The sequence below is a fragment of the Watersipora subatra genome, chromosome 8, assembly GCF_963576615.1.
Source record: "Watersipora subatra chromosome 8, tzWatSuba1.1, whole genome shotgun sequence".
NCBI classification, from domain to species: domain Eukaryota; kingdom Metazoa; phylum Bryozoa; class Gymnolaemata; order Cheilostomatida; family Watersiporidae; genus Watersipora; species Watersipora subatra.
Window position 1 is genome coordinate 8,478,263 of NC_088715.1, and position 144,179 is coordinate 8,622,441.

Consider the following 144,179-nt stretch of genomic DNA (forward strand, 5'->3'; position numbering starts at 1 on the left):
TTAAATATGTATACATATTTAAATTATTATTAAATTTCTGTAAATGAGACACCCCAATTACTCACTTTGCTTTCTTTACGAACCTGTGTTAGTTTTGCGTATAGGTAACACAACTCGAGGTCATAAACCCAGGCCGAGTTGTACAATTCGGCAACTCGAGTTGGACAACACGGCAACTCGAGTTGTACAACTCGAGTTGTGAACGCGCAACGCGAGGCACTGTAAGGCGCCATATCTTAAAGCTATTACACATTCGGTAAGGAGATATTTAAGCCTTTACTGTATTTTGATGAATTTAACAGAAATTATACAGTTTGCATCGCAACTTTGGCATGATTTTATGCCTAACAGCAATACTTTTTACCGTGATACCTTATCAAATAATAAGCCTATTAATTAGCTTATTTACTGCGAGGAAAATAGACGACGCTTTCGTCAACTTTAAGATATGTATGCAGTTTCTCTACACGAATGAAAGTCGCAATTCAAAAGGCTGTTTATTATGTATTACTTAAAATAATAGTTACTCATTACTTGAGCAATATATACCGTAATGAAGTGTTTATATCGCTAACAATGTGTCAACTGGTTGGATCACAATTAATATTTTGTTCCCATTCAACTGCAACGAAAATCATTACTGTGTTAACTATTGTGTGTTACAAACATGTGTGTTTGAACATATAATAATTAAAACTAGCACTTGAAAAGTTTTAGAAGAAGCAACATTACATTTTACAAAAGAATTAGCACGAAAAAAGTTTCATAAAATGGCATACATGCTTTAATGAATGTGTTTTTATTTACATGTAAATGCTTGCTTTTATTTAGTTAATAAACAAGGAATCTTAAAGTACGGCATTTATTTAGTTATTAATTTAGTAGCATTTAATAAAATATTTTATGGTGCTAATTTAGTCTTCTAAGCATTCTTCATGCAACTTGAGATAACAGACGGTGATAATTTGTGCTGGTGAATGCACTATATAAATTGAGTTAGCATTATTTTGACACATAAAAAGAATGTGATATTAAAAGTTATTAATAATTATACAACCGGAGATTACAGACAATAAACTGCACTGATGAGTTAAAAGATTGTTTCAAAATTGACTAAACTTTATCTCCGCTAAAATGTTCAGAGCAAAATATGTGCTTAGACCAAAATGATGTATGTAGGAATGCAACCTGTCTCTTTCTCTCTTATTCACATTGGCTAATGTAAAAGTCAAGTCCTACGTGACTGTATCGGCATACATTTTATTTGGTATTTTCTCATGATTAATAGAATAAATTTTCAAATCTAGCTACAGATACATTGTTATGAATGTTTCCAAAAAAGGTATTCCTACTTAAAAGTTTGTCATATTGCTTTCGTTTAAATGTTGTGTAAACATTTGAGCAACCACTATGATTCTGCCAGTCTACGGTAATTAGGTCATCGCGTTGACTTAGTTCATAAAAGCCTTTGTATCAGCAAAGTTCTCAGTTTCCGCTCAAAATGAAAATTGATTAGGAGATACAAGTCACAGCAAGTCACATTTTCGAAAATATTATATTTGAATATAGCTTAAACCATCTGCGGTCCTAAAAATACATGCATATTCAGCATTATCTAGTCATTATTGGTATCAGTTTGCAAAAATAATTTTATTAGCTACATTTGATTAGTTGATTTAAGTACAAAACAAATGGATTGTTTTAATTGGCAAACATTATGTATGCAGACGAAAGTTAATTTCTTTTCAATCAATTAACCCACTGATTCTGGGAAAGGAGTTAATGGAGTCACTTCTACACCTGGTTGGCAGTTTGTAGTGTAGACTAACCTATTTTCCTTTACTTGTGAAGAGCATAAAATTTTTTGAGTAGCTCTCAATATTTGGTTCGTTGGTATTGAGTCAAGCTATGCAAAGTCACCTGTCAATAGAGCTAATTATGCGTTTCATAACCCAATCTATCAGAAAGACTTTGATACAGGTAGCAACGAGGCTAAGATATATTCAATATGTTCTGATAAGGTTTTAATTAAAAACATCCGTCACAGATACTCACATAGTTTCAGCTCATATAATAGAAACAATAACTCTAGTGCAGTAAACTCAAATTCAGTATGTATCGTATCTGGGTATTTTTCCCAATTTTTAATGCTAGGATAAGTAGCTCTCACTATGTTGTGTACACAGGTTAGTAGTGGCCATCACTCTACTATTGTAAGTCCATCTGAGTATATCCAACACACAATTGATCTGTAGATGCTTGACTCCTTTTGTCTTTACATCCCTTGTTGTGCATCTCATGTTTCTGCTGCTTTTCAGATAGTTTGAGTTTTTCCACATCTGGATACTTTAATAGTAACGAAACATTAAACTTCTGTTATCTTTTGATAACTTATTTTAATGTTGCTTGAAATTTATATGATAGTCAGCAAAAATGGCAGCAACAAAAAGCACAAAGTTTTCACCAGATAACAAATGAACACTCCAAACCAAACATCATGTCTGTCTTATATCTTTAACATCCTCACATCACGAAAATTTATTCATAAAATTACAGACTAGCACTGTTAGTATCACAGTTTTTTTCTGTCCATGCCGCCTGATTTGTTTTATTAGAATTCAAATAAAGTTGAGACCAAATTAAATAATGCTGATATATATTTTTATGATTAACACACATCGTTAATAAAATATTATGCAATATTACAAAACTTTTGTTAAAAGTGTGACTTTGTTTGAACGTTTGTAAAAATCTAAAAGAAGTTAAACTTTTACAAAAGTTTTATTAAAAAATTAATTTTTAAACAAAGCTGACCTTGTACTTTATCAACCCACAGAAATAATATAAAAAACTTTTTTTACTGTCATAATAAAAGTCAGAACCCCTCAAACTATAAATATCTTTCATCACAAAACACCAAAACAAAGAGTAGTTAAAGATAAGTGGATAACCATGTTAAACATACATTACGTGTCCAGTAATAATAAATACAACTATGACAGGTCAGTAAACTCATATTATTAACAGCATCTTATCCTATTGGTTATTCATTTAGTAGTTATATGATAAGTTGGGATGATGAGCAAGTAGTACTGACAAACATAATTATGTCAGTGTTTGTTATTGTTAAATGTGACAAGCAAGAAACAAGTTATGCATTCGGATAAGAAAGATATTCTTATCTGTTGCTTTTATTTTCTCAAATATATTTTGTCCAATAGTACAACAGAATACGACTGAACTGTTGTTTGGCTCATGTATTAATTTTCTATTTGGGTATAATCATAATATTATACCATAGCAATTATTTTTAAAGTTATGCTTTTATTTGCTCTATAAAGTAGTTTTAACCTATGACTAATAATGCATGAAGATATATACACAAATGTGTTGTAGCAAAGAAGGACTCGACCTTCCTTTGCACTAACATTTACTTATGTACTGTGTAGTAGCCTACCATGTAATCCTTTGCTTTACTCTACTTATCATAACTGCATTGACAAACTGTAACAGTTGTGAGCTTAGACACCAATGTAGTCTGAGCATCACATATCCCACCATTCAGTACCAATTATTTTCTATTTGACTTTTTTCACATCTGATCCATTGTGAGTTCAACCATTAGCTAAGCGACTGATAGGGAGACCCACATAATGCAATAGCATAGCGATTCCTTTAGAAGTTACCCTTCCTTGTACTTTACATTTTACTTAGAGCGTCTGGAAAATATGCCTATCCCGTTCTAATTTACTAGTTTTACGCTTGATCACCCGTGCACTCTGCAGCTAGCTAAGTGACTGACAGCGCTAACTGCATAAAGACAACGATCTATTCCACATTACGCTTGGGCTAACTTCCTTGTTGCTCACGAAAGCTGAAAGTTATTAATCCATAACAGTTGAATCTCCGATCTTACACAGACTATTAATCCAGTAAGTAGAGAGTCCTAACAACAGTGTGCTAATCATGTATTATGATACACACACTATTAATATCACCTTTATTATTTTATCAGAACTTATCACCGCTAGTCAAATCTATGCAACAACTATTTATGTTTCATTTTAACCGAGTTTAAAATGAACAAAAACAATCTATGCCTCCGATAGAGGTTGCAATTGAATATGCTTATATTGATGAGATAATGACAGGGCATGCCTGACATGAGTGTCACAGTGTCAATTACATAACATGATAACAATTACTTCATAATAGGCCTACTGATGTGGTGGGAAGTTTACGTTGCTCGTGATTGATAAAAGTGGACAAACATGTGGACAATACTTTAGGGATACGTGTCTCTCGACTGGTGGTTTTACCAAATTTACAAATAATTTAAATAACTCATAGCTGTGAAAGAGATACCTGCCTTTCCAGATTATGATGTTATGATTTATAATCACCTGATAACTTCCATGTTACAGAATGGAGTTCCCGCTACACTGGCAGGGTATTTGCAGCCAGACAATGTAATACGTTTGTGTAATAAATAATGTAATTTTTTAGTTGTTTCCTAATGCTGCTTGCTAGGCTATAGAATGCCACTCAAAGTTTGAAAGTGTATCTAACTCTGTAATTGGTTCAAACCAAATGCTTTCACAAATGTCGTTATAGATTGCACCTGAAAGTTTCAGCCATGATTCTGTACTTCTATATACTTCTATATGCAGTACAATGAATCTCAGATGTACATTTTATTTCTAGATTATAATGGCTGAGGTTGTAGCGGATGTTGAGTGTGAATTTTGCTGTCGCAAAAGTGACACGATTATCAACCCCAAAGTACTACCATGCAGTCATGTTCACTGTATTACCTGTTTGACCACCTACTATGAGAGCAAACACCTGCTGCTATGTGGAAACACTGGATGCGGGTGAGTTTTACTATTTATTAGTTAAACTTAGATTATATAATAGTGCACATAGCCAGGGTTGTGATGCATTAAAACTGCATTGCAGGGCAGTATACAGTAACTTTGCAATCAGTTACAACGTTCTAATGTGCAGCTGAAACTTATTGCTACTGGAACTGCATTCTTACTGCAATTTCTTCCTGAGATCCACTGGAGATTTATTCCCATGACGCTCATGAAAGTGAACCTAGCAATTCATGTGCAGTGCACATGCACACTCTTCAAAATATGAACCTGCACATGTACTGCAGCTGTGCTTTAGTATGGGTTTGATACTATGGATCAGCTTACACTGCTGACTTTCTAAGTGTTTATACTGCATTGTACAAAATTGTCCTATGTTGGGTTCAGTAAATTAAAGAAATTGCTCTATAACTCCCATACCATTTCATGTTTTTTCATGCAGTATGTTTGGTCTGTGCAAGCAGGCATATCATGTTATAGCAGAATCTGAATAGTTAATAACATTTCAGAGGGACAAAAACTATGTATCAAAATTTCATGCAAGTTTATCTTTAAGATGAAATATATTGTTCAGTTTAAAGACAACCTTAATATTCATGTATGTTATTATCTGTATGTTTGTCTCAAATGGCATTTAAGAAAAACAGAGACCAGACTTTTAATCCAATGATGTATTCATGTCTATATTTTAGCTATTCCAGCTTTAATTTTGATAATAAAACCTCCCCACTCTGCCCTTTACATGTGCAAATCCATAGATTGATCTACTACCAACATACAAGCTTAGAAAAAGACCCGCCCATCATAGAATGACTCATATAATGCATTACCTATCACTGTATGACCCATGTAGCAAATAGTTTATCACTTATCACTAATTATTTGCAGCCAAGTGTTTGAGATGCCACCAGACAGTCTCCCATCCTATGACTTGGGTACAGACAAGACACTCTGTGATGTTTGTCTAAAGAAGAGCTCACCAAGACAGAAAGCTATCAGCTATTGTACTTACTGTTGTAAGAAGTTCTGCCCTGCCCATTTGGAGGTACTAGTGTTTCCTTTTCAGACTCATACATGATAGTTAAAACAGGGTATGAGCAGTAGTTTTATGTAAAGTTGTTAGTATATATTATTACTTTGCATCAAGCTGATTTTAATAACCAATTGCTTTTAGTATCCTACTATGCAAATACACAAAGGTACAATGTGAAGGTACTATGAATTGCAATAAAAAGTTGTTTGCTCATCATCAAAGAATTTACTCATGTTTAATTTATAGACAGGACTTTTTATTTTTACAAACAAATGTTGTTTGTTAGAAAATTTAAAAGTTGTACTTCAACTTCATTGTACAAGTCACTTCAACTGTGGTGAATACGGTCTATTGTGCATCTTATAGCCATTTAATATTTTCGATTTTTTAAACAATGATAACTTATGTTTTAAAGCCATAATTGCTATATTGTTGTGAAATAATAACTTACAGAGTCAATATGATGTACAGCCAGAGAACATTCTTTAGTCTGTGTCTAAATAACTACTCATTGAGTGTTGGTAATTTAACAACTATCTAAGCCTCATAATCTATAAACTCTGGTAAAACCAACCTGAAACAAATCTGTTCTAAACTAGCTTTATAATTGTCACATGAATATTTTACTGATGACAATTGTTCCTCTACATTTTGAAATAGAAAATATGAGATAGTAGCCAAAAGTCACAGTATTGATTTGACTTTTATACTTCAGTCTCATGATGACACAATGGATGAACATCACAAGATAACAATACCTGAGTACCTGGGTCAACAGCAAAAAGCTAAAGTCAGCAGCTGCCCAAAGCATAAAGACCAACAATATATTCTTGGATGTGGAGTCTGCTATGTTCTCAGCTGCCTGAAGTGTGTTCCTGACTTGCCAACCTGCGACACTGGTATGTTGATTTATTGTGGGTGTATGTAGGTCTCTAAATGTTATTAGATTTGTTAGACACAATATATGAGATCTAGTAAGATATCTATTTGCTCAGAACACAAAATGATTGTATTTGGTTGTAGCTGTTGTGTATTCATTCACCACCACTTCACTCCCCTCTAGCAGAAAGAAGAATGCTCTCTTATACACCCTTCTCCATATTAATTTAGTTATTCCTTAGCTTTATCAATAAGCTGAGAAAGCAACATAATCCTGCAAGCCTGTGTGAGAGGCTTTGCCTCCAAAAGCCTGTCTGGCTCCCTTAGCCCAAGTTCATGTAACATAGCCAGGCGAACAAGAGACGCCTGCATATACAACAGTAGCAAGTGTATTCTCTCTTTGTTTGCAAATAATGTAAACAATGCATAAACAAACATAATAATGTTTTTACTATTTATCAAAGTTGTTATTTGTTATGTATGATTGGTATATGTGAAGTTATCTTCTCTATTTAGATTCTACACATTCTCTGCTTCCATTAGAGGACCTGGCTTCAGCCCTTCTTGCAGGCACAATATCTGCTGAGAGTTCAGATAGAGATGATCAGTTTGAAGTACTGTTCAAACGAATATCTAAGATGGTCTCTGATTTTGACAGTCAGACTGAAGATATGCTAAATATGATTAATAAGAAGAGAGATGAGCAGGTTGGTGAACTAGTTCAGTCTATGTTTGTGTTTAATTATTTTCTGCACCTTTTAATTTGCATTTTCAACTTATTGTTTCCTATTTTATACATCAATAATAGAATAGGGAGCGATATAGAATTATTTGTAATTAAAATCTGGTTCAATTAAGAACTCTCAATATGACATATTCTCTATTTCAGAGAGCAACAGCTAGCTGAAGTAAAGTTGACTCACATCAAATATCTAAAAGATTTCCTTTCATGGCGTATGCTGACCTTGAAATTTATGTTGGTAGATTTGCACTCAAACTAAAGATTGAAAAATTTGAAGAATCCCCCTTAACTCACATCTTTGCTGCTTTCAAATGGAAAAACCTAGACTTAACCTTTTCAGCAAATGACCATACAATAACTGTAGCAGTACTGGTTGGTATCGACAAATTTTCTCATTTTCATTTCGGTTTTACTTCTCTTATGGTTGATGGCTATGGTAATTCTACAATGATATAGGGAACACATACTTTCAATGGCATCTCGAAGGTTTTTTTTTGTTTTTCTAGAAAGCATGGTCTATAATGCAATATTGTAAAAGTTTTGTGCGACCTTAATTTTTCCTCCACTAGTACAAGACTCGGTGCATGAGTTTATACATACAGTCAAACATGGATAACTCGCCCACGGATAGCTCGAACACATGGTTAATTTGAACGGTTTCTTTGTTCCGTTCCCACGTAATGATAAATTGCTATATATAACTCGAATTCAACACTGTTAATTCAAACTGTTTTTTTGCCCAACGGCTACCGAAACGGTTGTTATTGCTTTAGAAAATCACTTTATTCAAAGCCATAGAGCTAAACCTCATCTTTTCGTAATTCATAATCGTCGTTATTACCACCATCGGCAAAATATTTTTGTCAACGACTTTTCTAAAGGTTTGGTGAAATTTGATTTATACTGCTATTCGATGAATAGCACGGGCTAGCCGGGTCACGCGTGCAAGGATTTTCGCCACGCACATACAAATCAAAAATCGCATGTTGTTTTTGTTTTGTATGTGCGTGGCAAAAAACCTTGAGTGCGTGGCGTAACCCAGCTAGCCCGTGATGAATAGTTTTGCGACGTTTATTCCATGTTGAATCAACGTTGGAATATTGAATGTTTAAAACGTCTTAAAAATTGTTGTAATTAAACGTATACGTTGTCTTAGCTACAAAACACTATTCATCGTTTGACCTAAACACAGAATACGTGTGTACATTCAATAAGTATCTATTAAAAAAGCGTGAGTGATATAGAATGTACGTAAAACCTCGTAAAACTTCTAATTGAACTGCAAAAATGATCGTGGGTAAACCCCCAAAAGAAAAAAAATGTCTTTTCTTTGAGCATTTCAACAACGATCAAGTTTTGCCAATGTCATTCCAAAAAACGTCCTGGCAATAACATCACCTCAAACAATGAACCAATCTCAAGTGATAGAAAAATCTCTATACTTTTTGATAAAAACGTTTTAAACTTTACATTAGAAGCATTTAATTCGAAACAAGCCATTTGTGTTTTTGATTTATATTATAGTTTGTATATGTACATGTATCTACTAATAAATAAGTAAATACATGGACTTTTGACAGTGCTCTAATAACTTGAACGCTCTGATAATTCGAACACCTTTGCTCGGTCCCGTGAAGTTCGAGTTATCCATGTTTCACTGTATATTTCTGCTTAGTTCATAAGTTGTACAATAATGATCAAGTAACCGACAATGAACAGGCCCAGAACAGCTCTGCTCTTCTACACAAATGTTCAAGCTTATATAGCTAGCAAGCTCCACCTCCGTTCTACTTGGCTGGACCGGGCACGGCTCGGCTTGGTCTTGCCTTGGCACGGCTCTGGCTTGGCTTGGCTAAACGTAAAGGGACACCATCCGCCACATTATGAAAATAATAAAAACATTTTGTTCTGTCTAATATAAATTGAAGTAAAAACGGTGTCCTTAATATACCTAAAATTATAATGTCTGTCTAACTTTCCATCTAAGGTTAGGTTGAAATATAGTTTTTCATGAGACTTAAACTCATGTCTGTGACATTCGCTATCGTATACCGATACTCTGACGCCTGCCCTGATGAATCATTTTTAAGTTATTCTGAAAAATTGAACCTATTCCCTGAACTTTTTAGACACACTATCTCACACAGTAAATTAATTATTGTATATAGCCATAGAAATAACGACATGCACTGTCTTCTCTCTACTTTTAGGCTAACTTTAGTTATAGCATCACAATTACACATTCAATTGTGACGCTATAATTGCAACAGCATTATTACAATTCATACCGTGTTTGATAGTTTGTGCCGGATTGTTACTTTACGGCATGTGAAAGGTTGTATGTAGCTCGAAACAAAAACTTTACATAAATTTGTTAGAGTTAGTGGAACTTACATTATAGGAGGTACACTTTATGATAGTGTCTGTTGTAGTTGCTGAATGGGGCCAGCAATGATGACCAATGTCAACATACTTTATTGAGTAGGTTGGGGTGACTGGGGTCATTTTAATTTGTTGAGTAAATCAACATTTGTACATTTGCTGAATTATACATGTGTATTATTATAAATCGTTGGTGTAATTAGTTGCTTAGAATAATCTACAGCTCTAACATAGAGATAATATGGTAAATGGTAGATACCACTATGCATATGGTTGGTATTATCAATGTGGCTGTAACAGTAAAGCATAACATCATTACACAGAATATTATAAGATGTAGCGTTCTGCATGTAACTACAGTGATGACATCATTCATTTAATAGTGGTGTCATTATTATTATTAAAATAGTGTGCAGAAAGCATATGAATTTTATTCAGATTAAAACTAACTCAATATACTTTTGAACTGCTTGAACAGAAAGTGAGTTTACAATTTTATATATACAGATAGAAAAAAAATTGAGTATCGTTTATATTCATTTTTTGTATCAGATTTGACCATGACTGTAGATAAACTCACTGAAGGAACAGTATGATGAAATAGAGAAGAAGGTGCTTGAGAACAGGCAGAAATCTAAAGTACAGATTACTGATTTTCTGGAAGATGTTGTTCTTGACAAGTGGATGACTCTCAGAAATCAAAGAGAGATGTTAGAGACTAAAATCAAACATTCTCCACCAGTAAGTAAACAGTTGAATACATATAGTAGAACATCAGAGTAGTAGCGGACTCCTAATAGAGATGTATCTAATACTGAAGTTGTAATTGAAAGGTCATGACATCATACCATTCTCTATATAAACATTATTAATTATAACATGGCTGGTAACTTTATTTATATGTACAAATCTCAGTATTAGTCTGTGCTCGTTCTTCTGTCCAGTTATAGTAATAAGGTTTTTTGTAACGAAAAGTCACCTTCATACTTAGTTCCTACGGTGTGTGGTGCATAATGACAATTTTATATAAACATTTTGCTTTGTCATGTGCAACACAATGTTTTTGCCTACACTACCTGAAATCTTTTTGTGCGATTCGATAACACAATAAGTTTTGAGTTTTTGGAGTTCATATTGCTGAATATATCAAAATAATGAAGATGCTGATAGGCTGTTTGCCGAAATCCTACCAGCTAACGTTTTAAAAAGATAGCTCACTTGGTCTCTCTCATTTCAGCATTATTTGTTATTACTTGTGGTATAAACTAACCTGGAAATTTAGTAAAATACATATTAGAACTTAGATTCACGGGGTTAATAAGCTAATATCATTTAAATTAAATTTAACATTTATGTTATACGTATGTCTTAAAGGTAAGAACTCTTCACAGCAAGTACTACACATGGTTTACTGTAACGTCAGACTTTATTGCAGCTCAAAACCCCTAAACACACTAAATACACTAAAGTTACTGCAGGACTCTATAGTTACCACAATTAACACATTGTTATGTTGATATTTTTAATATAAACAGTGTGTAGGCCTATATGAGATTTTGACCATTTTCACCAGGGATTATTGGCATTAGATAATTACTATGAGTTTTTATACTCCTCTAAATGAAATTGTTACCTGACGACGTCCACAGTAATACTATTTAAAATCATATGACAAGGGTTCATTTGTGTACTAATTATTATTCCTGTTTGTGTTTTTGCAATTTTCTCGAAAGCTGTTTTTTAACATTACAATTTTTTATATTTGTAATTCTAAAATGTTCTGTTTTAGTTTCAAATGTCCTGTTAGACCTGTTATTTCCGGTTCGGGTAAATATGTCAAAGCTAAATGTTTTTTGTTCGAGCGACTGTATTCTCTGGATCAGGAAATGCCCCTACATTTCCACTTTATTCGGTCTGACAAAGTATCGTACAACAAAAATTCAACATATTGTTATGTCAGAACGCTGTTGTCCGACCTGAAGGGGTCAACTCTGTGAGCACTGGCATAGTCAGACAGAATCTTCTTATTAGGGCAAGAGTTGCGGCTATCAAAAAGCTGAGTGGACTGGGAGCTATCATGAACAAAAGGGGTGGAACCTATTGAAAAATGACATACTGTAAAACCCCTAATTCAATGCCATGACACTTTATTTTTCAACGCTTCTCTCATAGTGCTCGTCAAATAGAGGTGGCATTCGATTAGACGTTTTACGGGATATATAGAAATGATTTAAAGTTTGAGTAGTCTTAATGCATCCAGTATGCTTGCTTCTGCTTCAACTTATAAATAAATATATTATATACTAAATAAACACTTGGTTTGTGGGGCTATCTGATACATTCTGTGGAGAGTAAAGGGCTGATGAAGTCATTTACAATATTATTTTACGCTTGTACCAAGAGGTACAAGAATCGTCCATGTAAACTTTTATGAACCTGAAAAGGTTAAACTGCTTGTTCCTTGAACAAACAGTTTAACCTTTTTAGTATATCTGTAACAGCTTTTAACAGCTGTTAACCCATTGAACATGTAGGATGACATTGTGAGAGGGTTCAAAGAGCTGAAAGAACAAATGGACAAATTTATTGTTGAGGAGTTGCCTAAACTGGAAGTGGGAGAACAACTCCAAGTGAGGCTAACAGGTATGTTAACTCATTCGCACCCGACGAATTTCTAGGCGATTAGCCCCAGATACCGCTTATTTTTCAAAAAATTGTCGTAATTCAAATTACTACTACAGGAGACAGACTTGAGATAATTTATTCAATCAAAATTCAAAAGAACCAACCAAGACTCCTCTTTCAAGATATATTACATTCATATAGACACCTTGTATCCCTTTTATGTAGATCCGTGCCTCAAAGAAGGTAGTTTCAGGACATTTCCAATTTTGAAAAAATTGTCATTTGATGAAACAAAGTTAGATTTGCACCATAAAAATTACAAAATATACAAAGTTTGACTGAAATTACTCATTTATTACAGACAATACATATTTATGATTATTATTTATACATATGCAGTCAGTCATGAACATGAAAATTCTGAAACTTTAACTTCAAACTTTTCCTCACGAGCATCATCCTTCAAACAAAATCATAGCAAATCTATATGCCAATATAACTCAAATAAAACATCATGAAAATGTTTCAAATAATAAAAATATGTTCAATAACTCTGTTCTTGACTTTTCAGACTTTGTAGACAGCTCTAAGAATCAATATGATCCTATCGAAACTGAAAGATAACGTTAGTCCGACTACGGCTGGCAGCCTGAAGAGTGCATTTTTATTCGATCATAACGATTCAAATTGGCAAAAGTAAAAGCTAATAAAAACTTTGAAACACTAAAAATAATGTTTTGATTTGATTTATGCAGTCTTTCAATGTCTTACCACTTCTGAATCTGCATATTTACTTCTGGAGTTGAAAAAAAATTATCACGAACGATAAAATTTCAAGTCGGCAAGATGATTTCCAGTTTTGGTAGAAACTGAGATGGGTGTACTAATTTGCTTATAACTTTCGCTGGAGACGTCATAGAGGCATATTTTAAAGTTTGTCTGATTGGCCAGAAATTTTTCTTTCTAACTAATCAAAAATATTCTTTTATGATTAAAAGATAACGATGCAAGAAGTTGGCAAATTTCAGACGCGAGTTAACTCGCGTTGGGTGCATAGCAACGTTATAAATATGCGAGTTAACTCGCGCCTGGGTGCGAATGAGTTAAAACAATAAAAATAAAGGATAAAAATCATACTCGATACTGAGACTTCAACCATATTATTTATGTTAAAGATGAGTCTAGAGTAAAATTGTTATGTTTACAAGTGAAGAAGCAATCTTTGGTAGTTTCTTTGAAGGTGTATTGTGTTCAAAGATATGTTTGCTATATCAGAGCCGTATAGTTTCACAGAGTCCGGCGACCAAAGAAGCGTATATGGGAACTCGCTCGTTTCCCAACAAACAGGCCGCGCCTACTACTTTTATATAACTTATAATGGAGAGGCCGCAACATTAACCAACAAAATCTTCTCCCATTGGCAGTCGCTCGGAAATTGATTGTTTTATAAAACTCCAATTGAACGAGATAAAATTTGGTACAATAAATTACAAATAGTTTCTTGCATAAAAATCTATTAAATGCAAAAAAGTGAGATATTGAGAGCGAGGTCAAATTATTCCATTATAAATCAGTATGTCGATCGGCTTTGTTGGGAAACAAGCGTTTCTGTTTCCGTTTGTTTTCGAGGCTTTCTGTGAAACTATACGGCTTTGAGCCATACGAGCTCAATGTGACCAGTCAAATTACGCGAGGTGTTAAAAATAGGACAAGGGATGAGCCAACAATAGCTACTGGAAGAAAAGCAGCAATTGACCTATCTGCATACTAATTTACTAAATATGAATATATTCATAAACATAAATCATATATGTAGGATTTATGCTAAAAATGAGTGTAGAGTAAAATAGGTGATATTTTCTCCCTTTTAACAAATCTTTACAATTTATACTATATTTGCCTGTAAATTAACAGAAATGATGAACACAATCAAAATGCAGAGATATGCATTCTCTACTCTCAGGCTAGGATAATACATGAATAAATATTGTTGCAATATCTTTGCGTGTATAGCTAATAAAAATTGTATCGTCTCTAAATACAAGCTTTACTCTCAGGCTAAAATGAATTAGAGACGCTGTTAATACGTTTTGTGCACTGAGCTAGTAATTGCTAGTAATAATGAGTAATTACGTTTTAATTATTTCAATTAAATGAGTGATTAAGTAACCTTTATTTTCTCTTTTCTAGGATGTTGTGCTGCGCTGCCTGCATATAAATATATTGTTACACCTCGTAATCATGTCATTATGTTATTATATTATTAATTTTTCAGGTGAAAAGCGTGAGATTGAATTGAAGATTGTTTCAGCTGATGACATAGTAGTTAACAGTAACCAGCACCCTGTAGTTCCTCAACCACAACTTACTTTATCCATTCCAAAGTCTATAACTCTACTCAAATCCATAAAACTACCATCAAATCCTTTATCAGTATGTCAGCATGAAGGAGTTACATATGTAGGATTGCATAATTGTACAGTCAGTAGAATTGATAGCAACTACAAGCTGCATGACTCATTCATCTCTACTCCTGGTCGTGTTGAGTCCATCAGCCTCCATGTGAACAGACTATACATATTGTCTTTTAGTAATCCTCTCACAGTAAGTGTCTATGATCTGTCAGGGCGAAAGATCACAACCTGGCAGCACCCTTATCATGGTGGTTACTGTAGCATGCTGACTGTAGCAGCAGGTAATGTGGTGGTTGCTGATCCTCCTAACAAGAGACTAACTATTTATTCTCTCACTGGTGAGACTCTGCGTAACGTCAGCTGCCCTCTTTTGAGTAATTATCGGGTCACGATATGCGCTGGACATGGTAATGATGTCATCATAGCTGACCATAAGACAAAGAAAGTCTTCAGATTTAACATCACCACTGGGAATGTCATGTGGACTTTCACCTATCCTGATTATCCACAAGGTATGGTGTGCTATGGAGACTACATACTGGTAGCTGCATACGACAGCAGTATCATCTACACACTCAGCTATGCTACAGGTAAGTTGTATGTATGAGGTGCTGGTTATTAACATTCATTGAGAGTTTCATGTTGGCTTCAATATTACAAAGTGGTTATTAAGTTGTTCTGTCAGGATCAGTTCTTATGGAGTATTTCATAATTTAGTAATGAGAGTAATTTAGAGCTTTTTTATTAATTTAGAGCTTTTTTCGCGAAAACTGATTAAAAATTTAGAAAATTCTTAGCAATTCAATTACAACTAATTTTAAATACATCATCATTTCATTTATAATATTTAAAACTAAATTAAATTATGTTATAAACTTACACAACTTGAGTAAAATATCATGGAGATAGTTCCTTTGGTTCTTCTCCAACGTAAAAGACATGGAAAGTAGTTGATTGTTTATAACTAGTTCACAGGCACTCCTATATGTTAGATATTTAATGTATGATTTCCTATCTGTAAATTAATCTTATGCTACATACAGGTTTGCACAAGTAAACAAAAAAAATGTGACAACTTTCTTCTAGTAAATTTGGCAAATGTCCAAATGAAACTAATCAAATATTTTATAGAGCAAGCAGGCCAGGGCCCAGGTACCAGCTTGTTGTTTAAAGGTGGACTTGCAACAAAGTTCACATTACAGTTATTTGATATGAAAAGATTCACCATGTCTTGCTCTGTTGTGTTGTAGGTGCAAATTATGTCGAAATGTGATTACAAGCTCTTAAAAGCTCAAAAACGAACAGTTAATCGCAGCCATCACGAAACCGCTGTAGTTTGGATTCTCTTTCCAAAACGGCTCAAATATGACGTAGCTGTGGTAGATGGTTTCTGTTTACACTTTCATGCAACCTTATTCGTCGAAATATTTTCACAAATATACTTCACGCATTCAATAAAGCCATGTCTATTGTTCTTACGCGTCTGTTTTTTCGCCATTGTAATGCTGTCATTTTTAACAGGGATATCGTATAACTTACCATAAAAATTTGTTTAATTTGTTAGCCTTAGCTTGAAGGAGTACATATCATTGTCTGATGATCATGACGAGCCTGTTGGTCACTTGTGATAATCGAAAAGTGCTGTAGAGATTATTTGCGAAGTATTGGTCACATGATCAGATTATGACTTAATGCCAATTAAACCAAACCGAAACAAAACTGCAAAGTAGCGAGCATCTATATTTTATATGTGTTCTTCGGTAAAACCCGAAGTGTTTGTCATAAACTGTTGCTACGATAAGTTTTATATTGTGCTTTTTATTGGCTTTCAATTCACGAAAGAACTTCAAGTGACAAGACAATAAATAAATTTCATAACTACGTCAGAGAAATAAAGAGATTCCAATATATGGCGGCTTTTAATTTTTGAGCTTTTAAGAGCTTTTAATCACATTTACACATACTTTGCACTTACAACACAACAGAGTAAGACATGGTGAATATTTTGATACCAAATAACTGTAATGTAAATTTTGTTGCAAGTCAACCTTTTAAGGTCACAATCAATCCTTGACTTACACCTTAATATAAATTTTAACATATCTGTAGTGATAAAAATTGACAACTGACAATAAAAACTTGTTTGATTTATTAGCATTTCATTAGTTTTAATGCTTGTTTAATTTTAGAAATTTTCGATTGTGGAATAAATTAGTGAAAATACAGTGAATTCTTATGAAAATATGATCATCATCCTATGCCTATTCGTCATGAAAAAGGGTCATGTAAAGCAATAGAACAATTATAAAAATGAATGTTACAGTAACATATATAGTTGTCATGTAAAATGTGTGCCAGGGATGGTAGCTACAATAAATGACTCAGCCAAGCCCACCCATATTTTGGAGACTATATTTTTGCTTTCGACGTTACGACTGCTTATTAGCAAGATGAGGCTCTCATGGATGACTTTCTTGCAGAAACAGTATTTTCTCGAGTTGATCAATTTTTTAAAACTAATCAACGTAGTTATAGTTAAATTTTATCAAGGTAGTTATAGTTTTTTTTCTAACTAAATGGTGTCCTACAGATAAATTGATTTTTTCTCAAATAGAACCTGCGAATTATCTCGTTGTAGCAAAGTGGAAACAAATTTGTTTGCTATAACTTATAACATTATAACACTATAGTTTTAAATTAGAATTGCATTATCCTTTTAATAAAAGCACTGTCCTGTTCTCTGTGTAGTAATTAACCGTACAAGGATATAATAAGTGTGGATGTGATGATGGTACAGTAATAATAATTAAGATATTCATACACTTTTATTACAGGTGAGAAAGTATCAGAGATGAGAGGTGATGATATTTCTACCAACAGTCTCTATGGCTATATCTTTAGCCTGAGTGTTACTGGTAACACATTGGTTGTGCCTCAGTATACATGGTCGACTAACAAGTTACTCTTCTATAAACTGAGTGAGAAATAAGGACCACACTCTTATTAATCATCATATAATAATATTCATGATCAGGTTTCATCAAGATTGACTACTCTACACTGAATTTATACTAACAGTATCATTATTATTATCATCATATTTTATCTTATATCAACTTTCTTAGCTAAATGACTGACTGTATGATCTTAAACTGCTTATTTAGATGTAGTGCTGTGTGAAGTTAAACTTTATATTTTGCTCTGCAGCTGCAGCCTCATATTTTAAAAGTGGGCTGAAAATAGCAGTTATTTAATTTCGAATTATGGTATTTCTTTCTATTTGTGTTTCAGACTTGAATGCGCATAAAGTTAATAAACTTTTGTGATTATCAAATTATACATTAACAATGAGGCTGATAAACATCTATTTTAAGGATGATTTTGAATGAGATTCCTGTATGGTGATTACCTCCACTTTTTATTGTTTTTCAGTTGTATTTTACCGGATAATATCTTGTATATCTTATGTATAATTTCAATAGAAGCAAGCTACATGTATTATGGACATAGAAGTTGAAATAGGCTTGAAGATAGGCACCGATATGAAAATGGGCAGTGTTCCTAGGCATGTGCTTGAACATGGGCATGGAAATGAATATGAACAGGAACCTAGGATATAAACTATGATAAAAACAAGGGACATGAATGCGGTTGTGGACATATACATGATCATGAATATAAACATAGATATGAGCAAGGGCGTGAACAGGTTCATGGAGATTTATGCAGTAATTGACATACAGCAATGGCCAAAATAGTTGGAAAGCCTATTGAAATAACTAGAAACTCATGTTCATATTGAAATAAAATGGCTATTAGAGCAGTTGGATGACTGAAACTATGTATTTTATATTTCCTCATACAGTCAGGATTATGTTGAAACTAATTATATTGATATTATAATTAGCTGGGATTTATTATGAACTTTTTTACCGGGAACATGTTCAACCACAAAATCTAGCAAAATTTAGATTATGGTCAATCTACAATGTATGACACCGTGTCTGCTAGATATCATATTTAAATAATTTTGAACAATTTGTTGTACAATTTGACAGCATCTGGCAGACACTGTGTCATATATTGACCATAATCGACATCTTGCTAGATATTGGGGTTGAACATGTTGAACAAACACCAACTAATTATAATATTAATATAATTAGTTTCATCATACTCCTGACTGTATGAGAAAGCAGAAAATATACAGTTTTAGTCATCTAACTGCTCTAACAGCCATGTTATTTCAATGTGAACGTGAATTTCTAGTTATTTCAATAAGCGTTCCAACTATTTCAGTAAGCACTGTACATATAGATATACCTAGACATAAATATGGCCATGGTATGTAATGCTACCAAAATATAAAAGTATTTGATAATCAATATAGCATAGTAACTGTGAGTCAATTACACCGGTAGTCATGGTTTCAGGCTGGTCTAGTGGCAGCGCCTGTCAACCACCGGGCTGGTGGTTTGACTCCTGTTTAATTCCGAGCTGTCAAAAAGCTCTCAGCAAGCTTGCAACATGAAATTGCTGGGTCTTTAGCATCTAGACCATACTTTGAAAGTCCCATGTATCACACTGTCAATGCAGGCACGTTGAAGATCCACCTCTGTCCTTTGCACACTCGGCAAGTAAAATGGCTACTCGACTCTGTCATTCTAGCTAGATGCTAAGGCATCCTATCAGGTTAATCTGACAGTTCCAGAAGTGGTAGATTCTAAGAACTAGGTCAGCTCTTTTCTACCATACTGTCTGACCCGAACATGCATTGCTGAGAAGCAAACTATTGTAGAAAGCGACAGACAGCAAGCCACTTGGGGGAGTACTATGGCTAAATATTCGGACTTGCTAATAATCAGTTTGTCTAAGTTATTATATAAAAAACTACTTTGTAGTTTTTATGCATTCTACTCTCGCCAGTGCTGCGCCTAGAATAATTTTAAAATAATCTTAATATTTAATATTTAATAATACTTTTAAGAAGTTTCAAGGTTTAAAAAGGTACTAGCTAAAATATGTGATTTGGAAATATGCTTTGGTAAAATATTGTGCGTGCGTGCGTGCGTGCGTGCGTGCGTGTGTGTGTGTGTGCGTGCGTGCGTGCGTGTGTGTGTGTGTGCACCAACACATGTATGTCTGCATGTCTTGTGTGCCAGTGCGTGAATGTGTTTGAGCATGTGTGTGTGCGCAAGAATGTGCACCCATGTGTGTGTGCATGTATGTGTGCAGATGTGTGTGTATGTGTGCATGTGTGCATTTGTGTTTGCGTTGGTGTGTTTGCGTGCGTGTGTGCGTGCCTGCGTGTGTGCACGCTGGTGTATAAAAAAGCCTACTGCTCTACTCAAAGTTATCCATCAAAACTATGAAGATGACAATACAATGGACCGGTACTTCTCGATACTGGTACAAATGTAAAAATCAGATATCATACTGTCTTTGTCTGACCAAACGGAGAGGAAATGTAGAGGCTCTTCCTACGGAGATAATAAAACAAAAAGAGAATATAAAAAATTGACTTTGACCCCAAATATGGTAATAAAGCTATGTAAGATTTTTCTTAACGGGGCATTGTAACGCATTGCTAAAATAATTAGTGTGTGCATACAGTATTATGGTATATGTTAACATCTCAGAGTGCTATGTGTCTTATGGCCCAGTGATAGTGTTTAGATTTTAAACTTGCAGTAGCAGTTGAACTGTTTTGAACTCCATGAGTTCAAATCCATCAGAACACGGAAAAGGTTGCATCAAAGATTTTAATAATTAAAGCTGGATGCAACTATAGACATACCATCAACTTTAAGAAAAAAATATATTATACTAAATATATATATATACATATACATATTAATATACAAATATATATATTTATTCAATTTTATATAATTTTGCCTGTCATTGATTATAGTGGCTAGCACACTGAAAGTCTATCATGCTGGGAGTGATAGTCAGATGGGACCATAAAACAAAGAGAGCAAGTATCTGTCCAATTATTCTGGAACATCAGAGGGTGGATGGTTAGTGAAGGGTAGAGAGTATCACTCTACCAAGCTGAATGTCACAAGTTCAAATCCTGCTTATAACAATATTTTACCTCAGCATCTAACTATGGTTTCAGATAAAATGATAGTCATGTAATAGTAATGATAATATATAATATATAGTAATGATTAATAGTAGTTCTATCTATAACCAGTAGTTCTATCTATGACCAAGGATGAATATGTTAGTCAAATTCTGCTTATACCAAGGGTGAGCATGTCAGACAGGTCATACTGCTTATACCAAGGGTGACCATGTCAGATCGGTCATACTGCTTATACCAAGGGTGAGCATGTCAGACCGGTCATACTGCCCATTCAAAATGTACTCACACAAATCTATGTAGATTTTATCAGAAACTATCTGTGTTTCTATCATTCGTAACTGCTTTTATTCTTTGGGTGATCTGACTGTCAGGATGTTTCAAGTATAAAATGAAAAAAACTTAGTTGGTGTGAAATGTTTGGATCAAGCAAAGATATGATTATGACATCCAAAGTTACAAAGAGACCAACATAATTGAGATGCGGAACAGGACAGCTTGAGAGCAATTATAGCAGATGTCAACAATAGCAGTGATAGTAACTAGTACCATAACTTTGCACGTATTTATCCTCGGAGCATTTTACTCAGGATCGATTAACATCAAGTCTTGTTATGTTCTACCTCGAAAAACTCAAGTACTCAGAACACCACAAACAAAAAAGACATTGAACAGTTGAAAAATATTGATAGGTTCTCAGAAAATCTACTAAAATATTTTGCTAGTTCATCTTTCACTGTAAGAAGTATTGGTTTTAAACAAAGCCAGTGTTTTTAAGGATGTGCTAACATTTATAAGTGAACAACTGAAAGAAGGAATGCAAGAAACATTTAGCATAAAAATATTACCAAAGCAGTCATTTTAACCTTTGGCTCAGAACAAAATATTACCAGTACATTTATCCTCTGACTTCCAACAATGCAAACATCAAAATGTGAGGAACATTTTATTTTAACAAAGCGCAAAATTTCAAAAGGCGGGACAAGACTGGCTGTTTGGCGCACCGAAGACAGTAATGAAATTGATAGGAAAACATTACAAACACAAAAGTATAAGATTAATGACTATTTTGGTTAAAATAGCTAAACTTCAAAATTAAAAATATATATTTATGCACTGAATTCTAGAATTTTTTTACCAATCATTTCTAATGATTTCAAACAGAATTTAACAAAAATGCGGAGTTATCCTAACATGAATGTATTACCTAGGTCAAGTAACTCCAAGTTCTCTGACCACTTGAGTATAATTATATTCCAACTTGGAAGCTGTAATAACAAAAATGCTATTTGCTGATGCAGTTGGGAGTTTTTACAGCTTTCAAATCGATAAGATGTCTTGAATTGTTGTTAAGGATTACAATCATTGCTCTACATTTAGATTTATATAATGTTAGTGCTGAAAAGCTTTTCGAAAGTTCGTTTTTGAAATCGTTATAAAATTGATAGAACTGCAAGGGGCTAAGAAAATATATGATTTTAAGTTTAGGCAAAAAATAGTTTCAAATTTTTAACCTTCCATGAAAATACATTTTTTGAAATTTAGAAGCATAAGAGCAAACTTGCTGGTAAAAAGGATTTTTTTACAAAACAATGAAATTGTGGAGCATAAATAGCATATTACCTCTAGAGCAAAAATATCACAGCAGTTTAATTTTAAAATTAGAAACAAAATTGGAAAATAGAGAAGCAAAACTAAGCCTCTTATGTCTGTGGAATGAATTTTTAAAAGATTCTTTACAATAAAATTTAGTCAAAAATAGGATGATTATAACATTACCAATACTAACAAAATTGTTTCAAGTTAATAAAATTAATAATAAAAATATTCTATTGTGGTACAAAATTTTGCAAGTATTATTAATATATACATAAGGTATCTAATTATACAATGGTTAAAATATAAATACATAAAAAATAAATACTTAGACAAAGTTCTAACAATCTTCTTTAAAGCTATATCAAATTCTCTGTATAATTATGTTAAAATTTAACTGCACATGAAATATATAATCTCTATCTTGTTTTATGTCAGTATGGTGCTGTTATTGTGTTTAACTCAGGTAAGTAGAGTCTGAGATCTAAACAGTCAACAGGGTTGTTTTTAGACCAATAAGAATTAAGAAAAATACATGAATATAATATAATAGTCTTACGGCGGCTGTTTCTCAGGATTGGGTAGTAGATACAACCATTGTAGCAGATGATATTAGGTTTTTTATAGCTCTCATTGGTGAACTGCGGGGCGGGTATCAGAGGTACTCAAAGTCCTTAAAATACTGAGTCACAGTGCTAAAAGAGATAACTCAATTAACATTAAAAACGGTTTCCTTTTTTACAGATGCTTCACTGCAACCATGTTGTATATTCAAGTCTGGCTCTTATCAAACTTTTTTTATAAACACTGTGTAGGAGTTGTGTTCTCAGGATATAATAATCCCATCGCAACTGATTAATGACTAACTTCTTGGTTTTTGTACCAGTAATTAAACTATTCTAGTTCTTTAACTTAGTTGAGAAAAATAGTAATCTTGTTTTGTAAACCAGACTGTTTTAGAAATTTTAAAGGAAACAATTTCAATTGTTGTACTATAATTTTACTGAGAGATGTGCTAATATTATTAATAATTATCGGTAAACATGACATTGCTCTGGATTTTTAATTTAAATGGCTTCCTCTTTTTTAGGCACCATGAGAGATTGTCATCTGTAATAAATATTTGCATATTTATTCTTAAATGTGTAAAGGGATTTGGGTTCTACGGATGGTAGTGTGCTTCACTGGGAATTCAATTATCTTAATTCCATTATCACCTGGTGCAAACTTTCGTTCTTTATAGTAATTCGGAGAGACAGACACACCCCATTTGATATTAACGACTAGCTGTACTACACGGTGTTGCTAGGGGAATAAAAATCAGCTTATAAACAATGAGAGGTAATAAGAGTTGCCTGCCAATTGCTATGAGCCTGACACATTGCCAATGGAAAATTTGAGTATGCTTACTGATGAGAGCTAATTGTTTCAGTGGCGTTACGTAATCACCCTGCGTAGTAGGCAAAATGATTGGGTTTTTGCTCCCATATAGCGCCATATATCGGCCAGCGAAGGAATCAATTTCTGTGGCCAAACTGGTAGTGGTTGGACAAGCAAATGGGAGGGTTCGAGATTAAATAATCTTTGGTACCGATTCTTTATTCCAATATTTTTATATTTATAGCCAGAATGACAGACCCACAGACATACTATGAGAAATATAAATATATAGATTAGACATGAGCTTTGTGCTGCTCATGATTTCTTTTACTTTTCAAACAAATTTTAACTTTTACTTTTGCGGCAACAATCTATGAAAGCTTCGACTAAGAGGAAATATTTTCAATGCATGTAATGTAATAACTTATAGTTTTAATCAGGTATACCATCGCACATTTACATACAAGTTAAACAGTTATAGTTTTGAATTAGATACACCATGGCACATTTATATACAAGTTAAAAAGTTATAAGTTTTGAATCAGATACACCATGGCGCATTTATACAAATACTAAAGTTTTAGAATTGTCAATTGAGCCAGTCATTGCTTGAAGTGAGCTTTATATTTCAACTTAAATAAGCTGTATTTCGTGAAGCAATGGTACTGTATGACATTATCACACTGTCAGTTTACTGATCCCTTGTAAAACGCTGTTAACAATCAAGCTTGTTAACAAAATGATCAGAGTTTTATAAGTATACAGATTGGTAGAATTGTTCATAATAAATACTTACTGTATTAAGAGTTGTGTCCCTTATCTGAAACAATGGTTGAAAGTTGGGAAAAAATATTACATCATACTAGATTCGAACTCATGACATTCAGCTCGCTAGACTGAGACTGCAGCACATCTGGCAACCAGCTATAATTTGGCATATTGGAATAGTTATTCGTATAGTTATTACACTTGATGATCTCTCACACCAGAATACTAGTATACCAACAATTACATACGGCAACACAACCATTTTTTCGTTGGTTTTGACCAAAATCACGAAATCAATGAAAATCACAGATTTATTCAGCTGAAATTGACGAAATTATCTGAGCTGTGCATGTACACCGAAATCGTCGACGAAACCCTTTTAATTGGCTAAACAAATAATTAGCGAGCGCAATTCTTGAAGCTTCCGTCATCTATATAGTACAAAACACATAGCCCAACACGCAACAAAAGTAGTAACGTGATTTGCAACAGTAAACATGATGCAACTAACTTGATTGCCCTAAAGATAGCAACTTTTTTTACAACGAAAGTTTTGCAGCTAAAAATAAACTTTTATTATTCAAAGCAAATGATTTGTAGCCATGCTGTCCAAAGGATAAAAATCAACAAAAGTGCAATCTCGGCAGTTGCATCGCACAAACATGTATGTGCTATATGTTAATTTGCAATGATAATTTTATCGTGTGTCGTAATATGTGTTTTGGATTATATCAAATGCAAAAGCTTCTAAAATTGTGACCGTTAATAATTGTTCAACCAATTAAAAGTGTTTCGTCAACCATTTCAGTTTTGCCGCATGGCTCAGATATTTCTGCAATTCTCGGCCATATAGTTTTCCATTTTTCGTTCATTTTGTGAGTTGAGTTGGAAGAAACGGAAAAATCGTTACGTGTGGTCGTTCTTCTAGACAGTAAGTAAAGCTGAAACATAGTCATTGTATTATCACTAGAGTAACTACTTTTAACATGGTTAACACAGTGAACTAACATAGCATGATAAACAGCATGCGAGGCAGCATTATATTGCTATCGGCAGGCTTATTAGATCTATTCATGACAGTGAGTTACTAATTGGTTGTTTAACTCTCCTGTTATTACAGTCAAAGCCTATACCATGCTATTGTTAGAGTCAGAGCTTTTATCAAGGGGCTTCTATTGTTGCTACATACAGCATTTGGTGATTTAAATGTTGGCAGTTCTTTACTCATACAAACTATTAGGAAAAACTTATGTGACTCAGTAAAAATAGCAATTCATATTTTATAGATACCACTATATGAATATGAATAAAATGACACTTGAAATATAACTATGATATTTAATTTCTTTGTAAACTAAAATACTGCATTATGATATTTACTATTATTGAGATGGTTATGATAGCTCAATGTCAAGTTGTAATTATGTCCAGAAGATCACTTGTCGCAGAGGTGAAGGTCACAACTAGTAGAGCTGACTAATCTATGGCTATTTTTGGTTAATTTGCATTAATCTACTCTTTTACTAGACGTGTTCAATTTATAAAGTGGAGTTGTTTCCTCCTAAAATATATCAAATAAAATAATGAAAATTCCGAAGAGTATAGAATCTTAATATGATAATGATTGCAGAACCTGCTTTCCAAATGTTGCATTTACTTTAAAAGCGTTTCAAATATACGACAATTACTCGAGACCAACTAATAAATAAAACCAAGTTTAATAATTTTTTATCTTCCCTCTTATTGAGAATCGTCTACTCTCTGAAAGCATGGCATAAAAATAATCAAGTTGTTGAGAAAAGGAAAATTTAATAAAGTTATTTGTAAAGTTAAAACTAATTCTAACTTTTCTTCTTTACACAAAAGTAGAACCAAAGACGCTGCTCAAATTACTTTATGCACTACTGTCTCACTATGGGTGAGGTCGTATGAAGGTTAAAATGATCTTTGACTGACTGCTGTCTTGATCTATGAAAAGTTCCACTGTAAATACAATGTGACAGCAACAATCATACAGTATTTAAGTACATCATGTACTCAGCAGTTTGTTGCTAATTTCCTGGTAGCATGGAGGTCATTCTTATTGTACCTTGTACATTTCTTGTTAATAAATAAATAAAATGAGCTACTTCAAGGGCCTTAACATGTTTGAAAATGATTGTAAAATAATCTTGAGCGGTAAAAGTGCTTAAAACTGTAATTTTTATAACATCAATCGTGAAAACCTTAAAATTAAGATACTACAACTTTTACATAAATAACATCTGGCATCAGAATAATTTAGCGCGTAAAATCCAGAACTGTGCACACAGTTGTGTTGTAATTATACCTGGTCAAAGATTCTTAGGCAGTATTGTTGTTCAACTTGCTGTGAATCTACTACTGCAAATCTATGAATAAGTGTTCTTGCTAATTTTAATTTGTTAAATCTATTTATTGACCCAGATGCAACATTATTTTTTAATCCGACTGATCTACCTTAAAACAAGCACCTCATCGTTAGCAACAATGAGGTGCAAGTATATGAGCAAAATACGTATATGACTATCGCTATTTTTTATACTATTCAACTTGCTATAAATCTAAAATAAGATCACAGAGAGAAAATAGAACCAGCTGCACCATTATGCCTTTGGTACTTTACACTGTAATTCAATTACTATCAATAGCCTGGGATTTTAGGACTTTTACATACTGTACATGTAACTGCTCTATAAGTATTCTTTGCAGCTTGTTTTATGTTGGGAATAACTTATTAGGTCAGCAGTAGTGTTATGTTAATTATACACTCACATAAAAATAAATATAAGAATAAGTGTTTTGCTGATTCTACATTTTTATTCACGAAATAAATGTGAATAATTGTTTAAATAACAAATAGGTAAAACGTAATATAAGAAAAGCTTGCATAAATGCTATTTGGTTGTCTTTTAAAACTCAACAAAGTACTTAAAGTGGCTCTTTAAAAAATGATCAGACGGTCTGTTTATTAAATGTAGAAACAACACTATGATACTCTAAATTTAAATGACCTTCGAAGTGACCTTTGAAAACCTGGTCAGCTTTAAGACACCTTAATTGAAAAGATTCTAAAGACATATAAATAGAATAAAAAATAAAAACAAAATATAAAATATACAAAAAAATTTTTGTAAATTTATAAATAGAAAGTTGTAAATGGGAAAGAACAATTGTAATAGGCGGGAGTTGTCTTTTCCTGCAAGTTTGCTAAGTGTAAATGACTGTTCCTGAGACCTCATACAATATTAATAGATTTAGTATGTGACCAGAATAGAATGTTCCGCTCAACCTTAAAATTTATTTTCCTAAAGATGTCAGTGTGTTACCTGCTATTACTAGCAGCCTAAAGCACCTGCCTGACATGTCAATCAACTATGTAGCTTATTCATTTCATTATTGGCTTATCAAAGAAATTGCTTCATTGTCTCACTGGGCTTTGCTCAATTTAAATAAAGCCCATGAGACAAATAATTACAAAAATTAAGCACTTTATTTTCTTTTCTGGTTATTTTTCTATGTTTTATATCTATATAAAACCACTTTGTTTACAGGAATTTGCTAATTTAACAATGTTGTAAATAGTAGACGGTGTTGATTAAATTCCATTCATACTATCCTTTAAAAGAGGGAGTGCCACAGGCATAAACCTTAGAATTGTTACGTATGTTAAAGAACATTGGCTAAGGTTCAACTAAGTAGCTCAACTATAGTTTAACTAATTTGCTCCAAATAGCATGTTAGTTAGTCTCAAGTTTGCCTTATTGCCAGTTTTTATTAGATTCCAAACAGATTTATATCTCGCGCCCCAGTATTATAACATTCCAAGATTATCAACAGAAGTGACAGTTTATAATACTTCAATATAATTTTAATTTAAAATATAAATCAAATTAATGTAGAAACCCTGTTTGTATATTACTTTTAAATAATCAATGTGTTAATATTAATCACTTCATAGTGGTAAGACAACTCCATGGTGAATTCACAAAAGTTTCAAAGATGTTCTTGCACCAAGTTTTGGTTGATTCTATCAGAAAGTAAAGGTATTGATCTAGCGGTTGCAATGGTTTTTGATGTTTGAGGTGATCTTACTGCTAAGATGTTTCAAGATTGAAATCAACAAAACCTTTTGTCGATGTAAATGCTTCGTAAAAAAAAACATCCCAAGTTTTGCCTGAAATAATATACATAGCCACGAGGCTGTTTGTATCTTGCTCATATTTACATTGGCTACTGCTATCCTCTTTTTAAAATCGACTTACCCACTGGATCAACTCTGAAAATAAAGAGTTAAATAATATTAACCCTTTGTCTGACAAAGGGTTAATGTGGTAATGTGGTTAATTTATCAGTGTGGCAAATAGTTTTTTGAGTAGCTATTAATATTGAGTTCAATAGAATTGAGTCGAGATATGAGAAAACTAGCTGGCAATACAGCTCTGGTTACGCATAATTAACCCATTTATCAGGCAGGCTTTAAAACAGGTGGTGCAGATGTAATGAAAATTTTCCTGCAAATCCTTTTTTGTTCATGGTATTGCGACTGATTGTTTGCATGATACTTTTCAAAGCTATGTTTTGCATTATCATTAACATCATTGTTTATTATATAATATTTACAAGCCAAGATAGATTCATCTCAGCGAAGGTTTTCATTAAAAACATCCATCACAGCCACTCCCATGGTTTCAGCTCATATAGTATGAATAATTATACTACTGCAGTAAACTCAAACTCTGTTTGTATTGTATCTTGAAAATTCTCCTCATTTTTTATCTTAGGATAAGTAGCTCTCTGTATGTTGTGTACGCAGGTTAGTAGTAGCTACCACTCTGTTATTGTAAGACCTTGAGGGTATATTCAAAGTTTTATTGATCTGTAAATGTTTGACTCCTTCTTTTTCTACATACCATGTTGTGCATCCCATGTTCCTGCTGTCTTTCAGATGGTTTAGAGTCTCCGCATCTGGATACTTGAATACTAACAAAACATTAAATTTTCATTATCTTTAGATAATTTTTTTGAATGTTGCTTGAAAGTTATATGATAGTAAGCAAAAGTAGGAGCAAGAAAAATCAAATTGGCTACAAAATCTACTTTGTTAGTGTCGGTAGCTATGATAAGCCACTCTTAATGGACTTGGTTTTATAAAGTCTGAAGTCTTGTGCACTTCTGCAACACACTTAACACCAATCTGAGGAACCCAATGCCACATAATATTGTTTGTGCAGCAGACAATCATGTCTCTTATTCTCCGTGCATGCCAATTTCTAGGTTCGTAGTGGCCACCACTCAGCTCTTGTAAGTTTTTCTGGATATGTCCAAAAATACGATTTATCTGTAGAGTAGATGCTTGACTCCTTGTCTTTGCATACCATGTTGTGCATCCCACGTTGCTGCCTTTCAGATGGTTTCAAACTCTTCACATCTGGATACTTGGGTACTAACAAAATATTAAACTTTCATTATCTTTTGACAGCTTAATGAACGCTGCTTGGAAGTCATATGACAGCTAGTAAAATGTCAGCAAAAATCCAATTAGCTACAAAACCTACCATGGTAGTGTTGGTAGTTATGACAGGCCACTCTCAATAGACTAGGTTTTTTCAATAGACCTGGTTTCATAAGGCCGGTAGTTTTCTGGACTTCTGCAGCGCACTTAAAACCAGTCTAAGGAACTGAATGGCACATATTATGGTTTGTGCTGCGGACAATCGTGTCTCTCAAACCCCATGCATCACTTTTTGAACACATAAAAATGAAATATAAGACTGGTGTTTAGTAGCTTCTTTCAAAGTTGGAAACATTGAAAGTTGAAGGCCGTCGCCAACAGCACAAAAGAAAGCAGCAATCAAAATGATGACATAAACTCTAATGACCATACATGCATCCAATAAAAGTATAATGCGACGATAACAACCCAGTAAACTAGTATTATTAACAGCATCTTATCCTGTTGGTTCTTCATTTAGTAGTTATATGAGGAGTTGGGTTGATGAGCAAGTAGTACTGACAAACATCTGTCAGTGTTTGTTTTATTGATAAATGTTTTGCTCCATAGAGCAATGGTAACATATGCCTAATAATGTATGAAGATAATTACTCACAAGTGATGTAGCAAAGAAGGACTTCACCTTCCTCTGCACTAACATTTCCTTATATACTATGGAATACTCTGTAATCCTCTGCCATGCTCTACTTATCATAACTGCCTTGACTAACCGTAACAACTGTGAGCTCAGGCATCAATTTAGTCTGAGCATCACGCATCCCATCATTCAACACCAATTATTTTCTCCTTTATGTGTTTCACGCCTGATTCATTGTGAGTTCATTATTTGCTAAGTGACGGATAGCGAGACCCTCACACCGGTAATACTTTGGGTAAGCGATTCCTTTTGAAGTTACCCTTCCTTTTACTCCACATTTGACATAGAGCGTGCCAAATATACGTTAGCCTATCTGTTTTACACGCTTCACGCTTGATCAACCGCGCCCTCAGCAGCTAGCTAACTAGTGACTGATAGCGCTACTCGCATAAAAGCAATGAACTAATCCACATTACGCTTGGGCTAACTTCCGCGTCGCCTACGTGAGCTGAAATTTATTAATCCATAACAGTTGAAGCTTTGATCATACGCAGAGTATCAAGTAGCGAGTGAGTAGATATTGCTAATAGCAGTGTGCTAATTGTGTATTATGATACACACACTGTTATTATCACTTTTATTATTATATTCGTGTTCATCATCGCTAGCTAAATCTAAAATAAAAACTGGTTCAGTTCATGCATATTACATACATCATCTATCACTACTAATCATTATATCTACTGTTTATATATTTATCTGCTAGTTGCTGTCTGACAAGAGGAAGTTATTAAAGGACCTGGCAATTATTATACCACTGAGTTTAATATCAGCAAAACGTTCTATACTTCTGATAAAGGACTTCCTATGGCCATTTACCATAGTAATGGTTGCAATTAATTACCTTAGATTGATGGAACGAACTGCAGGGAAAGCCTGACAGGAGTATCACACTCTCACTTACATAACAAGACAAAATTGATTTCGTAATAATGAAGTGGCGTGAAGTTTGCGTTGCGCGTGATTGATAAAAGTGGACAAACAGGTGGACAATATTTTATGGATACACTATCTCTCAAGCAGATGTTTTAATGGATTTACAAATACTTTAAATAACTCATTGCTATGACAAAGAAATACGTTCCTCTCCAAATTGTGATATTACAATTTACAATCGCTTGATAAATTTCCATGCTATAGATTAGAGTTCATCGCTACACTGGCAGTGTATTTGCAGCCATAGGTTGTAATCTAACAGAGTCATTTCTATGTAGTTACTGAAAATAAGTTAAAATGATTTAGTTGATAGTATTACATACACATTTCACCCTAGTTAATTATGATATTATTGCAGCAAACTAGATGTTCTTGACTTCAACTTTCTGAACCAGATGCAAAATGCTGTGCATTCATTTCAAAGTAAAACTCATGCAAACATTGCTTGTTGCATCTCAGTGTTGCTTGCTAGGGCATGAAAAGTCACTCAAAGTTCAACAGTGTCTTTAAAGAGCAATTGATGGAAACCAAAAGCTTTCACAAATTGGGTTACAACTTGTTGCAGAAAGTTTCAGCGATGATGTTATACTTCTATATATATATGTAGTGAAGTGAATCTCAGACAAAGTGTGTTTTGTTTCTAGATTACAATGGCTGATGCTGTAGCAGATGTTGAGTGTGAATTTTGCTGCCGTAAAAGTGACACTATTGTCAACCCCAAAGTGCTACCATGTAGTCATATTCACTGTATGACCTGTTTGACCACCTATTATGAGAGCAAACACCTGCTGCTGTGTGGAAACAGTGGATGTGGGTGAGTCTTCTTAGGCCTATATGTTAGTTAAAGTTAGATTATATAATAGTGCACATAGTCTGGGTTGTGATGCATCGAAACCGCAATGCATCATTGCAGGGCCATACACAGTAGTTTTGCAATCACTGACAACTTTCTAATGTGCAGTTGATGCTTACTGCTACTGTAACTGCATTCTTACTGCAAATACCTGGCTGCATTCCACTGCAGATTTATTACTATGACACTCATGAAAGTAAACTAGCAATTTATGTGCAGTGCACATGTACACTCTTCAAAATATGAAACTGCACATGTACTGCAGCTGTGCTTTAGTATGGGGTTGATACTATGGATCAGCTTACACTGCTGACTTTCCAAGTGTTTATAATGCTTTGTACAAAATTGTTCTCTGCTGGATTTAGCAAGTTCAAGAAATTGCTCTCTAACTCCCATACCATGTCGTTTATTTCACGCTGCTTTTGCCAATTTTGTGTAAGCTGGAGCATATTATGTTATAGCAGTATCAGTTATGATTGTTCTAAATTACACCAAGGTTTGTAGACAACATCTTATAGACAAGCTTTTTATGTCATGCTGTGCAGGATTCTAACACATTTCTTAATAGTTAACTGGACAATAGGTAGTAAACTGTAAGTTTATTAACAACTATTAACAACTTTATTAACAACAACAGATGAAGGTCAACAGACAACAGTCTGTCGACTGCCGTCTGTGGACAGGCGGTCGACAGACGGCAGTCGGTTGATCGTTATCAGTGAAATTTGAAGGGATTAAGTTTTAGTAACGAAATATCCTTTTCGCAGCAGATTTGAACCTCCAAGTCTGCAGACTAATAAGCTAACCCACTACACTATGATGTCCAACTGGCCACACTAATGAGATGATTGTGATGACAATCATCTCATCAATTATAGTACTTGCACTTGAACTGTTTGGGGTGATCAACTACGAAGTAAAGCTGGTTGTTATTGTTTTAATTATCTAATATGACGAATATTAACTGAGCAAATCACTATCTTACCAAGTGAGTTACTGAAGTTTTGTACGGAAGTATTTCATTATCTGTGTTAAACTATATAGTTGATATATGTAATACACTTTAGTCTGGTATCCACAGAAAATCAACCACAACCAACTTTCATTCGCGTCCCATTCATGAAAAATCAACACTCTATATGGCTGTCGAAAATTGAGAATATTCCTGTTTATGCAAACACTCACTAACCCTTTATATGAACACTTACAAACCTATATATCAACACTCACTAACCCTTTATATAAACACTCACTAACCCATTATATAAACACTTACTACCCCTTTATATAAACACTCACTAACCTTTTATATAAAAACTTCCTAACCCTGGATATAAACACTCACCAACCCTTTTATAAACACTCACTAACCCTTTATATAAACACTCACCAACCCTTTATATAAACCCTCACTAACCCTTTATATAAACACTCACCAACCCTTCATATAAACACTCACTGAGCCTTTATATAAACACTCACTAACCCTTTATATAAAAACTCACAAACCCTGGCTATAAACACTCACCAACCCTTTAACACAGACACTGACCTACCTCTAATATTTTTAGGCAAATACCAACCAACTAGCTATACAAGCATCTGATAATCAAATTAGAACCAAAGTCCTACTCCAGGACCACATCATAATTACATAAAATGCTTGCATTTGTACTGAAGTTGGCCAACTCAACGCTAAATATTTAACTCAAAATGTGCTTTCGACTTTCAGCCTACATTCATACTGCTTGTGGTTTACAACAATATCTTTGCTGTTTAAACATTGTTTTCCAAAACAAATGACCAATAGTAAGATAGTTATATAGTTTGGTAAAAAAGTTGGTATAATTTCATATCAAGTTTTTCCTGATCTCTTAAACTGAAAAGTAAAGATTGTCTGCCTGCTTCTGTGTGTCTCACAATCAAATTGGTGGATCTTATTAATTAACCACATGAAAGATAAACCTAACATAAAACTTTGATAGATTTATCAGAAATATAAGTATTTTTTTATCATTTGCAATTGTTTTTGATATTTCAATTGATCTGACTGGCAATATTTTTCAAGATTAATATCGTCAAAACTCATCACTGGTAAAATGCTCAAAAGAAAGTTCTATTTGAAAGGATGAGACTAGTTGCTATCGATGCTTTGGTTGATATCGGCTAGTTCGATCAATTTTCGTTTTGCTTTTTATTTTGTCAGATTCTATTCAACTATAGAAATGATAATCGCAGTCTGGTTTGATTCAAGCATTTTACCGAGATCAATTTTTGTAGATTTTAATCTCAAAATATTCTTGCAATCATATCACCTCTAACATCAAAAACAATTGTAGTTGACAGAATCACACCCACACTTTCTGATAAATTCTTCCAATGTTTTTAACAACTCCATCCTTAAGTTAGAAATATATCGTTCAGTTTAAAGACAGCCTTAATATTGCTGTATCTTATAATCTCTATGTTTGTCTCTAATGGTAGCCATGTAAGACATAGATCAGACTATTAATCTAAAGAGGGGACAGGGAATCATTAAGTCTCTTATTCTATCTAATTTTAGACCTTCCTCGGTGTAGAAATCACTGGTAATTTCTAAGTATTTGTCCCTCCTTATTTTCACTGCAAGTACATCGCACGTTTAATTGAATCTTTTAGAAACACTTTTATTGGTAAAAATAACTTCGAGTGTAATCAAGAGATACGCAGGGAAATAAGTATTTTCTAATATTCATGTCTTCTAGTATCTACCATAACAATGATGCAGTCACATGAACATTTTCCAACTACTTCAGCCTAACTTTTAATAATGAAACCTCTCAGCTTTACTCTTTACAGTTGTAGATTTACAGATTTATCTTCTGCCAATTAGAAAGCTTAAAAAAAGACACCTCCCTTAGTATGACTCATACACTATGTTTCCATGATGCGCAGTGCTTCGGAGTTGCGCTATCTCCGAATCATGGAAACGGCGTCTTCGCACTGAAGTCACTGCGCACTGATCAGTGCGAAGCCAGTGCAAATTCGCAGCAAGGAAACAGCGACTGCGCAGTGGCTGCGCATAGCTCTCATGCCGTGGAGACGGATTCTTCGAGGGCCATAAACTAGTACAAAGGTTGTCCTGCTAATCTTGTTTTTTTTACTATTCTTCCGATCTTCTTTCTCCTAAATTTAATTAAGGTCTGCATTCACGAGGATGATGAGATGATTACTTTCCTGGACTTTGTTATCGATGCCAACACTTTTCGAAAAATATGTGGCAAGTCCTAAATTAACATTTAAATAATATATTACTTAAAAATAATTATTAAAAATATATTACTATGTAAAAAGTGTGTTAAGGTTTGTAAAACCTTGTGAATGTGCCTTGTAAATAAAAGTATGACGACAGAATCATAAAAAGACCGTTTATGACGTTCGGTATCCGTGATCGATTATATTTCTCCATCAGGCGATTCGATTTATACAATTTCTCTTCTCTGGCTAATTTGCGGTATTTGCTGAAAACCACTGCGCAGCATGGAAACGTACAATCCCCTCGACTTCGGAGGGCGCTGCTTCGCAGTACTGCGCACCATGGAAACATAGTGATAGGGTTCATCACCTATCACTGTATCATTCGTAAAAAACTTATCTAGCATAGAATGACTCGTAGCATATCTAACATATCACTGTATGTCCCATATAGCAAATAGCTTATTACTTTTGACTAATTTTTTGTAGCCAGGAGTTTGAGATGCCTCCAGATAGTCTTCAATCTTATGACTTGGGTACAGACAAGACACTATGTGATGTTTGTCTAAAGAAGAGCTCACCAAGACAGAAAGCTATTAGCTATTGTACATACTGCTGTAGGAAGTTCTGCCATGCTCATTTAGAGGTACGAGTGTTTCCCTATGATATCTTGATATGATATTTTGAATATGATTTGAGCAGTAGTTATGTATGAAGTTGTTAGTATATATTATTCCTTTACATCAAGCTGATATTGGAAACCAGTAGCTTCATCGTACTATGCAACTGCACAAAGGTACAATATGAAGGTACTATAGGATTACAATAAAAAGCTTCTTGCCAATCCGGAAAAATTTTGTGCGTGGCTAAATTATAGGCTGGACTTATTCTTTTCCCAGACTAATGCTGTTTCCTAGAAAGTTTGGGGGTCCTACCACACAAAGTTGTCGTCAGAATAGTCACTTTTAAAATCACTGTCGTCACTTTTAAAATCACGTTCGTCACTTTTAAAATCACTGTCACCTTTTTCAAGTTGGTAACCAAAACAACCTCTTTCTTCGCATTCGTTATTTTAATACAAATATCCATTCTGGTGGCACTGGGTTGCATTGAAAACCTGAAACTTGCTCAGTTTGAACTTCTGCTAACCAAAAGCATGACTCAACCAGCGACCTTCACAAACTTATTAGTGATGTTTGGGAGGGTTTCTGATTACTCCGCGAAGAGTGACAGCCGTCTTAGGTTTTTAGGGCTACATTTCTTGTACTGAAAATAGACCGAGATTGTCTTTAATAATCACTGTCAGTCATAGACTTGGAAACGGATTTGCTGTCAATGTCGTGGCATTACATTGCCGTTTACTTTAATTATTTGGCAGTCTTTAAATGCTGGGCCAGATGCTTCAAACCAAAACTAGTGAAGTTTTGGTTGACAGTGTTGATTTTGGACAAATAATAAGTTAGCAAAGGTACGGCTACACGTAACAAATTTTTCGTTGCTTCTAACCGAAATCACGAAATGATTGAAACACAGAATTATTCTGCGCTAGAATCGTGCTAGTGAGCACGATTCCAGCAGCTTTTGCAATTAGTATAGTCCAAGAGACGTATAATTACACACAATAAAAGTATAAGTGCAATTCAACATAGTACACACGATGCAACTGCTTAGATTGCGTTATTGTATGTATTTATTGTTTGGACGCTGTAGCTACAAATTGTTTATTCTTTAATTGTATTTTCTTTCCAGCAGCAAAAGTTTTGTGGTAAAAAATGTTGCAATCTTTAACGCAATCAAGTCGGTTGCATCGTATTTACTATCGTGAATTTTCTCAATATTTTTCTTGCGTGTCGCATTTTGTTCTCGGACTACATATATCTTAAAATTTGCTAGAGTCGTGCTCGCTAACCAACAATAGCGCAACTTTAACAGTTATATCGTGTGTTCTATGTTGAATTGCTTTCGTACTTTTATTGTGTGTCGCGATACATGTCTTGGACTATACTAATTGCTAAATCTGCTAGAATCGTGCTCGCTAATAATTTGTTTAATCTTTTAAAAGCGTTTTGTCGACGAACTCGGTGGGCATGCACAGCTCAAATAATTCTGTGAATTTCGACCGTTAATTCTGCGTTTTTCGTGATTTCGGTCAGAACTCCGAACCAACGAAAAATTCGTTACGTGTAGCCGTACCTTTAGTAATCCTACTTACGCAATTATCGCCACCTACATTGATAAATGGTCGTCTCGTCTGTCACTTTTTAAATATCCCTGTCGTCGGGTCGTCAGAATCGTCACAAAACATGGGAGGACCCCCAAGTTTCAAAGGTGGATATGTAGGTAGTTATCTTTATTACTTTAAAATTTCAACCATTGCGATTTTAGTCTATTGTGGGTTTCATGGCTATTTAAGGTTTTTGATTATTCAAACAATGATAAATTATGTTGTAAAGCCGTAATTGTTTTATTGTTTTGAAATAATGACTTACTGAGTCAGTGTGATGTACGGCTAGTCGACATACTTTATTCTGTCTAAATAATCATTGAGTGTTGGTTAATTAATAACTAGCTGTGCCTCATAATCGCTGAACTTTGGTAAAACCAACCTGATAGGAGGCAGTTCAAAACTAACTTTATTATTGTCACATATATATCATACTGTTAACTTGTTCTGGAATATTCTGAATTAGACATAGCCAGATATTAGCCAAAATTGGCAGGATTCTTTGGGCTTTGATACTTTAGTCCCATGATGATGCACTTGATGACCACCGCAAGATAACAGTACTTGAGTACTTGGCTCAACAGCAAAAAGCTAAAGTCAGCAGCTGTCCAAAGCATAAAGACCAACAATATATTCTTGGATGTGGAGTCTGTTATGTTCTCAGCTGCCTGAAGTGTGTTCCTGACTTGCCAATCTGTGACACTGGTATGTAGACTTATTGTAGGTGTGTGTAGGTCTCTAAATGTTATTAGATTTGTTAGATACAATATATTAGATCTAGTATGATATCGGTTTTCTTAGAACACCAAATAATTGTCTGTGGTTTTAGCTGTTGTGTATTCACTCACCACCACTTCACTCTCCTCTAGCAGGAAGAAGAATGCTCTCTTATACACTCTTCTCCATAGTTATTTAGCTATTCCTTAGCTTTATCAATAAGCTGAAAAAGCTACATGATCCTGCAAGCCTGTATGAGAGGTTTTGCCTCCCAAAGCCTATGTGGCTCCCTTAGCCTAAGTTCACGTAACATAGTCAAGCACGCAAGAGACGCTTGCATATACAACAGTAGCAAGTTTATTGTCTCCTTGTTTGCAAATAATGTAAACGACGCATAAACAAGCATATAAATGTTTTCACTATTTACTAAAGTGGCTATATGTCATGTATGATTGGTATATGTGAAGTTATTTTCTTGATTTAGGTTCTACACATTCTCTGCTTCCTTTAGAGGACCTGGCATCAGCCCTTCTTACAGGCACGATATCTGCCGAGAGTTCAGCTAGAGATGAGCAGTTTGAGGCGCTGTTCAAACGAATATCTAAGATGGTCTCTGAATATGACAGTCAGACTGAAGATATGCTAAAGATGATTCATAAGAAGAGAGATGAGCAGGTTGGTGAATTAGCTCAGTCTATGTTTGTGTTTAATTATTTTCTGCACCTTTTGATTTGCATTTTCAACTCACTTGTTTCCTATTTTATACATCAATAAAAGAGTAGGGAGAGATATAGAATCATTTGTAATTAAAATCTGGTTCAATCAAGAAGTCTTATTAGGACATATTCTCTATTTCAGAAGAACAACAGCTAGCTGAAGTAAAGTTGACTCACATTGTATATCTAAAATATTTCCTCTCATGGCGTATGCTGACCTTGAAATTTATGTTGGTAGATTTGCACTCGAACTAAAGATTGAAAGTTTTGAAGAATCCCCCTTAACTCACATCTTTGCTGCTTTCAAAAGGAAAAGCCTAGACTTAACTTTTTCAGCAAATGACCATATACTGTAACGGTAGCAGTATTGGTTTGTATCGACAAATTTTCTCATTTTCATTTCGGTTTTACTTAGCTTATGGTTCATGTCTATGGTAATTCTACAATGTTATAGGGAACGCATACTTTCAATAGCATCTCAAAGTGTTTTTTTTGTTTTTATAGAAAGCATTAGGCAAATTGGAAATAATAAAAACGTTTCGTTCTGTCTAATATAAAACAAAGTAAAAACTGTATCCTTAACATACATAAAATTATAATGTCTGCCTAACTTTCCGTTTAATATTTGGTTAAAATATAGTTTTTGATGAGACTCATGCCTGTGACATTCGGTATGATATATTGATATTCTGACGCCTGCACTGATCAATCATTTTTAAGCATTTCTGAAAGATTGTACCTATTCCCTGAACTTTTTAGGCACACAATCTCACACAGTAAATTAAATATTGTATATAGCCATAAAAATAACGGCATGCACTGTTTACTCTCTAATTTTGGTCTAACTGTAATTATAGCATCACAATTATACATTCAATTTTGACGCTATAATTGCAACAACATTATTATAATTCATACCGTGTTTGATAATTCGTGCCAACTTGCTACTTTACGACATGTGAAAGGTTGTATGTAGCTTGAAATAAAAACTTTACATAAATTTGTCAGGGATAGTGGAATTTACATTATAGGAGGTACACTTTATGGGAGTGTCTGTTGTAGCTGCTGAATGGGCCAGCAATGATGACCAATGTCAACATACTTCATTGAGTAGGTTGGGGTGACTAAGGTATATTTAATTTGTTGAGTAAATCAACACCTATACATTTGCTGAATTTTGCATAGGTGTATTAATATAAATTGTTTGTGTAATTTGTCACTTAGAATCATCTACAGCTCTAACATAGAGATAATATAGAAAATGGTGGAGACCACTATGCATATGGTTGGTATTATCAAGGTGGCTGTAACAATAATGCATCAAATTATTACACAGGATATTATAAGATTTAGGGTTCTGCATGTAACTACAGTGATGACATCATCCATTTAATAGTGGTGTTATTATTATTATTATTATTATTATTATTATTGTTATTATTATAATAGTGAGTAGAAAGCAAATAAATTTTATTCAGATTAAAACAAACTCAATATACCTTTGAACTGCTTGAACAGAAAGTGAGTTTACAATTATATATATATATATAGAAAAACATTTTGGTGTACCGTTTACATTCATTTTTTTGTATCAGATTTGACCATGACTGTAGATAAACTCACTGAAAGAGCAGTATGATGAAATAGAGAAGAAGGTGCTTGAGAACAGACAGAAGTCTAAAGTACAGATGACTGATTTTCTGGAGGATGTTGTTCTTGACAAGTGGAAAAGTCTCAGAAACCACAGAGAAATGTTGGAGACTAAAATCCAACATTCTCCACCAGTAAGTAAATAGGTGAATATCTATAGTAGAACATCAGAGTAGTAGTGGACTCCTTATAGAGATGTATCTAATACTGAAGTTGTAAATGAAAGGTCATGACATCATACCATTCTCTATATAAGTATTATAACTTATAACATGGCTAGTAACTTAATTTATATATATGTATCAATTTCATGCTATGTTAAATTCACAGCTATGTTATAAGTATTATTACTTATAATATAGCTGTGAACTTCATTTAGATTAGTTGGAACTTCATTAGATAGTTACCATGAGTTTAAATACTCCTCTAAATGAAATTTTTGCCTGATGACGCCAACAGTAATACTTTTTAAAATCATATGACAAGGGTTCATTTGTGTATTAATTATTATTCCTTTTTGTGTTTTTGCAATTTTCTCCAAAGCTGTTTTTTAACATTACAATTTATTTATTTATTATTCTAAAATGTTCTGTTTTAATTTCAAATGTCCTGTTACGCCTGTTATTTCTGGTTTGGGTAAATCTGCCAAAGCTAAATGCTTATCGTTTAGGCGACTGTATTCTCTGGATCAGGAAATGCCTCTACATTTTTTTTCCATTCGGTCAGACAAAGTATAGTACATCAAAGTTTAACCTATTGTTATGTCATAGAACTGTTGTCTGAGCTGGAAGGGCCAACTCTGTGAGCATTGGCATAGTCAGACAAAATCTTCTTATTAGGGCAAGAGTGGCGGCTTTCAGAAAGCTGAGGGGACTGGGAGCTATCATGAACAAAAGGGGTGGAGCCTATTGAAGAATGACATACTGTAACACCTCTAATTCAATGCCATGGCGCTCTATTTTTCAACCCTTCTCTCGGAGTGGCCGTCAAATAGAGGTGGCATTCGATTAGACGTTTTACGGGATACATAGAAATTATTTAAAGTTTGAGTAGTCTTAATGCATCCAGTATGCTTGTTTCTGCTTCAACTTATAAATATATTATATTAAATAAACACTTGGTTTGTTGGACTAACTGATACATTTTGTGGAGAGTAAAGGGCTGATGAAGTCCTTTACAATATTACTTTTACGTTTGTATCAAGAGGTACTAGTATCGTTCATCAAAACTTTAAGTACAACGAGCTTTCTCAGTAACTTTTTATACAAACACTTCCATGAACTCTCTTTGTATTTTTTAATTCATTTGAACTACGGGTCGACATGTTTTTCATGAAATGAAATTTAAAAGTTACAATTTTATATGTCGTATGAGTTAAATAAAATAATTTTTTACACAAATAAGTTTTTATTATCGTTTACACTGTTTACATTTTGTACTTGTAGAAAAATATCTAGTAAATACTCCCGTTTAATAGGCTACAAAATATTATATTATAACAGCATTGAATATGTTAATGTTTTTAAATGATCAAGAAAAATCAGCCAAGTTCAATAAAATCAACACAAAGTAGATATGTTCCAAGAACAAACCGTTTAACTTTTTTAATATATTCGTAAGCTAAGCTAACTAGCTAGAAACCTGAAGAATGTATTCTCTGCTATAAGCCACATTTCTAGCTTTGTTACAATAGCTTATGCACATGCTGATGGTCTATGTCGAGGTTATACCATTTTTTATCCCACAAACATATAGGATGACATCGTGAGAGGGTTCAAAGAGCTGAAAAAACAAATGGACCAATTTATTGAGGAAGAGTTGCCTAGACTGGAAGTGGGAGGACAACTCCAATTAAGGCGAACAGGTATGCTAAAAGAATAAAAGTAAATGATGACACTTGTAGTCTTAGAGTAAAATTGTTATATGTAGAAGTAAAGAAGCTATCTTTGGTAATTGCTTTGAAGGTGCATTGTGTTCAAAGATATGTTAGCTATATCAGAGCCGTATAGTTTCACAGAGTCCAAAGACCAAAGAAGCGTATATGGGAGCTCGCTCAATTCCAAACAAACAGGCCGCGCCTACTATTTTTATATAGTTTATAATGGAGAGGCCGCAACATTAACCAACAAAATCTATTCCCATTGGCAGTTGCTTTAAAGTTGATTGTTGTATTATGAACCATTTGAAAGAAAACAAAGTTTCCTACAAAAAGCTAATAATAACGTTTTTGTAAAAGAGTAAAGTAAATGCAAAAAATAGCGGCATTGAGAACGAGGTACGGATGTTCCATTAGATATCAGCATGTCGATCGGGTTTGTTTGGAATCAGACATTTTTGTTTTCGGTTTGGTCGCAAAACTTTGTTAAGCTATATTACTCTGACAAGAGAGAGCTGTATAACTTCACAAAGTTTCGTGGCTAATGGAAGCGTATATCGGAACTTCCACGATTCCGAACAAACAAGACATGCCTACTATTTTTTATATAAGCTATAATGGAGAGACCCCGACACTAACCAACAAAAATTACCCCATTGGCAGTCGCTCTGAAATTGATTGTATTATACACCATTTGAACAACATTAGGCTGTAATCGAACTATCTCTTAACCTTAAATGAATAAAAAATCGCGCGTGCTTACCCGCCCGACTCGATCTTGGCCCTCAGTACTGACCCTGAGTCTGGCCTGACTCTGCATTCCTTGGTCTCGTTCCAGCTCTAATTATACACCATTTTAACGAGGACAAAATTTGCTACAAGAAGCTACAAATAGTTTTTGTATAAAAATATAGTGAATGCAAAAAAAGTGAGATATTGAGAGCGAGGTAAAAATATTCCATTATAGATCAGTATTACATATTAGCATGTCGATCGGTTTTGTTAGGAAACAAGCGTTTTTGTTTCCGTTTCTGTCCGGGACTCTGAAGATATACGGCTCCGAGCTATACATGCTCTATATAACAACTCAAATTACGCAGCAAATCATGCAGGCGTTATAAGTAGGGCACGGGTTGAGCCAACAATGGCTACTGGAAGAAAAGCAGCAATTGACCTATTCACATATTTGCATTAATTATCTAAATAGGAATATACGATTTATGTTAAAAATAAGTGTAGAGTAAAATAGGTGATATTTTCTCTCTCCATTTTTTAATAATTAACTAATCTTACAATTTATACTATATTTGCCTGTGAATTAACAGAAATGATAAACACAATCAAAATGCAGAGATATGCATTCTCTACTCTCAGGCTAGGATAATACATAAATCAATGTTGTTACAATATCTTTGCGCGTATAGCTAATAAAAATTGTACAGTCACTACATACAAGCTTTACTTTCAGGCTAAAATAAATTAGAGACACTGTTAAAAGTTTTTGTGCGCTGAGCTAGTAATTGTTAGCCAGTCTCTAGGTGCATGATCTGCTCTAAGGCTAAAACACTGTTACAGTATCTTTGTTTTTATAACTTGCTTTTTTGGCACTTCAAAATTTTTAGCACCTCTAAGTTTTAGTCAGTTATTAAAATTATTATATTATTATATATTATTTTATTGAAAATATTATTAAAATAATCTGTATTTTCATTATTATTATTATTTTCATATTACACAATTTAATATGTTAAACTTTTTCATGTCTCTCGTAGATGATTTGAGTCAATGAGTAATCAAGTTTTAATTATCTAAACTAAATGATTAATTAAGTATTCTGTCTTTACTCTTTTCTAGGATGTTGTGCTGCGCTGCCTGCATACAAATATTTTGTTACACCTTGTAAGCATGTCATTATGTTATTATATTGTTAATGTTTCAGGTGAAAAGCATGAGATTGAGCTGAAGATTGTTTCAGCTGATGACATAGTAGTTAACAATAACCAGCACCCTGTAGTTCCTAAACCAACACAACTTCCTTTACCCCCTCCTCCAAAGTCTATAACTCTACTCAAATCCATAGAACTACCATCACAGCCTATATCAGTATGTCAGCATGAAAGAGTTACATATGTAGGATTGGATAATGGTACAGTCAGTAGAATTGATAGCAACTACAAGCTGCATGACTCATTCATCTCTACTTCTGTTACTGTTGAGTCCATCAGCATCCTTGAGAACAGACTATACATATTGTCTCGTAGTAAACCTCTCACAGTAAGTGTCTATGATCTGTCAGGGCGAAAGATCACAACTTGGCAGCACCCTTATCATGTGAGTTACTGTAGCATGCTGACTGTAGCAGTAGGTAATGTAGTGGTTGCTGATCCTCCTAACAAGAGACTAACTATTTATTCTCTCACTGGTAAGACTCTGCGTAACGTCAGCTGCCCTCTTTTGAGTAATAATGAGGTCTCGATATGCGCTAGACATGGTGATGATGTCATCATATCTGACTATGAGACAAAGAAAATCTTCAGATTTAACATCACCACTAGGAATGTCATGTGGACTTTCACTCATCCTAATCATCCACAAGGCCTGGTGTGCTATGGAGACTACATACTGGTAGCTGCAAGGGACAGCAATATCATCTACACACTCAGCTATGCTACAGGTAAGTTGTATGTATGAGGTGCTGGTTAGTAACATTTATTGAGAGTGTCATGCTAGCTTCTGACACATTTTATAATTTAGTAAAACTTTTTGCATGAAATTGTTCTATTATAAAAATTGTTTTCAAATTCTGGTATAAGTATCTTTAAACCCTTGATCACTTTATGTATGATTTTACTAATTAAATTACAATATGTTATCAAAGGCAAATTGAGTAAAAGATCATTGATATCTCCTTTGCTTGTTTTCCAAAGTTGATTATGTGAGATGTAATTTATTGTTTGTAACTAGTTTAAAAGCATTACAGTATGTTAGATATTTGATACATAATTACCTATTAATAATTTAATATTATTAAAAAGCTCACTAATCTAATAATACATTACAAAGTAGTTAAGTTGTTCTGTCAGGATCAGTTTTCCCTGTAATGGTGAGTATACAACGCTGAAGTCATGATTATTGTATTTAATACTTATATTACCACTTTAGCAGACAAAGTCTCGTATTGACTGGTACATCATTCTGTTCCTCGTAATGACAGGTTGCATTACATATAGGTTTGAACACGCGAACACAAAAATGTGACAACTTTCTTCTAGTAGACTTGGCAACCGTCCAAATGAAAGTCCTATCAAATTCTTTATCTAGCAGAGCCGCTATGGCTCAGGTACCAGCTTTAGGTTTTTGCCTAAAGGTTACAGTCAATTCGTGACTTACACCTTCATATAAATTTTAACATATCTGTAGTGATGAAAATTAACAACTGACAATAAAAACTCATTCTATTTATCAGCATTTCATTGGTTTTATCCTTATTTTTCATTTATTTTTATAGATGCTCTTGGCTAAAGTTTCATTTGAAGCATTTCCTTTTAATTTTATATATAATTACCAGATGTTGTTGTCACCAACAAAATTTAGATTGTTGAATAAGTTAGTGAGATTAGAGTAAATTCTAATGAGAGTATGCACATCATCTTATGGCAATTTTGGCTGCAAAAGAGTCTTAGAAAGCAATAAAACAATTATACAAATGAATGTTACAGTAACATCTATAGCGGTTATATAAAAAGTGTGCCAGGAATGGTAGCTACAATAAATGACTCAGCCAAGTCCAGTATTTGGAGGTTATGTTTGTTGCTTTCTGACGTTACTACTTTCTAGCAAGATTAGATTACTTTCTCAAGACGAACTTCTTCAATGAGCACTATTTTTTTGAATTGATCGATTTATTAAATTGTATCATCATTGCTTATCTTTGCAATTCAAATTGTAACCATGGCTAAATTTTAGTTGATCTTCTTACAAAGAGAACCTGCAATTTATTGTATCTCATATTGCAAAATATGAGTTTTTTTGGTATCACTTACAATGTTATGTTTAGTTAGATGTGTTTTAGCTTTTTAGTAAAAGTGTTGCCAGGTACTCTATGTGTAGTAATTACTCATACAAGTATATAATAAGTGCAGGTGTGATGATTGTGCAGTAATAATAATTAACATATTCTTATACTTTTATTACAGGTGAGAAAGTCTCAAAGATGAGAGGTGATGGTATTGATAGTTTCTTCAACTTTATCCATAGCTTGAGTGTTACTGGTAACACTTTGGTTGTACCTCTGTGGCGGACTCCCAAGTTGCTCATCTATAAACTGAGTGAGAATTAAGGACCACATTCTAATGAATCATCATATAACAATATTCATGATCAGGTTTCATCAAGACTGACTACTCTACAGTGAAGTTATACTAACAGTATCATTATAATTATCATCATATTTTATCTTCTATCAACTTTCTTAACTAAATGGCTGACTGTATGATCTTAAACTTATTTAAGCTTATTTAGATGTTGTGCTGACAGAAGTTAAATTTTACCTTATGCTCTGTTGCTACCACCATCTCTTGTGAAAGATGTAGTTGCGTCAAAAATGAAATTAGGACCCATAAAAGGCTAAAACATCAGCTACAATTTGATGCCATTTTTGTCTTTGTAGACCAACCCTGTCCAGAGATATATGCGTTTGAATGAGGCCCTCTTTTAAAAAGCTCACGTTCCAGCGGGTGCCAATTTCGTGACGTAACAAGTTTGTTTTCTGAAACGAAACCACGAGCGATAAATATGAGGTCGCTTCGTTAGCCAATCACGAGCGCGAAATTTTTATATAGGCCGTAATAAATGTTATCACTCGTAAAACGGGTTGTCTGTGATCTCGAAGATTCTCATTCGATAGAGAATTCTCACCGTTACTGGTTCAGCGCTTTTCACCAATTACTACATACAAGTTATAGTTTTAAAATGGCTTCATGTTCGAGCGACTGCGACTCAGAGTTATCTGAGCAACCTTTAGTCAAAGATTGGAGCAGGCAGCCTATGGTGAAAGCTGACAGGCGTCAGCAGCGTTTTGCTGTAGAGTAAGACAGAATGGAGGTAAATTAACTTAGAGTCTTCTATACCTAAGTAAATGTTATTTTTATAGTCATAAATACATATACTAATTAATAAAATGATAATTTTTTGCTATCTCCAATCATCGTTTCATAGCTCATCTGCCGTTTTACCTAGCTTTAATATTTTTTTTCGAATCTTTGGTAAATTAGAGTCATGATTACAAATTATTTTCACTCGTAGGAAGTGGGTAAAATCGATTGATCATTGCTCATCATTAACTACCAAAAACAAAGCTTCGAATTGCTGGTTTTGTATTTATATATTTTACATACCTATATTTTTGTTAAACGTTTACTCATATCGTGATTTTAGATTAGCAATCTAATTGACTCCCAAATTGAAACCTTACCGTAAATACACCTTAGAACGACATCAATGAATGCGTGTAATCATTACGTTTGTTTTATTGATTACAGGATGTTTACGTGGCACCACCAGTTCAGCAGTGGTGCAAGTGTGAGAATTGCCATGCGTGGAGTAAAAAAGAAATGAACATATGCTGCACAAATCACGACATGTGGCATTCCATTCCGCAAACTGGTATCAAATGCGTTACCGAAGCTGACGAAATAAAAGATCTAATAAAGCCAGGTCCATTGAGAGTGGCTTATTATAACTACTGCCACTACCATGGTAAGCTTATGAGGTTTGTAGCTGCTATTTTTACTGCTTACTTCAAGTAAGTTATCAAGATACTGTAAAAGTATGATATTTTGTTAGTGCCCAAGTATCCAGATGCGGAGAGCCTGGTACCATCTGAAAGACTGAAAGACTGCGACATCTACAACATGGTGTGTAGGCAGAGGAGATTATGCGCGTATAGATCTCTGGTATTCTGGACATATCCAACAGGACTTAGGAGGGGAGAGCGACGACCACTACCAGCCTGCGTGTATAACATGGTGCGAGCTGCATACCCTGGCACTGAAGATGAGGATGAATACGCAGATATGGCGCATACAGAATTTGAATTTACTGCAGTGGAGTGATTTTTATATACTTTATTTTACAAATATACTATAAAGATATAATTTCTATTTAATATAAATTAATATATTTATACACTTAAACTTTGTAGGCAATGTATAATATATACAAAAATAAAAAAGTAAAAGACAATGAATGCAAACGGCGAACAGCAAAATAAATGTAGCAAATAGAGTTGAACTACGAACAGAGAAAATTCACAGGAATACAGTCAGACAATGGAAAAAATGTGGCTTGACAAACTTCTCGTCTCCTGTCTGGCGGCTTCCTCTACCTCATCAACGAACCTGCAGCTATAATCATCAACAAAAGATAAATGACAAAAAAAATTAAACACTTCATTGTCTTGCCACATCTGCCAAAGTATTGTCTGGCAGACTGGCTTATGAATTATAATCAGCAGTATGATTAAGTATTACTGAGAGATTCGTGGAAAGCTCTATTCATCGCACAAAGTTAGAATCACCATGGTCATGAAATCTTGTCTTGCTGGCTCCCCATGAACAAAGCCATTGTTATATGCACTCTCGTACAAGCCTTGCATAACCAAACCATTCTGAGCCACACCATCAATCGCAGAGTGGAAAGGTTGCTTTCCCGCGAATGGAAAAAAGGGAAACCCCTTGCCAGGTCAAATTAAATTTTAGTTTCTAATGCGGGTGAATTGACTTCAACAAAATTTTTTATTACGTCTTACGTTCACTAATTTGGTCAACTCACAAAACAATTGCTTGTCTATTATCAACTAATCATATAAATGATCAGCAGAAAAATTTCTACAAATTCACACTAACAATGTCTAGATTATGATGAATACACGATGCAGTTAGTTTCACCACATTCGAATAGTTCTTTTTGAACATGCGGCTACTCAGCCTTAGCACGATGTCATTGTCTGCATCTTGCTAAGGTTGCTCCATCAGTGCCTTGAGCCGTTGACTGAGGTATCCTACTATATTTGAGGCTCAACGAAACACACAAGGCACATCAGAAGGCGTCCAACTTAGTACCGCGGCTGGCATCTACCTTGGCAAATCCCAGCGCTCGGCACTACGTCGATCTTTTTATAAATATTATATGATATAAATAATATATATAAATATATAATTATAATATACATAATATATATACTATATATACTATACATATTATAATATATTTATATATTCTAATTTTGTAGGCATAATATATATAGCCTACAAAATAAAAGAAAATGAATGCAAACGGCGAACAACAAAATAAATGTAGCAGAGTTACAATACGAATAGAGAAAGATCACCGAAAGTAAATGGGATACAGACAGACATCGGAGGGAACGAGGCTTGACAAACTCCTGTCTGGCTGCTTCCTCTACTTCATAAATGGATCTGTAGCTAGGACCACTTAGAGATTGTACATCTCATGGTATATCTTCAGCAAATAACAAAATAAAAGAAATGTAACAAACAGAGTCGCAATAGGAACAGCGAAAAATCACAGGAATTAAATGGGATACAGATCCTTGGCCTGAACCAGCCATGTTATTACAAACACATGCTGCAGCCTGCAATGCACAGACTAAATCACACCAATAATTATGCAGTATGAACATATCACAGAACAAACAGCCAAGCACCTACCTACATGGGGCTCTACGTAGTTGCCTTCTTCTTGCCACGAATAGCTCTCCGCTTGGCTAGCTCCAACTCTGCCAACGAAAGGTAATGTGGCTTGACATACACTCCTCGTTTCCTCTGTCTGGCTGCTTCCTCTACTTCATCAATGGACCTGTAGCTAGGACCAGTTGACGCTAGACTTGGAGGTTCTACATCATGCGGTATACCTTTGGCATCCACAATAGAAAGTCTCAGCTGATGGAATAGCTTGTTGAGATAATCTGTTGTGAATAAAAACAAAAAATTTCAAACCTAAACATCAGAAGTTTGAGCAGCATGTGGTAATGTAATGGCAACTTACCATATGTAGGCCTGGATCTTATATACCGCATACTGGGACGGAGCTTGGTTGCTTTAGACCTAGCGACAACCTTGACAGGGTTGCTGGTCTTATCTAGCATGACTGGTCTTTGGCAGTTTTCGTTGTGATGGAGGAGAGTTAGCTGTCCTCGGCTGAGCATTCCAGCAAAGGAGAAGCCTTCCCTCTTTGGAGCATTTCGGTTTAAAGAGCTGTGGAAACTTTCCAGTTCACTAGTAGAGACGGTGCTTGCTCGGTTTATAGCTGAGCTAAAATCGAAGATGATATCCGAGAACAGCTGGATAAGGTCGGCATGAAGCTGGCGATCTAGATAGGCAACCTCAAGCTTGTTGCCTTCTTCATCAAACACGTCTTCTGCTTGTTCGTGTTGGCACTCTGGAAAAGTTTCATAGGTGTGAACATGTATATCACAAATGTGATTGACAGTGGAGCACCACCATTCTTTCCTGAGCTGGCCACTTTGAATATGTGAAATCACATGGTACATGTGATTTATAACGGCGGGTACCCAGTCAAGAAGAATTCTGTAAGCAACCTTGGAGTTGGCAAGAGTTGTTAATCGCTTCCTCAAATTTTTGGTCAAGTGCCATGAGTCAAAAGTGTGAAAAACGGTGCTCCACTGAGTGGACATGTACTTCATGACAGAGGAGTGTCTGTCAGTTGTCAACTCGGCTACGTGTAGATTTTTCTCCTCTAGGTAAGCTCGACACCTTTTTAGCCCCTCAAGTTCCATAGCAGGTGACGATGATGTTTCTGTACATTTTAGGAGCTCACATGCCACAATCTTGCTGGAAGATTTATCCATCAAAGTGTAGAAACTGTATGTAGCTACAAGGAGACCCCAATATTGAAACATGCGGTCCACAGATCAAGTTTGCAAAGCATAAAAAGTTACACAACAAATACGGTACCTGAATGTCCAATGCTGTGAAAACAGGCATCGCCACTCACTCCGATGGATTTTTCCCTGTGCTCTTGATGAACCTCTTCCAGCATTTCAGCTGTCACACTTCTAACAGCCTGTTGTAAATCGCATCCCAAAACATGTAAACCTCACATCATAGAATACAATAAAGTTGATACAATTTTGAACTAGATTTAAGATAAAGCTTACCCCATGTAGATATGCCTTTTGATGCCTGTGGTAAGTATTTAACATCGGCATTGCAATGTTTATCGCAGAGAAAAAGTCAAATACTTTTTTTGGCAGTGATGCTGTGAAGCATATGGCGGCACAAATAAGAATGTTGATGACTGGAAATCTGGAAACCTTGTCAGAGTTTGACCAAGTTCTCGTGTGGTTACAGGTGGAGCAACGAGTAATGTAGCAAATATACGCCCCACGTCTATCCACCACTTCCACAGCACTGGGACCCGCACACATAGGGCATACTTCAAGGAGTTTTTGAAGCTGGCTATGCTCCACAATATATTTTGGCTGTTTCTGCCAAGGTCGCTCCCTGTGAACGCCAACAAAACATTTTTAGTGAAGATCAGACAATACTTTAGTAATATAAAATCAAGCACTGGATTAAGCCTTCATTAGTGTATAAGGAAGAAAAATTGAAACCTTACAATATTTATATTGTAAGATTGAAATATTGTAAATATTTAAAATTTAGAAATATTTAAAAAATCAATCATTTTTACAGTTAATAAATAGTAAAAAATTTAACAGCAGCTAGCAACTACAAAATATCTAGCAGAGTTCTACAGTTTGATTTGCGGCAATTAAGTGAAACACTTGAATGTAAAATAGCGTTGTTAGGCAGGCATGAGAAAGCAGCAAGCGTATGACAAGGCAAGCCTATGTTTAGCTTCTTCAGGAAGCACACACATACTTACTGCAAGCAGGCTAAAATAAATATTGTTGTAAAGACAGTGAGTACATATAATCGATGAAATAATACGCATTATCAAATACGAACTAGCAGTTACTATATTTCTTACCCCTCAAAGCTTTCTTCTGAAACCTCGTCTTCCGTCTCACTGTTATCTGAATCTGGCACCCATTCTTCTTCATCCAAGGCTTTACCCTAAAAGAAGCATAGAAAATGAAGAAAAGTGCTATGGCATTTTAGGAAACTCATCTAAGTCTTTAACGTAAAAGAAGCATGAGAAAAGGAAAAATTGCTATGACATTTTATCAAAGTATTTGTAACTTACCAGATCTTCCTCTCGTTCCTGCATCTCATCACTAGTATCACTCTCCATAATTAGAGAATAACGTTGTAACTGTTTAGATGTAGAAGGAATGGAGCTTGCTTCATCGACTACTGGCATTTTTCTTTTAGATGGAGGTGAGGCTGGAAGATCAGGCCTGTGAATAAATGTTTATAGACTATCAATATATATTGTAAAAAAGAATCCCGTCCAACCATATGAAACAAGTTAACTGTACTCACTGTTTAGCATCGGTCTGGGTTGAAATCGACCGATACTTAGGACGGTGAAGACATTTCCGTAGCTTTGTAGCATTTCCGTAGCATTTGTACCCCTTTGTCAACCTTAGAGGACTTTCCAGGTCCAAAGGACTCGGCAGGCTGAGGATTACGAACTGGTATTTTCGATCGTGAATGAGAAAAAAAGGTTGCTGTACTAGGCACTGCAGGAACACTGTAATATATAGACAAGAATTCTTTTTCCGTAAAACACGAGTTGTTTTATATTTTCAAATTGGAAGCTCATAACATAACTTGTGAAATTCAAAGATTTCTAGTACTGTGCATTATCACATCTTACACCATTTACGCATCAGCAAGTAAGCCTCGCACCACTGCTCTGCGCTCTCTTGTAGGCAAAAGGGTAATTGGGTTTTGCTTCCTTGGGGTAGCAGCAGAATCAGCTTTAATGTGCAGGTTTCGTGTGGGAATTATATCCGAGTGCTTCTTTAACATGAGCCGGATATCTTCTCCTTGTTGGTACCTGTATTGGTGGTAGTTGCTGAAGCATTCCTCAGTAAAATGCCGGAAGCAAATTCTAGATATGGTTTTATATCGAAAATTTGCTACATGTTTCTTCACAAATGCTGTCCATTTGGCTCGCTGTACATCTGTTGATGTCCTTCCCCGAGGCCAAGCAAATAGATGTTTGGTTTCTTCACAATTAGCTGCGGCACAGGAGAGAGCCCAATGTCGACTTGAAGACATTTTACTGCTACAACGAAACATTGAAGTGGTTATGCAGACTATTCTTAACAAATAGAAAAATATCACGATATTCAAGTGTGTAACCTAATGTGACTTTGAAGAAAATGCTTAATATCCATAATATGGCCGAGATTTATGTTCGTACAAATACGTGGTGTGTCTACCTTATCTTAAAACTAAAATGTTTAAAGATACGAAAAAGTGAAGTAAGTTGAATAACTATAGCTGTATAACCATGACTAATATTTCATACTTAAAGTATTTTCGTCAATTGAAATGGCAGATCGACTAGTAAACCAGTCGAATGAACTACAACAGCGTTCTGCAATTATGAACTAAAATAGTATGGCTAATGTTGTTTTAATTTATAGAGCAACAGATCAAAACAAATGAAAATACTAATTGACTTACTAACTAAATAATGATTTGCCTTTTCATTTTAGTTTTTGTCAAACACAACGAAAGTTGGAAATTGTGAGAAAAAGTTATTCATATAAATACGAAGGTGTGTCTATCTTATCTTAAAACGACAACGTTTAAAGATACGTAAAAGTGAACGAAGTTGAATAACTACAGTATAACCACGATTAATATTTCATACTTAAAGTATTTTCGTCAATTGAAAAGACAGATTGACTAGTAAACCAGTCGAACTAACTACAACAGCGTTCTGCAACTATGAACTAAAATAGTATGGCTAATGTTGTTTTAATTTATAGAGCAACAAATCAAAACAAATGAAAATACTATTGACTTACTAAATAATGATTTGCCTTTTCACTTTAGTCTCTGTCAAACACAACTAAAGTTGGAATTTATGAGCAAAAGTTATTCGTATTTTCGCAATACCGGTATATCGGTAGTAGCTTGATCAGCTAGTAGTTTCACGTTCGAGTAGCAATTGAGAACTGCGCTGACACAGAGACCGTAATCAACTTAGTTCGCTTGACCTAATTACTGTAGACCGGTAGAATTGGTAGTCGGTACCCAAATGTTTACACAACATTTAGAGAAAGTGAGTAGAACAAATTTTCAATTTTCTTTATTTGAGGCCTTTTAAACATTCATAATAATGCATCTGTAGTAGGATTTAAAATTTTATTCTAGCCAACATGAGCAAATACAAAATAAGATATATGCCGATAGAGCCGCGTAAGGCTAGACTTTTATCGCAAATAGCCGATGTGAATACGAGAGATAGAGACAGGTTGCCAAACGCGTGACATCATTTTTGGCGAGGCTGGGCACGTTTTTGTGGCCTGAGCGTTTTTACGGCGATCAGATTTTTTCGGTTTTAATCTTCAAATATCTTGGCAATGCGATTGCGTAACACAACAAACAACATATCAACTGATAGAGAAAAAAAAATGCTTTCTTTTAAGATCAACTTAAATTTTGGACGCAACTACATCTTTAAATATATATGTAAGCTATGCTAATCAGCTAAAAACCTGATCGTTGTATTCTTTGCTATAAACCACATTTGTTTTTTTCTCACAATATACACATGCTGTTGGTCTATGTCAAGGTTATAACAGTTTTTAATAAATCAAACATGTAGGATGACATTGTGAGAGGGTTCAAGGAGCTGAAGGACCAAATGGACAAATTTATTGTGGAGGAGTTGCCCAAGCTGGAAGTGGGAGGACAACTTCAAGTGAGACAAACAGGTATGTTAAAAGAATAAAAATAAGTATTAAAAATTATACTCTATACTGAGACTTCTACCATATTATTCATGTTAAAGATAAGTCTAGAGTTAAATTGATATGTGTACAAGTGAAGAAGCGATATTTAGTAATTGCTTTAAAGGTAATTTGTGTTGAAAGACTTGCTAGCTATTCAAGCTCAACTTGACAAGCCGAATTATGCAGCTAATTGTGCTTGCGTTAAAAATATGACCAGGGATGAGTCAACTATGACTACTAGAAGAAAAGCAGCAATTAGCCTATTTGCATACAAATTATTTAAATGGAAATATATAATAAAATAGATGATGGTTTCTCTCTCAATCTTTCAATTATCAACAAATCTTTACAATTTATGCCATATTTGCCCGGAAGTTAATAGAAATGATAAACACAATGAAAATGCAGGGATATGCACACTCTGCTCTCAGTCTATGATATTACATAAAGATAAATTGTTACAGTATATTTGCGCGCATAGCTGGTTAAAATTGTGCAGTCTCATGTACATGCAAGCTATAATCTCAGGCTAAAATAGACCTAATAGACACACTGTTAAAATATTTGTACGCTGAGCTAGTAAATTTTAGCTATTTTATCTACATGCATGACCTGCTCTCAGGCTAAAATATCATAGAAGCACTGTTACAGTATCTTTATTTATATAACTCTCATATTTATCACTTCAAAACATTTACAACTTCTAAATTTTAGTCAGTTGATAAAAGACTGTAATTTTAGGTAAGAATATGTAAGAATATGAATAAGGATATGTATTTTTATTCTTACTGTTTTCATATTACACAATTTAATATGTTAAACTTTTTTATTTCTCTAACAGATGATTTTAGCCAACGAGTAATTAAGTCCAAATTATTTAAATTAAATGAGTAAGTAATTTTTCTTGACTTTTTTTCAAGGATGTTGTGCTGTGCTGCCTGCATGCAAATATATTGTTACACGTTATATGCATTTTATTATGTTGTTATATTATTAATATTTCAGGTGAAAAGCGTGAGATTGAGTTGAAGATTGTACCAACTGATAACATAGTAGTTAACTGTAACCAGCACCCTGTAGTTCCTCAACCACCAAAACTTACTTTACCCCGTCCTCCTCCAAAGTCCATAACTCTACTTAAATCTATAGAGCTACCATCAGAACCTGTATCAGTATGTCAGCATGAAGGAGTTACATATGTAGGATTGGATAATGGTACAATCAGTAGAATTGATAGCGACTACAAGCTGCATGACTCATTCATCTCTACTTCTGGTCGTGTTGAGTCCATCAGCCTCCATAAAACAGACTATACATATTGTCTTTTAGTGAACCTCGCACAGTGGGTGTCTATGATCTGTCAGGACAAGTGATCACAACCTGGCAGCACCCTTATCATGGCCTTGACTGTAGCATGCTGACTGTAGCAGCAGGTAATGTAGTGGTTGCTGATCCTCCTAACAAGAGACTAACTATTTATTCTCTCACTGGTAAGGCTCTGCGTAACGTCAGCTGCCCCCTTTTGAGTAATAGTCAGGTCTCGATATGCGCTGGACACGGTGATGATGTCATCATAGCTGACTATGAGACAAAGACAGTCTTCAGATTTAACATCACCACTGGGAATGTCATGTGGACTTTCACCCATCCTGATCCTCCACAAGGTTTGGTATGCTATGGAGATTACATACTGGTAGCTGCATGGAACAGCAATATCATCTACATACTCAGTTATGTTAAAGGTAAGTTGTATGTATGAGGTACTGGTTAGTCATATTTATTGAGTTTCATGTTGGCTTCTGACACATTTTATGATTTAGTAAAACTTTTTGCATGAAATTGTTCTATTATAAAAAATGTTTTCAAATTCTGGTATAAGTATCTTTTAACCCTTGATCACTTTATGTATGATTTTAAAAATTAAATTTCAATATGTTATCAAAGGCAAATTGAGTAAAAGATCATTGATATTTCCTTTCGTTGTTTTCCATTGTTGATTATGTGAGATGTAATTTATTGTTTTAACTAGTTTAAAAGCAATACAGTATGTTAGATATTTGATACATAATTACCTATTTATAATTTAATGTGATTAAAAAGCTCACTAAACTAATAATACAATACAAAGTAGTTATTAAGTTGTTCTGACAGGATCAGTTCTCCTTGTAATGATTAGTATACAACACTGAAGTCATGATTATTGTATTTAATACTTATATTACCATATTAACAGATAGAGTCTCGTATTGACTGGTACATCATCATGTTCTTTTAGTGGCAGGTTGCATTACATATAGGTTTGAACAAGCGAACACAAAAATGTGACAACTTTCTTCTAGTAAACTTGGCAACTGTCCAAATGATAGTCCTATCAAATTCTTTATCTAGCAGAGCCGCTATGGCTCAGGTACCAGCTTTAGGTTTTTGCCTAAAGGTTACAGTCAATTCTTGACTTACACCTTCATATAAATTTTAACATATCTGTAGTGATGAAAATTAACATCTGACAATAAAGACTTGTTCTATTTATCAGCATTTCATTGGTTTTATTCTTATTTTTCATTTATTTATCATAGGTGCTCTTGGTTAAAGTGTCATTTGAAGCATTTCCTTTTAGTTTTATATATAATTACCAGATGATGTGAATTAAATTATTATGTATTCGATGTATTAAATTGTATCATCATGGTTAATCTTTGCTGACCAAATGGTGGACATGGCTAAACTTTTGTTGATCTTCTTACAAGTAGAACCTGCAACTTATCGTATCTTATTATAGCAAAATGTGAGCTTGTTTGTTATCATTTACAATGTTATGGTTAATTAGATTTGTATTAGCTTTTTATTAAAAATGTTGTCAGGTACTCTCTCTTTAGTAATTATCCATACAAGTATATAATAAGCGTGGATGTGATGATTGTACAGTAATAATAATCAACATATTCATATAATATATAATAACATAATAATTAAGGTATTTATATATTTTTATTACAGGTGAGAAAGTATCGGAGATGAGAAGTAGTGGTATTGGTGGTCTCCTCAAACCTATCCATAGCCTGAGTGTCACTGGTAACACCTTGGTAATACCTCTGTATACATGGTGGACTCGCAAGCTGCTCTTCTATAAGCTGAGTGAGAAATAAGGACCACATTCTTATTAATCATCATATAACAATATTCATGATCAAGTTTCATCAAGACTGACTACTCCACAGTGAAGTTATACTAACAGGATCATTATTATTATCATCATATTTTATCTTATATCAACTTTCTTAGCTAAATGGCTGACTGTATGATCTTAAACTGATTATTTAGATGTAGTGCTGTCAGAAGTTTAACTTTACCTTATGCTCTGCTGCCACAGTCTTCTTTTGTTAAAGTGATCAGAACATGCCAATTGTTTGGTTTTACATCATGATATTTCTTTTTAAAGCATGAGATTTGTGTTCCAACCTTAAATACACATTTATACATGAAGTTAATATACTTTTGTGATCATCAAATTATACATTAACAATGTGGCTGATAAACATATTCTATTATAAGGATGATTTTGAATAAGATTTCTATATGGTGATTACTTCCCTTTTTACTTCAATGTTATTGCATACTAACAGATAATATTTGATGTAAAATTATAATACATGAAAGATATTATAGACATAGGAGTTGACAAGGGTATGGGCATGAACGCTGACATGGGAATAAGCATTGGTCTTAGGTATGAGCTTTAACATGGGCATGGAAATGAACAGGAACTAAGGCATAAACTTCAATCAAGACGTGGGTGGTCTCATGAGCTTCTTTGTAGGCATATACATGAGTCATGTACATAGATATGGATGCAGTCATAGAAAGAGACATATACAGACATAGTATGTAATCTCACCAGAAAAATAAAAAATAATTAATAATCCATGCAGTATACTTGTGAGCATAGACACGGGCAAGGGAGTGGAAATGTTTATGGACATGGGTGCAGTCATAGACATATCTATACATAGACATGACAATGGTATGTAATGTAACCAAAATGCCAACAAGAGTTGATAATCTACCGAATAAAGTGCTGGACTTTTACAGATACATTTTTAACTGGCACAATGAGGAGACAACTTCTCACCACCATCATTCAGACATATTTACTGCTGTAAAAATAAGACTTTTGTAAATAAATAAAATTACCATGAAAATCTATCACCTATTTTCATGGGATAAATTCAGTGTTAATTTTACAGTTTTTTAAATATTACGCTAAAATATTTAAATTAAAAAGTTATTTATATCTAATTGAAATTACATTTGTATGGTTATTATGAGTATCACCACTTTGCACTTTCAATCGCATGACCATAACTTGCTACTTTTGATTTATCCTCTTTATGATGTAGAGATGATATAAAAATTATGAAGCTACATAACATCAACAATATCTTATCAATTGGGTAATCGAAAATGGGTTAAAGTGTTAGTAAGTGTAATATACATTGCGGATAAAAAGTAGTTTGATATATTTGCAAGTTTTATAGCTAAAAACTCAACAATTTCAATGGCTTGGTATTTTTAAACTTTTTCAATTTTATGTTATTAAAATATATTATTACCATATGAAGTCAGATGCTCCTTTAAAGATGTAGTTGCGTCAAAAAAGTCAATTTAATGAAATTAGGACCCATAAAAGGCTAAAACATCAGCTACAATTTGATGCCATTTTTGTCTTTGTAGACCGACCTTGTCCAGAGATATATGCGTTTGAATGAGGCCCTCTTTTAAAAAGCTCACGTTCCAGCGGGTGCCTATTTCGTGACGTCACAAGCAAGGTATCTGAAACGAAACCACGAGCAATAAATATGAGGTCGATTCGTTAGCCAATCATGCGTGCGAAATTTTTATATAGACCCTAATAAATGTTATCGCTCGTAAAACGCGTTGTCTGTGATCTCGAAGATTCTCAACGTTAGAGAATTCATTCTCATCGTTACTGATTCAACGCGTTTCAACAATTACTAAGTTATACATAGTTTTAAAATGGCTTCAAGTTTGAGCGACCGCTACTCAGAGTTATCTGGGCAACTTTTAGTAAAAGATTAGAGTAGACAGCCTATGGCCAAAGCTGACAGGAATCAGCAGCGTTTTGCTGCAGAAGAAGACAGAATGGAGGTAAATTACCTTAAAGTCTTCTATACTTGAGTAAATGTAATATTTTTTATAGTCATAAATACATATACTAATTAATAAAATGATAATTCTTTGCTATCTCCAATCATCGTTTCATAGTTTATCTGAAGTTTTACCTAACTATAATATTTTTTTCGAATTTTCATTGGTAAATTAGAGTCATGATTACAAATTATTTTCACTCGTAGGAAGTGGTTAAAATCGATTGATCATTGCAAATCTTTAATTTCAAGAACCAAAGCTTTGAATCGTTGGCTTGGCGTACTTGTGCCTTTATTAAATGTTTATTCGTTTTTAAAATTACACTCGCAATCTATTTAACTCCCAATTTGGAAGCTGTCAATAGATACGCTTTAGAATGACATATCTATGAATGACATATTTATTGCATCTACTTTGTTTACATTTACTTGTTTTACTGATTACAGAATGTTTATGTCGTGCCACCAGCCGAAGAAGCTTTGTCAGTGTGGAAACTGCCATAAAGGAGAAAGCGGACTTGAATGCGTGCTGGATAAGCCATGATGTTTTGTTTGAGTTTGTTGCAGTAGATGAATTTGTCTTATTGTATCAGCTAATACTATGTGAGTGGCCACGACTTGATGAATATTTTTAATAAAAGCTTTATGCCAAGATGAAAATATTTTTGCTTGTAAAAATTATATAATAAAATAATATTGTTGAAGATAATGCAAAACATGATTTGCAGAATATTGTAGTGAATCGGATATGGTATATGGGTGTCGGCAGAACTGGAGAATGTGAGTTCAAATCCAGTTTGCACCAGACTTCTCATCCTTAAAACTCTATCCCTGTCTATATTCTTTTCAAAGAGGTAGCTTGCTTATTTCACTTATTTAGTATTCGGTGAGAATACTACTAGTAAGAAACTAGTACGTAGGCAATAGCTAATAGGCGACATAATGTGGGCGGGGCTTATGGGAGGCTGTATATCGTTTGTATGGGTAGCTGCAGAACTGTGCTGATACAAAGACCGCGTTCTACATAAATGACTTGACAGAATTACCGTAGACCGGTAGAATTGGTAGTCGGTACCCAAATGTTTACACAACATTTGGAGAAAGTGAGTAGAACAAATTTTCAATTTTCGTTATTTGAGGCCTTTGAAACATTCATAATAATGCATCTGTAGCAGGATTTAAAATTTTATTCTAGCCAACATGAGCAAATACAAAATAAGATATATGCCAATAGAGCCGCGTAAGACTAGACTTTTATCGCAAATACCCGATGTGAATACGAGAGATAGAGACAGGTTGCCAAACGCGTGACATCATTTTGGGCAAGTCTGGGCACGTTTTGGTGGCCTGAGCGGTTTTATGGCGATCAGATTTTTTTGGTTTTAATCTTCAAATATCTTGGCAATGCGATCGCGTAACACAACAAACAACATACCAACTGATAGAGAAAAAAAAAAAGCTTTCTTTTAAGATCAACTTAAATTTGACGCAACTACATCTTTAAGGAGACTATGATATCATGAAATTGATGCAATATCATGATAACTCATTATATCATTAGAGTTACATATTACAATAAGCTACAAAATGGTTGTGTACCTCGTCTCATAGTAACTTGGCAGGTTTATAAGATCTACCCATCATAATGAGTTAGTAAGTAGTCAAGTGCCTCATCTGTTATTACAGTCAAAGCCTATAAATTGCTATTGTTAGAGTTAGAGCTTGTATCAAGGGGCTTCTATTGCTGCTACATACAGCCTTTGCTGATTTAAATGTTGGCAGACATTTAGTCATACAGACATTTAGGAACAACTCATGTGACTCGAGTTTTACTATTCCTGAGACTTCACAGAAGATTAATAGTTTTCGTATGTGACTAGCATAGCAGGTTCAGCTCATTCTTGATAGTTTGTTAAGGTAGTCAGTGTATTTTCTGCTAATTCTAGCTGTCTATAGTTTTTATTAGTTTTAAAGTAGATTATTGTCTTGTGTACCACTATTGTAATATCCCTATATTAGCAACAGGAGCAACTGATTAGGAGGCTTTAGAGTCATTTTACTTCGAAATATAAATCAAATGAATATAGATACCTCATTAGAATGTTGCTTTTAAATAATCAACAATCTGTCGGTCACAACATACTCCAAGGTAAGACAATTCCAAGGTGAATTTACAAAAGTCTTGAAGATGTTCTTGCACTAAAATTTAGTTGATTCTATCAGGAAGTATAGGTAATATTCTATAGTTTGCTACTGATTTTGATGTTTGAGATGGTCTGATTGATAAGTTGTTTAAAGATTAAAATTGACAAAACTTTTTCTACTATATAAACGGCAATCGTTGTGTGTGTGTGTGTGGGTGCGTGCTTGCGTGTGTGTGTGTGATTGAGTGTCCGCGTTATAGAGTACCGTAATTTTCGGACTATTACCCGCTACTAGGTATCTTGGGCGCATCAACGGGAATCTCCGGTTAGTACACGCCTTTATTATACATAACCTAATCATCATCGTTTTTACACGGAACATATCATATCTGGTTAGCGTGCCTCTTTACGGCGGCCAACAACATTGGTGCGTTTGAAACAGCAAAGTTGCTGTTTTGTTAGAAAGTGCCGTCCTGAGTTCGGCGCCCTATACAGCTATACAAATGTACTAATCATTAAATAAATTAAATTAATAAATAGTAATTAACATGCGATTAATATTTACTGCCAACGTGTAATGAGAAGGTCACGCGAACGTTGGTTTCATGCGGTCACGGGAAAACGCAGTCCTCACCTATTACATTTTTACATAAAAAGGTAAGTATTCCTTAATCAATGTTGTATTGTCTATGAATTGCCACACTTCCACTACATAAACCTTTCACTTGCGTCCGTGTATAAATTTAGCTATCGGCCTACTGCCAGCCATTTTGCCAATATTGCTTAATATGTATACGATATTTTTTCAATTTCAAACTCCATCTATAACGTTTGTTTTGGTTATATTTTTCATTTTGCCAACATGTTAACAAGCACTGCTATCAGAAAAATTCGTTGTATCTATACTTTGTGTATTTTAATTATCTGTGTAATCACAAAAATCTGAAATGGCTATAGTGTCATCAACATAAGTAGTTATTGATTTTTTTAACTCCGACGCATTTAATAAACTCGCACAAAAAATCTTCGCTTTTAAGTTGGAAATTCTCAAACAAAGATTTAAAATTAAATTTTAGGCTAATTTTATAGAGAAATCTCAGGACAACACTGTCACTACCATAAAAGTCCTAAAGATCGTTGGTTATGTTATCATTGAATAATAAAATTCAGTTACTAGCAATTGCTGGGAAAGTCGCAAATATGTGTCTACGGCGGTCGACCATAGAAAACGCATGAGTCTATTTCAGTGATAAGGTTAAAAACGTTGGATTTGCCACTGTTTATGATAGTAAACATGTTCATTTCCTTCCGCAGCTGAGTTACTTTTACTTTTTTTCCAGCTACAAGTACTACAGAACTACAGCTACTACAAAAATTGCACGGGCACTCCGAGCGTTGCGATAGGCGACGGTGAGAAGAAAGCGAGCAGTGTATATTACAAAAAAAGCACACCACCCCATTCAATTTTAGAAATGTTTGAAGCAGTGCAATGTCTTTTAAAAAGCCTACCGCCCAAACGCAAGAAGAGATTGATTCCCGCAGAGAAAGAGACCGAATTCACAAAGCAGCAGCTAGACGAGCAACAACTGCAGAGCAAACGCAGCTACGCCCACAATGAAGCGGAACTGCTACTGCATCTGCTAGAAGTGAAGAAACTGCAGAGCAAACACAGCTACGCCTACAATGAAACAGATTAGCAGCTGCTAGAAGAGCAGAAACCGCTGAACAAACACAGGTACATCGAGAGCAGGCTAGAATAGATGCTGCAGCCGCTAGAAGTGCAGAGACTACTGAACCGACTCAGCAGCGACTCAAACGGCTCAGAGCAGCCTCTACATCGGCCAGACATGCAGAAACCTCCAAGCAGATGCAGCAATGGCCAGAAAATGCTGCACTAGCTACAACAGCTGCTTGGTGAGCTGAATTTTCTGAGCAGATGAAACGGCGACAACAGCGAGATGCACTAACTATAGCAGCTGCTACCAGGCGCCGTGTATGGACAGAAAACTTTGCACTTGGCTACAGTCCTGCAACATAGTATAGAGCCGGATATTTCTATGGGACAATTGTCCAAAAATGCTCCAGATGTAATGCCTAACGTTGAAAAGGCGAGAGGCCATATATGTAGTTTATATAGTAGATTTTATTGATAATAAATTTTATCAACACGACCACATTACTGCTGCACAGTTTGTATATACCATGTCAAAACACAGGCTATAGACGAAGAACTGGTGAGTCATGATTAGTGTTTCAAGCATGTAGAGGTCTCAATTCAATAAATGCTGGTAATAGCTAAGCAGTGCAATAGAAAAATATTTTCTAGAATTTCTTAAAATATGTAAAACTTTTCAATACTGACAGTTTAAAGAACGTCACTTGGCCTAGCAATGTCAAATTTGTTATCAGTTCTGTGTACAAAACTAGGACAATTCCGATTTGAGTGGTTCGAGACTGATGCGTTGTAGACTAGCTGTAAAACACATTGCATATTTCAATTGGTCTCTTTAACATTATTGACATGTAGGACTGCGTATGTGTATGCAGTCAGATCAGCACAAAAATTTCAGTAGATTGCATATTTGGAGTTTTTTTACATTATGAAAGACAACTCTCAAATAAACTTGCATGTTTGGAGTTGTTTTACTGTATGAAAGACAATTCTCAATAAAACTATTGCTTTGTGTAAATCTGTTCCCGAACACGGGTAATGCAGCTAGTCACAGTATAAATGCTCAGAAGAAAACATAGGTCCAGACACCCCCTAAACAATGTGCATAGCCACGCGACTGCCTGTTTTTTGTTTGTATTTAAATTGGATATGGCTATCAATTTCTTTTAAATCAATTTACCCACCAAATCTACTCGGAAAAAAAACTTGTCTGGCAAAAAGTTAATAAAGGCTTCCTTCACTTGGTTGATAGTTTGTGGTGTGGACTCACTTGTTTTCATTTAGTAGTGGGAAGCATAGAGTTTTTCGAGCAGTTTTTGATATTTGGTTTGTCGGAACTGAGTCGAGATATACAAAATTACTCACCAATATAGCTTTGATTACCCCTCATAAACTAATCTAGTTTTGGCTCAGCTAGCAACGAGGCAAATATGTTTTTATTATTTTGTTTCAAATCACTTTTCATTCATGATTGTGTGATGGATATTTTGTATGATAGCATGTATGTAATACTGTGTTTTACATTATCTTTACTATTATTATTTAAAAAATATTTTTCTTAAACCAAGAGTTTCTTTCAGCAAGAGTTTCTTTTAAAACATCCATCACAGCTACTCAAATAATTTCAGCTCATATAATGAGAAAAATTACTCTATTGCAGTAAACTCAAACCCTGTATGTGTCGTATCTGAACATTTCATGTTCTTGCTGTCTTTTAGATGGTTTCAGACTCTCTACATCTAGAGAGTTTGGCACTAACGGAAATATTAAACCTTCATTATCTTTAGATAACTTATTGAATTTTGCTTGGAAGTTATAGGACATCTAGTTAAAAATAGCATCAACATAAATCCAGTTAGGTACAAAGCTTACTAGGTTAGTGTAGGTAGTTATAATAGGCCACTCTCAGTAGACTGGGTTTTACCAGGTCTGTAATCTTCTGCACGTCTGCAACACACTTGAAACCAGTCTGGGGAACCGAATACCACATATCATGGGTGTTGCAGCACACATTCATGTCTCTCATAAACGATGCATGCCAATTTCAACACATGAATACAAACAATAAAATGACTGTTTAGTAGCTTCTACGATTATATTTATGAGAAAAATAAATGTCATTTTCTAAAACAATAAATAGTTAAAACGTAATATAAAAATAATGGATATGAATTTTAATTGTTGGTCTTTTAAAATTCAACAAAGTACTTCAAATGGTTCTCCACAGAATGATCAAAGACTGTCTGTTTAATAAATTCATGAACAATTTTATGATTTAAATGTTGGCAGACATTTAATCATATAGACATTTAGGAACAACATAATATTAATAGTTTTAGTATGTGACCAGCATAGAAGGTTCAGCTCATTCTTGCTATGTTCTAAAGAGTGTCAGTGTATTACCTGTTATTTTTAGCTGTCTATAGCACCTGCTTAACATATCAATCCACTGGCTTGTTTATTTCCTCATTGGCTTATTAAACAATTGACTCAATGATCTCTTTTGGCTTTTTTCAATTCAAATAAAGCAGTTAAGGCGGACGATTAAGAAAATGCAGTAGTTTTTTTTCTTTAGGTGTTTATCTATCATTTCTATATAAAACCACTTGGTTCAATGGAATTTACTAAAATCAACAATGTTGTAAGGATTAGATGCAGGGCTGATTGAATTCCATTCATACTATTCTTTAAAGGAGGGACTACCACATGCATCAACCTACGAGTTGTTACGTATGTTAAAGAACACTGGCTAAGTTTAGACTAATTAGCCCAATTGTAGTTCAACTAATTTGCTTCAAATTACATATCAGTTAGTCTTAAACTTGCCTCATTGCAAGTTTTTATTAGTTTTAAAGTAGATTACTATCTTGTGTACCAGTATTGTAACATCCCTAAATTAGCAACAGGAGCAACTGATTAGGAGACTTTACAATCATTTTATTTCAAAATATAAATTAAATGAATATAGATACATCATTAGAATGTTGCTTTTAAATAATCAACAATCAGTCGATCACATCATACTCCAAGGTAAGACAATTCCAAGGTAAATTTACAAAAGTATTGAAGATGAACTTGCACTAAAATTTAGTTGATTCTATCAGAAAGTACAGGTAATATTTTATAATTTGCTACTGATTTTGATGTTTGAGATGGTCTGCTTGATAAATTGTTTCAAGATTGAAATTGAAAAAACTTTATCACTGTATAAATACTAAAAAGTAAACATAAGTCCAGACTTACCCTAAATAATGTACATATCCATGACACTGCCTTTCACCCCACCCTCCATAAATAGCTAAAACGTAATATAATAATTGCCTTTAAAAATGTTCTTTGTGTGTCTTTTAAAGTTTAATTGAGAACTTCAAATGGTTCTCCAAAAAATGATCAAAGGCAGTCTGTTTATTAAATTCATAAACAACTTTGTGAAGACAACAATTACACCGACCTTTAAAGTGACCTTTGATTAACTAATCAGCTGTAAGATCCTTTAATTTAAAGGAATTGACTAAAGTCAACAATTTTGTAAATAGTAGATAAAAATCTGATGAATTTATGTTCATAATATTCCTTCAAAAACAAGGGAGTGCCTCATGAATAAACCTCAGAATTGTCATGTCAATAAAAATTGGTTAAGACTTAATTAGTTTTCTCCAAATTGCAGGCCATTTAGTCTCAAGCTGTCTTCAATTGCAAAGGTTTATTAGTTTATAAGACAACAGTTTGCTTGTAAATTTTGTTTTAACTCAGAGTTTTCATATGTTGGGGAACTTTTATGTCGAGGTATGACTGTAGATTTTTCTGCATACTGTATACTTCCTATCAGAGTCATGCAAAAGGCTAGTTTTATTTAAGTTGTCCCGACATATTTTATGACCTTTTAGAGTTATTCAGATTTGAGTTTCGCCGCCTTATTTTGCTAAATGAACCATAAATTCTCTATCAGATTAAAAGTCATCTGTTTTGTTTGACTTGCTTGTACTTAAAATTGTTTTACCAGATTAAATTTGTGGTCATGAGCCACACCTTGTATTATTGTTGCTGTTAGTTGTATGCCCACACACAGTATCAGTTTTTCTTTCACAGTTGGTTGTACCTATTCTTATTCAAAATATTCCCTGTTTACAAAAAACAGTTCAGCTGTCTTCTTCACATATGATTGATCAGCTTTAAAATAAGATCATAGCCTTTCCAGTTTTGCTTGTAATTAAAAACAATATACCAGATTAAATAAGTGTTCATGAGCCACACCTTGTATTATTGTTGCTGTTTGTTGTATGCCCGCACACATTATCAGTTTTTCTTTCACAGTTGGTGTACCTATTCTAATTCAAAATATTCCCTGTTAAATAAATACAGTTCAGCGGTCTTCTTCAAATATGATTGGTTAGCTCTAAGATGATATCGAAGCCTTTCCAGTATGCTGAGCGTGTGACCTCCCATCACCTGCAAGAACTCAAACATTATTTTTATCTAAAGTCCAACTGTATGATGGCAAACTCATCATAAAATTAAATCGTAATTCAGTCTTCTGTAGTTTAGAGTTGGCAATGCTGAGCTAATCTCAGGCAGTTTGCCTTCCTGGCAACAGAGGTCCATGGCTTGGATGCTGTAGGACTTGATATTAAACTCGATACTCAGCTGATGCTGATATACTGATGCTGGTTAAACTCTCACATCACTTCTCATTTCTCTTGTTTGAACTTTCTTAACGAGTCATTAGAAGATCTTAATGTGTGGCATGGGGAGACAATCATGTTATGACATCAGCTTTGTCATCATGTGATCCGAAAATAAGTCAATCTGAAAATGTCAGCTTATTGCTTGCTGTGCTGCCATTTAACTGCACTTCAATCTCCTTGCCAAATATCTCAGTATTCTGTTTCTGTCTCATAAGTTTATATTATTTTTACCGACTATTATAAATTATTTATAGAAGCAGCTGTTTCTTACATTTGATGCACTTTGCCATTTTCACAGAAAAAAGGCAAAAGCTTTGTCTTTGGAGAAAACTTGAATCAATTAAAGGATAATCATAAAACATATAATTATATAAAAATAAGTATTTCAAATATATTTAAAAAATAATCTTATTTGAATTAAATTTGTAATACATAATCACGTTTTGTATCGTACTATATTATTTTTATTACTAGTGCATAGCCTCCGCCGGGGTGCGAAATGAAAATTATGTATACAATCTGGAATGTCATAGTCATTGTCATATCAACAATAGATTAAGAGGTTTCAGGCTTCTATATAATATATGGTATACTTATTAATATTCAAAACATTCGTAATACTCTATAATTCGACAAAAAGTCTAAAAATTGTTCAAATAATCTGTGATATATGACGTACGTTAGAAGCCTACATTTATTCAAGATGACAGCAATCAAAACTGTTCTAAAAATATTACTGCAGAACTCAACTAAATTGGCTTTTCTCTTTGCAGAGCAATAAGGAAATAGCAGTAAATAGTGGTAAGAGGGTTGTAATACTTCACCTGTTGGACTTCTTTGAACCTCCCGCTCCCTCTATTTCTCTCGCTTTCTTTCTCTCTCTCTCTATCTTTAATGTGATGAATTTGAATGACTATACCTATAAACATTATACATGTATTTTATGGTGAGTTATAGTGAAATGTGGTTATGCCGTCTAGATAGCAACTGACATCCTTTGGGTGATCTGGTGTGTTGTTTCTATGATGAATAAGTAGTTAAATCCCCTTTCTGCACAAATAGTAGTCATCATACGGCAAAGTAGTTTATGTCAAGATTTTTTTGTCAAAGTGTGTCCTCACATACACATTTTTTCAGGGCTGATTTCTCACACTGCTATATTGGTATACTGCTTTTAAATAATCAACAATCTGATATTTGCATCATAGTAGTAAGACAACTCCCAGCTAAGTTATGGAAGCTTTCGAGATGTACTTGCAAAAAGTTTTAGTTTACTCTACCAGAAAGTGTAGGTATTATTTTATAAATGGCAATAGTTTTTGATGTTTGAAATGATCTGGCCGCTGAGATGTTAAAGATTTAAGGTTTCGAGATTAAAATCGACCAAACCTAATAACGATTAAAATGCTCAGAAGAAAACGATATGTCCACACTTGCCAGAGAATCATGTGCATAGCTGCAAGACTTCCTGTCTCCTGTTTGTATTTACATTGGCTACTGCTATCAACTTCTTTTAAATCAATTTACCCACGGATTCTACTCTAAAAATAAAGTTGTTTAACCAAGGGTTAATATAGGCGTTCGTGCATATGATTGGGGGGTTTGCGGTGTCGACGCACCTGTTTTATTGAGTAGTGGAAAGCATATAAATTTTTGAGTAGCTCTAGATATTTGGGCTGCTGAAATTGAGTAATAATATGCAAAACAACTTGTAATTATAGCTCTGATTACTCTTCATAAACTCACCAATCAGGAAAATTTTGGCACAGGTAGTAGCGAGGCCAAAATATACGCCTATTTAAAATTTTGTTGCAAATCAGTTTTCATTCATGATTATGCCACTGATATTTTGCATTTTTCTGTTTAAAAGTATATTTTGCATTTTCTCTAACATTATAATTTAAAATAAAAATTTCACAAACCAAAAGAGTTTCATCTCAGCAAAAGTTTCCATTAAAAACATCTATCACAGCCACTCACATAGTTACAGCTCATATATTGGGAAAGCTTTTTTTGCTACTGCAGTAAACTCAAACTCTGTATGGATCTCATCTGGATATTTTTCTTTATCTTAGATTCTAGGACATGTAGCTCTCACTATGTTGCATACTCAGGTTGGTATCAGCCACCACTTTGCTTTTGTAAGTCTTCTTGGAGATGTCCAAGCACAATTTATCCATAGATATTTACCTCCGTCTGTCTCTGCATACCATGTTGTGCATCTCATGTTCCTGCTGCATTTCAGATAGTTTCAGACTCTCCACATCTGAATACTTGGGCACTAACTATATAAATATTAAACTTTCATCATTTTTTGGGAGCTTATTGATTGTCGGTCGGAAGTTATATGACATCCAGCAAAAATTGCAGCAATAAAATCCGATTATAGCTACAAAACTTACAACGATACTGCTGTTAGTTACGATAGGTAACTCTCAATGGACTAAGTTTTACAAGGTCTGTAATCTTCTACCCTCCGCAACACACTTGAAACCAGTCAGAGGAACCAAATGTCACATATCAAGGGTGTTGCAGCACACATTCATGTATCTCATAAACGATGCATGCCAATTTCAACACGTGAATACAAACAATAAAATGACTGTTTAGTAGCTTCTATGATTATATTTCCGAGAAAAATGAATGTCGTTATCTAAAATGATAAATATTTAAAATAAAATATTAAAATAATTGATATAAATTTTAATTGTTGGTTTTTTTAAATTCAACAAAGTACCTCAAATGGTTCTTCACAAAATGATCAAAGACTGCCTGTTTAATAAATTCATGAACAACTTTATGAAGACATAAATTACAGTGACCTTTAAAGTGACCTTTGATAAACTAATCAGCTTTAAGGTCCTTAGCTGATTTGCTCATCTACAAATGTACATTGGACTTTATATCAAATAAACTGTAAATTTGAAGCTCGTCTTGATTTACTAAAGTAGCAATTCGATACAGCTTAAGGGGGCTATAAAAAGGCCCCCTTAAGATAGCATCATTGGAGTAACATGCTATTTCACAAGTATGTCGAGTGTAACAACAGCAACAACAGCAACCAAAAACTGTTACAGATAAGTTGTTAATCATGTTGAAACATACATGTATTCAATAAGAGTAAATTGCAACAATAACAACCCAGTAAACTATTATGATTAACAGCATATTATCTTATTGGTTCTTCATTTAGTAGTTATATGAGAAGTTGGGATGATGAGCAAGTAGTACTGACACAAATGTGACTAGCAAGTATTAAGTCGTGTGATTATAGAGAGAGTGATGTTCACAGTAAATAATATAGAGGTATTAGTAACATATGTATTTCTAATTGTACTGTAAAATATAGTTTAGGGAACAGAGGCTAACATGGATGTATCACATAGATGTACTTTTTATCAAGAAAAACATTTGCATCCATTACTATTATTACTATTATTACTATTGTTACTATTGTTACTATTATTACTATTATTACCATTACTACTAATATTACTATTGTTACTATTATTACTATTGTTACTAATATTATTATTGCCACAATTATTACTATTATTACTAATACTACTATTGTTACTACTATTGCTGTTGTTACTATTATTACTTTTATTACTGTTGTTACTATTAATGATATTGTTACTATTATTACTACTGGTACTATTATTACTATTGTTACTATTATTACTATTACCACTATTGTTACTATTAATATTTTTATTACTAGTATTAATATTGTTAGTATTATTACTGTTATTGCTATTGTTACTATTATTACTATTATTGTTACAATTATTATTATTGTTACTATTATTACTATTATTACTATTATTATTATTGTTACTATTATTACTATTGTTACTATTATTACTATTATTACTATTGTTACTATTATTACTATTATCACTATTGTTACTATTATTAGTATTAATACTTTTATTACTAGTATTAAAATTGTTACTATTATTACTGTTATTGCTATTGTTACTATTATTATTGTTACTGGTATTACTGTTATTATTATTGTTACTATTGTTACTATTATTGTTATTGTTACTATTATTATTAATATTTTTATCACTATTATTACTATTATTACTTCTATTACTATTGTTACTATTATTACTATTATTACTATAGTTACTATTATTACTATTATTACTAGTATTACTATTGTTATTATTATCACTATTGTTACTATTTTTACTATTATTACTTTTATTACTATATTTACTATTGTTACTATTATTACTATTGCTGTAAAAGTTTTTCTTCACAGTCGTGTGGTGGTAGGTGACTGGTTGTAGTCCATGTTGAGTCCGGGTCTTAACAAAAGGCCAAAGGATCCAACATCTTCCTCAACTCCACTAAGAGAGGACCTTCCTCAAAATGTGAGCTGTTCCTAAGATGGCCGTCTTCTGTATAGTCTCACTATTATTACTATTATTACTATTATTACTGTGGTTACTATTATAACTATTATTACTATTATTCCTATTGTAACTATTATTACTATTATTACTATTATTACTGTGGTTTGAATTATTATTATTACTATTGTTCCTATTATTACTATTGTCAAAGGAGACAAAGTATAATAAATAGTACAAAGCTAAAGTTTTGTCACATGAGAAAAATTAAGTAATTTAAAATCTAAACAAACAAAATATAATTATATGAAAAACTATTTTAAATATAACTAAAATGTAAATTTTATAAAGTGAAACTTGTACAAATGAATATAATCATGTTTTTGTGTAGCTCTCAATATTTACTATTACCAGTGTTTAGCCTCTTTTGGGACATTAGCTGCACATTTGGTAAGCAATTTCTAATTTCGTGCTCATTATCATATCAAAATAATTATATACTGTCAATATACTGTATATTTAAAAATATTCAAAATGTTGACATTTCGTATACTCAATAAAATTTTAAAAAATTCTCCAAATACTTTGTAGTACATGTATATAATGTATGTTTAGTCAAAATGATAGCGATCAAAAATGTCCTCAAAGCATATTACTGTAGTAGTAGTACTCGCTCAAATGGCCTTTCTCCTAGCAGAGAAAAGAGTGAAAAACAGTAAGTAGCAATAAAAGGGTTGCAATATTTCACCCGTTTGGCCTCTTCGACCATATTTTCTCTGATAAAATCACCTTCAGAGGCTCCTATTATACAGGTCGTTTGAGAATAGCATCTATTTATGGTCTTCTTGTCAGAATTTTGCAACCTATGTGCAAATGCTGTCTAGGCATAGGGCAACACCTTTGATGTGGTAACCTATCACCTTAATTTTTGAAGAAGCCCACAATTTTGGTAAACATTAATTTGTCAAACTTCAAAGTTCTTCAAAATATCTGTTCAACTTCGAAGTCATATTGCAAAGTGTAAAGTTTACATAATTGTCTCTATCTCTTTTTTTATTCTAAGAAATAGAAAAAAAATCTTGGTATATATATATTGCTTCATTATTTTGGTTTCTCTGAATCTCACGATGGAAAAACCTATTTTAGCTTTGAAAACTCATTCAAGCTAATTTTGCAGAGAGTCTGTTTACTGCTAGAAACCAGCTTATTAGGAAATTCAATGATTAAAAGGAGTATCGTGGACACATAATAAAATGACTGTTTTTCATGAGTTTGATGGTTCTGAAGACCACTGACATTGCTCGTATAAACTAAAACGTAATTAGCGTAAATCCAAAAAATTAAAATTAACATAAAGTAGAAGGCATGAAATACAAAAATTAACATCTAAGCTTAAACAATACGATTCTTGTAAATCGGACATACTCAACCTTTTGTTGTGACTCCAAGACATATGCATAGAGGCTCTCTTCTACTCTGTATAGTCTGTTTGCAAGATTGGATAGCTGTTCCATTATCACGCATGTCTGTACAATGTGTATGCAATATTTTGATACGTTGAATCTGAAAGAGGGTATAAACCAATGTATAAATTATGGTGAGGTACAGGAATTTGTGATTTTCCAGTCCAGTTAGCAGCTGACATCCTTTTGGGCTGTCCGGTGTGTTATGTCTAAAATGAATAGGTTAATGAATCTCCCTTCTGAGGCATTGTTGTGTGTTGGATCCTGCGACCAACACGTAGAGGCGACCTGGGTCGGCTTACTCTACCGGTCTGCATTCACTATCCACAGGGGCTGTGTAAGGGTTGCCCGTGACCAACACGCGGAGGCGACTAGGTCGACTTACACCACCGGTCTACATCAACCACCTTACACCAGGAATTGCTCCCTGAGTGATATTATACTCGTTCGACAATGTCGACCTGAGGTCGACGGGGTCGACAGTGTTTCTGTGGCTCTACGCCCAAAGCACAGTCCATAGACTGAGTCTTGGAGTAAAGTAAGTGCTCAGTGTGATTCTGTTATTGCGCAAAGTAACAGAAGAGTGTGGGTCCAAATGCAAAGCATGTATTGAACGATTTAACTGAGCCGAAGCTCGGCCTTAAATACAATCAAATATGCAAATGAGGTGGCAAGGGCCAGCCTCCTCTAGGGGCATGACTACATAAAGGAACAAAAAAGAGAACACAACTCTAACGACAATCAGAAAAAGGAGATGGTAACGCACGTTTCCATTACACACGCCGCCCCTATAGACGACCACCGGCTATATAAAACCAAAAGAAAAGAAAAGAAAAAAAAGATACAAGAAATGTAACAAAACACCAACTAGCTACAACATACAAAAACAAGAAGATATAATAACATGAGAGACACCAATTACTAAAACGTACCAAGAGAAATAATGATAAACAATGTCGATCGTATCTTCTAGGAGGTCGACATGCGGTTCGCCAGGTCCTCCAGACGACGAGCCGCCCGTCGGAGGTTGGAAGCCTCCTCCCGCAGGACGTCCACCGTGACCCGGGGTCGAATGTCCCCCAGCCGGCTCTGGACGCTGCCTATCGTGGTCAATTTTCTGGGAGCTGGAACCGGTCGTTCCAACTTGGGCGGACTGCACCACTTCTTCTTCGGGGGAGAGGGGAGAGGTGCCTGGGGCCCTCTTCGCGTAGGCGGCTTGGCTTTAATTGGCCCGTAGGGTGTGGGCTTTTCGAAGGCTGGAGGATTAATTAGTTGGACCTTCTGGCTCCATGCCGGGTAACTAGCGCGGTCGACTTCGTAGATGGTAATACCTTTTCCGCCGTGAGCCTTCCGTACCTCTGCATCTTTAATTCGAGCCTGATGTTTCGAAATGGTATCTCTGGACGTGGAGTTTCTCCCACGCTTACAGAAGAAGCGTGTGAAATGTTGGGCTATATGTATTCTGCGCCGTCGAGGGGTAGATAATAGTTGTTGGCATAGTGGGCAGCTAACACCCTTCTCCCGACATAATTTCGAGATTGTCTTAGCTATATCCTCCGAGATCCATTTTGTCGGTAGTGGGGAGTGTGGAGCGTGATTCTCCTTCAACGAGTCCATCTCCGAGTCATCCAGAGTCTCACCCAGCGCTGGGTGGAGCTCCAGTGGCATGGTCGTCACTTCAGAGAATAAGGGTAAGGCTCCGATGATCGGTGCAGCCTCCTTCACTGTTTCTTTAGTAATTTCCATGTTTAGAAGGGATATAGGTGCGTGCGCTTCGAGTTGACAACAAGTAATGAGCGCGCTCTGTCTGGGGCCCAAGATGGCCGCCTTCTGACCTTGAACTCTGATGGCTTCTCCCAATTGGACGGCGCTAGTGTCGTAATCGGCCAAATACGCAGGAGGCCTCCTTATTCGTTGGGGCCGTGATGCATTCCCAGCCCCGGTATTACTAGCCTGGGCTCCCGTATTTTCCGTGGTTCTTTCCTCTTCGGTTGTCAACTCGCCGCCAGGATCGGGGTCAGTCATCGAGTTAGGGTTGCGTTCCCCTGGGGAGACCAAGGAATCTTCGCTGGGAAATCGAAGTGCTTCTGACCTTCCTGGCGACTGGGGTATTCGTAACTCCGTCAGTCGGCTAGGCAGGAGTGGTTCTGGAATAGCGGCCTCTGGATTATGGTTTCCTCGTGAGATTCGTCTTCGGGGTTGACCCCTCATGTTAGGACGTCGAGCAGGCTCGACTTCAACTGGGGCTCGTCCTTGTTGCACCGGACTGGGGCGACAGAGTCTTAACCTTCCCTCAGCTTGAATGGATCGCTGTCCATACCTCTCTATTTCGTAAGTATGATTTTCGTGACTCCTTAATACGCGATAGGGTCCCAAGTACTTGGCCGCTAGCTTCGGGTTTTCCCCTCTTCTCCGCCGCTTGCTTAGTAACCACACGAGGTCACCCTCATTGAATAGCGGAGGCTCTCTCACATCAGTTGACACAATTTCCTTCTGTCTGTCTCGGAGGAGAGTGTGGGCTTGCATCAACCGGTCGTGGACAGTCTGAACATACTCATGTATGCTTGTGAATGATTCCAGCCTGTTTCCATACAGCAACTGGTCAGGAAGACGTAGTTCTCGACCCAACATCAGATAATTGGGTGTTTCTTTAGTGGCGGAGTGCGGTAACCCTCGCAGCGTCCGCATGATTTGTGGCAGTAACTGATCCCAATCTTCCTGTCCTCTGCCCAGTAAGAGAGCTCGTAGGGCGTCACCCAATACACGATTGTTTCTCTCAACCACACCATTCCCTTCGGGGTGGTACGGAGTGGTCCTGGATTTATCGACTCCCCACAAGTCACATAGCTCTTGGAATAAAGAGGACTCGAATTGGCTCCCCTGGTCGGTGTGGATAACCTCGGGTAGCCCGAAGTAGCTAAATATCCTCTCGTCCAGGACCTGAGCTACCGTTGGGGCCGTAGCGTCGGGGATGGCTAAAGCATCTGACCACCTAGTGAAATGATCAGTGAGCACCAACACCCAGCTATTTCCTCGAGGGGTCTGAGGTAGGGGTCCCACCAAGTCTACGGCTAGGCGTTGCCATGGCCTCCCGGCGTACAGCCGTTGTCTGTTCCCGGAGGTCCGGCCTTTTCCTGTTTTGGCCCTCTGGCAAACTTCGCAAGAGAGAACTGCTCTCCGGATATCTCCAGCCATACCCGGCCAATACCAGTCCAATTGGACGCGTTTCAAGGTCTTCTCCACACCGCAGTGTGTTTGCTCGTGGGCTTTCCACAGGATTTCCTGTCTCAGCGTTTTCGGGCATACCACCACCACCCTTTCTCGCCCATTCTGGGTGAGATGAAGGGTCAATACACCCGACTCGTCGAGCTGGAGCTGGTGGAACATCTGGGCCAATCGCTGCAGCTCGGGGCTGCCTACTTGCAGCACGGCCTCTTCTACTCTCCTCCGGTTCCTGACGGCCTGGTAAATGACCCCTAGGTCGGTAGCGGCTCTCTGTTGTAATGCCCGTACTTCATCCAGCGAAGTCTGCACCACCGTCAACCGTTCTGGAACCTTTGGGACCGTGCTTTCACCAGTTCCCTCAACGATTCCGGTTTCGCCTGTTACCTTGATGGCCTGTAACCGAGGATTCTGAAGCCTTCTGGGAGGGTCGTCCGACACTCCGGGTGACCCCGCACCGCCCGACAGCCGTACTGGGACTGGACTGGCTGGTGTGGGAGTCGGGAGGCCGGGCCCTAAGGCAGGTCCGCTGCCAGGTAGTCGAGGCCATTCATCTTCATCCAACTGGCGGAGGTTGGGACTGGATGTTCCTGTGCCTCTTGGTGGCTGTACCGGAACCTGGTTCACTGGCACAGCAGTTTCTCAATTTGTTCCTGGGGTTACTAGAGAGTTGCACACTTGTGACCTCGTTGGCCCCTGATCCCGCTTCTCAATAGCAGCACACTGCCGGCAGTCGACGCACTGTCGTCGACTCAATCCATCGGCGTTCCCGTGCTTATCGCCTTTTCGATGGATAATTCGGTACTTGTGCTCGGCCAGGCTCTCCAGCCACCGGGCCACCTGGCAAGAGGGTTCCTTCCTCCGGTGCAACCAAACCAAGGAGGCATGATCGGTCCGGATGGTAAACTCTCTGCCATATAGGTAGGGCCGGAAATGCCGGACAGCCAGCACAACTGCCAGCAACTCTCTTCTGGTTGCGCAGTAGTTGCGTTCGGCGGAGGAGAGGGTCTTGCTATAGTAGGCTATGGGTCGCTCCTTGCCCTGCTGGACCTGGGATAACACAGCCCTGGTCCCTACGTTACTAGCGTCGGTATCTAGCACGTAGGGCAAGGAGGGGTCGGGATATGCCAGTACTGGAGCGTGTGTCAGCGACCATTTGAGCCTAAGGAAAGCTTCCTGTTCCTCTTCTCCCCATTTCCAGGGGACCCCTTCGCTTGTCAACAAGGTGAGAGGTTTGGCGATCGAGGCGTAGTCAGGCACGTATCTGTGATAGTACCCAGTGGTACCCAAGTATGACCTTAACTGCGTCACATCCTGGGGTACTGCCCATCCGCTTATGGCCTGAATCTTCTCAGGGTCGGTAGCCACTCCCGTGTCGCTGACTATGTGGCCCAGGTACTTGACTTGGGTCTGGAACAACTGCATTTGGAGAGCTTTAGCTTCAGCCCGGCCTGTCTCAATTGCTCTAACACCTCTGCCAGCCTAGTGACATGACTAGAGAAGTCGGCTGACATGACGATGATGTCGTCTAGGTACAGCAGCAAGGTTTTCCAATGTAGCCCTTGGAGGACGCGCTCCATCAGCCGCTGGAAGGTAGCCGGGGCGGAGGTCAGTCCAAAGGGGAGCACCTTCCACCTCCACAACCGACTGCGTGTGGCGAACGCCGACCGCTCCTGGGCCTCGGCGGAGAGGGGTACCTGCCAGTATCCGCTCATCATGTCCAAGGTACTGAAGAACCTACTGCCAGACAAGGCGTCCAAACTCTCGTCAATCCGGGGGAGGGGGTAGGCGTCCTGGCGAGTGACACTATTAAGTTTTCTATAGTCTACACACAATCGCCACGCCCCGTCCTTCTTCCTCACCAAGACCACCGGAGAGCTCCAGGCCCCGTGAGCGGGCTCAATCATGCCTTGCTTTTCCAGGGCCAAAACCTGTCGTTCGATTTCGACTTCTTTCTCGTGTCCTACACGGTACGGGTGTTGACGGATGGGTTGTGCCTCTGGGAGGAGGGGGATCTCGTGTTGTACCAGGGTGGTACGCCCCATGTCTTCACTCCCTTGGCTGAATACATCCGCATAACGGATCAAAAGGTCTTCCATCCTTCGGTGCTCGGTAGGGGACGAGCAATGTGGTGCCGCCTGTTGGAGCAAGTCCAGCATGTGGGGAGGTACGTTGGAAACAGGAGGGGGAGTTTCTTTGGAAATCTCGGCTTCTCCCTTCGCTGTCCAGGGGACCCCTATTTCGTCCGGCCCGACTCCAGTGTATTGTCCCACGACCGTTCCTGCCGTCACGTTGACGGGATGGTCGGTGGGGTTCATACAACGGATGGCCACTCTCCCCTTCTCACCGGGTTGGTGTAAGCTGGCGGCCACCATATATCCGTTTTTTGTTCCCTCGATTAACCCGACCGGTTGATAGGATGAGGACGTGAGACGTCCGGCAACCAGGACCTCGGTTCGAGGGGGAAGCGTTGTGGCTCGCATTATTTGAACGCTGCTTGTCAGAGGTCGACCCTCTCGGTCAGTGCAAGTCAACTTCTGTCCATTTAACACCAACGTGGGTTGCTAAAAGTTCATCTCACAGTGGTGGTCGACCAAGAAGGGCATGCCCAGGATGGCGTCCTCCTTCAGGGCACACACCACGAGAGATACAGTAACCTGGACACTCCTGACTCTGACCGGGAGAGTGATGAGTCCGTGAAACTGCAGCCGGGTACCATCTGCCATTTGTCCATAGTCCTCCCGAACCTCTAATTTGCTTTTGACATCTTTAGGTAATCGCTCAAAGACATGTCGTCCCAACAAATTAGAGGTGCATCCGGTGTCCACGAGGAATTGGACGGGCTGACCTCCGATGCGACCTGGCAAGAAATAGCTGCTATTATGCGGCTTCCATGATTCGTCTCCGTGAGTCCGTCTGGCTTTGCTCGTCCTCTGGGGGCCTTTTTTGGAAGGCCGAGACGGCTTTGGCCAGACGTACGTTTCGTCCTTGGCTTCTGAGGGTGGGAGACCTGCACACTCAGGTAAGGGTTGATATTGGTTATGCAAGGGGACCGGTGGCGAGCAGGGGGGGAGCCTGTGTCGCCTAGTCCGTCGTGGCCGTTGCCACTGGCCTTGCAAGGGTATATTTGATCCACAGTCAGTACTTCCCCCTACTGCTGTGGATGGTAGCCGTTTCCCGACCTCGTGACTTGAGGCTGTTGTCCTTGGGAGGCTTGGGGGCACCGGCGTTGGGTGTGCCCTGTCTGGCCGCAACCCCAACAATTTGGTCCCCTTTTTTCCACTCCCCGTTGTCCCAACAGCTTTCCTTCCCTCAGTCCATCCGCTAATCCCTTTATAGCCATCAGGACGTCGTTCAAGGTGGCTGATGGGGAATCCGAATGGACGGGGGCGACTGTAGCGGGGGTAACCTCCTCCTCCTCCACCGTCATTATTAGGGGTCGGGCACCAGGCCGAGGAAGAGTGGGCGGGATTTGCAGGAACTCATTCCCCGCCTGCACTGCTTCCTCCAAGCTCTGGGCCTTCATTGCTAACAGGTGGCGTTGGAGGGGCGTATTTCCCAGAGTCAGAGAAAACGCATCCATGGCCATACTGGACTGGTAGGAGTCTGGAAGGTCAGCGTACGCTATCTTCACCAGACGCTCCATCTCTGTGGCATGTTCTTGGAGGCTCGTCTTTGGTTCCCTCTTGAGGTGGAGCCTACTCCTAGCCTCTCTCGGGGAGAGCCCGTACTTCGTGCGTAAAGCCGAGAAGATGGAGGCAGGTGAGTCCCCTCGACTACAGCTTCTGGCTCCCTCCTTCAGGGTCTCCCGCAGGTGGAGGAGCGTGGCCTTCTCACTCCACTCATTAGCTTCCGCAACCTCTTCGAACTGGGAGATGAATAACTCTACATCTTCACTCCCATCGAACTTCGGAGGCTTGAAGCTAGCTTCCCCTCTGGGTATCTGTAAGGCTCTAGTGATAGCCTCTGTCAGCTGACCAATCTGGTCGACCTGCTGTAACTCTGCCTCAGCCAGATCTCTGGTAGCACTCCGTCGGCTGTTTGGCATGGTTACTAGGTTCGTCTTATAAGTCCTAATTACCGCAGTTAAATCCCACTGCTGCCACCAGTGTGTTGGATCCTGCGACCAACACGTAGAGGCGACCTGGGTCGGCTTACTCTACCGGTCTGCATTCACTATCCACAGGGGCTGTGTAAGGGTTGCCCGTGACCAACACGCGGAGGCGACTAGGTTGACTTACACCACCGGTCTACATCAACCACCTTACACCAGGAATTGCTCCCTGAGTGATATTATACTCGTTCGACAAGGTCGACCTGAGGTCGACGGGGTCGACAGTGTTTCTGTGGCTCTACGCCCAAAGCACAGTCCATAGACTGAGTCTTGGAGTAAAGTAAGTGCTCAGTGTGATTCTGTTATTGCGCAAAGTAACAGAAGAGTGTGGGTCCAAATGCAAAGCATGTATTGAACGATTTAACTGAGCCGAAGCTCGGCCTTAAATACAATCAAATATGTAAATGAGGTGGCAAGGGCCAGCCTCCTCTAGGGGCGTGACTACATAAAGGAACAAAAAAGAGAACACAACTCTAACGACAATCAGAAAAAGGAGATGGTAACGCACGTTTCCATCACAGTTGTCATCAAAGGGCTTAGTAGTTCATGTTTTGGTGGGCAATATAGGTTCTCATGTAGATAATGTTGCACATAGGTTAATGAATCTCCCTTCTGAGGCATTGTTGTCATCAAAGGGCTTAGTAGTTCATGTTTTTGTGGGCAATATAGGTTCTCATGTAGATAATGTTGCACGGCTGATTTCTGACAGTACCGCATCTCGTGTCTTGTAGACAGTCTGTATCCTGTTACAGCCGATAACTAGCGCGGCTTAATAACATTTATTGTCATAATTGGTAAGTTATTTGTAAAATGTAAGGATTAAAGGCCTTACTTTATTTACAATGTAGTGAATCCGTTATTATTATTATGCCAGGTCTAAAGGTGGTACAAATAGACCAGCATAATAATTAGCCCTATCAAGCGTAGCTCCTCTTCCTGATAAACAACATCGGTATTGCGCGCCACGCCTACTTGTGCGTTTTCTAATGCGCTTCGCTTGAACAACACCTTAAATTGCAAGCGTATTTGACAACGTACGGCAGCGTATCCGTAATTAATATGTATCAAACAATGCGCTAAGGCTGAAGTTCCGTTTGATTGCCTGGCAACGCAACAATCCCGTTCGTAACGAAGCTGGTGGTATCTTAGAGCTATTACGCATTCGGTAAGCAGATATTCAAGCTTTTACCTGATTTTGACAAATTAAACATAAATGATACAGTTTGCTTCGCAAGATTGGCATAGTTTTATGCCTAACAACAATACTTTTTACCCTGATGTCTTATTAAAGAAAAAGCTTATTTATTCACTTACTAACTGCGAGGTAAATAGACGACGCCTTAATTAATTTTAAGATATGTCCGCAGTTTTTCTACATGAATGAAAAAACCGCGATTCAAAAGGCTGCGTATTTTGTTTATTTTTACAATAAATTTTTATAACTATTTGAGCAATATATACCGTAATGAAGCGTTTATATAGCTAACAATGCGTCAACTGGCTGGATCACAATTAATATTTTGTTCCCATTCAACTGCGACGAAAAATCATTACCGTGTGAATTATTGTGTGTTACAAACACGTGTGTTTAAACAATTTATAACTAAACTTAGCACTTAGAAAGTTTAACAAGAAGCAACATTACGTTTTACAAAATGGATTAACACAAAAAAGTGAGTTTTTATTTAATAGCTAGTAATTCTATTCTATCTTTATGTAGTTTTTGATTGTTTGATTACGAGTATTTTCTTGTTTTTATTTAGGTAATAAACAAAGAATCCTGAAGTACAGCATTTATATAGTTAGTAATTTAGTAGCAATTAATAAAAGATGTTATGGTGCTAATTTAATCTTCTAATCCTTCTTCATGCAGCCTGACATTACAGACAGTGATAAATTATGCTGGTGAGATGCGCTATATAACTTGAGTTAGTACTGTTTTGACCCATAAAGAGAATGTGATATTAAAGGTTATTAATTGTCTCGCAGCCTGAAATTACCGACAATAAACTGCACTGTTGAGATAAAAGATTGCTTTGAAATTTAATAAAGTTTATTGCTGCTAAAATGCTCAGAAGAAAAAGATGTGCGCAGGCTTGCCCAAAATGATGTATGTAGGGAGGCAGCCTGTCTCTTTCTCTCTTATTCAAATTCGCCATTGCTGTGAAAGTCGGGTCCTATGTGGCTGTCCCAGCATAAGTTTAATTACGTATTTCCTCATGATTGATAGAAAAACATTTTAGTTTAGTTTTTTATATATTGCTATAATTGGCTCAAATAAGGTAATTAAAATTTGTCCCATAATTTTTTCTAAATGATGTGTAAACATTTGAGCACCGACTACAATTCTGCCAGTTTATGGTAATTAGGTCCTCCGGTAAATCTAGTTCGTCGAAGCATTTGTATCAGCAAAGTTCTCAGTTGCTATTCAAACTGAAAAGTTGTTAGTAAATGAAATAAGCAAGTCGTTTCTTTGAAAATATTATACTTGAATATAGCTGAAACCAAATACGTTCTTAAAAAATACAAGCATAGTCAACATTATCTAGTCATTATTGGTGTCAGTTTGCAATAATAAAGGCAATAATCTATTCCACGATACACTTGGGCTGACTTCCTTGCTGCTTACGAAAGCTGAAATATATTAATCCATAACAGTTGAATATCCGATCTTATGCATAGTATTAATCCAGTGAGTAGAGAGTCCTAACAACAGTGTAATAATAATGTATTCTAATACACACACTATTAGTATCACCTTTATTATTTTATCAAATTTCATCACCGCTAGTCAAATCTATAAAAAACTATTTCATTTTCTGCATATTAAATACACCACAAACTATTAATGATTTCTATCTAATGTTTATATATTTATCTGCTGGTTGCTGTCTGACAAGAGAAACTTATTTAATGACTAAACAATTATTATACCATTTAGATTAAATTGACAAAAACATTCTATGTCTCTGATAAAGGGCTCGTTCCAATAGCCATTAACCATAGTGATGGTTGCAATGGAATGCGCTTAAATTGGTGAGAGCAATGGCAGGGCATGCCTCACATGAGTGTCACAGTGTCAATTACATAACATGATAAAATTGATTCCATAATAGGCCTACTGATGTGGTGTGAAGTATACATTGCTTGTGATTGATAAACGTGGACAAACATGTGGACAATATTTTAGGGGTACGTGTTTCTCCAGTATCGGTTCAACCAAATTTACAAATAATTTAGATATCTCATTGCTAAGATAGAGATACATGCCTTTCCAGATTATGATGTTGTGATTTATAATAACTTGATAACTTCCATGCTACAGAATAGAGATCATCGCTACACTGGCAGTGTATTTGCAGCCAGACGTATTACATTTGTGTAATAAATAATGTAATTTGTTAGTTGTTTCCTAAGGCTACTTACAAGGCTATGAAATGCCACTCAAAGTTTGAAAGTGTATCTAAAATGTGTATTTGGTTCAAACCAAAAGCTTTCACAAATTGTGTTATAGATTGCACCTGAAAGTTTCTACCATGATGCTGTATTTTTACATATGTAGTAAGATGAATCTCAGACATGTGCATTTTATTTCTAGATTATAATGGCTCAGGCTGTAGCAGATGTTGAGCAGCTCTTGTAATGAGCTTGTGGTTGAGTTTTTGAGTATTGTTTAGCATTTGTAGCAGGTACTTGTAGGTGATAATTTCTCTCGACTGCAGACCTTCACACACCCTTAATCATTTATCTTTAAAAACTAACTTTCAACAAATATTGGTTTTTTAAAAGTTAAACATCACAATGGCTGAAGCTCTAGCAGATGTTGAGTGTGAATTTTGCTGCCGTAAAAGTGACACCATTGTCAACCCCAAAGTGCTACCATGCAGTCATATTCACTGTATGACCTGTTTGACCACCTACTATGAGAGCAAACACCTGCTGCTGTGTGGAAACACTGGATGCGGGTGAGTCTTACTATATGTCGGTTAAACTTAGATTATATAATAGTGCACATAGCCAGGGCTGTGATGCATTAAAACTGCATTACACCAATGCAGCGCAGTATACAATAACTTTGGAATCAATTACAACTTTCTAATGCCCAGCTGAAACATTGCTACTGGAACTGCATTCTTACTGCAATTTCTTCCTGAGATCCACTGGAGATTTATTCCCATGACGCTCATGAAAGTGAACCTAGCAATTCATGTGCACTGCACATGCATACTCTTCAAAATCTGAAACTGCACATGTACTGCAGCTTTGGTTTAGTAGGGGTTTGATACTATGGATTAGCTTACACTGCTGACTTTCCAAGTGTTTATACTGCATTGTACAAAATTGTCCTCTGCTGTGTTTAGTAAGTTAAGGAAATTGCTCTATAACTTCCATATCATTTCATGTATTTCATGCAGCATTTATAGTCTGTGCAAGCAGGCATATCATGTTATAGCAGAATCTGATTAGTTAATAACATTTCAAAGGAACAAAAACTGCGTATCAAAATTTCATGCAAGTTTATCTTTAAGTTGAAAATATATTGTTCAGTTTAAAGACCACCTTAATATTCCTCTATGTTATAATCTGTATGTTTGTCTCAAACGGTATTTAAGAAAAACAGAGACCAGACTCTTAATCAAATGATGTAGTCATATCTACATATTAGCTATTCCAGCTTTAATTTTGATAATAAAACCTCCCCACTCTGCCCTTTACAGGTGCAGATCCATAGATTGATCTACTACCGACATACAAGCTTAGAAAAAGACTCGACCATCATAGAATGACTCATATAATGCATCATCTAGCACTGTATGGCCCATGTAGCAAATAGTTTATCATTTATGAATAATTCTTTGCAGCCAGGTGTTTGAGATGCCACCAACCAATCTACCATCTTATGACTTGGGTACAGACAAGACACTATGTGATGTTTGTCTAAAGAAGAGCTCACCAAGACAGAAGGCTATCAGCTATTGTACTTACTGTTGTAAAAAGTTCTGCCCTGCCCATTTGGAGGTACTAGTGTGTCTTTTTCAAATCTGTAAGATCATCATTTAAATAGGTTGTCATTTCTGGTTCTGTATGAAGTTGCTCATGTAAATTATTAATAAAAATTGAGCTGATGTTGGTAATTAAACTCCTTATAGAATGATCCAATTACAAAAAGACACAATGTGAAGGTACTATAAAACTGCAATAAAAACTTGCTTTTTCGTCAGAAAAAAATGTTATGCTTATTTATATTATAGGCTGGACTTTTTTTCCCAAACCAATACCTTTTCTTAGTGCTGGATAATGATTCGAGTGCATTCGGTTTTCGATAGTTGTTCTCTCTCGGTTCATCGATTCAGAAGGAGAAGACAACTGCTTATGAACCGAATTTTACATCACGATTCGATTCAGTGTTTGCGCATGCCCACACAGCAGTTTCCTAAGCAATTTTTCGTTAGAGCATCGATCGGCCAGCAAATGAGTTTGGAGTTTTTTTATCTAAATTTTAGCATTAGTTTTGACTCTTGCCAAATAAACTCATGTGATGTTTTGTAGTTAAGAAACTTATATTTGTAATATCTTATTATGGTATTAATGTTCATTGATTGTATTTGTCCTGAGTATATTGTATTTTTTATATTTATATTTATTCGATTGTTCTTAAATTACGTAATCAATTTGATGTTGATTCATTAAATTTTAAAGAGAATAACATTCTTCAAATTGGGTTGGTTAATTAATATAGTTAAAATTTTCACCATTACTTAAACATTTTTGCAAATATTAATTGTTAGTTTACTATTTATTAATAAATATACAACTCTCGGTTCGATGCGGTTCATAATGCCAATATGAGTAAACCGAAGTAACAATTGAATATTAGGTTTCTTTCAGTTCTCAGGAGAAAACAACTCTGAAATTGAATGCATAGTGCAGGTAGACATCGAACAGCTCTACTGTTTCTTACAAAACTTAGAATGTGGGTGTGCTGTAATATTTAATACTTGGTAATTTCAACTATGGTGACTTCGGTCTATTGTGGGTTTTACGGCGATTTAAGGTTCCTCGTTTTTAAAACAATGATAATTGTGTCATGATCGCAGAAACCATCGTTAAGTCGGGATTATAAGGTTTGGAGTTATCTACACTAGCAGAATGAGAAAATTCTCACAGTTATTTTGCGAAACAAATCTTGATTCTAGCTTAATGGTCAATAAACTGAACGCATGTTCACCATCAGTGCTAAAACATAGTTCCGAAAAAACTGGTGGTAATGTTGGAGAAACGACAACCAATGCACCATTATTTTTACATTTCAAAGCATCATAGCAACCAATATCAACAAATTGTGATATTCATCTAGATTTCCGTATTCATATTTAAAACACTAAGCTGAGTTTAAAATCTAAACAGATTTTAGCTGGTTGTCGTAGAAATAGCTGTATATCTATAAGAAAATGTATTTCTTAACTTTGCAGATTTTAAAAACGGCTTGACAGTACAGCGATTTTTGGCACAGCCGTAGTATGATCAACAAAAGCTTAAAAAAATAATAACAGTAGCATTTTGCGCATCATCAGTCATTATATACTTCGATCTTGCAAATTCGAATGACTATTCTTATAATTAGATCTTATAAAATCGAATAATAATCCTTATAATTAAATATGGTAATAATCTTGTAATAATCGTTAGGAAAATATAATTTTTATTCTGTTTACTCACTGCTTTTGACATCAGTTGGAATACCAAAGTACTCATTATAAGTGTCCAAATTGTCAGAATTATCTTCAAAATTGGCAAAAAAAGAAACGATTACCTTTATCGGACACCATTTTCCAGTACTTCATGTTTAGCATAGCAACGGTTTTAATGTTTTACTCGGGGGTTAGGTACTTTTATTATCTAAACTGACTTCAGATTCAAAGAGATCACTCTTCGATTAGTCCAGTTGCACGTGCTACAAAAATCATTACCAATATTATGAATTCAGTTAGTGTAACTTTAAAGTCGCATAACTCAACTACTGCAGGATTTGTGACTTAACCTTGGTTTCTGGGATTGCGACCCAATTTACCTATTGAAGCTGTAATTGGTTTATTGTTTTGAAATGATAACTTACTAAGCCAGTATGGTGTACAGCAAGACAACATACAGGTACTTTAGTCTAGGTCTAAATAACTATCAGTTGAGTGTTGTCAAATTAAGAATTGTCTGTTTCCCTAATCATTATTCTTTTGTAAAAACCAACCTGATATGACTATGCTCTAAACTATCTTTATTATTATTATATATGTCTTTCACCAATAACATGTTTTGAAATGTTCTGAAATTAAAAATATGAGACATTAGTCAAAAGTCACAGTATATATAGTCACAGTCACAGCTTTTATATTTCAGTCCCATGATGACACAATGGATGAACATAACAAGATAACAATACTAGAGTACCTGTCTCAACAACAAAAAGCTAAAGTCAGCAGCTGCCCCAAACATAAAGACCAACAATATGTTCTTGGGTGTGGAGTCTGCTATGTGCTCAGCTGTCTGAAGTGTGTTCCTAACTTGCCAACCTGTGACAGTGGTATGTGGGGTTATTGTAGGTGTGCGTGTAGGTCTCCAAACATATTAGATTTGTTAAAGACAAGATATTAGTTTTAGTGTGATGTCTCATAACATCAATTGACTCATGATGATATTATCAGCTAGACTTTTGTCAGTGTAACATGTTCAAGTTGTATCAATGTATCTGCTTTGGAGTCGAGTGTGAGTATTTTGTATTTTTCATTTTGTTTGCAATTAATACAAGTAATGCATCAATAACTGCCTAAATGTTTCTACTAATCACCAGTCACTATTTGTAATGAGTGATTGTTTTATGTAAAGTTTTTATTTATTTAGGTTCTACACACTCTCTGCTTCCATTAGAGGACCTGGCATCAGCCCTTCTTACAGGCACGATATCTGCTGAGAGTTCTGCTAAAGATGAGCAGTTTGAAGCGCTGTTCAAGCAAATATCTAAGATGGTCTCTGAATATGACAGCGAGACTGAAGATATGCTTAATATGACTCATCAGAAGAGAGATGAGCAGGTGGGGAATTAGGACGGTCTATGTTTGTGTTTAAATATTTTTTGCACATTTTTATTTGCATTTTCAACTCAATAATTTTTGTTTCCTACGTTATACATCAATAATAAAATAGTCAGAGATCTAGAATTATTTGTAATCAAAAGCTGGTTCAATACAGAAGTTTCACAATGGCATATTCTCTATTTCAAGAGAAGCAAAGCTAGCTAGTATGGATGACCGACATCATATATCTAAAATATTTCCTTTTATGGCGTACGCTGACCTTGAACTTTGTTGTTGGCAAATTTGAAGTCTAACTAAAGATTATGAAATTTGAAGACTGTCTCCCAACTCACACCTTTACTACTTTCTAAGGGAAAAAAACTAGACTTAACTTTTTCATCAAGTGGCTGTACAGTAATTGTAGCACTATTGGCTTGTATCAACAAATATTGACAATACAAGCAGTACTTGTTTGTCTCAAGCGATTTTCTTTATTTCTTTCAGTTTAACTTAGCTCATGGTCCATAGCTATGGTAATTGTACAATGATGTAATTAAATGCACCTCTACATACAATAGCAAATTAAATTCACTTTTTTAATTTTTATAGAAAGCATGGTCTATTAGCCAAATTAGAAACAACCAAAACTTTCTGTTCTGTCAAAAATAAAATAAAGCAAAAGAGTTATTTTTTCTACTTTCTTTTTTGCTATACCCGAAAGTGCAATGTCTGCCTAACTCTGCGTTTAATGTTAGGTTAAAATGTAGTCTGTGACGAGACTAAAACTCATGTCTGTGAAATTCAGTATAGTACATCAACACTTTGACATCCACACCGATCAATCATCTTATAGCATTTCTGAAAGATCGTACCTATTCCCTGAACCTTATTAACACACGATCTCACACAGTAAATTAAATCTTAAATATATCTATAGGCATAACTGGGTAATTTATCTCTATATTCTTGCTGACGGTTTTTATAACATCACAATTATATATTAAATTGTGATGTTATAGTTACCACTGTGCATACTGTTGATATTATCTGGTGACTATAACAATAATTCATCACAATTATATATTCAATTGTGATGCTATAGTTACCACTGTCTATACGGTTGGTATTATCAAGGTGACCATAACAATAATGCATCATAATTATTGAGCAGATTATTATGAAAATTATGCTTATGCTCATCGCTGGATCAATCATTTTTTGTTTTACTGTTGTGAATGTCGAGCCAATGTTGACTGGTTTTTCCAACGTTTATTCTTTTCCAGGGAGGTGCGATTTGTTTAGCCTTTAGCGCAAAGCAACGCCTCTCAGGTAATCGTTTCATATTGTAAATCATCGACCAATATTTTGTGGATGATATTTAAAAGTTACTAGTGTTAATGTCTTTTGTTTAACGTTACTAGGCGACAGCTTTATAAGCGTCTACCGAAGGCAACATAAATTCTGTTTCCCCACGCACCCGGTAAACAACATTTTGGTCGTTTCCCCAGCCAAAGGGCTAAAACTTTAAATTGAGTGAGCAGAAAGCAGAGAGTAGGTAGAAAGCAAAATAATGTATTTTATTCAGATTAAAACTATTTCAATATACCTGTGAACTGCTTGAGCAGAAAGTGAGTTTAAACTTTTTATATCTAGAGGAACATTCATCAGTAATGTTCATATTCTTGTTTTGTATCGGAGTTGACTATAACTGTAGATAAACTCACTGAAGGAGCAGTATGATGAAATAGAGAAGAAGGTGCTTGAGAACAGGCAGAAGTCTAAAGTACAGATTACTGACTTTTTGGAGGATGTTGTCCTTGATAAATGGAGAAGTCTCAGAAACCACAGAGAAATGTTGGAGACTAAAATCAAACATTCTCCCCCAGTATGTAAATATTTGAATATCTATAATAGAACTATAATAGTGGAGGTGGAATTCAAGCAAAAGCTGGAATAGTACTTTGCCAATGGCTCATTCCAATGGCTTGGAAGATAAATGTTCGCCTTTTTTACAGTTGAGGCGAATGTTGCTTATATTTTGCTCTCATTTTTGGTGGAGCGATATTAAACCTTTTGGATGCAGTAACTTTGCTAGCTTACCATGAATTTGTCAACGATCTCCTAAAAACATGCACTGAAAACTGAGAAATATCTCTACCAGTTGGTATTTGTTGCTTACAATTAATCTGCAATGATATTAAACCTTTCACTGCCATCCATGTACAAACCTAGCTATCGGCCTAGTGCCAGCCATTTTACCAAAAATTGCCGATATTGCTTCAGGATAGGTGTACAATACTCTTTCAGTTTCAAACTCTATCTAGAACATTTTTGCAACATATTTTATTTTGCCAACATTTTAACTAACACTGCTATGCAAAAAATTCAATGTATCTATAATTTGTGCGATTATAAAGCAATGTGAATCGAACGCTTTGAAGCTAAGACGATCCTCCAACATGTTACTTACTTTTACAAAACTATTACTTTCACCACTATCAGAGTCACTGCTGGTACTTTAATTATTTGTATAATCACTAAAATCTGAATCTGATTTGGTTGAAACATCACCAACGTAAGTAATTACCTGTTTTCTGACCCGCACGGTATTTAGGAGAACTTAAACAAAAACTGTTCAATGTTAGGTTAGCAGTTCTCAAACAAACGTTTTAAATTGCTTCGTTCTTTTAGGCTAATTTTATAGATATATTTTTGAACAAAGTTGTCAATATCTTAAAAATCCTAAAGACTGTAGTTTATGTTGTCAACCAATAATAAAATGAAACTACTTTGCAATTGCTGGGCAAGGCGCAAAAATTCGTCTATGGCACTCGACTATAAAAACGCATAAATGAGTCTACAGCATCGAAAAGGTTAAAGCTTGTGTCCTGGTTTGTAATTTGTTAGAGCTTTCAAATTTTTTTCATTCTTTTTGAAGACATATTTTTATTTTGTATTAATGGTTCCCAATGTTGCATAAAGTTTCATTGCACTTGTTGATATGTTTGTTACAGTTTGCGGGCAAAACTAGCTGTTCATGTGCAAGTTATTAGGGGTTACGACCGTCGATCAATTGTAAGATGAGATTAATGAAGTGCTGCTATCAAATAATAGGCTATAAATCTGCTAGTCTTTTAGTTGTATAATGATAAACCATCATATGCTACAAATATATATTCATAAATAAGTGGATAATAATAATACAACAATAATAATATTACAAGCAGAAAGAAAAATTAATGTTTTTGAAACAAAAATATTTGCGTTGTTTGCTCGGATCGCTGCATTATGATTGTCACTTTCGATAGAACGAACGTTTCCTGGTTGTTCAATGCATTCCACAATATCTTCTGACCTCAACTTTTCTTCTGCACTGTTGAACTAGTTGCTATTGGCATTCAAACATTTTTTTTGGCAAAGCAAGCTTTTGCACGAGCTGTTAGCACAAATGCAAAGCGTAAATGTTTCGCTCGCTAAACGTAACTTTTGGCCTGGAACTAGTCGTTAATCTACCATCATAAATGTAAACCATTTTTATATACATGTACTTCGAAGTATCAAAACTGTGTTAAACAAGGAACTACTATTACCTGAGACAGCTATTAGTTATTTTCATGGTGTCGCTTCCATAGTTTCAACAAAAAATGCGAAAAGCTTTGAAGTTGGACAAGAGATTTGATTGTTGTGGATAAAACAATTTACTTTTAACAACAGTAGCTGGGCTACCCGGTGTTGCCTGGGTAATAAAAAGGTCTTTTTTCCAAAAAAATTGATTGTATTTAACATATATCAACATTCTACCTTCTGCCATTCTACCTTTCAAACTACATATCATGAGAAAGGTGTTTTGAGAAGAACTTAAATAAATTAGAAAAGATAAAAATAGCTGTAAAGGTTTTTAAACTTTGTCAAACGACTTTTACACTTATGTTTCCTCATAACATCAAGATAATGTTTTGTGCAGGTCAAATAAATTAGAAAAAATAAAATAACTATAAAAAGGTTTAGATGTAAATGCAAAACAATTAGCAAGAAATAGTTAAATTAGGTCGCTTTTGCTATGATTACAATAAAAATCCTTTCGTGATACAATTAATACTAGCTGAGTAAACAAAATAAAAATCCTGAATATGTAGAATTAATTCTCACAGTTCTTGCAGAGAAGTGTGTGTCTATAAAAATGTTACTGTTCCACCAGAAGCTATCTATCAAATCTTTGATTACGGAAACACTTCTGCTCTATGGAGACCTTTTCCATGGAGACAATTTAAGGGTCCATGCAAAAAGAATCAGCCTTGACCTCAGATATAGTAACTGAACCTGAAATGTTTTATAACAGGGGTATCGTAACAATCGGCCGCATTGGTAAAATAATTGGCATGCGCTACAGCCATAGTGGGAATGCATACAGGCATACAATATAAAACAACATATTTTGAGAAACATATATATATATATATATTTCTCAAAGTTCATCTGTTTTCATCAGTGTTTCTTCAGTACGTCTAGCTATGGCTATTATTAGAATAGCTGTAGCTGGACCACGCGTACGCAACATCATGCCATGCAGTCATTAAAAGCCTTGCACTTAGTAAGCTTTTGGAAATTTTCCATTAGCAGTGTCGTGCCACTTGCGGGAGAGTTGCCTGCCAGCAGGTGGCAGGATACTCTCACTACACCTCATTGTTTATAAGCTTACTTTCACTACTCAGGTAACACCAGGTTGCACAGCTAGTCTCCATTCGTGCTGATAACGAGTATTTCTTGGCCAACAAGTTTAGGATCGTTCCCTTCTGCTCGGGTTTTTCAAGTACTGGGTAGATGGAAGTGCTTGGCATGAGTACTTTTTGACAAACAGGTTTTTTGAGTATTGGGTTTGTTGATACGCATTATATGTTTTAATTTTTTAAACATTAGACGTATCTTAAAGTGTACTAAGCAATTATATTTCTAATCGATTTATTTATTTTTTTTTACTAACTTATTTACTGAAATTTGTGCTCGAAACTTTAACAGGCAGGTTGGTGAACAGTCAAGAGCACAGGGCGCCATAGACCGAGTTTTTGTTCACTTTACTTGATGGATCCGTGTACCAAAACCCGAACTCGCCAGTCAAAACCCAAACCCACCAAATCGAATTGCTCAAACTTTCTATTACCCCATACTCAAGAGAAAGCAAACCCGCTAATCTATATATATATATATATATATATGTATTTATATATATATTTATATATATATTTATATATATATAAAGATATATATATATATATATAAATTTGATTTTGTGGACACTTTTCTAATCATCACTTGATTTTATGAGTTCATAAAGATCAGACTGACAGTTAAATCTTCCGCTACGGCAAGTCGAAGCATCGGCTTGCACAGTAATATAAGTACAGTCCATAAGCCGATGTATCGGCTTATCAATAGGGTTTCACTTTTCTTTTCATTATGAAACGTACACATTAGCTAGGCTAATCAAATTCTGTTTTCTACAAACAACTTTGTTGCCACTCATGTGCAATTATTAGAAACAATTTTGGCTCAACAACTCCATTTATAATTATTTATCAAAACAGCAAAACAAGATCGCTATTCTCATGGCAATAAGAAAAGCTAGGTAAAATTACGAAAGTAAGATATACTAAACATTTTATACTTATCTTGCAGAAAGTTCTTTTCTGAATAAGATGCACTTTACGGTAAAACAATATCTGCGTATTTGTTCTCGAGATATTGCTCAAATGCAAGTGGTACATCATTTTTTTTTTGAATTAATTTTTTTCGAATTTTTTCTGTTTGAATTAATTTGGTCAGAATAATTAATCGGCCAGAATTTAATGCGGTGGCAAAATAATTAAACTGTCGGTAAAGTAGAGGTGGGGTTCAAACAAATGGTGGTGCCCTACTTTTCAATTCTTCTCTCATAGTGGCCTTGAATTAGAGGAGGCCTTCAAGTAGAGGTGACGTTCAAATAGAGGTGACGTTCAAATAGATGTTTTATTGAATACATATTTTATTGAATATATGTTCGGTCTATTGGCTTATTTGATGGGTCTTATAGAAAGTAAAGGGCTGGTAGAGTCATCTACAATATCATTTTTATGTTTGTACCAATAGGTACCAGTATCGCTCATCAAAATGTTGAATACAATGAGCTTCTGCTGCTACAGTAAACTTTTTTATACACACACTTCTATGAACTCCTTTTTGTATTTTTTTCTTAATTTATTTGATTTACACAAAAACTTTTTTCTGATAGAAAGTTTAAAAGTTAGAATTTTATATGTTGTACATGTTAAATAAAAATATGATTTTGACACATATAATTTCTATCATCATATACATCGTTTACATTTTTTGTAATTGGTAAATAGGTCATCATCTCAGAAGCAATGGTTAATTTGATTGTCTTAGATTCACAGTTATCAACGCTATAAAAATGAAGAATTTCTCAGAGTTATTTTGCAACAGGATTTTTGCTTCTAGCTCAAAAACAGCAGATTTTATGGTCAATAAGCTGAATGCATGTTTACCATTAGTGCGAAAACATAGTTTTGAGAAAACTGGTATTAAAGTTTGAGAAACGAAAACCAATGCACAATTTTGTTTACAATTCAAAATGTCAAAGCAACCATTATCAAGATGTTGTGAGATTTATTAGATTTCTGTACTTATATATATCAGACCTGTCAACTTGGTGCTACGCAAATGAAGGAAAAATTAGCCTCTATAGCCTCGCACTAGCCAAAAAATTTTAAACCTAAACAGGTAAACATTGTATTACAGCCCTGAAATTATGCCTAAGTGAACTACCAAAATATAAAAACAAATCATAGGCGACTTTTTACGAACTTAATGTTCTACATTTTTGTTCTGCAAATAAACATTGTATCATACCCGTGGTGATGAACATAGCGTAAACATAAAACTCTCAAATTTTTACGGTAAATGAATTTGGTAATTAGACGGGGATGCTGCATCATCTCTATGTACATTTGGTCTTCACTGATTTGAGATGAGGTAGCTGCTGCTCCTTGATGTTTCAAGTTGTAGGTTTTGGCTGATTTTTAACACTTTTGAGTAGGTCAGCTTTCAACTCTGTTTCAAAGCAGCAGGTACAATGACAGGACGATACATCCTAACTACCCTTAGTGCTTGATGCAATGAAGGGCCATTCTTTGGTTCATTCCGGTTAAAATTTTGAGAAGTACTTGAGATTTTTGGACATGGCTGAATGGTGGATCGTATCTCGCGACATCAAAACAAGAAAATTTTAAACCCGTGGGAACAGCCCACCCAAATGGCTATACATATGAACTTTTACTCGGACCTAGGTGGCTCGTAAGCCTACGAAAAACAAGTGTTCTGAAATATTCGAGTGCCTAGTTCAAAGGCCATAAAGTTAACAAACGATAATGCTATGCACGAAGTCATAAAAAAGTGTTTTTGGCAATACAGCGAGTCTTTTGTTATCATTAGATTACACGCATCGTGTTAATGCTATAGCGACTGATAAATAAATGGCTCGGTGTTTTATACTAGAGCACAAAACATAAATCCGGGAGTATACCGCGTGATTTTATTTTTGCGGGAAGGTAATTTAACTTCCGGCAGGGTCCTGCAAAATCTGGGATAATTGACAGCCCTGACTTATATACAAAAATGTTCCTGAATTTAAAAATCTAAACAGATTTTATCTAGCTGTCATAAAAATAGCTGTATATTTATCAGAAAATGTCTTACTTATTAAAAATTTTTCAGGTGTTTAAAATGGCTTGGCAGTATCGCGATTTTGTGCACAGCCGTAGTATCACCAAAGATATTTTTTAGAAAGATAATAACCGTCACATTTGCACACCATTGGACACCATATACTTCAATCTGGTAGAATCGAATAATTATTCTTATAATTAAATCTTATAATATTCTAATCATTGTCATTCAAAAATATCATCGTCAATCCCATTACGTTCACTGTTTTCGACATCAGGAATACCAAAGTACTCATTAAAAGTGTCCAAAATGTTAGAGTTATCTTAAAATCCGGCAAAGAAATCGATTACTTCTATCGAACACCATTTTTCAGTGCTTCCTGTTTAGCGAGGCAACGGTTTCAAGTTTTTTTCAAGGTTTGGACACTTGCATTGGCTGAACTGACTTCAGATTCAGAAATGTCACTCTTCGATTGGTCTAGAGGCACATGTTGCAAAAATCGTTACCGATTTTGTAAATTCAGTTAGTGAAGCTTCAAAGTCGGATAACTCGAATTCATGATTTGCGACTTAACCGTGGTTTCTGAGATTGTGACGCACATACACACTTTTAATAGGCTACAGAAAGTTAAAATATAATACCATTGGACATATTTATGTGGCTAAATGATCAAGAAAAATCAGTTCAGTTATTTGAAGTCAAAAGGAAGTGGATAAGTTTTCTGAATAAACAGTTTAGCCTTTTATAACATGTACGAATGCTAATTGGCTTTAAACCTAAATGTTGTATTCTTTGCTATAAACCACGTTTATAGCTTTCTCACAATAGCTTCTACACATGTTGTTGGTCTATGTCAAGGTTGTAATAGTTTTTAATACATTGGACATGTAGGATGACATTGTGAGAGGATTCAAGGAGCTGAAGAAACAGATGGACAAATTTATTGTGGAGGAGTTTCCTAAACTGGAATTGGGAGGACAACTCGAACTAAGGCAAACAGGTACAGTCAAACATGGATAACTCGAACTTCAAGGGACCGAGCAAAAGTGTTCGAATTATCAGAGCGTTCAAGTTATCAGAGCACTGTCACAAGTCCATATATTTACTTATTTATTAGTATATACATGTACATATACAAACTATAATATAAATCAAAAGCACAAATGGCTTGTTTCAAATTAAATGCTTCTAATGTAAAGTTTAAAACGTTTTCATGAAAAAGTATAGAGATTTTTCTATCACTTGAGATTGGTTTGTTGTTTGAGGTGATGTTATTGCCAGGACGTTTTTCAGATTGACATTGGCAAAACTTGATTGTTGTTGAAATGCTCAAAAGAAAAAACATTTTTTCTTTTGGGGTTTTACCCACGATCAATTTCGCCGTCTTTTCTTGAACTTTATGCAGATTACTTTACCTGGGATTCGTTAAGAGCAACACTCCGAGGCAGTTCAATTAGAAGTTTTACGAGGTTTTACGGTACATTCTATATCACTCACGCTTTTTAATAGATACTTATTGAATGTACACACGTATTCTGTGTTTAGGTCAACCGATGAATAGTATTTTGTAGCTCAGACAACGTATACGTTTAATTACACCAATTTTAAGACGTTTTAAACATTCAACATTCCGGCGTTGATTCAACACGGAATCAACGTCGGAAAACTATTCATCACGGGCTAGCCGGGTCACGCACTCAAGGATTTTTGCCACGCACATACAAAACAACATGCGATTTTTGTTTTGTATGTGCGTGGCGAAAATCCTTGCGCGCGTGACCCGGCTAGCCCGTGCTATTCATCGTATCGCAGTACAAATCAACTTTCACCAAACTTTTAGAAAAGTCGTTGACAAAAATATTTTGCCGATGGTGGTAATAACGACGCTTATGAATTACGAAAAGATGAAGTTTACCTCTATGGCTTTGAATAAAGTGATTTTCTAAAGCGATAACAACCGTTTCGGTAGCCGTTGGGCAAAAAAACAGTTCGAATTAACAGTGTTGAGTTCGAGTTATCTATAGCAATTTATCATTACGTGGGAACGGACCAAAGGAAATGTTCGAATTAACCATGTGTTCGAGCTATCCGTGGACGAGTTATCCATGTTTGACTGTATATTAAAAGAATCAAAATAAATGATAAAAGTTATAGTCTATACTAAGACTTCTACCATATTATTTATGTTAAAAGTTGACTCGCAACAAAATTCACATTACAGTTATTTGGTATCAAAAGGTTTACCGTGTCCTACTCTGTTGTGTTGTAAGTGCCAAATATGTGGAAATGTGATTACAAGCTCTTAAAAGCTCAAAAACGAACAACCGCCATAGATTGGAATCTCTTTATTTCGATGACATAACCACGAATTTTGATTATCTTCTTGTCACGTATGTTCTCACGTGAATTGAAAGGCCAATACAAAGCTCAATATAAAACTTATCGTAGTACTAGTTTATGACAAACAATTCGGGTTACACTAAAGACCCCGTATCAAATATAAATGCTCGCTTGCTTTACAGTTTTGTTTCGGCATTATTCAATTATCAAGTCGTAATCTGATCATGTGACCCAATAATTCGCAAATAATTTTTGCAGCACTTTTCGATTATCACAGGTGACCAACAGGCTCGTCACGATTATCAGACAATGATATGTACTCCTTCGAGCTAAGGTTAAAAAGTTTAACGATTTTTTACGGTATTTTTATTTTTTAGTATATTTGTGAAAATATTTTGACGATTAAGGTTGCAAGAAAGTGTAAACAGAAACCATCTCTCACAACTACATCACATTTGAGCCGTTTTGGAAAGGGAATCCAAACTATGGCAGTGGCTGCGATTTTCTGTTCGTTTTTGAGCTTTTAAAAGCTTGTAATTGCCTTTCCACATATTTGGCACCTACAACACAACAGAGTAAGACATGGTGAATATTTTCATATCAAATTACAATAATGTGAAGTTTGTTGCAAGTCAACCTTTAGAGATAAGTTTGTAGTTAAATTGTTAGGTTTACAAGTAAAGAAGCGATCTTTAGTAATTGCTCTGAGGGCGGGCTGTGTTGAAAGACATGTTAGCTATACAAGCTCAACGTGACAAGTCAAATTATGTAGTAAATTGTGCTGGTGTTAAAAATAGGACAAGGGATGAGTCAACAATGACTACTAGAAGAAAAGCAGCAACTAGCCTATTTGCATACTAATTAATTAAATAGAAATTACGATAAAAAAGGTGATATTTTTTCTCCCATCTTTCAATAATCAACAAATCTTTACAATTTATCCCATATTTGTCTGGAAGTTAGTAGAAATGATAAACACAATGAAAATGCAGGATATGGACACTCTACTCTCAGGCTATGATATTACATAAAGATAAATTGTTACAGTATCTTTGTTCGCACAGCTGGTTAAAATTGTAGTCTCATTTACATGCAAGCTATAATCTCAGGCTAAAATAGACTCGCTGTTAAAATATTGGTACGCTGAGCTAGTAAATTTTAGCATGTCTCTACATGCATGATCTGCTCTCAGGCTAAATATCATAGAAGCACTGTTACAGTATCTTTGTTTAATTAACTCTCATATTTATCACTTCAAAACATTTACAACTTCTAAATTTTAGTCAGTTGATAAAAGACTGTAATTTTAGGTAAGAAGATGTATTTTTATTCTTACTGTTTTCATATTACAAAATTTAATATGTTAAACTTTCTGATGTCTCTGGTAGATGAATTGAGCCAATGAGTAATTAAGTCTTAATTATTTAAAGAAAATGAGTAATTAAGTAATCTGTCTTGACTCTTTTCTAGGATGTTGTGCCGCGCTGCCTGCATACAAATATTTTATTACACCTTGTAAGTATGTCATTATGCTATTATATTATTAATGTTTCAGGTGAAAAGCGTGAGATTGAGTTGAAGATTGTTTCAGCTGATGACATAGTAGTTAACAGCAACCAGCACGCTGTAGTTCCTCAACAACCACAACTTCCTTTATCCCCTCCAAAGTCTATAACTCTACTCAAATCTATAAAACTACCATCAGAGCCTATATCAGTATGTCAGCATGAAGGAGTTACATATGTGGGATTGCATAATGGTACAGTCAGTAGAATTGATAGCAACTACAAGCTGCATGACTCATTCATCTCTACTTCTGGTTGTGTTGAGTCCATCAGTCTCCATGAGAACAGACTATACGTATTGTCTCATAGTAGTCCTCGCACAGTAAGTGTCAATGATCTGTCAGGACAAGTGATCACAACCTGGCAGCACCCTTATCACGGCAGTTGGTGTAGCATGCTGACTGTAGCAGCAGGTAATGTAGTGGTTGCTGATCCTCCTAACAAAATACTAACTATTTATTCTCTCACTGGTAACACTCTGCGGAACATCAGCTGCCCTCTTTTGAGTAACGACGAGGTCTCGATATGCGCTGGACATGGTGATGATGTCATCATAGCTGACTGGAAGACAAAGAAAGTCTTCAGATTTAACATCACCACTGAGAATGTCATGTGCACTTTCACCCATCCTAATCATCCACAAGGCCTGGTGTGCTATGGAGACTACATACTGGTAGCTGCATGGAACAGCAGTATCATCTACACACTCAGCTATGCTACAGGTAAGTTGTATGTATGAGGTGCTGGTTAGTAACATTCATTGAGAGTATCATGTTAGCTTATGACACATTTCATTATTTAGCAAAAGTTTCTGCTTGAAATTGTTCTATTATAAAAAATGTCTTTAAATCCTGGTATAAGTATCTTTAAACCCTTGATCTCTTTATGTATGATTTTAAAAATTAAATTACAATAATAATTATGTTATCAAAGGCAAATTGAGTAAAAGATCATTGATATCTCCATTGCTTGTTTTCCAAAGTTGATTATGTGAGATGTAATTTATTATTTGTAACTAGTTTAAAAGCAATAAACTATGTTAGATATTTGATACATAATTACCTATTTATAATTTAATGTGATTAAAAAGCTCACTAATCTAATAATACAATACAAAGTGGTTATTAAGTTGTTCTGTCAGGATCAGTTTTCCTTGTAATGATGACTATACAACACTGAAGTCATGATTATTGTATTTAATACTTATATTACTATATTAACAGACAAAGTCTAGTATTGACTGGTACATCATTCTGTTCCTCGTAATGACAGGTTGCATTACATATAGGTTTGAACACGCGAACACAAAAATGTGACAAATTTCTTCTAGTAAACTTGGCAGCCGTCCAAATGAAAGTCCTATCAAATTCTTTATCGAGCAGAGCTGCTATGGCTCAGGTACCAGCTTTAGGTTTTTGCCTAAAGGTTACAGTCAATTCTTGACTTACACCTTCATATAAATTTTAACATATCTTTAGTGATGAAAATTAACAACTGACAATATGAACTTGTTCTATTTATCAGCATTTCATTGGTTTTATCCTTATTTTTCATTTATTTTTATAGACGCTCTTGGCTAAAGTTTCATTTGAAGCATTTCCTTTTAATTTTATATATAATCAGCAGATGATGTTTTCACCAACAAATTTTAGATTGTCAAATAAATTAGTGAAATTACAGTAAAATCTAATGAGAGTATGCACATCATCTTATGGCAATTTCAACTGCAAAAGAGTCTTGGAAAGAATTAAAACAATTATACAAATGAATGCTACAGTAATATCTATAGCGGTTATATAAAAGGTGTGGCAGGAATGGTAGCTACAATAAATGACAGCCAAGTCCAGTATTTGGCAGCTGTTTGTTGCTTTCTGACGTTACTACTTTCTAGCAATATTAAATTGCTTTCTCAAGACGGCTTTCTTCCATAAGTACTATTTTCTTGAATTGATTGATTTATTAAATTTTATCGTCATTGCTTATCTTTGCTGACCAAATGGTTGCCATGGCTAAACTTTTGTTGATCTTCTTGCAAAGAGAACCTGCAACTTATTGTATCTTATTATGTTATGTTTAATTAGAATTGTATTGGCTTTTTAATAAATATGTCGCCAGGTATTTTATGTGTAGTAATTACCCATACAAGTATATAATAAGTGTGGATGTGATGATTGTACAGTAATAATAATCAAGATATTCATATACTTTTATTACAGGTGAGAAAGTATCAGAGATGAGAGATGATGCTATATGTATTGGCAGTCTCTTCTACTATATCCATAGCCTGAGTGTCACTGGTAACACCTTAGTTGTACCTCAGTGGCAGACTCGCAAGCTGCTCTTCTATAAACTGAGTGAGAAATAAGAACCACATTCTTATTTATCATCATATAACAATATTCATGATCAGGTTTCATCAAGACTGACTACTCTATAGTGAAGTTATACTAACAGTATCATTATTATTATCATCATATTTTATATTCTATCAACTTTCTTAGCTCAATGGCTGACTGTATGATCTTAAACTGATTATTTAAATGTAGTGCTGTCAGAAGTTAAACTTTACCTTTTGTTCTGCTGCCACAGTCTTCTTTTGTTAAAGTGATAAGAACATGCCAATTATTTGGTTTCACATCATGACATTTTCTTAAAGCATGATATTTGTGTTCCATCCTTAAATACACATTTATACATGAAGTTTATTTACTTTTGGGATCATCAAGTTATACATTTACAATGTGGCTGATAAACATATTATATTTTAAGGATGGTTTTGAATAAGATTTCTGTACGGTGATTACCTCCCCTTTTTACTTCAATGTTATTGCATACTAACAGATAATATTTGATGTAAAATTATAATACATGAAAGTTATTATAGACATAGGAGTTGACAAGGGTATGGGCATGAACGCTGACATGGGAATGGGCATTGGTCTTAGGCATGAGCTTGAACATGGGCATGAAAATGAACAGGAACTAAGGCATAAACTTCAATAAAGACGTGGATGGTCTCATGAGCTTGTTTGTATGCATATACATGAGTCATGTACATAGATATGGATGCAGTCATAGAAACAGACATATATATACATAGACATGGTATGTAATCTCACCGGAAAGATAAAAAATAATTGATAATCCATGCAGTATACTTGTGAGCATAGACACGGGCAAGGGAGTGGAAATGTTAGTAGTATATAGAGAGCAGATCTACACACAAAAGTGACGGATCCAGCGGGGGGATAGAAAAAGGGGGTTGTGAATTAAATTGGCTAGGGGTGTAGATTGAATCGTGTGGAGTTGAATGAGATGTTAGGGTTTGGGGGGAAATTGTGGTGTAGAGTAGGGGGTTGAATTCGAGGGGTTACGGATCCGCTCCTGGCGTAATCGGCGGATTATCTGTGGATGAGTCATCGGATTAGCGGGGGATGAGTCATCCGATTGAACGCGGATTATCGCGGGATTAGTCGGGGGAATCGTCGCGGATTAGTCGGGCGAATCGTCGCCGATTATCGGTGGAATAGTGGGGGTGAATATCTGGGACATCGAGGGCTGGATGGTTTTCCGGAGTGGATCTCGCGGATTATCGAGGAGAGCGAGAGATTACCTAGCGGATGAGTGAGGGGGTTAATATCTGGGACACCGAGGGGTTGATTTTCCGGAGAATGTTATATATTTGGTTGAATGAGAGATAAGTTTTTATTATAAAATATAAACTATAAATGTTACAAAAAATTCAAAATCATTCTGTCATTCGTTTTAAAAAGGAAAGTTTTGGAATACATCTTTCTTGAATTTCATTCAATCCCAATTTTCTTCTTCTTCTTTCATTGTCGAATGAGAATGAACTGTCTACAATCAAAACATACATTATTTTTAGTGAGATATAGTAAAAGTAAGACATACAATCAGATTAGATCATTCATTCAAACTAAAAATCAAATATAATGTAATACTTACTGAAGAAGAAGAAGATCCATCCTTTTTCTGAATGGAATCTTCCTGTTGAGATACGGGAGCCTGCAATTGCAATGATTACAGTCAGGATGGATTACTATAACCTTGCTGAGATAGTAGACTCTACATTCACAATGGACTCCAACTTAAATTGTAAATTTCAATTGCATTAGTCATCGAATCATAGAATGATATGCAAGATGTAATGCAAACAGAATAGGATATGCAATCAGCTAGAGTAGGACATACAGACAATAAGAAAAACAAATATGTTACATCACATAGTCAGACTAGGACACACAGACAGAGGAGGATATTCAGTTAAAATAAAGAAATAAATATAATGTACTACTTACTGAAGATTCAAATTCATAAAGCCTTCTCCGAAAAGGACTATATTTAGTTCGGTGATGCCCAGGATCCTACAATTGCATTGATTATAGTCAGAGTAGAACATGCAGACAAATTAAAACACAGTCAGGTCTTACTTTGAATTTCAATTCCAACTCCTTTTGTTTTAAAGTGGAGTTATACAAAATATTAATTACTGTTTTCACAGATTGATACTCATTTTAACATTCCTACATACCAATTGGAGTGAATTTTGTTGAATGTATTTGATCTTTAGTTACATGTTTTATCATTATACAACGATATTAGACGAAATAAATATAATGTAATACTTACTTTTAAAGTCAATGTAACATCGAAGTTACGAAAGAACTCCTCTCTTTGCTGCTGCATGACCAATGATTTCTACAATAATTTCCAAATTACTTTGTATAATTTAATTGTTTCATTTAAGCAAACCCTATAATTCGAAATATATTTAATATGTAGTTTATATTCTCAAGTTTCCTTTAACCCTTTCACTGCCGAGCATTTACAAATTTGGGTATTTGCCAAGTACCAGCCATTTTACCGAAAATTGCCGATATTGCTTCATGGTATGTAAACAGTATTTTTTCCAATTTCAATCTCTATTCAGAACAATTTTGTTACATATTTTAATTTGCTAACATTGTAGCCATCATTGCTATGCAAAAATTCAACGGATCTATACTTTGTGCGATGATAAAGCTGTGTGATGCTATGATCGATGCGAAGCTAAAACGATCTTCCGTGTTTCTTACTCTCACAAAATTATTACTTTCACTACTCTCAGAGACAGTGCTGCTGCTTTAACTATCTGTATAATCACGAAAATCTGAATCTGAAATGGCTATAATGCCATCAACATTACTAATTACCTGTTTTCTGACTCGCGCGCGGTAATTAATGAACTCACACAAAATATGTTCGTTATTAAATTAGAAGTTCTCTAACAAAAGTTTGAAATTGATTCGTTACTTTAGGTTAATTTTATAGACAAATCTTCAGACAACACTGTCAATTTCATAAAAGTCTTAAAGACCGTGGGTTATGCTGTCAACGAATAATAAAATGAGGTAACTACGCAATGGCTGGGAAAGTCGCATTAATGCGTCTACGGCAGTCGTCCCACAAAAACGCATTTATGCGTCTACGGCAGTGAAAGGGTTAAACCCTTTGTTCAGTTATGGCAGCTATAATCTAGCAATGAAAAATCTGCATGGCACTGGATTACATCTTGGCACCTTACACTCAAAGCGCTTGTTTTAGGTTAATAACTAGCAGTGTTGACTGTTACATGTAATGATTGTTATTCTGGCCCAAAACTCGCGTATTGTTTTAGTAAAGATTTTAATAAAGAACAAGCTTTCCAGGTAAGTTACTCAGATTCATTAGGTAGTTATTTTATCATCCATTGCAATGGCGGACCTTCATCTAGTTAACTATAAATACAGCTAATACAAGTTCATGTGCAAGTATATAAATTTCATATATAGACCAATGTTTGATGAAAAACCGTGTCAAATAAGAAATGCCTCAAAAGTTGCTGAAAAAAGCTTAACAATGTTTAATGTGTCCGCTGCAGACATTGGTACAGGTTTGTGTAAATAGCATTAGGTAAACGACAAGACAACTCCAAAAAGACTTACAATTAATGTGGAAAAAAACATTTCCTACTTTGTTTGAGACCATAGACCTATTAACTATACTAGACTGGGCAATTTAATGCATCATGGCTCAGAATTGTGTCCCACCTAAACAGTCACATTCACATTAGCATAGTTAATAGGTCTATGTTTGAGACAGACAATACAAAACTTCCAATAATACATTACAAATCTAAAGTTATAAGGAAAGACAACTCAGAAAATATAGGCTCTAGAAATATATCCATAAAATTATTTCTTTTAAGACTTCAAACGATTATTTTGACAAAAATGGGCAGGTGGTTGAAAAAACATCTAATGCAAGCAAAAATCTTTGACAATGAATGGTGATACGAAGGAACCACAAAGGTGTAGAGGATTCAGAGAAAGTGTCGCGTGTTTTGAATAGAATATGATATTTGAGTTGCTAAAAATGAAGGTGTTACTACCCTGTATGATGCAAGTTTCCTTAAAGTGTGGCCAAAACCCCAAGTTACTACTGCTTTTTTAACACCTTAGAAAAACTTTTACATAGTAAACAAGTTAAAAAGCAGGTCTCACTTACATATTTTGGCGCAAATAAAATTAAACGTTTTAGTGAGCACTCCTTGGCGATTAATTTGGTAACCTGCAGAAACCTACACACAAAAAATTTAATAATAAGCCAAAGAGCAAACTTCAAGGAATAGTCATAGTGACAGCGAAATAATAATTATATTAGTAGTTTTTATTGCTACAATAAATGGCTATTATAAACAGTTTAACTAGAATCAAGTTAAGCAGCATCAAGTTTATCAGGGGTGTAGATTAACTTGTTACGAATATAAAAAGGGGGTCAGCTAGATTTGATCGGTACACTTGGACTAGCATCAATACTACTTTTACTAACTTTATGATCTGACAATAATTTCCCCTTTCAATTTACTTTGAGAAAGGAATTGGACTTGTCTTCCCCTGGTTTGCTCACATTTGATAACACGCGTAACATTAATTTTGCTAAAATTAGAAATTATGCAGCTTTTGCTTGGCATTATTAAAAATAAGATTTTTAGTAATATTTGGCATTAAGGAAATCATTCGTTTTATAGAACTAACAAGTATATAAAAGGGTGTCTGTTACATTTGCATTTCATAAAATATGCTGATATAAATTATCACTGGATAGCAAAAAGTAAGTCTTAGCCTGTGAGCAATGGCTCTGAGTAACAAGATCTAATGAATAACAACGACTATTAGACAACGACTGCTCTCTATATCTGCTATGTTTTCTCTATATGCTCCACTCTAGAGTTTTACAAATTTCTCACATACATGACAGTTAGCATCTGATTGATATATATTATTATTGACACCATGAAGACTTCTGTGTGAGCCGAGCACAGTTTGACCTCAGCATGCTAGCATTCCACGTTCCGAGACTGACTTTGTGTGTCAGCTTTCTGGTATCTCAACTCAATTTGTACTATGTAAAATATCAAAATGTTAATTAGATTATTGAAATTTTTAACATTTTATAATTATCATTATTATGAATTCAAAACCCTTCGAAACAGACTGTAGTGGCCATTGGTGGAGTGAAAGAGACTTGATGGCAACATGTTTGGTAAGCTATATTTTTGTTACACTTCGTTACATAACAAGTTTTAATATTCTAATTAAATCAACGCATCTCAATACACACACATTACAATAAGTTTCCATCTTACGTTACACAAAACGTAATTTAAACTTGTATTTAATTTTTGTTTTTCTCTTCTTAGTTTCCTTCTCGGTCACGAATACTTAGCCTGTCTTGACAAACTGTTGTTTTTGCGGAGTTGTTCCCCCGTTGAGCAGCCGAGCAACACAACATCTTGTCACAAGACGTACTGCACCTGATGCATCAGCTGCGCTGAAAAGGAGTTGTTCTCTTCTGTCAATGCGGCTTGATTGCGATGTTATGTCGGTCGCTCCATCGATTATCATAACGAACTTCGCGCAAAAATTTATGTAGAAAAAATAAGATTATAACGTTTAACCAGCGACCAGTCTCTGCGGTAAATTTTAGTAGAACTTGAGAACTTAAGCAACAACAGCGACTAAACATGGCGTTATTTGTTCGCTCAGTCAGTTTTATTTCTATTTTTGTATCAGTCAGTTTAATTTGTTCTTGTGGATTTTATTTTCAATTTATTTTATTCTTAAATTCTACTAACGTTTACGACAGAGACTGGTCTTTGGTTAAACGCTGTAATCTTATTTTTTTCTGCATAAATTTTTGCACGAAACCCATTATGATTACTAACGGAGCGACCGCCATAACATCACAGCCAAGCCGCATAGACGGAAGAGAACAACTCCTTTTCAGCGCAGCTGATGCATAAGGTGCAGTACGTCTTGTGACAAGCTGTTGTGTTGCTCACCCGCTCGACGAGGAAACAACTCCGCAAAAAACAACAGTTTTTCAAGACAGGCTAACAAATACTATGCGAGTTGTAAAACGTTCTAGCATTTCATACACAACAGGCGTATCACAAGGCTGTGCCATTTTGATGCTGTCACAATATATTTAGATAATCTAGAATTACTGACATAATATTATATTTATTTACCAGAACAATAGCTACAAACATCAGAGTACTTGGCATCACACAATATATTTTTATCTGTGACTTGTAGCTTGATAATTAATAATGTATGTACGCAAATTCTTTGCTAATACGCAAATAATTTACTAACTCTCAAAGGATCTTCAAACTAACAAATAATTTGCTAGTTAGAAAATCATTTGCTGACTTCATTTCTACTACACTATTACTAGAATTTTCTTGAGGAAAGTTTTTTTTTAAAAAGATTGAAAGTAAGCTTTAAAAACATTCATAGAACCAATCAGAAAAGAAACAATGATTGATGAGGCATCTGGGTAATGAGATTGAACTGAAATAAGACATTGCGTTAGACAGCAAACTCTATAAGATGTTATAGTTACCATTAACCAAGCAGTCTAGTCAGCCATGAGAAGCTCATCAACTGGAACAATTATTTGCACAATTTTTCAAAAAAGCAGCATGACAAATTATTAGTGAATACGATAGTGTGGGGGCTGGCTAATTCAGAGGTTGTGGGTTCAAATCTCTGATGAGGCAATCTTTTTTCTATATCCAACTACAGCTTTGGACAGACATGGTTTTTATTATAGTAATAAAGGTTATATGCAATATTCAGTGCAATAGGAGTTGCTCTCACACGACTATTCATGATTGAAGTTTCCATACTAAGTTGACAAAATATTCATTCTTCATGAATTTCACTCGGTTGAAGAGTGCTAAGAGTGTTATTAGTTACTCGCCCCGCAGCAGAAAAATTAAAATTGAATTCAGCTTTGAATACATAAAATACATGTTCTTTAGCACTTATATGAATTTTACGTAAAAATGTTATTTTGTGAGAAACCAGAATAATATGAAAAAAATTAAAAAGTTTTACAAAAAAAACCTTCAAAATGTTTTGACTATAAAATTTTCTTACATTATTTATGTTCAAACTAAAAGCCATAGGCCTATTTTAGTTACATTTTTACATAGCTCAACGTTAAAAACTTGTCCGTAAGGTAAATCAATGTCGACTTTTAACACCAAAGGAAAGTTTTTAAAACATTGAAAGCATGACTTGTTTGTGTGTCTAATGCAGACACTACCATACATTTTTTATGAACCTGGTTTGGTAACATTGACTAGACAATTCCAAGAAGATATACAAATATTGTACAAATCATCTCTTGCTTTTTGTTTTAGTCAAACATTACAAAACTGCTTGTAATACTCCATAGACCTTAACTCATGAGTAAAGACAACTCCTTAGAAAAGTACTCTTAAAATTATTTCTTTTAAGATTTCAATAAAATACATGTACCAAATATAACTATGGAAGTTGCTGCAAGATTCTGGAAAAAAAATTAATGGGCCAACCACAATCTAAATTATAAATCCCAAAAACTTGAAATAACTTTCATTTTAATAAATTTAAAATAAAATTAAAACTAGAAAAAAGTTCAAATGTTTTTGAAATCCAACCAAACCTTTTGCATTCAAAAAGTGAAGATTTCCTTGTGAACTAAGTTAAAAATTACAAACTTTAAATATTGTAAAACCCTCACACATGCAACGTCTTTCTGCGTCTTGATACTTTCTGCATCTTGATACTTTCTGCATGGCTAATCACCCTCTGCTTTTCCAGCCACTGTCGCCTTGACCGGCTACTGTCTCCTTGACCAGCCATTTTGTTTATGTCCAGCTACTTGTTTAACCACTTTCACCTCTTCCTGACATACCTAACCACCTTCTACCAAATTATTTGCAGTATTAAACACTAACTTAGGCAATCTATTTCAATAGGTAGACATAGCCTTACCATCAAGCCAAAGGATTAAATGTTGAGTATTTAATTAGCAGCCATTAGGCCAGGCTATTCAATGGAATGCATAGTGAAACTCAAAGGGTAGATAGTTGCAGTCAGGAGACACCAATGCTAGTAGACAACAAACTGCACCAATAAATCAAAAAGCAACTAAGAGATGACCTTGACCTTACGAAGATCCTGGGATTTTAGCTGGGTCTACCGTAACAAAGGTATATTTATATCGACATGCAGTTCTAAAAATCAAGGTGCTGGTGTTTTTGATGCCATGTCATAAGTGTCACCAACATCAGCAGTCTTCATGTGAGCCGCATGAGCAGTATTGTAGGTGTTTAAATGCATGATATGAAACAGTACGTTATTTTGAGCGTCTAAACACAATTTGGTAGCCAATCAGAGCTTTTACTACAATAGTGTCAAAAATGGCAATCATTAAAATATTCTAAGCAATTTGCACCCTTTTCGTTGTTAACAGTTCTAAAAAACATATATTCATTTCAATTATTCATTGCATCCTATAAGAATGACAGAGTGATAAGACAGTTATTAAGAAGATGAGTATGTTTAGGAGAAAAAATAAGCACCTTCCTGACGTGTCTCATTATTCCAAAACCCAACTCATCAACTGAACAGAAATAAATATTATATTTCATACAGCTGCGTATGACCAGACTAAATTACAGAGACAACTGCAGCTAGAGAGCTATAATAAATATCAACTGATTTCTTATTGGTTAATGTAAAACGCTGCTCAAAAACTGCAAAGTATTTAGTAAAACCTAATAGATTTGCTTTTTGTTAATGCAATTTTTGTCAGCAATGGATTGCAGCTTATTTGCAAACGATTGGCTGAAAAGGACATCATTTGCTAATATGTAAAGAATTTGCTCATTTGCAAATGTTTGCCTGAAAAGGACACCATTTGCTGATACGTAAAGGATTAGCTTATTTGCAAATGTTTGCCTGAAAAGGACATAATTTGCTGATACGCAAAGGAGTTGCTCATTTGCAAATGATTGGCTGAAAAGGACATCATTTGCTGATACGTAAAGGATTTGCTCATTTTCAAATGATTGGCTGAAAACGACATCATTTGCTGATATGTAAAGGATTTGCTCATTTGCAAATGTTTGCCTGAAAAGGACATCATTTGCTGACATGTAAAGAAGTTGCTCATTTGCAAATGATTGGCTGAAAAGGACATCATTTGCTGATACGTAAAGGATTTGCTCATTTTCAAATGATTGGCTGAAAACGACATCATTTGCTGATATGTAAAGGATTTGCTCATTTTCAAATGATTGGCTGACAAGGACATCATTTGCTAATACGCGATGGATTTGATTGTTTGGACATCATTCATTTTTATTAAAAATTGCTGTTTTTAACCACCTGGAATTTCATAAGAGTAGTATAGTGAGAGCAGGTCTACACACACTAGGCGGAGCTTAGGGAGCAGGAAGTGACATCACATCAGGATCTGTTTGATTGACAGTTGGGGGGCGGAGCTAGGCGGTGTTGAGTCATGGTGTGAGTCATGGCGAGCTGTGTGATTCGTGGTGCGAGTAATGGTGTGAGTTGGTTGGTGACGTCGCGGTGGTGGTGTCGGTGGCCGAGTGGTGAGTCGGGCCGCGAGACGATTCGCGGTTGTATTTGGGATTATCGGATTTCGTTGGCGTCCGGTAGAGGTCGCTCTTCCGTGCCATTTCGGGGATTGACGGAGAGCTCGGTGGCGACGGGTTGACGGACGGTGGCGGATGGATTTTGAGATCGTCGGAGCTTGTATGTATTTTCTTTTTTCCGATCCCGAATGAGAATGATGTGTCTGCGAACGAATATTCATTTTGATTGTAAACTTCATAAATTCTGAAATTATCCATCGCCTCTAAGTCTTCATCAGGATTAAAACTTTTCAGAATTGACGGAGCATGCAATCTGAAGGAATTCAGAGAGAAATTAAAACAAAGATTATAAACTCTGTATATCAAGACAGTAATGAGTTAAGGAAATGATATTATGATTAAATTTTATATAGTTTATTTGATGATATATCATAGGGATTTAAACTTACTATCAATGGATATATTATTGAATAAAAGTTTTGTATATAAAAATGCTAAAACATAATATAAAAAAGACTATTGAATTTCATTCAATCCCAATTTTCTTCTTCTTCTTTCATTGTCGAATGAGAATGAACTGTCTACAATCAAAACATACATTATTTTTAGTGAGATATAGTAAAAGTAAGACATACAATCAGATTAGATCATTCATTCAAACTAAAAATCAAATATAATGTAATACTTACTGAAGAAGAAGAAGATCCATCCTTTTTCTGAATGGAATCTTCCTGTTGAGATACGGGAGCCTGCAATTGCAATGATTACAGTCAGGATGGTTTACTATAACCTTGCTGAGATAGTAGACTCTACATTCACAATGGACTCCAACTTAAATTGTAAATTTCAATTGCATTAGTCATCGAATCATAGAATGATATGCAAGATGTAATGCAGACAGAATAGGATATGCAATCAGCTAGAGTAGGACATACAGACAATAAGAAAAACAAATATGTTACATCACATAGTCAGACTAGGACACACAGACAGAGGAGGATATTCAGTTAAAATAATCTGTTTTAATCTGAGTAGGGATATAACATACACTTTGCTAAGATATTGGAGTTTGCAATTGCAATGAATACAATCAGCCTAGAACACATAGTTACTACTCAGAAGAGAAGATTCATTGTATCATTCCTACATAACATATAGATTGAATTTGTAGTACTTACTGTAAACCGTAATCTTTCGTTGAGATCTTGATAGAACTTTTCACGTAAGAGAAATCGACAAGCTTTTCGCTTCCGATCGCTTATTTCCATTCCATGAGAGCAGTAACCCCATCGCTTCACACATTTATCTACACATTGTAATCGTTCTTGAAATTTCCTTTTTCTGTTGTCTCTGGTACTCATTGTGAAGTTATGAACTGAATTGAAAAGGCATATTCGCTCGAAGGTTTTATAACAAGTAGAAGTGTTGTCGCGGTTCAATAATTTTGTGATCTAATGATATATATAAACAGTTTTCGCGAAATTCAATTTCGCGAAATTCACTTTCGCGAAATTCAATTTCGCGAAAATTGACTATATAATATATATAATGTGTAATTTTGCGAAATTCACTTTCGCGAAATTCAATTTCGCGAAAGTAGACTATATAATATATATGTGTAATTTCGCGAAATTGAATTTCGCGAAATTCACTTTCGCGAAATTCAATTTCGCGAAAGTTGACTATATAATATATATAATGTGTAATTTCGCGAAATTGAATTTCGCGAAATTCACTTTCGCGAAAGTTGACTATATAATATATAATGTGTAATTTCGCGAAATTCAATTTCGCGAAAGTTGACTATATAATATATATAATGTGTAATTTCGCGAAATTCAATTTCGCGAAAGTTGACTATATAATATATATAATGTGTAATTTCGCGAAATTCACTTTCGCGAAAGTTGACTATATAATATATATAATGTGTAATTTCGCGAAATTCAATTTCGCGAAAGTTGACTATATAATATATATAATGTGTAATTTCGCGAAATTCAATTTCGCGAAAATCTGTTTACTATTTTCGCTTCATTAATTCCTTTGGACACACCCATCATTCTTCAATTCACTATATAAGCGTTGCATAATCTGATGGAATATTCTGCCTCATTAACCATCTCTTGATGCCTACTTATATTTGAGAATTTGGGTCGATCGAGTGTTGATACCATAAGGCTTGTATGCTTCAGCTAGAATTCTGTTAGCCGGCTACTCGCGATTAAGTTCGTTGAGTGTCGCTGTTTTCAGGGGCTGTTGTGTGGACAAGCGCCTTGGCATTCGACCTGATTGTTTTCCTAGGTTTACCTATGGAATTCTCCTGTTTGGTTTGGCTTAACCATTCCATAACAGTTTCTCGACCAGTAAATAGATGAAGATGATGAACTAGTAAAGGGGCATACATGGATTAATATGTGGATTATTTTGAGGATAGCTCCAACTCAGTGTGAGTATATCAATATATAAAACTTATATCAAAAAGTAAATAATATTCGGTTGTATTTGTTACCAACTTTATTTCGATATAAAGTATATATGTATATTCAATTGTAAAATATAGAAAAAAAAAAATTTATGTCAGATCTTCTAGTAATTTAACAATTTGGGAAGTTCCTTGAATATGTACATTGTCAACACCTTCATTTTCTTCGTTATTAAGACTTTTACTAATTTTTTTTCATTCCAATCATATCTATCTAGTATAGTTTTTCGAACTACATGATCTCGTGTATCTGTTTCAGAAATTTTTAGCATAACTGTTAGAAAATCTTCTATTGAACATCCTCTGCTCCAAAATATTGCAAAGAGAAGACAGTAATCTCCACATGTTGTTGAAAGAATTGTTTCCAATAAAACAACCTTTTTGCCAATCAGGTGTAACCAATAAAAAAAAAAAATTTTTTTTGTTTTTTTTTGTTGAACATTTCCATCAATTCGCGGTAATATAAATACAGACAATCAGACGGTGTATCGACTCATCAATAGGGTTTCACTTTTTCTTTTAATTACAAATCCCACACATCAGCTAGGCCAATCAAATTTTGTTTCCAATGAAACAACCTTGTTGCCAATGACGTGCAACTAAATTTTTGGTTCAACAATTCCATTTCTAATTATTTTTTCAAAGACGGTAAAACCAGACCGTTATCGTCATGACAATAAGAAACACAACGAGTTTGTTCAACGCAAAGAAAAGCGTCAGGAATTTTGTGAGAGTAAGAGTTGCTAAACAATTTTACACCTATCTTGTGGAGAATTTTGTTCTGAATAAGATACATTTAAAAGTAAAACGATATATGTTTTCATTTTTTGAGATATTGCTTAAATACTAACGGTGTATCGGATTTTTTAGAAAATCCGTTTGAATTAACTTGGGCAGAATAATCGTTTGGTCAACAATTAACGTGGTAGCGAAAGAGTTAATATACAAGTGAGCAGTGATTATAAATGTATATATAATAATAAAATGTGAGTAAGATAAAAGCTACTGAAGATACAATAAACAAAGCTAGGATTGTGCTAGTCCATGTTGATATACAAGGGAGCAGTGATTATAAATATATATATATATATATATATATAATAAATCGTGAGTAAGATAAAAGCTACTGAAGATACAATAATCAAAGCAGGATTGTACTAGTCTATGTTGATGTACAAGTGGGCAATGATTATAAATGTATATATAATAATAAAATGTGAGTAAGATAAAAGCTACTGAAGATACAATAAACAAAGCTAGGACTGTGCTAGTCCATGTTAATATACAAGTGAGCAGTGATTATAAATATATATATAATAATAAAATGAGAGTAAGTAATGTGAGTATATATAATAATACATTTTATTATTATATATATTTATAATCACTGCTCACTTGTATATTAACATGGACTAGCACAGTCCTAGCTTTGTTTATTGTATCTTCAGTAGCTTTTATCTTACTCACATTTTATTATTATATATACATTTATAATCATTGCTCACTTGTACACCAACATAGACTAGTACAATCCTAGTTTTTTGTTTATTGTATCTTCAGTAGCTTTTATCTTACTCACATTTTATTATTATATATATTTATAATCACTGCTCCCTTGTATATCATCATGGACTAGTACAATCCTAGCTTTGTTTGTATCTTCAGTAGCTTTTATCTTACTCACATTTTATTATTATATATACATTTATAATCATTGCTCACTTGTATATCAGCATGGCCTAGCACAATCCTAGTTTTGCTTATTGTATCTTTAGTAGATTTTATCTTACTCACATTTTATTATTATATATACATTTATAATCACTGCTCACTTGTATATTAACATGGCCTAGCACAATCCTAACTTTGTTTATTGTATCTTCAGTAGCTTTTATCTTACTCACATTTTATTATATATACATTTATAATCATTGCTCACTTGTATATCAACAGGGTCTAGCACAATCCTAGCTTTGTTTATTGTATATTCAGTATATTTTATCTTACTCACGTTTTATTATTATATATTCATTTATATTCGCTGCTCACTTGTATATTAACATAGACTAGCACAATCCTAGCTCTGTTTATTGTATCTTCAGTAACTTTTATCTTACTCACATTTTATTATTATTATATATACATTTATAATCACTGCTCACTTGTATATTAACATGGACTAGCACAATCCTAGCTTTGTTTATTCTATCTTGAGTAGCTTTTATCTTACTCACATTTTATTATTATATATACATTTATAATCACTGCTCACTTGTACATTAACATGGACTAGCACAACCCTAGCTTTTATCTTACTCACATTTTATTATTATATATACATTTATAATCATTGCTCACTTGTATATCAACATGGCCTAGCACAATCCTAGTTTTGCTTATTGTATCTTTAGTAGTTTTTATCTTACTCACATTTTAATATTATATATACATTTATAATCACTGCCCACTTGTATATCAACATGGACTAGCACAATCCTAGCTTTGTTTATTGTATCTTCAGTAGCTTTTATCTCACTCACATTTTATTATTATATATACATTTATAATCATTGCTCACTTGTACATCAACATGGTCTAGCACAATCCTAGCTTTGTTTATTGTATCTTCAGTAGCTTTTATCTTACTCACATTTTATTATTATATATTCATTTATATTCGCTGCTCACTTGTATATTAACATAGACTAGCTCAATCCTAGCTCTGTTTATTGTATCTTCAGTAACTTTTATCTTACTCACATTTTATTATTATATATACATTTATAATCACTGCTCACTTGTATATTAACATGGACTAGCACAACCCTAGCTTTTATCTTACTCACATTTTATTATTATATATACATTTATAATCATTGCTCACTTGTATATCAACATGGCCTAGCACAATCCTAGTTTTGCTTATTGTATCTTTAGTAGTTTTTATCTTACTCACATTTTAATATTATATATACATTTATAATCACTGCTCACTTGTATATTAACACGGCCTAGCACAATCCTAGCTTTGTTTATTGTATCTTCAGTAGCTTTTTATCTTACTCACGTTTTATTATTATATATTCATTTATATTCGCTGCTCACTTGTATATTAACATAGACTAGCTCAATCCTAGCTTTGTTTATTGTATCTTCAGTAACTTTTATCTTACTCACATTTTAATATTATATATACATTTATAATCACTGCTCACTTGTATATTAACACGGCCTAGCACAATCCTAGCTTTGTTTATTGTATCTTCAGTAGCTTTTATCTCACTCACATTTTATTATTATATATACATTTATAATCACTGCTCACTTGTATATTAACATGGACTAGCACAACCCTAGCTTTTATCTTACTCACATTTTATTATTATATATACATTTATAATCATTGCTCACTTGTATATCAACATGGCCTAGCACAATCCTAGTTTTGCTTATTGTATCTTTAGTAGTTTTTATCTTACTCACATTTTAATATTATATATACATTTATAATCACTGCTCACTTGTATATTAACACGGCCTAGCACAATCCTAGCTTTGTTTATTGTATCTTCAGTAGCTTTTTATCTTACTCACGTTTGATTATTATATATTCATTTATATTCGCTGCTCACTTGTATATTAACATAGACTAGCTCAATCCTAGCTCTGTTTATTGTATCTTCAGTAACTTTTATCTTACTCACATTTTATTATTATATATACATTTATAATCACTGCTCACTTGTATATTAACATGGACTAGCACAATCCTAGCTTTGTTTATTCTATCTTCAGTAGCTTTTTATCTTACTCACATTTTATTATTATATATACATTTATAATCACTGCTCACTTGTACATTAACATGGACTAGCACAATCCTAGCGTTGTTTATTGTATCTTCAGTAGCTTTTATCTTACTCACATTTTATTATTATATATACATTTATAAATCACGGCTCACTTGTACATCAACGCGAAAGTGAATTTCGCGAAATTGGAATTCGCGAAATTACACATTATATATTATATAGTCAAGTTTCGTGAAATCGAATTTCGCGAAGTGAATTTCGCGAAATTGGAATTCGCGAAAATTACATATTATACATTACATAGTCAACTTTCGCGAACTTGAATTTCGCGAAAGTACTACATTATATATATTATATAGTCAACTTTCGCGAAATTACACATTATATATATTATATAGTCAACGAAAGTTGACTATATAATATATATATTGTGGAATTTCGCGAAATTCAATTTCACGAAAGTTGACTATATAATATATATAATATGTAATTTCGCGAAATCCAATTTCGCGAAAGTTGACTATATAATATATATAATGTGTAATTTCGCGAAATTGAATTTCGCGAAATTACACATTATATATATTATATAGTCAACTTTCGCGAAATTACACATTATATATATTATATAGTCAACGAAAGTTGACTATATAATATATATAATGTGTAATTTCGCGAAATACAATTTCGCGAAATTGAATTTCGCGAAAGTGAATTTCGCGAAATTACACATTATATATATTATATAGTCAACTTTCACGAAATTACACATTATATATATTATATAGTCAACTTTCGCGAAATTGTATTTCGCGAAAGTGAATTTCGCGAAAATGGATTTCGCGAAATTACATATTATATATATCTTATATAGTCAACGAAAGTTGACTATATAATATATATAATGTGTAATTTCGCGAAATTCACTTTCGCGAAATTCACTTTCGCGAAATTCACTTTCGCGAAATTCAATTTCGCGAAAGTTGACTATATAATATATATAATGTGTAATTTCGCGAAATCCAATTTCGCGAAATTGAATTTCGCGAAAGTGAATTTCGCGAAATTACACATTATATATATTATATAGTCAACTTTCGCGAAATTACACATTATATATTATATAGTCAACTTTCGCGAAATTGAATTTCGCGAAAGTGAATTTCGCGAAAATGGATTTCGCGAAACTACATATTATATAGTCAACTTTCGCGAAATTGAATTTCGCGAAATCTGTTTAGCTGATTTTACAATTTCGTGATCATAAATTACACAAGTTTAATCAACCATAATATTGATTCTGCTTACTATATAAGCAACGAGAAAGAATAAGTTTTTCATCTAATTTTATTTATAATAGTTTACAATGTGTGCTCGAGACAAAAACGTGGATAGACTCCTAACTCAGACAAAATGCATCGACACGTGTGTTGAGATATGGGGCTACTGCCCTTGGGGTAGAGAGGTAGATCCTGAAAAACAGAAGGCTTTTCGATTCAAGATCAAGCTTCAAAAGAAAGTAAGTACTACATTATAATATTTTACTAAATTATATTTTTGATTAAAGGAAACTTGAGAATATAAACTACATATTAAATATATTTCGAATTATAGGGTTTGCTTAAATGAAACAATTAAATTATACAAAGTAATTTTGGAAATTATTGTAGAAATCATTGGTCATGCAGCAGCAAAGAGAGGAGTTCTTTCGTAACTTCGATGTTACATTGACTTTAAAAGTAAGTATTACATTATATTTATTTCGTCTAATATCGATGTATAATGATAAAACATGTAACTAAAGATCAAATACATTCAACAAAATTCACTCCAATTGGTATGTAGGAATGTTAAAATGAGTATCAATCTGTGAAAACAGTAATTAATATTTTGTATAACTCCACTTTAAAACAAAAGGAGTTGGAATTGAAATTCAAAGTAAGACCTGACTGTGTTTTAATTTGTCTGCATGTTCTACTCTGACTATAATCAATGCAATTGTAGGATCCTGGGCATCACCGAACTAAATATAGTCCTTTTTGGAGAAGGCTTTATGAATTTGAATCTTCAGTAAGTAGTACATTATATTTATTTCTTTATTTTAACTGAATATCCTCCTCTGTCTGTGTGTCCTAGTCTGACTATGTGATGTAACATATTTGTTTTTCTTATTGTCTGTATGTCCTACTCTAGCTGATTGCATATCCTATTCTGTCTGCATTACATCTTGCATATCATTCTATGATTCGATGACTAATGCAATTGAAATTTACAATTTAAGTTGGAGTCCATTGTGAATGTAGAGTCTACTATCTCAGCAAGGTTATAGTAATCCATCCTGACTGTAATCATTGCAATTGCAGGCTCCCGTATCTCAACAGGAAGATTCCATTCAGAAAAAGGATGGATCTTCTTCTTCTTCAGTAAGTATTACATTATATTTGATTTTTAGTTTGAATGAATGATCTAATCTGATTGTATGTCTTACTTTTACTATATCTCACTAAAAATAATGTATGTTTTGATTGTAGACAGTTCATTCTCATTCGACAATGAAAGAAGAAGAAGAAAATTGGGATTGAATGAAATTCAATAGTCTTTTTTATATTATGTTTTAGCATTTTTATATACAAAACTTTTATTCAATAACATATCCATTGATAGTAAGTTTAAATCCCTATGATATATCATCAAATAAACTATATAAAATTTAATCATAATATCATTTCCTTAACTCATTACTGTCTTGATATACAGAGTTTATAATCTTTGTTTAATTTCTCTCTGAATTCCTTCAGATCGCATGCTCCGTCAATTCTGAAAAGTTTTAATCCTGATGAAGACTTAGAGTTCATGTAAATCTCACTTCGATCCAATATCATGAGAGCTGGTGTCAACCATTGAAATGATGAGGGAATGTTATACTTTTGAGGATCGATGATCGAACATAATACCACACGCTCTCCCTTACGTTCAACGAAGAATTGCAACGCAATCTCACAATTGTCATTTTCTTCAGACTTATTTGCTTGTATTACTTCTAACGAAGCTGGAATATCCAAAACTTTTAGATCAATCCATTTCCATCGTTCTTGCATTTCCTCGGTTTTAAAAACTGTTGCAATAGGTGACGTAATTTTCTCATCTCCTTCCATATAATTTTCCTTGGATTCGAATATCCGCTTTACTACCGAACTTTTTCTTGATGATCTTCGTAATGACGTAGTTCTGTTCAATCTAGACTTGGTTGGTCTTCTATACTCTCTTTGTTTCATATTCAATTGGGAAGTTCTTTCAGAAATAATGTCGATATTCATACTATTGGAAGTTGACTCCTCAGAAGCTCCAGTAACAATCAACACTAACTAATAATACTTCATCAATTTATACATTATCTTTAAAAAAGTAGTGGAACCATAACAGCGATGGATAATTTCAGAATTTATGAAGTTTACAATCAAAATGAATATTCGTTCGCAGACACATCATTCTCATTCGGGATCGGAAAAAAGAAAATACATACAAGCTCCGACGATCTCGAAATCCATCCGCCACCGTCCGTCAACCCGTCGCCACCGAGCTCTCCGTCAATCCCCGAAACGGCACGGAAGAGCGACCTCTACCGGACGCCAACGAAATCCGATAATCCCAAATACAACCGCGAATCGTCTCGCGGCCCGACTCACCACTCGGCCACCGACACCACCACCGCGACGTCACCAACCAACTCACACCATTACTCGCACCACGAATCACACAGCTCGCCATGACTCACACCATGACTCAACACCGCCTAGCTCCGCCCCCCAACTGTCAATCAAACAGATCCTGATGTGATGTCACTTCCTGCTCCCTAAGCTCCGCCTAGTGTGTGTAGATCTGCTCTCACTATACTACTCACAAGCAATAGAATATAAGTTTATAATTTGGTAAGTTAATTCAAAAGAAGCAATTAGGTCAAAATGTTTTCCTCATAAACTATTGAGTATTTATGATGCTCTGTGGATAGTAGGCCCATGTTTTCAACTGTTTTACTGTTTGTAGTTATGCTAGGCTTTATTACTCATCTCCAACTCCCCGTATCTCACATGATGACCGGCTGACGCTCACTCAATGCTCCAGAAATCCATTACATAAGTCCTGATGAAAACATGATTACTTACCCTTGTTATACACAACATCCAGCCATGCCTCTTTACTTTATGTAGTTTTGGTTTTTCAACGTTGGAATGCTATTTTGAGGTCACAACTAGAGAAGAACAACTAATATTATCGGGAAAACATCAATTCATGCGAACTCAATGACTACAAGTAAGACTGCTTCATTTCTTTCTATTGTCATTGACGCGACTCGCTTACAATCTAAGAGTGGCTCTCACCATCACAGATACTTTTATTCTGTGGTTAAGTTCTTCAAGATGTTATGCTCTCTAACATTTCAAGCCGCAATGGTTAGTATGATCTCTGACCATATTGTTTATTCTTCCACCTATTGGTTACACAATTGACAAACAAGAGATCAAGGAGGTAAGCCGCTATCATCAGAGTATATTTAAGGGTCAGAGGTATATGGCTATAACATCAATATTCATAGTAAACTACAGTCAGTTTCATATTATTCCTGGATACTACGGACATTGATAAATTACACTGAAACATATCAATAGAGTAAAGCAACTTCATGGTAGTTTTATGAAATTACTCATTACGTGTCTACTTATATGAGCAAATAGCAAAGAATCTCACAGAAACACAAAAAATAACAACTTTTTGTTGGAATAAAATATTCTGAAATCACAAATATCCTGTAACTATTTAAATACCTGATGGTATATGAAGGAGTGATTTGTAAGTGTCAAAACTATAACATAACTAACCTCAGATAGGAAATGAGGCTACAGATGAATATGAAGATTATGAGTTTATGAGTTGTCCCTACAGTAATGCATCGATGAAATCTCATTTAATGAACTGTAATTTGACCTGCCGTTGGAAAGACAATCTGCCGTCACATCTGCACTGTCAGTTTTTCTCTGAGTACTGAGCGATAAGGGTTTGATTTTATGTCAGCCATGGGGATGTGACCCTGAAAAATGAAATGGTTTTAGGAATATAAATTGACAATGTATAGATACAACATAGGACTTTAAAACATTAGACATATACGTTTGAAATGGACAAGGTGCGTGCAAAAAAAATACTAACAGTTGGCCAATCAAGGTTCAGCTTACAGAGCCAAGAAAATATTTGACCAAAGAAGACCTCTATGACGGAAAATCTAAAGGTAAAAAAGTGACTAAATGTCAATTCTAAAGTGATATAAAGAAGTCTATGGCTAAGAATCTAATGCTACAAGCCTATGGATAGCTATTGGACTAAGAACCTTAACCTTCTGAACCCTGGCAGTTCTTGTCAATGCGCGTCAGTAACCCCGGGCAATTTGTCCAACGATCTAAATATTCTAAACTTATTAAATATATCTGACTGCTCATAGTGCCATGATATTTGGTAAACACTAGCAAAAAAGTCGAGTAACCCACAGCAAATGTCACTACACAGCAAAAAAACAGCATTTCTTTATTCCCCGAGCTGAAGCCATAAAACTTGTACGATTTTAAAAACTCTTAAAAAAATAATTACAGTAGCACCATATCCATTGTGCACACTCTCATCTTCAGTTCATGGCTCAAAACAAACTGAACAATTATAGTTAGTAGCATAAAATTCTTCTGTATAGCAATCATCTATGACCAACCATAAAACGAGACATCGGTTTTTTCGCGTAATCGTTCCTATAAAATTTGTTATTGGAATGAAGGAAGTAGATAAAGATATTTGAAAAATGTTACAAATGGAAGAGAATTTTTTGGTCTAACGCCATGCGCAAGAAGTAATTTGATTTGTTTACTCTGTTACTTAGAAATAACTTTGGTGAATACAGCAATGTTAATGATGGTATCCCAGCTGCTAAGGTTTCTGACACACTCTACGCGACGCCAGAACAACAGCTGTTAGGATTGAGAGGGTTAAGCCAAAACAAATTATTAGCTAAAATGAATAGCTCTATGATTGAAATACTCAAACTAAAAGGCTATAAATATGTCTATGATTAAATACTAGTGTTGGGCCGGTGAGGAGTTATCCACTCTTACTGATACCGAGGGATTATCGGTGTCCGGGAAAACCAATAATTTCGGTGACAGTTAGTTATTCGCGGCCGGTTTGATATGATCGGTATTTATCTGTAAAAGCCTATCGGTAAATGGTTATGCGGATAGATTTTTGTATTGGACAGGCTACAGCATTACTAGCAACGTGTTGCTCGAGAGAATCTCACGCATAATGAGCTGCTTATGAAAGAGCTCATTTGATGTCTCGCGCACAATCGCCATGTAACGGAATGAGATTACAATTGTGCTTCAATTGATGTTATGGTTAATTGCTAATCAAAAAGAGTCCCTCAGCGCACATTGGCAATCACAACTTCTTTTCTCCGACATTCTGAAAACACAACACATGTGAATTATATCATAACACTTTCTTCAACGACCATTTTCACGCTTACCTAAATGTATCTGGTATAATATTACGTCCTACATTAATCAAATTACGTTTTATATTTGATAAACCCCCGTGTGATATTTGATATGTTTGATATATTTATATGTTTTATATTTGATTTGTCCCCCACCTGCGTTATATAAAATGGGCAGTAGGTAAGCTGAAGTTAAACACACACTGAAAAACATGTACGGAACTGCAATACCAACAATATCAAACTATCTTAGTTGGCAAAAGATACCGAAGATGGTGAATACAGAGAATACCGAAACACCGGGAAAACCAATAAAAAAGTACAAGGATATCCTATCTGACACTAAATTATATACCGGCCCAACGCTATTAAATACCTTCGAGCTAAATGACGATGATCAGAACCCTCAAGCTAATAGGTTATAAATACGTATATTACTGAAATTTTAAAGCTGAAACATATACAGGTGTGCATCATAAATGGGCACATACTATACACAGGCACATACCATGCACAAGCGGATATCATTCACGGACGGAAACCATCCACGGGCAAATACCATATACAGGCTTAGACACAGGCGCGTATGTTGCACGGGTACATACCATACAATAGCGGATACCATTCATGGGCAAATATCATATATACAGACATGTAATGGCTTATACACGGTTTCATATCATATACAGGTGTGTACCATGCATGGGTACATACCATACACGGGTACATACCATCCACAGGTACATCCACAGGAAACCATTCAGGGGTTCCTACACAGGCGCATACATTGCACAGTACATATCATATACAGGTAAACACCATACACAAGTGCATACCATATATATGTACAAGCGCAAACCATACACATATGCATACTATACACATATGCATACCATATAGGAGTGCAAAGCATGCACGAATGCATACCAAACGTTGGTACATACTATATACAGGTACATACCATACAGACATGTAGGCCTACCACACCCAAATATACTACATTCATATATTACATGCAATGGATTCACCGCACTAAACTATTGTCGCCCTGTATGAAAAAGAATTGAATTCCAATTGAATGAATTTCGTATATTAAACACACACGTGAAGTTATATTTTAAATATTTACCAGATGTGCTTTAATTATGCCATCTAATTTCTCTAGTATAATTAGCTTCGGTTTGCCGTGCGTAGCCTCCAACTTTTACCCCAACTTTTATAAGTTTTTCAAATGAATTTGAGAAGAAACACCAAACGATGTGGTGTTTTCGAAAGCGGCTTCTCGGATACTTGGCCATGTAGTGGCTGTATAGTGGCCATCGAGAACCAGCTCTTATGTTCGTATCTCCAAGAATACTCGTATCTCAGGGAAGAAACTTGAAAGAAAGTCAACTTGTATATCAAGTTTCTTGCATGTTGGAGTTGTCATATCATAACTCCTATGTAGAGTTATGACTGTGACTACCATACTTTTCTGACTATAAACCGCACCCCTATATAAGCCGCATCTGCTTTGTTTTTCAAAAAACGATAATAAAACAATACATAGGCCACAGTTTTGTATAGGCAGCAGCAGAACTCAGGACGGTGCTTTTTAATACGGCAGAAACTTTCTGGTTTAAAACAGAACAATGCCTAACGGCACTGTTTCGTATTAACCGACGCTTTTTAACCTAGTGTCTAACGGACCAGTACTGTTAGGCATTGTTTCGTATTTTCTTTCACCGCTAGAGGTACACTAACTGGAGATTCTGGTTAATGCGCCCTTGTGATGAAAGAAGAAGCCACAGAATAGCTTATATAAGCCGCATGGCTCAAATCATCAGAAAAAAATATCGGCTAATAATCCGAAAAGTATGGTAATGTAGATGAGTATAGACGTCGTATACACATATAGTACCGTGTACACAACGTCATAAAATATATTTTAAACACGGGTATAAAACCAAAGTTAAAATAACTATTTTTGTTTCCCGCATCAAAAAGAAGAACCTTGATAAGAGAAGCTTAAAAGTATGCCCACACGTAATGATTTTCTCGTTGGTTCTGACCAAAATCACGAAATAAACGAAAATCACAGAATTATTCGGCTGAAATTCACAGAATGTGCATGCACACAGAAATCGTTGACGAAATGCTTCAAATAGGATAAGCAGATTATTAGCGATCAAGATTCTAACAACTTTTGCATTTTATATAGTCCGGGCACATAACGCGACACGCAAGAAAAATACTAATGTAATTTGCCATAATAAATACATTAAACTGACTTGATTGCACTAAATATGGCAAGTCTTGCTACAACGGGAAATGTGTGCTGCTAAATTAAAATTGTAATTATTAAAAAAAACAATTTTTAGCCATAGTGTGTGAAGGATAAAAACCAACAATAGCGCAATTTAAGCAATTGCATCGTATGTTCTATGCTGAATTACAACGGTACTTTTATTGCGGGTCATAATACGTTTCTTGGACTGTAGCAATTGCCAAAGCTGCGAAAATCATGCTCGCTAATAATTTGTTTAGCCAATTAAAAGTGTAGCGACGACGACTTCGGTGTGCATGCACAGCTCAGAGAATTCTGTGAATTTCGGCCCAATAATGCTGTGTTTTTCATTCATTTTGTGCTTTTGGTCAGAACTGAGGAAAGAATTGTTAGTGCGGCCATACTTTCACTCATCCTCGACCTCTTATAGAAGGCTGGCACAGTACTTGGACTAGTCCCAAATTCAGTAGCCTTGTGGTGCGATGGGTGAGTATAAGCCTCAAACTGCTAATATTAGATATCAACTCACCTCAGTCTATGTAAGGATGATCCATAGTGTAGTAGAAATCTAGGTGAATACAACTAGATGCAGAGGTGAGATATTCCTATCACTGCCCTCATCTACCTACAAACTATGAACATAAGAAAACACTGCACTACCTTATCATTGCGCAATACAAAAGATTAATTCACAAACCGTCATTGTTAAAATTTCACAAATACATATGGAATTTGACTATACACATAACCAGCTATGCAAGTCAGTTTGATTTTAGAAAAACCGCAGTATACCATACACATGAGCATATCATGTACAGGAGCGTATCATATACGGGTGCATGCTATACACGGGTGCATACGAGTGCTGGGCACGGGTAATATAACTCGTTGAATTCGCGGGTTTATCTTCTCTCGAGTCTTGGGTGATAGAGATTTTGAGCATTTTGATCTTGCCAGTGGGGTTTTGAATTACAAGTTCAGGTTTTGGTACACGGATCCGTCGAGTAGAGTGGACAAAAACTCGGTCTATTGTGCATGCACTCTAAACACTGTTTAATAACCCGCCTATTAACCCTTTGAACACCGGCGTTTTTTGTCAATGCATGTTAGTAAATCTGGGCAATCTGTCCAACGATCCGAAGTTTTCAAACTTTTATTATATATATATAGAACGCGCTCATAATACAATAATATTAGCTGAAACACTAGTTAAAAATAGTCGGGCCATCCAGTGCAAATGTCATCAAACAGAAAAAAACAGGACCTTACCATTATTCGGGTGAAACTGAAAGTTTGTACGATTTAAAAAATTCGTAAAAACATTTACAATAGCATCATATCCCTTGAGCACATGTCCATTGTTTTATAACTCAAAATATACTGAAAAATTGTAACTAGTATTATAAAATTCTTTATTTGCATCACAACCATTCACATCCTACCAACAAACCAGTTGTGTCCATTTTCTTGCGATATCATTCAAATAAAATTTCTTATTAAAACCAAGAAGGAAAATAGAGACATTTGAAAACTGTTACAAATGGAAGTGAAATTTCTGGTCTAACATCTTGTGCAAAAATCAATTTGGTTAGTTTACGCTGTAACTTAGAAACGGCTTTTGTGAACAAAGCCATGTGAATGCCAGAATTCCTGCCAATAGAAATTCTGACACACCCTACGCCATGCCTGAAAACTCACAGTTGGGGTTCAAACTTCAAAAGTTTAAAGCTGCGAGCACAAATATCGGTCGTTAGAAAATAGTAAAAATAAGATTAAAAAATTGAATAATATTAAAATTGCATTGTGAACTTTAAAATATGTCTGATGTTTGGAAATTTTAGACATAAAACCCGTATCAACAAACCCGATACCCGAAAAACCCGTTGGCCAAGTACTCATGCCGTGCACTACCATATACCCGCTACTCGAAAAACTCGAACGGAAGGGGACGGAGTCTAAACTCGTTGGCAAAGAAGTACTCGTGTCCAGCACTAGCGCATACCATATACGGGTGCACACCATACATGGATGCATGTCATATACGTTGGATTCTGGCATAAGGTCAAGAGTACAACTTGGAGTTGTATGCCAGCTAGCAATAACTGCAGCCCAACAAGGCCAAGAGAAGACAACCGCCACTTATCAAATGCAGCTCATCTCTAACTGCTAAAACAAACACAGGGACTTGTTCAAATAATCATGTCGAAATAAGTTAATTTCAAATTCTTCCTTGACAGCTTCTGCAGGAATTTCATAGTCATTTCCTTTTCAAACCTTTGATAAGCCCTTTTCGTTTCTAATACACCATCATATTCAGTTCCCTTCCGAGGCAGATGATATAGCATAAGTTTCCACAACAACGATGTTTACGGCAAAACTTTATAAAACTCAAACCATACTAATTCACGGTGATCAGGATACATCATTACCTGAAGAAACATTAGAAGGTTTTGGAGCATACGTTGGCTTTATAACGGCTCGTTTTAGTACCTACACAAAAACATTGATCATGGATGACAAGGTTAACAAAATTTACCAAAATCATGCCATCGTAAATTTAGGATCTCAGTCTATAATTTAGCACAAACAAACAACAAGTAAATTTTCTTTTCACTCATAGATCACAGAGCAATATCGCTGTTATATTTGCGCTTTACATTGAATGAACAACATTTGCAAATGTCGACTTGAACACATTTTTGCTAGCAAACTTCTTTAACATTAGGCCAAAGATATTTCAGATAAATATAATTTTATAAGAAAATGGTGTCCACATTTTGGTCACACTGCAAAAAAATAGCGTTATTTGTTGGCAGCAGGCTTCCTTGAACTTAAAAAACCAGATCACTTGCGCGTGTTCAAAGGCCTTCGTTTTTCTGTCACTTCATATGCAGACACGCCTTGACATGATGGTCACACAACCATCACTCTACTGTTAATACAGCCCTATCGAAACATATCTACTTGTCAGCACAGCATACTTCAGCACTGGCTCACCCAGGTGTCTCTACACTATCACTGTATGGAAACTTGGTAAATTACTCATCCTATAGGCTATTATTAGAACGCTGGCACACAACGTTTGGACTAGTGCCAAATTCAGTAGCCTTATGTAGATGAGGCTACTTCTGGTGAGATGGGGGAGTGTAGGCCTCAAACTGCTAATGTATCCATAAGATCTTGACTCACCTCCAGTCCATGCCAAGACTACCCATAAAAGTATTAGCAGAATTCAATGTGGATACAACCAGATGTAGAGCAGAGGTGAGACAGTCCTATCACTGCACTAATGTACCTACAAACAATGAACAGAGGAAATCACTGCACTATCTTATCATTGAGCCATACAAAAGAATAATTTACAAACCAACATTGTTAAAAATTCACAAACACGGATTTTCATCAAGGAATTCGACAATACACAGAATCAGCTATGCAAGTGAGTTTGACTTTAGAAAAACCTACATGGTTTTGGGACTAATGTGTTTTTATGGAAAAATCAGAGGCCTTCCCAAATTAACCACTATTAAGTCTACATGTAAAATGCTATGTACAACAGCAAAGAAAGATCGTTGTAGAATACATTTATCAAAATTCATTTGCAACAAAATTCATATCACAGCTATCTGGCATCAAAAGATTCACCATGTCTTACTCTGTTGTGTTGTAGGTGCAAAATATGTGGGAATGTAATTACAAGCTCTTAATTAAGCTACCATGTGATAAATGTTGAATGGAAATTGCATGTTGCAGATTAACACAGGTGAGTAGTTAACAAAGGTTATCGTCGACAAGATGTTAATTGATAAATTACAATATGAAACGATTGTCTGAGAGGCGTTGCCTTGTGCGAAAAGCTAAAGAAATCGCGACTCCTTAGAAAAATATGGAAGTTGGGAAAACCAGCCAACATTGGTTCGACGTTCAAAATGGTTAAATAAAAATTTATTGGATCCTGCGCTCGTTAGTGATCTTTCGTCTGATCAGTATAAAATAATTCAGATGATAGAACTGATGTAAACTTTTTAAACTTTAGAATATAAAGAGAAAATTGACCGTTGTGGTAGCTCGGACGGCTACGCTGTAGCGTTGGACTCCACTGAGAGGAATGCTTCCAAGCATTTCACATAGGAACAATTGTACATAGTTGTACCTTTTTTGTAGTAGTACATATGTAAAGGAGTACTTTTTGTACAAAAGATTCTGTTGATAAAAAATAAATTTCAGTTTGAGCTATGCATGTTTATAGAATATCGATATTATTGACATTTTCAAAAATAAGTTACACGATTGTGGGTGTTTTTGCCAGGCTTTCACCCAGATAAAGGGTGAAAGGGATGAGAACATTCGGCGAAAACTTGTGAGTAACAAAATTTGCTTGACCCGCTGGTTTTTGCAATTTCAATCTTGTGTATGATGCAACCTCACAGATTAACCGAGTCATGGAAATCTAGTGATATAAATGGACACCCACAAGTTGTCTATTTAAAATGTATGCTGTGATCACCGGTAGATACGAAAAGCCGAACGCACTGAATGACTGAACATTTTGGGAGTTGCCCTCTCGTGTGACTATTTAAGGATAAGGGTGCATAACTCAAATTTCTATAAATAAAGAGCTCAATGAATTCCGTAGAAACATTTTTGAGGCTGTTGTTTATTTTTGCGCCAGTGAAGCACGCTGTGAATAAAAATACAAGTATTACATATTCAATCGAAGTATTTTTGCTATCACTATAGTCCAATCAGTACTTGCCTTACCTTTGACAGATAAAAGGGAAATGCCTAGTAGAAGCAAAAGGTTTTATTTGTTCAGTAGTATCGTTAACTATTGGTGAACTAGTAGCTTACTAACTAGCCAAAATTGTTTCTTTATTCAATTGGAAATGAATATATTTATTTCTATATATAGTAATATTTATTATAATTATATAAAACATACAATTGATATTATTTATAGATAATAATTGATTTATAGATAATAGTTGAGGGAAGGCAACTCCCAAAAGATATTCGGTCTGTTCGGTCATTCAGCGCGCTCGGCTTTTCGTATCTACCGTGTGATCACAGTATAGTGGCTGTGATCAACAGAAGGTTAGGGTACCAGCTGAGACGTTGTGTCAGACGTAACGTCTTCTCAAGCCAGCCATTGCTATTACAACATTATCTATTCCTATTGGCTGCTGGCCAACTGGGTCAATTGGCACGCAGCCAAGAGACTGCCTAGCTTCTTTGGAGAGCTGTTTACTCTTTGAGTAGAATATGAAATGGCAGTGAATAGAGATTAAATCTTAATTCTCATCATCATTGTTTTAATCTAAAAGAAAATACATTTACAAATTTGAAAAACTTAGCAACAAATAATGGCTACAATACCAGAAACAAATAAAAAATGTATGATAGATTAAAAAATTCGCTACCTTCCAATGATTCTTAACTGTGACCAACGTCTTCAGTCCCCTGCAGACGAACTGCGAGTGACTAAACCAACAGTTCAGTCGGTGTGACTAGAAATTTCCAGCTACCAATTTAATATATTATTATTTATTGTTTTATTACCGTATAGATATTATTTAACATTTTTGTGAAGCACTAGCACTAGCCTGTAGTTGTCTAGGATTTCTTAAATTATCAATCATGTAGACCCCGGTAGATACGAAAAGCCGAACGCGCTGAATGACCGAACAGACCAAATATCTTTTAGGAGTTGCCCTCCCTCAACTATTATCTATAAATCAATTATTATCTATAAATAATATCAATTGTATGTTTTATATAATTATAATTAATATTACTATATATAGAAATAAATGTATTCATTTCCAATTGAATAAAAAACAATTTTGGCTAGTTATTTAGCTACTAGTTCACCAATGGTTAACGATACTACTGAACAAATAAAACCTCTTGCTTCTACTAGGCAGTTCCCTTTTATCTGTCAAAGGTAAGGCAAGTACTGATTGGACTATAGTGACAGCAAAAATACTTCGATTGAATATGTAATACTTGTATTTTTATTCACAGCGCGCTTCACTGGCGCAAAAATGAACAACAGCCTCTAAAATGTTTCTACGGAATTCATTGAGCTCTTTATTTATAGAAGTTTGAGTTATGCACCCTTATCCTTAAATAGTCACACGAAAGGGCAACTCCCAAAATATTCGGTCTGTTCGGTCATTCAGTGCGTTCGGCTTTTCGTATCTACCGAAAGGAGCAGGCTGTAGAATTACAACACGTATGGCTATACAATGGACCCTTGCCATAGAGTAGACCCTTGCCATAGAGTAGACCCTTGCCATAGAGTAGACTCTTGCCATAGAGTAGACCCTTGTCATAGAGTAGACCCTTGCCATAGAGTAGACCCTTGCCATAGAATAGACCCTTGCCATAGAGTAGACCCTTGCCATAGAGTAGACCCTTGCCATAGAGTAGACCCTTGCCATAGAGTAGACCCTTGTCATAGAGTAGACCCTTGCCATACAGTAGACCCTTGCCATAGAGTAGACCCTTGTCATAGAGTAGACCCTTGTCATAGAGTAGACCCTTGCCATAGAGTAGACCCTTGCCATAGAGTAGACCCTTGCCATAGAGTAGACCCTTGCCATAGAGTAGACCCTTGTCATAGAGTAGACCCTTGCCATAGAGTAGACCCTTGCCATAGAGTAGACCCTTGTCATAGAGTAGACCCTTGCCATACAGTAGACCCTTGCCATAGAGTAGACCCTTGCCATAGAGTAGACTCTTGCCATAGAGTAGACCCTTGTCATAGAGTAGACCCTTGCCATAGAGTAGACCCTTGCCAGATGACTTTAATCCTTTTCAGATGGGATCATAACTCAAAAAAGTTGCATAGAAGTGCATAGCAACCCATAGAGTTTATCTAATACAAACACCCCCTCGTAAAATTCACCAAAATTTTATAACAAAAATTAATTTGATTTGCAAATTTCGCCGGTTTCACCTTGCGGATTGATGCAAACATGCGCATTATGGAAACATAACAGCTGAACTCGCAATACGATACAATTTTGGCAACAGACGGCCACTGATTTCCAGTCGTTGTATACAAACATCTGATACACTAAATACTAAGTGAATGCACACAAGTGCATACAATACGGATGCCAACACTAAATGAGCCAGTGTGCTATGTAGCAACAGTAAAGATAGCCCACTCTCTATAGGACATGGTCTGACATTAACCAAGTCATGTACACTACTTCCTTACACACGCTAGTAAAACTATGTTAACATCATTTCTTTTGTAATAGTTTTAGCTTAATCATGCTATCGGCCGACTTCCCTCCATGGAGTACAAACTAACCAATATTCTCATAACACACTCCATCCATAGTTACTGCTGACCCACCTCTATTATAGATGACGTTAATTCCTATATCCCGACTATTATCACAGTTTGTAGAAGTTTCTGATTGAACCGCGGTTTGTAGGAGCTCAGCATTGTCTGTATATATTCAGGGATACGACCTCAACAGACAAGAAGAATACGTCTGCAAAGACAGAATGGAAAAAACTACAAATAATATTTAGAATCAGTGTAACTATAGATTTACTGGTGATAAGAAACAAAGTGGTCAGACTATCATTATAATACAGTCACACCTCCACATATGAGTGTCCCAACATCCAACTCAAGACACGAGTAAATTGACAGCATGACCGTAGAGAGTTTAACCATAGACTATAATATTCAAGTCGGCTATGAACAGCCCAGCTAGCTAGATAGAATTAGCCCAGTCTATTTATAGAACAATGGCACACAGCCAGGACAGGTTAAAAACTAAGATCATTGCAGAGATTTGGCAGAATGCTGCTTATGGATTCCTAGAGCAGATACATCAGAAACCACTTCAATGCAACAGTGGACCCTCGTCAAACGATTATAATTCATTCCGGTGTTGGCTTCGTAAGGAGCACATTTTGTATAGAAGGGTATAAAAACCATAGTTTATATCTATAATTTTATATACCTACTGTACTGTACATATAAAAAATAGTAATGAAATAATATGTTAACCTTAGTAACTATAGTTACCTATAGTAACTTTAGTGTGTTTAATGGTTATGATCTACAATAAAAATGCAATGCTATAATGTAATACGTACAGTACGTACCGTAGGGAGTTCTAACATTGGAGGCAGACGTTTGCACAACATAAACGTTGAATTTAATTGGAAGAAATTTAGCTTACTACACACATACTTGATGATAAACTTCAGTATGTATTTTAGTTATTTTACTAAATTTCAACTTTTGCCTCGCTAAATTTTTATCAACCTACCTGTTCCTGGCTCGCTTTCACTATAAATTTTAGTCGAGCTCATTGAAACCTTTTTCCACCTAATTTGACAGGCAAGTTGAGGGATGCTGTGTTCGAAAGCGGCCTCTCAAAAAGTCGTTTGGATCAATTTGGTTAGAATAGCGAGTTTAGTTCAGTAGGACGGGTATAACTGGAGTGTCTCAGAACCTAAATGCAACCTCAGAACCTCTATATGCATGCATACATGCATCCATAGAGGTTCTGAGGTTGCATGTAGGTTCTGAGACACTCCAGTTATACCCGTCCGCGATCTTCATGACCGCTGATGGAGAGACTGCTCAGGCATTGAATAAAAGATCAACAATTGGCCGGTGACGGCGTAACTGAACGATGCTATGTGAAAAGGCCGGTGCTATCTATCAAAACTATAAACATTCGGACAAGTTGGCTAGTGGTCGTACATTAACCGTTTGTGACGACACCTGTGTTCGTCCTAATCGCAACATGTAGAAAGGGCGACAAAGGCAAACGTCCTTAGATAGGTTTATCTTAAAACGGCCGGCTAGAGGTAAAGCGAAACAAAGGAAAAATTAGCTAACCAGCGAGAAACTTCAAACTATGAACGCCGAAGAAATTTTAATTACGTTAAGTCAAAAATGAAAGTTTGCTTTTAGGTTTGCTTCTAATTTTGTTTTTTAAGACTGATAAAATCCAAATTTATCAAAGTCAACTGTTGTAATGAAGGATAACTCTCTATAACTTCCTAGGATATCTCCCTGTCTGGCAAATGCTAGCGTTAGCTGCTACTGTATTTAATTTTACATTTTAATTAATCACATTTCCTTGCATTATTTTTTATTTGTTGCTTTTTAAAAGCTTGCGATAAGTTAGGACAATAACCAACATGTTCTTTCTGTTACAATATCTTGTTTTGAGCGTTTTATTTGCATTTTTCTTAGAGTATGGAAACCAATCAATATATATTTAATTGTTATATAAATAAATTGCACCGACATGCGAGTAAACTAACATACGAGCTCAGTCTCGGAACGCATTAAGCTCGTAAGTCGAAGTATGACTGTATATAACATCGAACAGTTACTTGTTAGTAATAAAGTATTAACTATTTTGCTACCAAATTAATTCATTTGCCGGGATGTAATAGCATAATCCATACAACCTGCTAATGCAGCATCGTGTGGTTGTTGGTCATATTGAAATGTTTCGCCAAGCCGTACTACGCAGATCATGTTAGGGAAAGAGTTAACTCCAGTTGCAGTGTGAGGTCATTACACAAATAATGCCGTGTGTCATACCAAAGATCGTTCAAGACATCTCGACAAACCCGATTTATTGGCTTGAACAAAAAAAAATTTAAGTTTGAATGTGGCTTTGTTTTAAATATAAATATTCCAGAACATTCTAAAATATTAAAGACATCTTACGCATGAGTAATACCTACAATGTGAAATTTGTTTATAAAAAACCTATTGAATTGTACATGAGATCCATATAACATGAGGATACAGCCGTACCTCGACACACGAATGTCTTAACATATGAGAAATTTGAGATACAAGCATACAAAACGGTTTCAACTTTGCTAGGAAGCAGGGGGCGACTTAGGAGAATAGCATAGCTCGACCTATTTCATCAGATCAGTTTGAAAGTTTTACCGAAGTCAGCCAAAGTTGAAAGTAAGACGACAAATGCAGTCTGAAAAGGAATACAAAAAACTGAAAATACAAACCAAATTAAACCTATATCTAGCGTGAGATATATGTAGCACAAGATTCGAACATATATTAAGAGTAGGAATAGAAAGCCAAGTTATTGCAAATTACATTACAGAAAAAGGTGTCGCTGTCATGTCTATTTCAAACCACCATTAGCCCCTATGTCTGTCTCGAAGATAAGAACTCCATACAGTATGCTACTTACTGTATAGACTATGCTATATACTGATACTGCTCCATATTATTCTACATAATACGGTTACAATTTGTTGCAGATAACAACCACTATATAGATATTTGTTCCTTCATGAGCGTAAGTAGTGAATTATAACAAAAACACTTTTTTCCAATGTAATATGACTGTTATTATGTTTTAAGTATTTGGTTCATAGGGAGAAAAACAAATTAATTAGTATTTAGTTATGTTATAGTGGACAAATTTATTTGAAATACTAGAAATTTGACATACAAGCTCGGTTTTGAAACGATTCATGCTCACATGTTGAGCTATGACTGTATATATGGTAACAATGATTCCCATAGAGTACAGCATCAACTTCCGACCTACCTCTCTGCATGGTATTAGTGTTGACTGGATCAGGTTGCCATCTACCCTATTATCATCACGGTTCGCGCAGATTTTCTATGTAACTGCAGTTTTTTGGAGATCGGCAGTGGCTGTATATATCGAGGGAGGCAACTTCTGCAGACACAAAGAGCACCTTCTGAAAATAAAAGAATATGAAAACTACAAATAAAATAACTATAGACTTAAATGTTATGAGAACAAAAAGTGAAGACACTATCAAAAGTACGCAATCGCCGTCAACTCGAACTCAAAAGTTCGAGTTGACGGCGTTTGAGTCAACTTAAAACGCTTTTGAGTTTGCCGTCGATTCGAACACAAAAGCGCGCTACCGCTGTCAACTCAAAGGCAAAAGCGCGCTACTGTTGTCGACTCAAAGGCAAAATCATGCGATCGCTTTCAACTCAGTTGCAAAAAACGTAGACGTAAAAACGCGCTATTACCATAGACTTAAACCCGAAAGCGCGCTATTGGCGTCGACTCGAAGGCAAAAACGCCCTGATACTGTCGACTCAAAGGCAAAAGTCCGCCATCGGCGAAGGCAAAAGCGTGCTACTGTTGTTGACTCCAAAGCAAAAGCTCGCTGTCGCCGTCGACTCAAAGGCAAAAGCGCATGATTGTTTTTGACTCGAATATATTTCGTCGTCGATTTCCTTCATATTCACTCTATAGACTAATAAATAAATATTCCCCATTAGAATGCTTAATCAACATTCTTAAGTTTTAAAGTCAAATTAGACAAAACCATTACACTTTTAAACAATTACCAATTTGAGAGTACAAAATTAAACCTAGCATGGACGGATTTTCAAATTTGTAAAATGAAAACGGATAGACAAGCGATAACTTGTAAATGTAAAGATACAAAACTCGTTTCAGATCTTTTAACTTTTGAGAAACGGACATAAAAGTCTATCAATCTTGGCAACCTGTCAACATGCTGGCAAACTGTAAAAATAGCAATTCTATCCGTTATTTGATTTAGGAAGAGAAATTAGTTAAAATCGCACCATCTACGCTATACCACATTTACAATTGTTAATTTAATTGGCAACTCCTGTTATTCACCAGAGTATTCTATATGATATTGTGTTAATTTGTGGATAGTTGGAGATTTCGTTTTTGGTACATTCCAAGGAGCTCCATGCAACCAATTTTAAAAATTGTGAAATGACAAACTACACAAACAATCATAAATAATAAATAGCAACAATAATGCTAATTTGTAGTGACAGACAATGGCTAGGGGCATATCAATCTGCAACCTGTATCGTCAATCATAGAACAGTTGTATGCAAGTTACATGAAGAGTTTAAAATTTATGAGTGGCTTGAGCTATCCAAAGCTTCATGTACGCCAGCTCATAATCAATGAAATTTTATTTTTAAAGATTTTGGCTGACAAATGTCTCGCAAAATACGCAAGCTGCAGTTTGAAATTTTTCAATAAGCTAACGCTTGTTGGATTTCAACAATTAATGCAAACCGATCGATTCCAGTTCTGTTTTCTCCACAGGTGTCCTTTGGCGGGGATATTGCCGAAGCCGAGATCGGGCCGTAGTCTACACACACAAAAAACAACAAAGGTCCACGTAGTTATGAGTCAAAACCAAAGTATCCACCCAAATATCTCACCAATCCGATGATCAGCACACACAAAAACTAAACCAATCGACTGAGCCACCCATCATGTCAAAATATTCCAAGTTTCAAGTCATGTCTTGCACAACTCACCTTATGGTTTGTCAAAACCTGTCCCAAAGTCCCTATTAATTTCACACTGTCCAATATCGGTTTTAGAAATGGTGGCCGCTAGCCTAGCCTAACGTCCTGATTCAACATCTTAGTAAGTATCGGGGCATTGCTGAGTGCTCCCGATCCTTTTGAGTCCTTCTAAAGTTTTGTTTACAATAGTGTTAACCCGACTTTGATTGGTTCTTGCATGCTTAAAAAGACTCAAAAAGATCGGGAGCACTCAGCAATACCCCGATAGTTACTAAGATGTTGAACCAGAACGTTAGGCTAGGCAAGCGGCGACCATTTCTAAAACAGATATTGGACGGACAGTCTCAAATTAATAGGGACTTTGGGACAAGTTTTGACAAACCATAAAGTGAGTAGGGCAAGACATGACTTGAAACTTGGAATATTTTGACATGACGGGTGGCTCAGTCGATTGGTTTAGTTTTTGTGTGTGCTGCTCATCGGATTGGTGAGATATTTGGGTGGATACTTTTGTTTTTGCTCATAACTACGTGGACCTTTGTTGTTTTTCGTGTGTGTAGACTACAGCCCGGTCTCGGCTTCGGCAATATCCCGCTAAAGGACACCTGTGGTTTTCTCACATAGATCAAGTTGACATGTACTGATAACATCAAAATTAATTGTGTAGTAATCTGAACAAATTTATTAGCAAACAGTTGCAATTTTGCAAATTTGGGTGGAAATATGTCAAAAGCCAGTACCATATTATCGACATATGTACACACAGATTAGGGTTTGCTACTAAGTGGCCCTGCTGGGAATCCACTAATTAAAGCAGATCAAAAGCATGTAGCATAAATTGGTAACAAAATATCAACATGTTATATGCACTGTTTCTTTTCACTTCCTAGTGAACCAGGTGAATAGCATTTTTATTATCATTGTCACTGATGTGAAAGAATAACAGAATTAAATTATTTAAATATGGTAAACAGGCAAAACGCCAGATCCTGCTGTTTTATCAGTAAAATTAGTACAGATATCTGTTCCCAAGGTTTTGTGACACAGACTGACTTTTTATTTGATAGACTCTCACCAATGATATACAGCCCAAAAGGATAGCCGACGGCTATCATATGGGCGTGGTTTAATTATGGAGCTCTATTAGGATTGTGCTAGCCTGGGTTTCAAAGCAAACACAACTCTCGCGGGGCGGTCGCGTTGCCTTGTTAGGTTTTAGAAAACACGAATCGCTGTTATCGTTTCATTAGATTATTCAGCCAGTAGACCCCGAGGGTCACAATAGCAAACATTGAATTTCTGCAATGTAGGGGTAATACCTAACCAAAATAATGTATCTAATCAAAATAAAACATTTCAAATTACCTACTTTTAGTAAATTTAAAATTAGTAAAGGTCGTAGTATATGCCTAAAGTTGAATATAATTACCCGAACAACGGCATTTTTTTTCTAGTTTTTGATTAATATTTTGCCACCCCTAATATAAAATGACAAAGTCTTTCATCGGTTTCACATTGTTTTACCTTGCCAATAAGATGGGACAGCAGGCAAAGCTGTGCAGTGTAGTTTTCATACTCAAAATCTAAATGCAAAACCGAATTTGAGCTATTTTACGATTGTGACTATTAATATCACGAATGCTTGTGAATGGCAACTGACTGATCATAACGGTGACAATATTGGGATACTATATTTATTTGACAACAAAATGAATTCAACAGATAATTAAAATAACCACTATAGTTCATAATATTTGTAAATTTACAAGGTGCTTTATTCAGCATATTTGTTTGTTCGGTGCCGTGTTCGGGTTAATCCCAACAGAGCTTCATAATTAAACCCCGCCCATATGAGCGCCGTCGGCTATCCTTTTGGGCTGTATATCATTGCTCTCACATTGAAGATAAGTTCAAAGTTATCCTATAACATCTCTTACTATTTAGAAAAAAAAATTCTCACTTTGATTGAGCTTGTAAAGAACCAAAAGTGTGCTACACTAACAGAAGCCAAAGACACAGCGAGCAATGCATGAGTGAAAGGAACACGACCTACATCCGTATTACATTGGAACATAACAACGTTTCTAGCCAAACAGGAAAAAGAATATATGGCAATTGCATTATATGAAGTTTTTGTTTCATTCA

At 35.3% G+C, this 144,179-nt stretch overlaps 2 protein-coding genes across 3 annotated transcripts; both read left to right on the forward strand.

Moving 5' to 3' along the window:
- The first annotated feature begins 47,371 nt into the window (after window positions 1–47,371).
- LOC137401548 (uncharacterized) lies at window positions 47,372–59,666 on the forward strand. Of its 2 annotated transcripts, none has more exons than XM_068087962.1 (4): window positions 47,372–47,491; window positions 55,959–56,067; window positions 57,091–57,827; window positions 59,083–59,666. In XM_068087962.1, exons 3-4 carry the CDS (start codon window positions 57,500–57,502, stop codon window positions 59,229–59,231), a joined length of 477 nt encoding a protein of 158 aa, XP_067944063.1. In that variant the 5' UTR covers window positions 47,372–47,491; window positions 55,959–56,067; window positions 57,091–57,499; the 3' UTR covers window positions 59,232–59,666. The 2 variants fall into 2 exon arrangements, with proteins under 2 accessions (XP_067944063.1, XP_067944065.1); XM_068087964.1 differs by having other exon boundaries at window positions 57,415–57,827.
- Window positions 59,667–86,718: 27,052 nt separating this feature from the next.
- LOC137402269 (uncharacterized) lies at window positions 86,719–105,613 on the forward strand. The gene is made up of 9 exons (XM_068088763.1): window positions 86,719–86,882; window positions 87,780–87,936; window positions 90,313–90,496; window positions 90,814–91,004; window positions 92,701–92,871; window positions 99,597–99,705; window positions 102,601–103,332; window positions 104,827–104,964; window positions 105,495–105,613. Exons 1-9 carry the CDS (start codon window positions 86,719–86,721, stop codon window positions 105,611–105,613), a joined length of 1,965 nt encoding a protein of 654 aa, XP_067944864.1.
- Window positions 105,614–144,179: the final 38,566 nt, after the last annotated feature.

What these genes read in the sequence shown, in the direction of transcription:
- LOC137401548 (XM_068087962.1), top strand. Translation starts at nt 57,500, where the DNA reads ATGCTGACTGTAGCAGCAGGTAATGTAGTGGTTGCTGATCCTCCTAAC. An exon ending in CATACTCAGTTATGTTAAAG is followed by an intron (nt 57,828 to 59,082) that starts GTAAGTTGTATG and finishes TTTTTATTACAG; the next exon opens with GTGAGAAAGTATCGGAGATG.
- LOC137402269 (XM_068088763.1), top strand. Translation starts at nt 86,719, where the DNA reads ATGGCTGAAGCTCTAGCAGATGTTGAGTGTGAATTTTGCTGCCGTAAA. An exon ending in TCTGCCCTGCCCATTTGGAG is followed by an intron (nt 87,937 to 90,312) that starts GTACTAGTGTGT and finishes TTTATATTTCAG; the next exon opens with TCCCATGATGACACAATGGA. An exon ending in ACTCGAACTAAGGCAAACAG is followed by an intron (nt 99,706 to 102,600) that starts GTACAGTCAAAC and finishes TTAATGTTTCAG; the next exon opens with GTGAAAAGCGTGAGATTGAG.